The following is a 144,179-nucleotide window of genomic DNA, read 5'->3' as shown; positions in this document are numbered from 1 at the left end:
TAGCAGAGCTGAGAAAGCACTCAGGTCTAAAATGTGGTAGGAGGCCTGCGTTGAAGTAATGTACAGGTATAGATATGTAGAAAAGGAAAGGCATCTTCCCTATGATGGCATTTCTGTGCAGAACCACACACTGCTCTGTTTTAAACCCCGTTTGCTACACGCCTTCACCATGCACTCCTATGCTGGAAGGGCCTGAGCATCCAGAGATTTTGGTGAAATGGTAATTAAGTCCTCACTCAAGTCCCTTATTTTGGTGCATTATGAAATAATTGCTTCTGAATGAGGAACCCTCTGTTTCTGCATGCTTGAAAGCCTTGCCCTTGAGGAGTTACACTTGTGGAGAATAAAGATAGATGACTACCATTAAACAAACAGAGCAGATTCCACAGCTGTGAAAGAAGTGACAGTCTTCATTCTTCGAGGGACTATTATAAATAGAGCTTGTGTTTGGTTCATAAATGCTGGTAGGCAAACAAGAAAGTTATCTTCATTCTCACTGGGAAACTAAAAGGGCTGACACCAAAGTATGCAGAAAGTAAAAATAACTGACCAGTTATAAAAGGTTGCTAAATGATGGAGCAATAGCAGATACAGTTACAGAAAATAAAAATATTTTTAAATCTTGAGGAAAAAACCCAAAAAACTAATCCTGAAAAGACATCTCTTGAAATCTGAACCATTGTGAAACACTTTGGGGGAATCTGTGAACTGAAACAAACCAGTCTGTATGTGAAAATGGGTAGGTAAATCATTTGTAATCAGTAAAAAGCAATAAATGTTGGTTTCAGCACCAGCTGGGAATACCAGACTGTAATGTAGAACAGGGTTACACAGTTAAAGTTGCTGCTATATCAGGGTTGCAAAAGATTTAGGCCTTGGGGGCTTGATTTAGTTCTACATCTTGCTGTAATGCTAGAAAGAGGTAATACAGTAAATACAGGATTGGGGAAGAGCCTTTTCCAATATCTTTCTCTTTTAAGCCCGATCCCCTGGATGGCAGAGGGCAGAGGACACAGCTTTGCCCCTGTGCTGCTGGCTGCATGAGCTGTCTCTCTCTCCCTCCCAGCCCATACACAGTTTTCTTTCCCTTTCTCAAGACACATGGTTTTCACGCTGGCTGAGCCTGGGGTGTCCCCCTGTCCTCCAGTCACTTATTCCACTTCTGCTCCCTCTGTGGTTGAACTGGCACCATGATCTCACAGGTAAGGGATTCAACACTTTTATTGGGCTGGTTTTCCTTCTGGCAGCTCTTGCTTGGGCTGATCCCAGCACACAGGAGCACTGATGCCAGCACAGGAGGGGACAAGAGTGCAGGGAACATTGGAGGACACTAAGGAAAAATATAAGTGACAGTCTGTTTGGGCAACTGCTCCAAAACTGTATCCTGTAATTCAGTCCCACACTCGTCACGTCCCTTCTTCTCTGTAGTGGATACTCCTACTCCAGGTGAGGCTACCCAAGGTCTGGGTGTGCCAGCAGGGAGTGTTGGCCATCCTTTCCTTTCTCCCACTACAGGAGATCTCCAGCACAGGGGCAAGAATGGAGCAGTACCTATAAATTTGCAAACTACCTCCCTTCCAGACAGCAGGGAAAGAGAAGACCACCTCCAGGAGACAATCTCAGCTAGGTGAAAGAAGGGGAAAACAAGCTTCCAAAGCTCAGTGAGATGATTCCTGACAACAGATCTGGGCAAAGCAGGTCCCAGGCATGCACATGGCCTGTTCCCAGTGGCTGTGGGAACCTGAGACCTTTTCCAGTCTCCTGAAAGTGAGTTACATGTTCCCCTGTGGTGCTCACAGCCACAGCACAGTCCCCTGACACACTATTGAGGAAGAAAGACAAGAAATGAAGTGAAATGGCTTAACCTGCTTTCATGATGCAAACACTGAGAAATGGAAAAGACAGATGCTATCACAAAAAGAGTTAAAATGTAGGTCACCAATACTGTCAATCACTTTCTCTGTGAAAAAGCAACAGAATCATTTTGTTCTTTGCCTTTTTATTTAAAATTTGGCAGCACCTCTCTCCATCTCTCCTGTTACCATTGTAGCAGTTCAGCTGATGAAATGAGCTGACTGGGCCAACAAGACACACGTTTTACCAAGCAAACTGCTTTGTTACCGCATCCTGCATCCAGTCATGCTCGACACAGAGTACTGGAGACCAGAAATGATGGAAAGTTTGATCCCACCTGGCAAAGGAGGGAAATGCTATACTAAAGACTAACATGAATGCAAGAGGTTTGCAGAGCCCTGCACACCACCGACTGGGAAAGGAGAATACACCTATAGGGTATATTGCTCTATTTAGAATACAGTATGTATTCTAAGCCTATGACTAATCAGTCCTCAAGGAAGGAATATGGGCATATTTACACTCCCTTTGGATCTGGGGGAGGCAATGGTAGAGAAGGAGAAAGCAGCAGTGGCCTGACAGCGCAGACCACCAAGGTCATACGGAGCAGAGTATGAGAGCTACACGCTGTGCTGTGGGAGCGCTTCTCTGAGGGCATTTGAACATCAATTCAAATGGGATATTCAGCTGGGCAATCCTTGCCCCATGGAACACCTTGGGTCCCCAAAAACTCTGCAGCACATGAAATTAGATTCATGCTTGGTGTAATTTCACTTACAGCAGACAAAGGGACAACGTTAAGGGTGAATTTTGCTTGGAGCAACTTTGCAGTGTCTAGGTACAAAAAAGTGACAGAGAGCTGATAGTTCAGCATAGGTTTGAGGACCTGAGGATATGTTTGTTTCTCTTGTGCACTGTTAGTGCTACACAATTGCTTAAACCAGATTGCAATGAAATAAAGCCTGCTTTTACTTTGCATTGCTGTGCCCCAGTGATGTGGCAGACGAGGAATGTAACTTCAGTGCTGTTCTAAACTTCACTGCTCTCCTGTGCTTGACATCCTTTTATGCAGCACATTATTGCACTTTACCACTGCTGCTCTTCTGCCATAGTTTTGAGTTCTGAGTTCATTCTCTTTCTCTTCACATATTGCCATCAAAGCACCTTTCATACCTTCTCCTGAAATTTCATTTTACATTGCTAGTAATCACCTTTTCTCTTGTCTTTTAATAATAATGACTGACTTGATGACAGATGAGAACTTGCACACCTTTGATATTACTGTCTAGAAGAAAGGCAGAGCGCTGACATCCTATTCAAAAAAGATGAAAAACAATACCTGCAGCTGATATTTTCAGTTATATGATGTGACTACATTTAAAGATAGGTAACTGCAGCAGTTTGGGCATAAAATATAAGCATAACCACATGCAAATTTCTCTTTGCTCCCTTCAGCATGCTTTACATTACCTTAAAAAATAAAAAAAATCAAAATCCTAGGCAAGACAGTAGTCAGAATATTATTGGACTTTTCTCTTCAACTTAATGGAATTCCATGAAGAACTTCTGGCACTACTGCCACCATCTTTGATGCTAATAAATCATGATTTATCAAATAAAGATAACAGCTATAGCCACGTTTTAGAACTTATTTTCATTGCTTTCTGTGAAATACAGAGATTTTGGGAAACTCATCTGCCATAACTATGTGGCTTCATTCCAGATAATAGAAAGCATTTTGTGATGAAAATTCAGCTACAAATTGAGTCATAATCAAGTCTTTTGGAATATGAATAGACAGAGCTCTTCTCCCATTATCACTTAATCCAAATAAAAACTCAGTGCTTACTTTAGCTTCTAAATGTAATTTTCCCATTTTGTACTTGTTCTAGTACTTGGAAGTGCTTTGTATGTAACCCTTTCCTCCCCCCAGGTCATGCTCACAAAAGTGAAAGGGTATCATCTAAACTTCTGAAATTTAATCATTTGTAGTGTGCTTAGAAATATACATTCTGAATACCTGTAGTGGTGCATTCATAATCAAAACTTGTCACATCATTTAACTTCTTATCCTGATATTCTGCTGGACCAATACACAGGACATCAGAAACAGTGGAATTTGTCATCTTTAACCACAAAAACAACCACTTGGCTTTGCAGTCACACTCAAATTTATTTCCCCTTAAATCTCTAAAAAAACACACAGAAATAAACATATTTGAAAAGGTTGATAGCAATATGAGTACTTGGCATGCTGAATTTCAAAATATCTGCGTATCCTTAAATCGTTCTGAACTGAAAACAGGGAAGTTTCTTCAGTTTTATTTGGACTCCTTTATTATGAGCTCTCTTTCACTGATTTTTTTGAAAAACCTTTGCAGTCTATGGTCATATATAATCATAGTAATGGAGCACTATGATTCAAGTCACTTCTTTTGTAAGTTTTCATAGGATGAGGACTGTAATGTAATACATCCTGACATTCAGGTTGTCTGCTGCAAGCCTCCTTTGCACCATTTACCACTGACACAGATAATTCTCATCCCTTCACTAAATTGTTCCAGTACTGCTGGTTGACAGGGCAGCCTTGCAGACATAAAATACAGATGTAAGACTTGTATTTTTTGAGTTGCTGCTGATGTAGAGTCAATTTAACTTCTTCCTGCTAATGTATGTGCAATTTCAGCACTGTACCTGTTCTTTGATCCTTTGGCAATTTCTGAGGCCTACAATTTTACTTTTCTGTTTGGAAGAACCAGGCCAAAAATAGGGGAATGTTAGTTACACAGTGAAATACTGTGTACAGAATGTCAGCAATGTGCTACAACTGCACAGAAACAAGGAAAATAAGATTTTTTTTTTTTTAATTAATCACTTGTACTAAAATAATCTCAAGGAATATGCAACAATAATAGGGAAATATGTTCAGAGAAACTGTAGTTTTAAAATTCATTGTCTCCCTTTCTCTAGAATACAATTTAAATGAGACATCAGAAAGAAGTACAATAACACAAGCTATGTACAGCAAACACAAGCTACATACAGCATCATGAGAAGCAACAGTGATTTAAGAAATAGCAGTTACTTTAGAAAAGTCTATCAAACAAACAATTATAAAATGAAAAAAAGCTAGAAGAAAAAAATGCATTTTTCTGTGTAGATACCAGATACAGCACCACACACCCAGAACCTAAAACTGAGATCAAGAGTGACAGAAGCAGTAGAAGGATTCTCATTACTTACAGCTCAATTAAAGAATCTAAATCACTGAAGACATCCTTTGGCAGAGCTTTGAGATGGTTATTGGCCAAAGAACTAGAAAAGAAAGTTAGAGCTTATTATCATTGCTATCTCTTATCTTGCAATTCTTACCAAGTCTGAGCTCACTTACAGCTTGCTAATTATCTGGTACTGTCTGGCCACTGGCACTGTTAGAAGTTACCAGGAACAGGCATTAATTATTCTCATTTAAGAATGGAGATTGCTTGAAGTTCACATAAAAGTAAAATATTTAAAATATATAAAGCTGTTTTTTTGCCCAAGTGTAAATGTAACCCAATCACCGAGCACACTGAAAAGAAGGAGGTATGTTAATCATGAGTAGGCAGTGTGGTGGTGATGATGGTACCAGCACAGCACCGTGGGTACCAGTGGCGTCCCAGACCCAGCTGTGCCTGCACACAGGCAGCCCAACGTGTGGTACTGCTGCCCAGGCAAGAATTGCTCTAAGGCTGGTTCTTAATTTATGGAAGGCATGTTGTTGACAGCAGGAGGAAGCTGACACAGAGGGAAGAGAAGTTTTCTGTGTAGCAGAAAAAGCAGTGGTTTCCCAGGAGAGTTTTGTTCAAGTAGAAATTACCCTATCAAGTGTTAAATAACTTACAGGTGAGTCAGGTCACGAAGGCCACGAAATGCATTTCTTGAAATGGTTTCAATTTTGTTTCCTTCAATAAATCTAGGCCAAAAAAAAAAGCATTTTAAAATACTTTAAGTAACATTATTATTAGCATCACAGTGCTATAAGCTATAGTTGCCAGATGCAGCATATTTCTGGGCAGCTCCTTCATACTGAAAGGTGGGAAGTCTCAGTGGAGCTGCTCATGTTCCCTTTTCTCCTTTTTTTGGGGAGACTGCAAGGAACAATGCAAGTGCCTGGCAGCACGAGGGATGGCACATGACACCAATGTCTAGCAGAAATGGAACAAAGTGAACAAGGCAAAAAAAATTATTCCTCTCTTGGTAATCCTCCCAGGATGTGTTGTGCGAGGCAAGAGACCTGCGTAGGACAGCCACCTGAAGCAGACTTTAGAAGCTAAAGTCCTACCTTCTCCTCTCCCAAATCACCAGCATTTTCAAACCAGCAGGCAGCACAGTGGCCAGGGCTGCCCAGGCTGCAGATCTGCTCTGATGGGAGCTCCTGTGGCTGCACACACACACGGTGCCACCTCCATATCCACACAGCCCTGTCTATAACTATGCACATTTGACATCTGCACCAACAGCAAGGCCACTGCCTTGGTTTAGTTCTGGCTGCCAAGTTCAGCTCTGCGCAGCTGGGACATCTCCTCTGCAGGGTGCTGGCTGCACAAGAGTCACAGCCCTGTGCACTGGGGGAATAATGACAGGCACATATCGATTCCAGGGCACACTGCTCCTCCTGACTGCATGTCAGCATTTAAAGAAAGAGCTGATATTTGAGCAACCTGACCCCTGAGCACTTGAGGACGCATCCCTAAATACACCATCATCCCTGCAAAGTGATTGCAGCCAGGTGGCCATCAAGATATTGCCTGATAAAGCTATACCTGGATGAAGAATACTGTATGCTGACTTTATAAAAGGCTTATGAGAGGAAATTATTATGCCTTATTCCTAGGCAGATCTGTTTGCCCTCCAGAGAAGTTAGAGGAAAAATGCTATGTGACAAGGTCTGTTCTACAAGAGAATGAAGATGGGAATGCAGGAGATGACAAATGCTCCTGGTTCTGCAGTGTAGGTGTAAGAAAAATCCTTCATGAAGTGACCAGGACCCTGACTGCAGCAAAGGGTGCAGATGAGATAGTGCTGTGTTAGTGTGGGAGATGTCAGAGGCAGGTCAGCCCTTCTGGGGCTGTGTGGAGCCACAAGTTCAGTCCACAAGAGCAGAGGGCCACCCTGCCTCCTGACACCCTCACTGGCAGCTGGCATCCCCGCACAGCACCAGCTCAGCGGTCCATGCAAATAAACAAGGCTACACTGCAACAAGGTGGAACTCCAGAATTTGCCAGATTCTTGAATCACCAATCCTAGCCTCCAGGAGATGCTACTCTGGGAATTCCAGTCTGTTCGCCGGCAAAGCTCCTGTCTTTTTCAGACCTGTCTTACCCAGACTGTGTACAGAGTCAGTTTAAGGGTGCACTGAATGCCATTATGAGTGCTGCAAGAGCAGCAGGACACAGCTGGAGATATCTATATTAAGGTATCAGCCATGGGTACTCCCCAGCTGCTCTTTGGCCAGAGACTTTGGCTTTATACACACAAACACTTCAACATTTGTCAGTCAGGTTTCCTTCTTCTCTACCAAGTCTGATCCCTGGTAAGAGACATGGAGTTATGGAAGTTGTACTGGTTTTACTGGCTGCATGGCCAAAAAAATAAACCACAGAGAAAGGCCACTCACAGCCAGTTCCCAAAAGGTGGAGGGGTGACTTGCTGGGAAGAGGAAAAGCTCTATGGAATTGGCAGAAAAGGCAACCACAACCACTAACTGAGACCACTTGTTCAGCTGCTAAAAGAATTTGAAACTGTAAGGCTTTACCAGTCTTCATCCTGCTCCCTGGCTTGCAGCTGGTGGTCAGGGACAGAGATTTGCCCTTTGACCATCTGAGGAGAGCAGGGTGTTTGATTCAGACAGGGATCTGGTTGCAGTGACCAGTACAACCACCACGATGCTGATGGGACAAGCCCATCAGCACTTGAAAGCAGGCCACTAATGGTACAACAGAAAATGTTTTTCTTCCTTTTTACAAACTACAGCAAATTATTTTTTCTCTGTAGACACAAGGAAAAGAGAATGTTTAGATAACTTGCTATCTCTGAAAAATCCAGATGTAGCTGAATCATGGATTTTAGCATATACCATTTACCACTAACTGCAAATTCCATTGTTGGCTACTCCACATGTACCAGACTATTAATGTATATTAATGTACCACACCATAATATCTATTTGCCTTCAAGATTTTAGCAAAAGTCAGTTTTATGAGCATCGGTCTTCCCGTAGAAGAGGACAAATGTTTTCCACAGCTACATTTCAGCTTGGAAAGGTGGGTGGAATGAGGATTTTTTTCAGGTTGTATTCATAGTTTCAAACACACCAGCTCATACTGAGTAACACAGAGAAATGCCATCCTTTGGAGTGTGAAGGGAGGACAACCTTGTACCAGGGATAATACTTTTTTTTAAAAGAAGAAAAAGTTAACTAAAAATAAAAAATAAGGACCAGAAAAACAAAAGGAATGTAAAAATCAACTAAGTGGATGATATAAACAAAAGGAGAGTTAAATAATTTTAAATAAGAATATAAATAATTACAAAAAATTATTATATGAAATGTATGTTTATGTATTTATGTATTTATAATTAGTTAAATAAAGATAAATTCTATGGACATTAAATAGGGTATCAGAAAAAAGGCAAAGTAGGAGACAAAAGTCAGGAGAAGAAAAGCAGAATCAGGGTTGTTCCGGACAGTACACCAGTAATCTGCAATTCCTGGTCAGGAATAGGTCAGGACAGGCTGCTCCACCTCTTGTGTGAGGTTCAAATCCCCTTAATGGGGGTGGCACCGTTCTGGAAAGCCAAGGCAAGCTCTTGCTAAGCATTGCCTTTCTGCACAGAGACACCTTGCATTCACAGCATCTTATAAAAATGCACTGTAACATCTGAAAAATCGTCAGCCACCATAAAGAATATTTGCACAGGAATGGAACATAAATCCTTCAGCTCCCCTGCTCTTGGGAATCACAGTAAAGACCAAGACTCTGCAGCAGGAGTCCTGGCAACTTACCAAAATATCTTTATTTATAAAGGGCATAAAATACCAAACTTACAGGTATTCTAGATGGAAGAGACCAGCAAAGGCATCATCTCGTATAACAGTGAAGGAGTTGGAGTTCAGTAAGCTGAAAATGGAGAGCAGGCATTAGGAAATCACATTAAAACTTGACACACTGGATTATGCCTGTTGTGTTTATTGCCCATGACCAAACTAATCTTACTAACTTGAGCCCATATCACCCCACCAATGCAGCACACATAAAATACTGCGGAATGGTCTATTGAAAGAAATTAAAGGCATTACATGATGGGAGTTAATGTCCACTACTCCCCGGGAAAAATGTGCCATTGACCTTGGCTAAATGTAACCTGGTCCTCAACTCTATGGTCCACCGAGCAGAGTGAGCCATCATTAGATGGCAGGTCTGCTGAGTGTGGGCTCCATCCACTCACCACCCCTCCAGCCTGACAACTTTCAAGAGTCCACCTCATCACCAATCCTAAACTGCCAAGCACCAGCTCTCATTAATGCAGTCACAGTGGGCTCTCCCTCCGTGCTGCCAGGGGAATGCTCCAAGCCTGACCTGCAGATGGGTACAGCCTGCAGTGTGGGAGGACAGCAGCCAGTTTGTCTGCTGGAAACACAGACACATCCAAACCACCGAGACAGAATCCTGTCATCTTTATAAAGCAAAGCGCTGTGTCCAGCGGTGACAGGCGCTGAGGAAGAGCTGCAGTGCTGCCTCCTCCAGGCGCTGCCTTGCCCTACTCCCGTATGAACTTCAGGGACAAAACATGTTAGAGCTGCACCAGGGAGGCTGAGCCAGCCAGTCACCTGAGCCAGCACAAGACAGCCAGGGAGAAGGAGGTTATGGAGGCTTTGCCAGCAAAGTTCATTCCTTGCTGTATTAAAGCACAGCAGCAGACAGTCTCCAAATGTTGATGTTCAAAGGTGGAGATGGAAATCTCCTTTCAAGAAAATAGCAAAACTTCTTATTTGGTCTATGGTATTAACACTATTCAATTAATTTTTGGAAAATCTCAGAATTTTCCCCTATGAATGAATATGTCTGCACTAATTGCTTTATTAGAGCAACTGATTAATCTCCCTTTTGTATGGTTTAAGGCATTTTACTAAAATTAATTTAGAAGACTAATGAACATGAAATGCAAACTTGCCCTGTGATCCCTGGATATTATGCTAATACTAGATGAATGATCCTTAAATTATCCCAAAGAAATCTGACAAAGATGAAGACCACCATCAAAAATAAATCCTTACATTACTATTTTACCATGATTACTGCCACAGAAGACATTGTCCTGCGGTGCCCATGTGCTCAATTATGCGTGCAGCTCTTAGTTATTTAATCATTATTTTCTCTCATGTTTTAAGGAAAGAGTTACAAATTACACTAAACAACAGAATTTGTGAGTGCTCAAGGTAGTGGTGGTGGCGGTGACAAACCCCTCTTGCTCCCACATCTGACTTACCACTTGAACAACTTCTGCCTTCCTCAACAACACACCCCTGTCCCTCAGCATACACAGCCCCGACATCTCCAGAGAATCTACTACAGCTAAGGAAAACAATCTTCATCTGCTCTTCTTCCCTCTCCTAGCCCTGCCATCCAAACCAAGCCAGACTCCCCCCAGCTCTAGTTTTCCACCCACAGCTTCTCACCCCTGAGTTCCTCCCTTTCCTTCCCAGCTGGCATGGGTCACAGTTTGCAACCATTTACTGGTGGGCAAGGTCCCCATGCCGTCTGCTGGGGGCTTGGTGCTGACCCCCAACTCCCACAGAAACTTGGGACCAGTTTCACACTGAAGGAGGGGAAGGCTTCCACCCCTTGCTTTGCTCACTTCCCTCCAGCATTTTGCATGGAATTCTGCTCCTCCCAGTGGGAAGACAGGCCTTTGAGTCAAAGGAGGTGGGATGCCCAAGGAGAGGCATCAGCTACCAGACACCTTTAGAGGCTACCTCTTGCTAAGACCAGTTTTAACATCTAGTTCTGTGGCGAGCACTCAGCCTGGCTTTCTGGCAGGCTTTGGATCTTTTTGCTGAATTTTTCTTTGCAGTATATCTTTATCTGGGGAGGGGTAAGTCAGTCCTTATGGAGTGGAGTGTGTGGAGGGCCTGCCTGGTGTCAGGCATTCCACACAGGCTACAGTGGGCTAGACAGGCTGCAGGCTGCTGCTCAGCTTTGCTGCAGACTACCAGAGAAATGAGTATCCAGGCCCCCCAGGGGGGTTGTACCGCAGTCTCTGTATCTTCCCTGCTGCCTCCCAGGACAGCTAAATTAAGCAAGTTTGGGTAAGCTCCTGGAGCAGGAGGCACACACCTAACTACAACAGGCATGACCAAGCAGCTTGCCTGGGGTCAGGGAGGAGGGGTGGCGGCAAAGTGCTGGACCACTGTCTCCTGGGACAGAGGACCGCTGGCTCAGAAGGCGTCTAAGGGGCCACCTTCCAAGTTGCATGCTGAAGCACGGAGTCATGCTGCAGACAACAGCAGGGCTTCACACACAGAGGATTCCCTCTGAAGTGTGTCCTGGCAGCCTCTGCTCGCCCCATTGTGCCCACAGCGTCACAAAGGCAGTGCCAGACTCCTGGGCACAAAGTGAGCAGGAGTGAGAGCCAGCACCACATAACTGGGAGACAAAACTCAGCCTTAAACTTACTTAAGCTGAAGTTTTAAATAAAGAGGAACTTAGGGCATCATAAAATATTTTTCCCTCCTTTAGTAACTAAATACACGTTTTATGAAGTGGTTTCTGAGCAGAAAATGCACCCCTGAGCAGAAATGTTATGAAACAGCAGCTACATTCGGGGACTGTGGAAGCTGTCCTCTCCCGTTTTCTCCCTTTCTACAAGGCAAAGGGAACTCTATTTAGGAGGAACTGAGAGGCTCTATGCTCAAAGGGATTCTATTCAGGAGGAAGGGGTGAAGTGCTACTTGGCCGTGCTCCTTCCCAGTGCCATACTTACAGCAGCTGCAGGGAGGGCAGGTGGGAAAACATCCTGTCCTTGACTTCGGAGAAGGTCCCGTTGACCAGGCTCCTGGAAAAAGAGATGCCACCCATCAGGCGGGACCGCCCCGCATCCCTTGGCCACCCTCCCGCCCGTGCCGCGGCGCGGAGCCCCGCACTCACAGGGAGCCCAGGCCGGCGGGCAGGCTGCGCGGCGCCCCCGCCGCCCCCACGCACAGCGCCGACTCCCGCCAGCAGCTGCAGGGCGGCCCGCAGCGCGGCCTGCGCGGGGCGGCGGGCGGCGGCAGCGCCAGCAGGGCGGCGGCGGCGCTCAGAGCGGCCAGGAGCCGCAGCGGGACCGCCATCCCGGCACCGCCGCTGCCCGCCCGCCGCTCCCCGCCGCCTCCCGAGCCCTGACATCAGCGCGGCGCCGCCTCCGCTGCGGCGCCGGGACGCGGAGGGGGGGTCCCGGCGGGCGGGGCGAGGCGAGGCGCGGCGGGGGCACCTCGCCCTCCTCCTCCCCGCGGGACGGAAGCCAAAAGCCCCGCGGGAGGCGCGGGTGGCCCCCGCTGGTAGCCCCGGAATGATGCTACCCCAGAAAATCGGGGCGAGCGTTGAGGTGCTGGAGCGTGTCCAGAGAAGGGCAACGAGGCTGGTGAGGGGCTTGGAGCACAAGTCCTACGAGGAAAGGCTGAGGGAACTGGGGGTGTTTAGCCCGGAGAAAGGGAGGTTCGGGGTAGGGGGATTTATTGCCTTTCACAATTAACTTGTGAAAAACGAGGTTCACATAATTTTTATAGAATTTAAAAGTTTAATAAAAAAAAAAAATAGGAGAAAAAATAAAGTAAAGTATATAAATACGGCCGGGTGTCTCTGCATTCAGCTAAGAGAGCACACCTTACCAACAAAGGATTGTCCCTTAAAAACAGAACCCTACTACATATCCATAAATTCTCATACATATTCATACATCCTTCTTAGGATCTTTGGTGTTCTTCTGTTTAGTTTTCTCTTGCTCCCTTCCCAATAGATCAATCTTCTTGGCACCATTGAGATTTACATTCTCTGATACCAGAAATGCAATAAATTCCTCCCCCCAGAGTTCTGGTCACTGCTGTCTTCATCTGGATAAGATAGTTTACAAAAGGAAAAAGAAAGTGTCTCCAGCTATCTTTTTCAGTCTTTGGGTTATACAGACAAAAGTAGTTTTTGTTTTAATGCTATGTCATAGCTTAACATATATGTATTATACCACTATTTCTAAGTTTCATCAATAACAGAAATAAAGAAGACTATATTAATACAACAAAATTTCTCATTCTTATACACATAACATTCATTTTAATATTTGCAAAAAGCCAACAATATATGTATCTATAACAAACTGAAAAGAAAATTTTATTGGGATGGATGTAGTCTTTTTTCCCAGGTAATATGGGATAGGACAAGAAGAAAAGCCCTCGAGCTGCGCCAGAGAAGGTTTAGATTGGATATTAGGCAAAGTTTCTTCACTGAAAGGATTTTCAGGCTTTGTAAGAGGCTGCCTGGGGAAGTGGTGGAACCACCATCCTTGGATTCATTCAAAAAACCACACACTCATGGAACAGTTTGGGTTGGAAGAGATCTTAAACATCTTCTAGTGCCAAACCCCCTGCCATGGACAGCTTTCACTAGACTAGGCTTCCAGAGGGCTACCCAACCTGACTTTAGACACTTCCAGGGATGGGGCACCACAACTTCTCTGGACAACCTAATGTGTAGGTGTGCTGCTTAAGGACATGGTTTAGTGGCGCACCTGGCAGTAGTGGGTTGGTGATTGGGCTTGGTGGTCTTACAGGTCTTGTCTTACCATAATGATTCTATGCTTCCAGGACCTACTCGAGGGATATCTAGATCATGAAATAAGCAAATGGATGATGACACCACACAATTCCAGTTGCTTTCCAGTGGTATGTGTGTGTTAAGTACTCATTAAATTAATCATGTTGTATCTGAATGCTTGAAAGGTTTCAGAACTCCACGTGAAACCACATTTGTGGTTTTACCCCACATCTTGCGCATCAATAAAAAGAATTACCCTTGTAACTTTGTGATACAAATTACTTGTCTTGTAACATCAAAAAATTACTTTTTGTAACTCTTGTAACCTTCACTATGCTATGTGTGCCAGACTCTATTCTTGGTTCGCATGGGCCAGTTGCAAAATTCCCGTGTCCACTTCTACTGCTGCAGCTTGTGCCTGCTGCCCATCCCCATTGCCCACACAGGCTCCTGCTAGGTGGTTGAAGACAACAGTGAGACTCCTTCGTGCTGAGCAGACCCAGGTCTCCATCTCCATCCATACACAATCCCTGCAGCAGGTGAAAATTCAGAAAGCATGAGCAACACCTGAGCTAGTGGTTTAATTAATTTATCATCTGATTAGGCAGAAACAAGACAGAGAAATTGTTTGAGGTCAGTGTTAGTCCCAGTTTTCTTTGCCTCGTTTAATCTTTTCAGTGATTTTAATGATTTGTGTAATACGTCTCTTTGCAGGAGTTGATATGCACCACATCTGCATCTTAATTCTACAGCCACAATAATCCAAGGATGTTTCATTGGCAAGTAGACAGAAATTGTTATGAACCATTAAAGATGCTGGATTTCCTGTCATTCTCTTTCAGCTGGGTTGCTGGTGCTTTATCCTGATGTCATTGCAAGTGCCAGAAAAAAATAAATATTAATTTAGAAAATATTAAAAATTATAAGAACACTATCAGAAATAAAAAGGTTTTTTACTGTCTCTCACAGTATCCTTCTGGAAAAAATATCCTGCATGCAGCTAGAAACATCCATAATAGACTGGGTGAGCAGCTGACAGGCTGGGCTTGAAGTGTTACAGTAAATGGGGTTACATCAGACTGTCAGCCTGGCACCAGTGGGGCTCCATAAGGCTCCGTTTTAGGGCCAGAGGTCTGTAAGGTTTTTATAAATTATCTGAACACAGGAAATGAATGTACATTAAGTTTGCCAATGTTACTAAACTAGGAGGAGCTGTGGACTCCCTCCAGGGTAAAGACGCCCTGCAGGGAGATGTGGGTAAGACTAGAGGGCTAGGCAGGCACCAAACACATGAAATTTGACACGAACAAGTGGCAGATTCTTCACCTGGGACAGGTGATCCTGCTTATACATACAAATCAGAGGATGAGAGCCTGAAGAACAGGCAACATGGAAAGAGATCTGAAGATCCTGGTCAGTGAAAAGTTGGACACGAGCCAGCAGTGCCCTGGCAGCCAGGAGGGCCAAGCGTGTCCTGGGGGGCACCAGGCCCAGCATGGCCAGCCGGGCAAGGGAGGGGATTGTCCTGCTCTGCCCTGAGCTGGGGCAGCCTCACCTCAAATGCTGGGGACAGTTTTGGGCACCACAAGGTGAGAAAGATGTAAAGCTGCGTACAGAGGAGGACAACCAGGATGGTGAAAGATCTTGAGGGCAAGACTTAATGAGGAGTGGCTGTGGTTGATGGGTTTGTTTGGCAGAAGAGAAGGCTGGGGGGTGACCTGAGAGGGGCCTACAACATCCTCAAAGTGTCAGCAAAGGGGCAGATGCTGAACTCTCTCTGGTGATCAGTGACAGGACACATGGAAATGGAATGAAGTTGCATCAAGGGAAGTTCAGTTTGGCCATCAGGAAAAGGGTATTAACTGAGAGAGTAGTCAATCACTTCTCCCCAGGGAAGTTGTCATGCCTCCAAGCCTGACAGAGTTCAAGGAACATGGATCCAGATGGCACTTAGTTGTGCGGTTTTGCTTTAGGTAATCCTATGAGAAACAGGGAGTTGGACTTGGTGATCCTTATCTGCTCCTTCCAATGTGAGTTATTCTATGATTCTATGAAAAAGACACAACAATAACTTCCCAAAACAGCAACAAAGAAATTATATTCCCATGAACCAGACAAGACATTTCTCCATGAAGTGTGACTGCTGCGGCTTTTCAGGGATGCCACTTTGGGAAGACTTTGATACATTCCTTTCCAAGTGGCACTCAGAATTCTGTCAGGAAATACAGCTTCGGGGTTCAGTATTGCTGCAAGGTTTTAAATGTCTACAAATGCCATACTGGTATGTAAAGCACCTTCCCTAAAAGACACAAAGCTAGGAGCCCAACTCCACAACTCAGTTCTTCAACTTTCACTCATGCTAAGCTGTTTCCTGCAGACATCTAAAAATCCCAGAACACTTCAAAATGAAAAACTATTTACCTGCTAGCACTGCCCACAATTTATTTTGCAGACAAGGTGTCTTCTGACTTAACTGATTCAAATGCATTTTATTTGGTGGTCCTCTCTATCTCCCCATGGGAGAGGAGGAAGGATTTTCTTCTGTTGTTCCCATTTGGGGTGTTCTGTGCATCCTCATCTGCAGCCCTTAGTGAGGGGCTGCCAGGCACAGACCACCCTTGCTGGTGGTCTTGAAAGTGTCAAGGGGGTTCCTCATGGCTGGAGGAGGATGAGGTGGAATGAGAGGAAGGTGCAGTAGGGCCAGGGTACTGCAAAAGAAGACACCAGTGTGAAGAGCGTGGGCTTTATCAGAGGCTGAGGAGAGAACCTGGAGCATCAGCAGGACACAACAGATGGTCCTGTCCTGCTGAAATTAAAAATGAGTGATTGTTTCGGAAAATTCACATTACAGGAAACAGGCATTTGAGGGGTTAAAAATACAAATATGAATATAGATAAGCACATATAAATTTCCTTAAAAGCATATTTAAAAACTGCTTGATTTAAAAAGTGATATTTATTTTATCTATGCAGCAGTATAAAAATGCAGTGGTATAAAAATGAAATCGTCTCTCTTTTTCGAGAAGAAAATAGAAAATTGAATTTGATGTTGAAGTAGAACATCAAAGAATGAGAAATAATACTGAAACGTGCATTTTGCTGCTTTCCTTCAAATTCCAGCTCATAGGCTCAGGTGATTTTTTATGTGGACTTGCAGGAGCATCCATTTAAGTCATACCACAAATAAATGCAGTTGGCTGCATATGAAAGATTGTGCTATTCAATAGCCACAGATAAAATGGCATTTCAGATGGGCAAAGAAGAACTCAGACAGCATGTCAACAGGCATAATATAAACACCTGAAGAGACAGGAGAGGTGCAAAGGCTGTGCCATTCCTTTAAAAGAGTCCCTGTAACCGAGGGTGCAGGGGAACATGGGGGTCCCCTGGGACTCAGCGTGTACCCCAGTGCAGACCTGTGCAATGCTGCATGGGCTCCTCCAACTGCATGTTACATGGAAAATACTCTGATTCCCAGGTGAGTATGGCTGAGACATCTCAACCCTGATGTATGACATTATTGCTGTCATTTCTTCTAACACAACAGCTCTTTTTCTTTTCCAAAATTTTGGATATTTATCTTGAATTGCAAAGGGAAAATAAATCAGAAGAGCATTTAGGAGAACATAAATATGAATATAAATATTTTGATGTGAAAGTTGTAAGTTTTGTTTCTTCAGGATCAGGAAGGCATTTTTCACATGTTCTCGTCTTCACTTTTCAATTCCTTTTTCATAAACCCCTGCATTATTGAGTAAGTATTAACATAGAGGCTTTGACTGTTTTTTTTCCTGTAACTTGATGGAAGTGGACAGTTATAGATACAAGGCTGCTGATCAGGTCACTCTATACAAAATGAAAGCATGGAAGGGAGAAACACATCAACATTTTGTCTAAGAAAATTTAATTTCTAGGGTAGTTTGCAAATAAAAATGAGTTTTGTTGGATCACAACACACCACGACTCCAAAATAAGAATTTTTTTAAAAATTGTGGATGAGAATGAAGTATATCAGTGGAAGTGTTCCCACTATGAGGACCCTTAATTGCTTGTGACCCTGCTGTGGGAGAAGGTATGGGAAAATTAATGCTCTGAGCAATATTCATCTTGCTGAGTGTTTTCCTTTCTTTCTTCACTCATGGCTGATGTGACCTTTTTGGACTCCAACTGCTAGAGGAGATGTACTGCAACATGCAGAGCACGTTATTATTATCTTGAATTTTCTCCAGCTCTCAGACCAAATGTTTAGTCTGCTTGGTCAGGATTAAATGTCCTTTGCTCTTGACTTCTGAAGATTTCTGATCCAGATTGCACACCTGGTATGCTACTGCAGTTTTCCTTTAAAGAAGCACAGAAACAATTTACTTTGTTGAAATGTAGCACTACAGGATATGGTTTTATGAAAACTATTTTTAAAAACATTCTCAGAAATAAAAAAAATACAAGTTTCCAAATCCTACTTTTGGGAGAGCTAGCATGTTCTCTGCACTGCTGCTATGCTCCCCAACCCCAGTCTCTTACACCAGCGCCATGCTGCAGGCCCTGTGTGGTGAAGGTGGTTATTCACATTACATCAGAAAAAGAGGACTTGATCACATGTGCTGCCCTTGTTTTCTTGTTTTTTAAAAGGGCCCTAAGCTGAGATTCATGGTGGATCCAAATCCCCAGATCTGGAAAGGAATGGCTGTGGAGAGAGGAACAGGAAGAATAAGTTGGGGTGCACCAGAGATTTTCACACACAGGCTCACCTACAGCCCTTCCCAAAACGAGACTTTTTGAGATGAATTATTAATAGTATATTAGCACCACAGGAATAAAATAAATAAAAACATAACAAACATAACAACTCACATGCCTTCCTTTTTCCTTCACTTGTGAATCCCTGAGAGACCTTGGGAATCACAAACTGTTTCTTGAAGAGCAAAATTAATGGAGTCTGAACTAAGGCTGTGTACCCACATCCCCATGCACCTTCCCTCCCTGCATCCTCATCCACTTGGGATCTGCACTTCCTCACTATGTTTCGGTGACCTCACGCAATGGTTGCCCCATCCCTGTGCCTGTCAGGTGGGCAACAAATTGGAATTAGCTCCAGCTGGCTCTGGGTGTGCCAAGCCCAGCTGCTGCCAAATGCTGGTACTGCAAAAGCTGAGTAGAAAGAGGGGCTGAATGCTCCTTGCCTGCCCCTCATCTCCTCTTCCCACTAGCTCCCTGAGTGGGAGCTCAGGATATCTGTGTCCTCCACCCTTCTCTCCAAACTGGTTTAAACCCAGCGAGTCCAAAGTTATCAAAGGGTCCTGGCAAACAGACACAAATGCAAACAGAGGCAGTAAGAGAAGTCTTATTTCTTTAGGACATCAGGCAAAAGAAAAACTCCATAGAAAGGATGAGAATTCTATGAGAAAAAGTGAATTTGCTATTTGCGGGATGGCTGCATTTTGCTGTTTCGCTATATGAAATTTCATATGAAATTTGACCACTTAACTTCCCAGAAAATCAACAAGGGATTTTAACTTTTCTCTTTCCACGTTAAACTAAAGAAGAATATATTTCAAATTTACACTTGTAGATGAAAGAAAAATGCATCCTTTATATTTTTAAGGACAGAAAGGTTATGGCATTGGCTACAGAAAAAGTGGTCCACTTCTGGATGAATTATGTCTTTTGAATTCAGTGAAACAGAATTACTGTATTTTTTTCCATGTTTGGGCAAAGCTCAGATAATCTGCAGCCCCTCAAAAACACAGGCACATGAAAATAAATCCTTAGATTCTCCATAATTCCAGATAACCCACAGAGACAAGGAGGCCTTGGGAAAGGGAAAGCAGGCTTTGTGGGAATCATGGCAAAGGACTGTTAAAGGAAAGGCTAGATTTTGCCTTGTATATATCTGTTTATGGACAAATTTTACAGTCAGGTAATAAATTCTATCAATTGCCATTTGATCAACTGCAGTTCCTTGACCATTTCACCCCAATTCTGCTTATTGATTTCATGTGCACTGAACTACTTCCAACCTTGCCACTCAAACCAGGATTGCTGGGTACAGTACCCTTACAGAGCAGACAGTCACTACATTTTGGAAGGGGACAAACCCTCTGCAGTCCCAATTTCCCTGAAAATGACCCCATATTGGCTCCTGCACATTTGAGATGAACCTTAAGATAATGTCCGTCAAATGACAGACACTGGAGGTTTTAAACACCAGTCAGACTTAATCTAACCCAGCTTTTGCCCAGGTGTAACATTTTAGTAATTCTAGAAAGTGTTATGATTTCTTCATTTCAGGAAAGTCAAATCTCATTTCAGCAAATGAGGACAGTCAGAACAGTCTAAGGTCACCCAAAGGGATGCGGAACAGCTTGGGTATATTGACAATATAGCATTTGGTGCCATCTTTGCTAGATTTTTCTCTTCTTCCTCCTAATTTCTATGCAGTTTCAGTCTGTTGTGTACCTGGTCATGATGAATGCTGCTGAAAGTGTGAAAGGGCAGTGCTGATGAAAGGGTTTGGGGGCCTAGTCAAGCTCTGACTGCTCCTTTCTTTTCTGTGTCTTACTTCATTTCCATCACAGTATTTATACTCTGAAATACTTGTAAGGATTTGTACTCCCTTGTCATCTCTTTCCTCACAATTCCTTCACTATCTGAAGGTGGGTTGATTCTTGCTGGATGCTCTCCCACTTGTCTTGCCAGCAAGGAGAGCATTGGGATAGAAGGTGGTCCCTTCTTGCTGTTTATACTCATTTCCATATGAGAGTCCCTCCCTTCATTTTCTCTTATGCCAGTCCCATGAAAATCATGTGTGGTAACTGCTGTGCTACAGGGGGGAAGCAGTATTTTCCCTAATCATTTTCTACTTTTAATGATAATTAAACATTATGTTAGAATATTTTAGAATATTTATAAAATATATTTCTATTTTACTACAATATACAACCTAATCCAGTGCACCGAAAAGCCTATCCCAATGTACCAGAGCAAAGAATGCAGGTTTAAAACCCCAGGTATTAAGTAGGTCATGTAAAATCATGATATGTAGACCTTCAAGTTAAAATAATCATAATATTGCCCACCTTGGCAAACTACGCCACTGACTACAGTTTAAGAGAAACTGCCAAGTGCATCTGTATTACATTTGTCAATCAGTTCAACAAGACTCATTCAAATTGCTTTGAGACACTACAAACACTCTAGTATAATAAGATCTGGCATATTCATGTGTGTATTTTAGCAATTAAAGAAGTGGAACGCTCATGGGAGATGCTGAGAACCTCAGCACTTTTCACTGCCATTCCCATCTCAAGGCAACACAAAGTCCTTGCTCAGCCTTAGAGAGACAAAAAGATCAGACTGGATGATAACTTCAGGTGTGTAATTCCAAGCGCACTTTTCTATCCCTTCTCTGCTCATGGCTGATTACCCAACTCGGGGAAAGCTTCCTGATGTTTTCCAAAGTCTTGTGAAAAGAGTTCATGTTTTTCACTCAAAATGTTCTTGACAAAATTTGAATCTTTCCTCTTGGTTCTACTAGGAGTTCCCAGGAAAGTGTGCCTGTCATCTTGGTTCACCCCCCTGCCAAATGCATCAGGAGTGTGGAGGGTGGGAGGAAGTGACAACCAGCAGAGGATGAGGATTGAGTCAGGAATCTCAGGAGAACTTGGGCCATAAGTGTCCACAGGATCTGCTGGGCTGCATCCAAGGTTGCTCACTCAATTGACTGCTGCCCTTGTAAGGTCACTCTTTGTCACCTTTGAGAAGTCTCAGTGAGAAGGAGAGGTCCCTAAGATGTGGAGGACAGAAAATTTTGCACCTGTCTTCAGAAAAGACCAAAAACATAGCCTGGGGAATAAAAGCCAGTTAAGCCTAACTTTGGTCACTGACAAAATCATGGAGCTCTCCAGGAACACTTTTCTTCAATGGGTGGTATTTACCTGAACATTAGCAAGGCTTTTGACACTGTCTCCTGTGATATTCTTGCATCCAAGTGAGTCTGGATGGGTCTTAGACAGCTGGGGTCTAAGAGCTGCTGGTGTGGTTGGGCTCCAAGGGTAGAATGAATGAACCATCCTATGCCTGGAGGCCAGTAACAAGTGGAGTGCAGCAGGCATGTGTCCTGTGTTGGTTTCACATCCTCATCAGTGGCACCATGAGTGCACTCTCATCAGGTTTGCACCAAATGGCAGCACCATCCAGTAAACAGGATGGCAGGTCTGCCATCCAGAGGGACCTGGACACACTGAAGGAATTGGCCAGCAGGAATGTTCTGAAATTCAACATGGACAAATGCCACATCCTGTACTTTGGAAGGGGCAATCAATCCCTTGTAGGGACACAACTGGTGCCCAGCTGGTTGGAAAGCAGCTCTGCCAAGATGGACCTGGGGATGTCAGTGGGTACAAGCTGGGCACGATCCAGCAGTGTGGCCTGGCAACAAATGTGGCCAGGGGTTACTTGGCTGTACCAGGCCAGGAGGTCAAGGGGGTAGCCCCTTCACTCATCAGTAGTGAGACTATGTCTGCAGTCCTGTGCCCAGTTTTGATCCTTTCAAGTGAAAGGAAGAGGATGCTGAGCTGGGGTGAGTTTGGCAAGAGCCTACAGGCCTGGCTGGAGACCAGAGCGCTTCCCTCTGAGGACAGGCTGAGGAAACTGGGCATGTCCAGCCTGGAGAAGAGATGGCTTTAGAGGCACCTAACAACAGCCCCCATGGGAGCATCTATGGGGAGACCATCAAGGAGACACGGCCAGGGTTTTAACCTGGCACACGGTAGGAGAATGAGAGGCAACAGATGATGAAACAAGAGAGGTTCAGATTGAATGTGTGGAGAAAGATTTTCCCAAAGAGGACAATCAGAGAGTGAGGCAGCTGCTCTGAGAGGCTGTGCAGTCTCCATCCTCGGGGGTTTCAAGAAACAACTGTATCAAGCCTTGAGAAACTTGGTCTAACCTCAGAGCTGGCCCTGCTCTGAGGCAAGGTTGGACAGTGATCTCCTGAGGATCCTTTCAGTGTGAATCATCCTGTGATTGCAGGAGTCTGTGGTAATGGGGCCTTGTTTATAGACTCCATAAACAAGGATCCTGGTTGTAGGTGGTATCACTGAGAATAAGAGATGCAGTTTTGATGGTTTTTGCTTCCCCTATATTTAAATTGTCATAAAAATGATGGATTATTTCAGGGGCTTTTTTTTGCATTACTCAGAAATATTCATGTATATGCATGTCCATATATAGAAACAGAGTTTGTCTGTGCATTTTCCTCTGTGTATTTATCCACTAAATGCATGTTTTATAATCCTCAGTGTTTTGCAAGGCTACAGGGTAATCTGCTTCATTCAGTAGTTACTCTTGCTCAGGAAATGCACAACAGCCACAAATGCTCCACAGCTTGGTTGCTGGGTAAACTGTAGCTCATTTGTATTCAGCACACTGTGTAAAAGTGATAAGAAGCCAAATACTCCTAGGAAACAGCACAAATGAAATACAGCACGCAGGAGGCAAAGTATTTATAGAAACAAAATATCAGCATTTTCCACACATTTACACAAAGCAATTTCAGTCTTTTCATAGGAAAAAAAAGAACATCTCTGGCACTCATTTACTCATTTCCCTGCAGTCATATATTTTGGCCAAAAAGCACTGACTACATGGAAAACCTTCAGGTCATAGCAAATTAAAGATCAATGACAACCTAAAATAGATGCTGTCATATTTTCACTCCTAACATGTCTTTGCAATAAGAGCATTGTTTTAGCAAGTAAATAACATGACATTTCTGCTTGAATGGGATTTTAGCATTGTGGCTGAACCCTGTCCACAGATCCCAAGCCTATTATGAGAGAAGGAATTATATCTATCTTTAACTCCTTGCGACCTCTGAATTGATTCACTGAAGCCCATTAAGTGCAAGACAGAGGCTGCCCATTGGAAAAGCAGCTGACCACATCTCCCTTTCTGTGCACTTCTCAGCCACAGGTTCTGTTTGGGGTGGGGAAGCCTTGCTGCGCCCAGGTGTGATGCCCACTGCAGCCCTTGGGACAAGGCCCCTGTGCCACCAGGGCTGAAGTGCTTCAGGAGGGGAAGGGAGGGAAGGACTCACCCCACTCATGTCAAACTGGCAGAGGGAAAGCAGGTCAGGCCAGGCTCCCATTGTCCACCTGTGCCTGGTGTGGCTGCACAATCCCCTCAAGCCACTGCCTCTGGCACCCAGCTGACAGAGCAACCTGTCCTCTGTCTTTGGGCGAACAGGTAGGAATAGAGAACTGTTTTCAAAGTGTAGGTAATTGATTCTTGAGTCTATCAGTGATGTTTTGAGACTCTGATTGTTTTGTGTCATCATCCCTTTCATATAGTCTCTGATATAGTCTTATGAGTACCATTAAGCCTATGCAATAGCTCTTATGGACTGGAGCAAAAATACAGCTATTTAGTAGTTCCACAGTAAAGTAATAGAAAAGGTAACAATTTTTGCATTAAGCTTAGAGAATAAGCACCTGTGTTACTAATTACAAGTATTATTTCCATTTGGCTAACATGTGAGTGAAGGCTGGGAGACACCACTGGCTGTACCTTCTCCTCAGATCCCTTGGCTTTAATGATTTCCTGTTTGTGGATTTTGGGGGTAGGGATTTGGAAATCCATGAAATATGATAAAATCCCATCTGAACTGTGAATTTAGCTTTTATTTATCTTTTATTGCTGGAGTTTTCATTAGGAACTCTGAGAAACAGGAAAAACTAGAGAAAATGCTGAAACTGTCTAGTACAAAGCAAAGAAATAAAACAGTGGAAAAAAGCATCTGAGCTTGGAAACAGCAGAAAGACCTAAAAATGTCTTTTTGTTGCCACAGTGTATAACTGAGTCAAAAATATTTTAGACAGAAATTGTCTTATCTATTAGCAGAAAAGACACTAAATTTAATGGTACTAAGTAATCATTTTCACATCTCTATTTTAGCCTTTGTTCTCTTCAATGTTTACCAACATTAAATTAGCAACTAAACACGTAGTGGTCAGTAGAGGCCAGTGATTTATAAAGAGAAAGACAAGGCTTGGACAGCACTGGAGGCTGTGCAGCAGGAGCCACAAGATACTGTTAGGGTCCCATAATTCAACAAAGTATTTTCATGAATCTATTTTTGTCTATAACTACACACACAATGTTCGCAGGTAAAACAAAGACATTTACAAAATGTATTCCTGCAGAACAGGTTTCTTGCTCTACACCAGCCTGCAAAGCTCCAAATCTGTTCCTACCTGGCAGAGGAATGGTAATATGTACCAGTTCTCGACAAGCCTGAAAAACTGGAGTAAACTGCAGAAGAAAAGGATGCCATTACAAAATATATAAAAAGCTGATCTTGAAGCAGCTGCAAAGCAGCAAATCTAAAACTCTTCCTGGCCAAAAATGTGGAGGCTTCACAAGTCATTCTGTTTAGAAGAAACTGATGTAATGTTGTTTCTAACAAAATTTCTGAGCCCTGCTCCTTTGGGCACTGGAGGGATTAAGAAAACAAAGATAGTTTCTGTGCTTCTAGCAAGCCTCTTCCAGGCAGCCTACTTCCAAAACTGCCTTTCTGGTCTTTTTCTGGGGATCATACTTATTTTGGGTAGGTCTGGCTTTCTGCCCAGTTCTCTGTTTTACTCTTCCCTTACATCTATAGTCTAGAATCAGAAAAAATCCTCTTTACAGACATTTGGTTTCTTCAGTGAATTTACATAATGTCATATATTGTATCTGGTGCTGATACTAAGTGAAAGATGTTTGCTTCACCAATTTCTTTAAAACAGGTTAGTATAAAACCTTTCAGAGATATAGATGATATTCATGCACAGGACATTTGTTTCACTCTTCAAGATGCTTACTGATTTACTGGCATCTTTAAAATTAATGTGTAGGCTCATTATATTTTGGATCATGTGACTAAACTGATCTGGTTTCTCCAGAGCTGTAACGAGGATGTCAATGTTTCCCAGTGTGTACCCAAACAATATCTCTTTTCCTCATATCAGATTTCTATTTCCCATGCTAAGATCCTTATTATTTTTCAATACTCATAAATCATACTCATGCAGCAAAACAATTCCTTTTGTTGTAGAGTCTCCTACAGGGTCAGGAAGATCTTATCTAGAGCAATGCACACATGTTAGAAACTGCAGTTTAGGAGTTGCACTTTTCAGTTAAACTCAAAAAGACAGGCTGGGGAGGTAAGATAATACCTGTCTGTACAGGGTGTAGGTGCAGAGAACTGAAACTTCAGTAACGTATCAGATGGACCTTGGAGGGCACAAGACGCTTCCTTCCCACAGGCAGGAAGATGGTTCAGTAACAACAACTAAATCAGGGTAGTTTGGAGGGAAAAAAAACCAAACCTGACTCAGAGATGTGAGACTGATGATAGAGGCATCCCTTCTTGTGCCTTGTCTGTAGTCAAACAGGCTGCATAGCTTGGGAATTTGGGCATAAAATACAGAATATGGTTTTCAATAGTGAGGCAGCTGCTTATCAAATAACTTCATTGTTGCCCAGCTCTGCTGGGTCCTAGGTCAAAATGTGCCCATGTCCAAAACTGCCCAAAACTTAGGGTTCCAGATCAGGCATGCTTAAATTTAAAGGTGATGCAGAAATGGGGTGTTTATTTGCTTCTGCCCCCAAGAAAGCCTTGAGCCACTCTATTTTCCTAAAGCACCTTAACGTAACAAGTGGTCAAGACCATCACAAAACGCAGTTCCAGACACTATTTTTAAAATATCATGATAACCATCATGTTCCTCCCTCACACAGTGCTTTTCTGATCAGCATTCCTTGAGGAAATGACAAATCTATTCTCAGTATTGCCCCAAAAGATTCTCTAAGCCTGGAGGGAAGAGTCTTACCCTAAGGCTTAGAGTCTTCTCCTCCCTGAAAGAGAGATGTACTTCATCCTTCCATGTGTGATAAACAGAAAAAAAAAATTAAAAATCCCAACATTCATTAAGCTGAGCAGAAGGAAAAAATAGCTTACAGCCTTTGGCCTCATAACTTGGGAGGCAAAGAGCAATATTCCAAGGATGCCGCTGCTCTCCAAGTGTATGGCACAGGTTCTCCAGCTGAGGCCCAGCCAGGGACCTTCCATGGTTGCCTGCACCTCCAAGTGCAGCACTCCAGCCCTTTGGACATGTTAGAGGGCTCAGAGTATCTACACCCTGAAGGTCAGAAGGACTTCTGACCTTATGTATACTCTAGGGGCTGTGGATGACATTCAAAAGTGTCAGAGAGCACAGTGTGGCATGAAAGTCTTGGGGGTGATGGTTGATGAAAATCTTAACATGAGGCAGCAATGTGCACCTGAAGGTCAGAAATGTGAGAGAATCCTCAAAATATCAAAAGAGTGGCAGCAGGTCAAAGGAGGTCTTCCCCTCCATTCTGCCTTTGTGAGACCCCACCTGAAGTACTGTGCACGGTTCTGGTGTTGCCAATGTAAGGAGAACATGGAACTGCTGGAGCAAGTCCAGAGGAGGATCATGGAGTGGGTAAGAGGACTGGAGCACGTCCCCTATGAGGACAGGCTGTGAAGGTTTGGGCTGTTCAGCTTGGAGAAGGCTGTGTGGAGAGCTCACAACAACCTTCCAATATCTGAATGGACCTGCAGGGAAGCCAGAGAGGGACTTTTCATCAGGAACTGCAGTGATAGGACAAGGAGTAGTGGGCACAAATTGAAAGAGGGGAAATTTAGGTTAGATACTAGGAAGATATTCTTTACTGTGAGGGTGGTGAGACACTGAAATAAGTTGCCCAGGTTGTGGATGCCCCAACCCTGTCAGGTTTGACAAAACCTTGAGCATCTTGGTCTAGTGGGAGATATCCCTGCCCCTTGCAGAGGGGCCTGGGACTAGAGGATCTTTCTAACCATTCTAACCCTGTAACATTCTATGATATTAAATTCTATGATCCGAAGTACTCACATCTTCTTTTTTATTCTTTTTTTTTTCCCTAGCAATTAGAAATCAAAGCCTAATCAAGCCTCTGGGGACTCAGTCTATTACCAAAAGTGTTCTGGCCTATGTATACCCTCTAAAAGTCATCAAGAAGGAGCTGAGAGACATGGACAGACCAGACTGTACTGCAGGGGTGCTGGAATTGGCAGCTTTCCTCCTCTTACAGGGTATGCCCTGCTCCAGACCCAGGCTGTCAGAAGTACCCCAGTCAGCATTTGCTTAGAGCTTAATCTATTGCTTTTTATAAGCAGCACTGGGAAAAAAAGTCTTACCAAAGCTATTACAAATGCAAACACGCATCCTGAGTATCACAGCTATGAGAGGAGGGGTGCTGGTCTCCGATGTGAAGGCTTGGCTCATGTGGTCCCACTGGTCCAGCTGTCACTGGCACTTCCTGGCTCCTGCACAGGGCTCAGGACAACATAAAGTGCAATGCTGACAGCTGGACTGTGACAAGCCTGGCTCTCCCCATCAGTGCAAATCTAACATCATGATTTCCATCAGGAGAATCATCACTGTGATAACTGCAAGCTGGAGTTACAGGATATTGCCATGAACCAGTCACTGAAAGCAGAATACACCTATCAGTTTGAATTCTGAATCAAGGAGCAAAAAGACTATCCTTGCTTAAGATAAAAGACTGACATCACCAGAGCTATTACACCATTTGACAGATTTTTCTTTATATTTGTATGACCTTTTCCTTTCTTTAATTTTTTGCTTTTGCATCCAAAAGCAGAATTTTATGAAAGTTCTATTAAAGATGACTTTGAGTGAAAATGATTCATTTGTTTTGGAGCACTGTTAAGACCCATTTTCAGAAAGAATGGAAAAATACAGTCATGACAAAAGAACTTTGAATGAAGACAAAGGTAAGCTCTTTGGGAGTGTGGCCAAAGCTCTGGGTGTGGGAATCACATTCCCAGAAGTTCCTGCTTGACAGCTGGCTGCAAAAGACTGGAGCATGGGGAAAAACCAAAGACTAGTGTGCAAGAGCAACTAAAGGTCAGAGTAGCAAAGAAGGAATATGAAAATATGAGATCAGTCTGTTGGGAGTTGTGTATTTATCAACGAAAGGCTTTGAGAAAGATCTGTCAGGGAGATGCGGCATGCAGGAGAATTTGCTTGAGAGAGAAACAGGAAGAATCTTGTATTGAATTTGGAAAGAGTAGCACCACCATGTTGGTGACCATTTGGGGTGGCAAATTGCTGGTGCATTCCCAACTACACTTATGCAGATAAAGGAGAAAAGCTGCTGCTATTATGATGACTGTTTTTATATTGGACACCTGAAATATTTATAAAAATGCAATCTTAGTTGCACTTCTTGTGGCATAGTTGATGTCAATTCTTAATAATGCTCTAAGTACTCAAAAAATACATAGGTTTGAGCTTAACCAGACATTATTTGGCCAGCATTACATCTGACCTCATTTCAATTAGAATAAGAAAGAATAAGGTTCTATTTCACAATAGAACCTTTCCTCTGTGTCTCATACTTACCAGTATTTAAAAATACAAGCAAAGCTCTCCATATGCACTAACAAGCAACAGAGTGGAAAAGACTACAAGATAAATATCTATAATAAAAAACTTGGTGCCTTCTCTCCAAAGTGTCTAATCAATCAAAATGTATTTTGCTCTTCATATTTGCCTATTATATTTGCTGACCTGTGTGAGTAAAGCTTATAAATATTGACAATCTTGTGCTTTTTGGGAAAGAAGGTTTCAAGTAAGGAGCCATCCATCATAACATCAGCGCTTTTAGGAGATGTTTAGAAATAAACTAGGACTTCTTGGGTTGTTCTAGGGGCCCTCAGTTATCACTTACCATTGTTATAGGTGATTACTGGATGTTTACCCTCAGTAAAAGAGTTTCTATCCCAGCACATGTAACTTGGACATGGTGCCAATAATTTGTCTATTCCCCATGCCCATCTTCCTTTATTTGCCTTTTTTGTGTGTTTGTTTGAGTTTGTTGTTTGGGTGTTTTTTTTCATTGAATGCTAGCCTGTTAGAAAGCTGCACTCACAGGAAGCAGACAGGCTAAATACTAGTGGGAAGAGCTTATGTGGAGAGACTTGATTAAGGTCTGTCAGGAGCTGAAGTTGATGCCCAGGCTGCTGCCAAGTACCAGCAAGAGCCTCAGCTTTCCCTGAAGTTCATTTGCTGTTTGTCAGCAGCTGGTAGGATCAGGCCACGTTCCCGCAAGCTCTATTAACGTATAATTGGATATGTTCAATGGTGCTCCCAAAGAGCATTGTTTTATCTCTTGCCTTAGTTATCTTCCACGCATTTAACAGCTGGTTAAATGGCAGATACAGGCAAGAGGGAGCAATTCTGCTGGGGCCTGCCTGTGCTCTGCCCAGCTGCATGGCAGCAATCTGCGACCCGCCGGCGCTCCCGCCCTCGCACCAACACGAGCCGCCCTGAGACACAGAGGCCACAGCTCCTGTCCCTGTCTACTGCATCTGCATATTGCTTAGGAGGAAAAGCAGCTTAATTTTTTTCTGTTTGACATTTCTGAATGCAGTTGTTAATTCCATCAACTATTATATCACTAAAGTATGATTATGTATAAAGCAATAATATAACTATATTATAAGCTAATACAACTAAACTATTATCAGGATTCTGACAAAAAAATCTTGAAAATGTATTTATATACTGAAAGTGTTCTTGGAAAATGTGAAATCTCAAGGAAAATTTTGTATAGGTATGGATGAATTGTAGCTTAGATGACCAGGACTTATGACACCTGTATTTTAATGATTCAAACTACTCTCTTAGTAGGATTTTTAAAAAAAAAAAAAAAAAAGTCTTAGAAATTACCTGTTTGGGTAATATTTGCCTTTTTTCAGACTTTGCAGTGAAACTGAAAGCAGTCCTCAGCAACAACCTAAGTTTGGACAAAAGTTATGAACTCTTTGGAAGACAACCCAAACCTTTCTGTATAGATGCAGCATATGATGCTTCTATTCTGCACTCTGTGTGTTAAAAATAAAAGATCTATCCTGAGATATAACCAGAAAGAGAATAAATGTTTCAAACTAACTGATAGCACAGAAATTTTCCTGACAAAATCTTATTTTAGACACCTTGTTTTCTGGAAAGCTACAAGTAACAGCTTAAAAAACAATAACATTTTATAATGTGGATAAGCTATTTGCTTAATTTTCAGCAACTTGTAATAAATTTTCCTAAAACCATAGACTTCAAAGGTAGGATTGACAACATGCAAGAGGCTATGTAACTATAATTGCTGAGATACTATTTTAAATTATTTGAAGTATCTGTTGATAGTCCTGAAAACTGACATTTTCTGGCAGTGCATATTCAATAAATTGAGAGCATGAGAAATGGCAATGGCTCAGTGTATCTTCACTGCTCCCCCATCCCTCTGGAAGGAAATCAGAGATCTTTTCTAAGCTCCTTTTACCTTAGGCCACTTGAAATTATTGAAGGAGCTACCTACTCAAACCCAGTAGCCTGCAACTTGGGAGCTGCTGATTTTACTCCTGTATATTGCCATAATGTGGTGTTTAGTCTTGTGGATCCTATTATACAAGACTAAATATTATTCAGGCAAAAATGTATTTACCCTTGTTTCAGTAGAAAACAGTTAACAATGGAAGATTTGAAGCAATCTGCATGAGAAAGAGAGAGAGGCAAGGACAGGGATAGTATGTGTCCTGAGCTACCTGAATTGTATGTCATGCTTTGACCTGCTGCTTTGGGCTCCTGAGACAGAGACAAAGGGCATAACTGGCACAGCTACATGAAAGGCAACTGGCCTTCTGAGGGGATCCTGCTGCCTTGTGCTTGTTACCTATAAAAGGCAGCTGAGCTTGCTCAGCTCCATCTCACAGACTGATGGAAAAATCCATGCTTTCCATTTCAGCCTTTATAGACCTCAGGCAAAAATGAAAGATACATGCAAGTGTTGTACAACCAAAATGATAAAATAAAGAACAAAATTTAATTTTTAAAAGAAAACATTTATGGGGTTTTTTTGCACATGCAAAGTCTTCTCTGAGATCAGTTCTCCCCTTTTTATGCCACTGTGAGTTTCTGTTGGTCTTTTTGGAATCCTTGAACCAAGTCCCTCATGACATATGTGTTCTTAGTCTGGACCAGTGACATGACCAGTTTTCTGAGTCAGTGTCATCTCTTTGCTTTCACAACACAGTGCTTGCACTGCTGTCTTACTGAGGAAATGAGGTCACCCAAGACTCAGAAATTCCTAAATACAGATGCATGTTACTGCAGAGTAAGGCAGTAACAAATACAGGAGCAGCTATAATCCCTGCACAGCCCTGTCACACAGGACACACAAAGGATATACCTGAGCATGGTGCCATGTAGCAAGACCCTAAACACAGGACATCTGCCAAGAAAATCTTTTTCTCTCCATAGGCCTCACCATGGGGGTGAGGAGGACAGAAAGAAGCTACAGCACTGCCCTGTACATGAAAATAATACCAGCACTGCCGTGTAGGGACAACAAAACTGGGGCAAACAGTGGGGAGGGGAAAGTTGAAGGCACCTTGCAATTTAATAAACTCATGCCTGATCAAAAAAGGAGCAAAAGCAAAAGCGAAAACCTTGCAGGCCTGCCTACACAAAGAGCTGGGGAAAAGCCTAACGTAGGCCTAATCCCTTCACAAGCCCTTACAACTCTTCTACTGCTCACTGAGTTCAAGACCCATTTAAACCTTATCCAAACAATTCCAGCCAGTGCTTTATGGACACCAGCTGCAGCCATGGCACTGACAGCCACGGTCACATTAGCCCTGGAGGCAGCACCACCTGCCTCTCCTCCTCTGACAGATCCCACCTTGATTGAAGGTGGAATGCAGCAGAAGGTGGGATGGAGTTGCAGAAATTCAAAGCAGCAGCATGCAGAAAACAAAATCTGTAAGGTAAAAAGCAGAAGACTATACAGCCACTGTAAAAAAAATGCGGGGGTTATAGCAACCTGGTAAACTGAAGAAGGAGGAGAAATCACAGAATTCCAGAATGGGTAAGGTTGGAAGGGATCACAGTGGGTCATTCAGTCCAAACTCCCTGCTCAGGCAGGGCTGTCCTAGAGCACATGGCACAGTATTGTGTCCAGACGGTTCCTGAGCATCTCCATGGAAGGAGCCTCCACTACCTCTTTGGGCAACCTGTTCCAGCACCTGGTCACTCAGACAATAAAGAAGTTATTTATCATATTGATGAGGTGCCCTCTCAGTCATCTCTTCTCAGGGTTGAACAGGCTCAGCTCCCTCAGCCTTTCCTCCTAACAGAGGTGTTCCCTTCCCTTAATCATCCTCATAGCCCTCTGCTGGACCTGTTCCAGGAGCTCCATGTCTCTTTACTGAGGAGCCCAGAACTGGACACAGCACTCCAGATGCCCCTCACCAGGGCTGAGTAGAGGGGCAGGATCACCTCCCTTGACCTGCTGTCAGTGCTCTCCCTAATGCAGCCCAGGGTACCATTGGCTCTCTTGGCCACAAGGGCACTGCTGGCTCATGGACACTTGGTGTCCACCAGGTCCTTCTTGCAGAGCTGGGCTTTCCAGCAGTTTGGCCCCAAGCCTGTCCTGGTTCCTGGGATTATTCTTCCCTAGGTGCAGGATCCTGCATTTACCTTTGTGGAATTTCAGATGGTTCCTTTCTGCCCATTCCTCCAACCTGTCCATGTCCTTCTGAAGGGCTGCACAGTCAGGGGGATCAGCCCAAAGCTTCTCCCAGCTTTGCATCATCCATGAACTTGCTGAGGAGGCATCTGGACCTTCATCCAAGTCATTGATGAATAAATTAAACAGTGCTGGGCCCAGTATTGAACCTTGGGGGACACCATTAGTGACAGGCCTCCAACTAGAGCCCGGGACACTGATTATGACCCTCTGGAATCGGCTGTTCAGACAGTTCTCAATCCATCAGGAAGGAGGAACTGTTAGAAGACTGAGAAGATTTATCATTAAAAAAAACCCTCTGCTCTTCCCACTGTGTTTATTTTGAGAACACATTCATTGTGCATGTGCAGTTTATCTCTATAGCTCAGAGAAGAGAATAGATCAGCTCTCCACTGTCACTTTGACTGACAGACAGCTGTTGCTGTGGCAGAGTGACAGCTGAAAAGCCATGTGATTGATTCCAATGCCATCTTGCTCGATTGCAGCTAACAAGAGGCTTGTGTTCACTCTACCTTTATTGAAGTGATTTCTTCTAATTGTCTATTTAACACATTAAAAAATACTGGGAGATACAGGTCAGTGCTCCAGTAAGCTGATGTTCAGGCAATGTTTTCCAGGTACAAATGAAGATTTGCTTATGCTCAACACAAAGGCTGAAGAGAAAAAAATTAATGATCTTATCAGGTAAAGCAGGTGTTGTGGTCACACCACCAAGGTCACTAGCATTAACAAAACACTTTGAAAACAGAGCTGTGGTGTGTTCCCAGCAAGGTGCTGGAGTGTTGTAGAGATAATGTACTCAGCCTCGAGGGGAAAAAATATGATGCGCTAACACTCGCTAACAGCTGTTAATGGCAGAGAATTGTGGACAGGAGAAGGATGTTTGACCTACCAGTCCTTTGGAGGAAGGTGTAAACAACTGGCTTGATTCCCCACTGCCTTGCTCCTACTGTGGCCTTCTATGCTTATGCCAAGTAAAGGCAGCATATATGCTAAATGCTCTCACAGCAAAAGAGCTGAGATCTGCCACCACTTGCATGGTGTAAAAATCTACAAAAGCTGCAAGGTAGAGGAAAATTAGGATGTGCAAATGCAGGGAGAGGGGTTTTGCAAGAAGAAAGCAAACAGGGATACTCAGAAATGCAGATATATAGCAACTAAATGAAAGTGTCATCTTTTAAGTCTGCTAAGTGGTGTCCCTGGAGTCCTGCATCAGTTACAGCCTTCCATGACAAAAATACATTGTTACTGCCTCTTCTTCCAGAGCCCACGGCAGAGCCATCACATCAAGAGAAAACACCACTCCCTTCCGCATCAGCAGACTGGACAACCCAAAGCCATCTGCACACTCCACTTCTGCCTAGCTGGCAACTGCAGGAGGACCACTGCAGGCCCTGCCTCACTCGGCAGAGCACTGGCATTTCAGGATGCAGAGCACAAGGCGTGTCATCATCCAAGCTCAAACTCCCTCAGCCCTGCTCCAACGCACTAGCAAATCCACATGTGCCTTCCAGCCTTGCTTGAGGCAGCAGCAGTGTTTCACTTGCCATAACTTGTAATACTGAAAAGGGTGTAGAAGCAATAAAGAAGCATTTATACCGCCCATCTCAGTGCAAAAAGAGATGGAAAGCTATTTACCTGTAAATGAATATATTGTTATAAATTTGTATTGTGATATTGGCTTTCACAGATGAATATTATATGTTAATTACTTTTTAGCTATGTATGTACTTTTTTCTTGCTAACAAGTTTTAAGTTTAAAAGAATTTCCTAGGTACAGGGCAAGGACAAGGGGGGCCCAAGCTGCTTATCAGGAGAACAACAGAGCCCAAACTGTTAGCAGCAGAAGATATGAAGCCCAGCTGCCCTCAAAGGAAGGATGAGAGGCCTGGACTGTTATCTACACTGACCATTTGCAGAAGAAAGGAAACCAGACTCAAAATAATGGTGGTCAGCAAAAATAATGATGACCAGCAAGAATAATGATGACCAGCAAAAATAGTGCTGACCAGCAGAAAATAAAAATTGTGCAAAAGCATATTCTAAGAAGGTGGAACTAGGGAGGGGACATGTTTTGAATATGCATAAAATCCTCACAGCAGGAGGGGATAAAAAGAGTGTTCCCAAGATACCAGGGGTGTTCCTGGCAACCCGCCAGGGCACCCGGCCGTTTTAACCCTTTGCTTTATTTCTTTTGTCTCCTAATTGTCTTTTTGTTTATATTAAATTCTTTTTATAATTTATTAAGTGAATCTTGTTTTTAATAATATGGATCCAGAAGTCACTGGGTGAAGCCAGCACAAGACACTGCGAAGAGCCCACAAAGACCTCCACTTTCTCAGTGAGTCACAGAGTCACTAAGAAATATCTTCCTCCAAGGGGCCTTGGATCAATGAGGCTGAAATTCCTATGCATGCCTCCGGAGATGGAAAATGAACTCTGTGGGGCCCAATGAAAACATGCACTGCGAGGTCAACATGTTGTGCATCTTTTCTGAAACTTGAAGTGCTAACCTTTAGCAGATTTAGACACAGATTTAACATTCAGCTGAAATTTTTAGGAACAAAACCAAAGAAAAAAAACAGAGCGTGACAGTTTGTGCCATCTGCATGGGATATGAGCATGAGTTTTAATGGCACCAGTTAAAACATTATTAAAAAAAAATTATATTCAAATCCATTTACTGAGTATAAACCCTTTAACAAAAAAAAGCTAGTGGCATGTGCACTTGCACCTGCTGCTGTTGTGTACTCCAGATGACTTCTTGCATAGGAGGTTCTGCATCAGCGGAGATGGCAATTCACTGGTAGGCATTCTTCCCCCCTGCACATCATTTTTCCAGTGCACTAGTACAGCAGAGTAAAAAAAACTCACCCAAAATTACTCAGTGGGGTGAGGGGAGAACAGACTACCACAAATGCACAGTATTAGAGTAGGCTACTACTGTGATGAAATGAGAGCTACATTTTGACAGTATTCTCTGGTGCCTGTATGGTGCAGGAGGTCAAGACATTACTATGTATACTCTGATCCTCCTGGAGACTCAGCACCTCCTCAGCTGCACAGCAAGCATTCCAGGCTATTTCTATTTTTATGAACTTTCTAGACACTTTCCTCATCTTCCATTTAAAAATGTGTCTTTACTGTATCCCAAGCCTCTCCACCCACTAAACTATTTGCAATTCCTCTACCACTATTGAAATAGATGCTGTATAGAATCAGAAACCAGAAGACAATGAGAGTAGTAATCAGACTTGTATTTAATCAAGAGTTTATACAGTATGTTGCAGGTTTTTAAAAAAGACATTTCTATAGAAAATAACAGGCATATTATTTTAGCTCAACAGCTATATTTCTCAGTTTGACGTACTGTAGACCAAACAAAGCTCTTTTCCCTTCTGCAGCTCCTCAGACTCTAGAAAGTTGCAGGTTTAACTCCTCAACAGTAGCTGTGTCTGCAAACTAGTTCTACTTCACGTGTGCTTGGCAGCCCAGTACCAAAGCAAAGCAGTAATGCTTTCCCCTACTGGGTACCAAATTCGCCTGCAGCCAGAGCTCAGGGCTGCACCCAAGAACTACCAGCTGCAGTGCTGGAGCAGTGCACCCTGCCCAGGGCCTACAGAGGTAGCTCAGAAATAGTTTAGGTAAGAGACAAGAATGGCTGCAAACATTCTTTACATTAGTTTCCGTAGCAATATGAGCTTTATACATCACATGAGCCAAACAGATATAACCAATGTAGAAAGATTCAAAAATGTTGGAGACCTTGCTCCTTTTCCCTGTATTTTGGCCATGTGCTCCTCTGGTACACTTCAATTACAGGAAATTTGCCTCAGAAGGAGTTTTTGGAGAAAGCAGATGAGTAGGGATGCTCATGAGTGTTCATCTTGAATTCCCAAGTAGTGTGTTCTTACTTGGGATGCCTAGATAAAGATCAATAACACACCCACCTCTGCTGCTGTCATCACACGTGTACATGACCAACGACACCTTCCAAACAGCAGTAGGTGTAAGATGGTAGCCTAGCATTTTCAGCCCTTTGAGAACAACTAATAGGAAAGGTAGCACCCAGCTGAAACCACTGCCTTCTTTCCATTCATGCTACATTAAAAAATCAAACTGTTATAATTTGGCCATAACTGGCTCAGCCTGGATTGGAATGCAGGATTCTAAGGGCAAATTAAATTTCACCATCCACATTAAGAAATCAATTCAGCTTCTGAACTGGATCAACTTTGAATTTAGTTGAAATGTGGTTTGATGAAAGACTCCTGTCCAGCAGCAGATATAATTATCACACCCATCTTAATTAGATCATGAACTTGACTTTAGGATCCCCAAAGGAGTATTGAAAGCTTGGTCCAGTTACACTGAACTTGGTCCAGAACACTGAAGCTTATCCATCAAGATAAATATATTACCAGTTCTTTGATACAACAGATGCTTGATGAGTAATGGAGCAAATGCCTTTTTAACTATGGATTTTTAAAAGGATTATTAAACTGCACTAAAGTGTATGCTGTTATCTTTGAGGGGAAAAAAAGTATATTATATGAAAAACAATTATTACAGAGCACATGGAACACAATTTTTCAAGCACTAGTTTCAGAAATAAAAACATTTGAACAAAGATTCTCTGTGGAGTGTCACTTTGTAACCAATTCAAGATTTTAAATAGCTATTGTTTAAAAAAATTGTCAGCTATAGAAATTGTTTTCCCTTCAAATTCCAAATCCTGTCAGAGCAGGGTGATTAAAATGTTGTGTTAAAAAAAAAGGAGGGGGACGGGAAAAGGCAATCTAATCTCCCCTTATAAAAGTAGAAGCAGCAACTCAATTTTTAAAGTATCATGAACAAAGACTGTAGCCCATCTATCATTCACATATGGATCCATGTAATGATTCTTCAATTAGAATTATTATCTGTACAGCAGCTGAAGACTGAGAACTGCTGATACACTGCAGATGAGAACATTTGCTAGTCTCTGGGCTCCAGCCTTTCTTAAAAAATGATGATCACACAATATAGATTGCTCGGTTTATATGTGTATTAAGCTGCAATGCCAGCATTTACATTTGCAACATTACAATTTTGCTTTCTTAGGCTCAAGAGAATTTGCTGCATCTGGTAGATTTTATTTGCTTTGTATCTTAGGCAATTGTTATGAGCAAAGCACAAATAGGCAATATTATTGCTCCAAGTTCTTTGTTTTGTTGATTATCTCAGATACTACCAAAAAAAAGTAAAGTAAGAGTGGGCCTGTGAGATGGGTCATTCAGTGTCAGTTTACTTGCACTATATTATCCCAGTGCTATTTTTATAAGGCACAGCCATCTGCTCCGTCATTTCTTCCACCTGTATAGATCCAGAGAGCCTAAGATGCAACATCAGTGGGATAGAAAAGCACCTCACACAACAGTTGCAGGCCTTGTAAGGGCAGAAAGTCACTTGGTGAAATCAGACTGCGGCAACCTGAGCAGTCCCTGCCTACCCTTGCACCCTAACAACATGCTGCAACCTAGAAGATGCTGGAGAAAGGTAGCTACATAAATAGTAGCTGTGAGACAGCCTTACTAAATGGGCATCTCTTCTCAGTGTTTCTACTGAGGATTCCTGCTCTATGAATTCTGAGTATGTTCTGAAGCCCAGGCAGCCTTCCCAGATGTCTCCCTCATAATGTAGAAGCAGCAGTGAGCTGGCTCTTACAGATTTTGAGCCATGTCAAAGCCTTTAGTGATGTGTGTATGTAGAGATTAGAAAAAGGGCTGCAGCTTAATTAAGAAGCTTTTCTACTTCACTGTACAATCTTGGAAAGATCTTTATAGAAGGCAAATAACTGCTAATGCATTGGCTATTTGTTTTACTCTGTGCAGTTTGATATATGCCCATGCCACTGCCATCTTTCACAGTACTACTTTTAGTGGGTGGGAGCTGCCACAGCCATGAAATCTCCCTGTAACTGTTATACAAAAGAAATGAAACCTCTGCTCATGAGTATATCTTCCAGTGTTATTTCACTACTTTATTATAGACATTACTGAATAGAGAATAAGAAATTTATACTCTTACTTGAAAAATACTTTTTATCCTCTACTGAATCTCCTGTTCCAAATATGCTGTAAAGAGCCCGGTCTTCTCTGTTTACTTGGGAGGATATTGCCATTTGAATTACTTAAAATTCCCTTACATTTATGTGACATTATAGAATGGGTCTGTCTTAAAAAAATTAGTATTAATTAAAACTGAAGACATTTATGGGGATAAAGCAAGCAAATAAAACTGAAAACTGGTACAAAAGCTTACCAAAGCAATATAACATGAATACTTGGTTCAAGAGTTTATACATTGTGGTGGAACACATTTATCAAAATATTACAGATTTTTTCATTTCAGGTGTCTTCACTAAGATCTGTGAAGAATTTGAATGACACAAATTAAATTTTATATTTGTTTTCAATTAAAGTCATTGCCTTATTTTTTTTAATAAAAAAGGTTTAAGAAGTAAAAATCAAAAACTTCTTAGGTCTATGAGCTCTTGTTTAGAGCTTTCTTGAAATTTTCAGCTTTGATTACAAATGAGAAACATTTCAAAGACAGAAAAAAACATTAATCAAGGAAGCAGTTCAATTTATATTACAAGTGACTGAATTACTTTCAGCAGACAATTCATTATGAGACCAAAAAAGGCAGAAATGTCTTTCTCTCAGAGAAGCAACTGCTGTTTTCTTTATTCAGAATCAGAATACTACTTATCAAAACACTTATTTTAACTGTTATCACACACTTCCCTAAACTCCTGTAATAGTAGTGCTAACATTCACATTCTGTGACTGGACATCTAAATCAGTAATTTATACTCATTCAGGCAATATCAAAAACCAGGAAGAAAGGTATCACTAAAATCTAGCAGTTTTCACTGGCTGCTCCAATATACCAAGTACTGAGGCAGTAAGCTGCAGAGATGTGACTCCAGAGTTTGTGGAAGTTTTACTGACTGGAAAAACTGAGGTACAGCATGCTCTCATTAAAAAAACCAACAAAACAAACCCAGAAAAAACAGGGAAGGAGGGAGAGGAAAGAGAGAGAGAAAAAAGACAAGCTATTTGCATCTCCTTACAGCCACAAGGGCTCAGTGGCCAAGTTACCTGACTTGTCTCCTAGGATGTGTTTGTACAGCAAACAATGGTGACTGCAGTCTGGGGAGCTGTACCTGCACAAGCTTTAATCAATCTAACTTGTAACTCAAGCAGTAACAATGTGGAAGCAGCAGTTCAACTTAAGCTGAAGATACCATGGACCTCATTAAGTGAGAGCACCTTCATGATGATTAGCACATTATTAACTCCCACATACTAGCATCACCTCCTGCGTGAATTCACTTGAATGTGCTGGACAGACAATCTCTCAAAAGCACCACTATTCTGATTAAGTGATTTCCTGACTTTTAGAACTCATTAATTGTGGTGTCCTGAGCAATACTACATTACACAGACAAAGAAAATGTATTTGAACATTATGCTTAGTTTGAACAGTAAATTACATAGAAGCTATGTACAATGTAGTAACCACTTTTGAGAATAACTTGCACATTTTGCAACCTGCAGCACTGTCACTCCAGTGATATGGAACCTTTGTTTGAGGAACAGACTCTGAATCTATTGTTTGCCTAATGAATTCAAATCAGCAACTGCATAGATCCACAAAAGCAACAGTGCCAATGGCAAGAGACACTACAAAAATGGAAGTATATAAATTTCAACAACAGTGGTCTAAAAATGCCAAAATACTCTCATGTCTCACTGGCTCTTAAAACAGATGCATTAGTCCTACATTGCATTCCTCCTTTTCAGTCAGTTTTTGATCTGAACACCCTTTCAAATCAGAAGAATGAAAAAAAAAAAAAAACTAAAGCCAAAACCCCCCAATGACTGTACCTCTTCACAGACCCTGACTTTCAGTATTAAAACCCCTCTGGGCTGCTGAACTATGCAAATGTTTTCAAGAGCTGCGTACTGACAGGATATGAGGTACTCTAAGGTTCCTGTTTGCCCCTGGAGGCTGACTAGTTCTAGGTAGTTCATGACAGGTGAGAACACCTGAAAAACATTACTATTCCAACTCTGTCATTTACCCACACAGTTTGAACAAGGTATTTAGTAAGTGCTATCCCAACATTTGCATAAATCTTTGAAAAGAAATTAAAAGTGACACATTCACTGATGAAAAACAAAGTATTTTGTGAGCAAAGAAATGTGTTGCTTGGATGGTCTATACCTAGGAAGGAATTCAGTCACTGCCACAAACAATATTGTTAAACAAAAACATGTGAATAAACATACTGTGATTCAATAAACACTGGTCCAAATAGCCACACACAAACTGAAAGGCAAACTCTTAAGTCTTTGTGAACATAAAGCTTTACTTTGGCAGATATTAACTGCATTTCATACATTACAAAAAACTTGTGTCTGGTCCTTTGTTCTTGGACAGAGTATTACCTACTTTCTTAAAGCTGAATTCCACTCAAATTTTTATTATTGTTTTCAATAACAAGAATATAAGATCAAGAACAAATTCCTGCACTGCAGATGCACAGCCCTGACCCAATACAAACCTGACATACTTCAGACAAAACCTCATCTTCCTGTGTTACTAAATCTGTATCTTCTAGTCTTCAAGTTGTTCTGTGGCTGCATTAGCATCATTGATTTCATTTATACTTTTTTCTTGCTTTGCTTCTTTTCTAAAAGTCTTCAAACACTTGTCAAGTCTTTTTAGGAATACATCTACATCTTGCTTTTTAATTCCAATTGCTGAGGCAGCATTGAGGTAAGCACAAGGATAGTCATTTGCATGTGACATAAAGCCTTTAAAAGTGTAGTTATTCACAGTTTGTACAGACCCACAAGGAACAACTCTGAAACAAACAAAATCACAATTCAGTTAAAGATGCCTTGACATTTTATGTTTTACCCTAGGTTGAACACAATTACACAAATTCCTACTGAAGTAGGGAGTTGCTATTCCTACCAGTAATGCACAGCACCAGCATAACTTAAAATCTGTTGAAATTCCAGGTCAAATAGTGTATACTACAAAAGAATTACTTATGTAACAAAAGGGAAAACCTGAAACCTTCACATCAGGCAAAGAATTTCAAAAATTGAAACTCTTGAACAATTTCAGCCAAAGATGGTTAAAATTACAGGACCAGCCAAGGTTAGGACAGGCAAATTAAAAAGAGCATCTAACCACAGTACATATAGATTCACTGTCGTTCATCTGTGCAAGAAGTGGAATAATCAGAGCTAATGAAGCATGCCCTTTGACGTGGAAACATTCAGCTCTGCCACAGAAAAATAACATTAAGTCTATGGCAGAAGTTAGCATGGCAGCAGTAATATTCAGATTAAGGAATGCTGCCAAAACAAATTTTAAATAATTCTCTTCTTTTAAAAGGTTTAAACCAAAATCATTAAAAATTATTTGGCTCACATTTCATTGTAACAGTATCTCTAAGAATAAATTCAGCTCAAACTAGCTCAGGTTATAGATTTTTAGTTTTTTAATTTTTTAAACACAATTAGTTGCAGAAAGCAGAACTTATTTCCATTTGACAAAAAGCTATGTAGGATATTAAAAACTTATTCCCTTGATATCCAGCATAACTGTATTTGTGCTGCAATAAACAAAATAAAGATCTTCTGTTGTAGCTTACACCTAAACTGTAAGATCAGACAACATCTGGAAACTAAATGAAATCAAGGGATAATAGGGAACAATGACAATAAATTAAATGGGCATAGATGATCTATTTAGGCTACCAAAGTAGACATGGAAAGCCTCACTGCTAACTCAGGCAGGGAGACATTTCTACTCTATAACAGTGATGAAGAAGGGTGATTACTCTCTAACTTGTTATTGTTAGACTGCCTTCTGTAATCACGACACAATTGGTATAAAACATTTCACAGAATTTTGTACAATATATGCTAATACACCCTCCCCACTCCCCCAATTTTTTAAATTCATAGTATCCTTACCTTGCTCCAGAAACTTGTCTTGTGAAAAGCATAGATCCAAGCTGGGTAACAGCACCATCATTGGTTTCATTCAGATTCTTCAGTGACATGGCTAAAGTAACATAAGGTCAGGTTAAAACTGCTACAAAGCTGGTTTTCCTCCAAAGAACCACCACAAATGACAAGCTGTGTTCCAACAGCAAGAATGTAGCCAACTATTTGTGTTCACATTCAAAGAAAAAAAAGAAACACTACATATAATAATTTTTAATTTTTCCACAACCTGTCATAGATTACTTCCTTGGTTAGACTGTATGCAGATTCTGCACAGGTGGAGAGTATTATGTTGGTGTTCAGCAGAATTTTTGGTTAGAACAAATACCTTGAGTAGGAGTTCCATAATTTCTTTTACAACACGAAGATGATGAGTAATTACACTGTAATTTATTTTTAAATCTACTTTTTATGAAGTATTTCTTCAGCCTGTCTTGAATTAATTTCTGTCAAATTAATATGGTGGACAGGAGAAAAATAATGGATCCAAGTTACTATGCTACTTTTATAGCAGATTACCTTGTTGGTAACCTTATTGAATTATTATTCAATTTAGTAGCATATAGTGATGTTTAATATATAGGAATGGTATGTGGAAGTGCATTATGAATCCACAGTATATTAGATTTTTTTTTTAAGTTAAAACCCCAACAATTACCTAAGGAAATGGGATTATGTGGTGTGTCTAACAGTCTCTCATTGTGGTTATCTGCCAGCTTCTTCAGCTCACTTGAAAGATACAAAAACATCTCCTGAAAAAAAGATGCAATATTTTTGTTATTAGCTATCAAACAGAGAAAATAGCACCTATTTCACAGAACTGTTATATCTTCATTACATCCTACAGGTGCTCAGCTAATTCCCTTTTCATATGTACTAAGCAAGTGGATCAGACAATTCTCTGAAATAATTCTATAAAGGAACAGCTCCATTTCCTGAACACTGTTCTTATCTCTCAAGCTGATACAAAAGTCTCTACCTGCTCTAATACATATGTTTGGGATGTCATTCATTCTCCCTATGGCCCTGAAACCAATCGAGGAAAAAAATCTTGAAGAGATTGCCACTGCACAGCAGGTGTTACCCCACCCTACTTTTCAATAGCCTTCCCACACCCTAGCCCCATAAACCTCTGAGAATGACCAGCACAGATGGTCACGTTTTGGCAAGTTGCTCCTTACTTTGTCTTCTCTCCTTTAATACATTCCAGAGTAAAAGCAGTATATTTTGTTACCATGTATCACACAATAACATTTCCCCCTAGTGCAGAGACTTCTTTTTCTGTACGAGAATAAAACTCCAGTATCTTGAAGAGGCTATAAGTACATATTTGGCTGTATTTTGTTTCAGACAATGTACATTCTCCTGAATACTCAGCTCTGTTGAGCAGTCTCTATCTTTTTCCTAGGACCACCCTTCTGTTCAAGCTGACTATAAGAATAGAAATATCTGAATTTCTGCTATCACTTAATTGGATTGCACTTTTACTGTGAAAGTGTCATAAGACTGATATTCATAAATACTTTGGCTCAGATACAAGTCACATTGAACATAAAAGGCTGTTTCTCTTCCTCTGTATTTTATATCCTCCCTCTTCCCCAGTAGTAATCTATGATAATTGCTCATGCTCTTCCTCAATTTAATATATTCCTCTTCAGATATCAGCTCAAAACACTTAGGGACAGAGTGAGAATAAACAACATTCTTCTGCTTTAGCTTTTTTCCCATCCTTTCTAATGTTTAGTCTCTCATAAAAACTAGCAAAACCATACAGACACTGCGTAGCCTTTTTAAAAGATATTAAACACCAGGCTTCTCCTCTTTCAGGCCATAAAAATTGTCCTGCTTATCTGCTTCAGTGTGACTGCCTGTTTAAGCATCCTCATCAATTTCTGGACCTGACAAGTGATTTTTCATTCTTTAAATAGAATTACCTTTTCTGTTTGTAGACCAGTATCTTGCTTTGACCTGTGGACTCTGACAGATATAAATTACAGCTTGTGATCAAAATTATGCTTTTGAACAGAACCTCTCCAAGGTCTTATGAAACCAAATGAGCTTTGTGGTACCTAAGTTAGAAGAATGTTACAGCTGCTTTTCTTGAACCACTGCAGGATACTTTGCATCCCTTCATGAGAGACTAAACAAACACAGCTCCCCACCTGTACTTCCTAGTATCACAGAATGAATTCAGATTAAGAGAAAAAAGTACCCTCTTACTGTCTAAATGAATTAGGCTATTGATATGACTATCCAGAAAAACATAAAGCTTCTGTAATACTTGAAAGAAACAAAAAAAATTTGGGAGGTACCTATGTTTAATTATCAGAACTTGAAATCTGTGAAAATCATTCTTATTTCTCATATATCAAGTGATTTTATGGTTTCAGTTCAAAGTTTATTAACAGTTCACTCAAAGAAGCTGAAAAATATGTTTCAAATGTTCAGACACTTCTGCCTTTCCTCTGGTCCCTCACTGTATATAAGCACATTATTAATTTGTTACTTTCCATAATAAGCATCATTAATGTACTTTTATTAGTATTTATTTTGGAATACAAATAATAAACTTATTTGTGCTCCCTCTGCTGGCTATTTACTTCTAAAACAGAAGTGAAATATTGTAGAAATACACATAAATTGTGCCTACTCTGGAGATACTACTGGTGAAATTAGTACTCAGAAAAAATATACTGGAAGAAGACCAATTTCCAAACAATTTTTGTGTGTTGTACCTAGGAAATCATCTGATAAAACTCTTATAGTATTACTGAAAGGATTGCTGAAAGGAAGTATTACCGAAACTTGGTATAAAAAGTTACCCACTGCATAAATATATTAAATTTAATTAAATGTATTAAATGAAACTGTTACTAGGTGAGCCTTTACATATATAGGAATTCGTTAAAACAAAGGAGAATGGAAAGATGGCAAAAAAAATCCAAGTATGTATTTTCATTACTTTGACTAAAGCTACATGAACACAAATTCCAAATTCCCTGTTTTTATGAACACTATTTTGCATCTTTCCACTGGAAGCCCTGTAGATATTTTATAGTTTCAGAAGTTTGTTACAAAATAGATTAACTGCCTTTCCAAAAAAAGGATTAAAGCAATATTTTTCTGAGGTCAAATCTATAGCCAACCTCCATTATAAAATATTTCTCTTACATGGAAAATTTATAAGCACCCTAAGCAATTATATATAATTGAGCTCTTACATAATAGATTTTCTGTAGTAGGCACTCAAGTTTTCTCCAATGAAGCCAACTATTATGCTAAAGTTACACTGAACAACTCAAGCACTAAATGTCAGTTAATTCACTCTTTTACCTTAGAAACTTATCACAAAACCTCATGAGGCTATGTCCTGGGGTGACTGCCCCAAACCAGGACAGGCTAGACAAATGAATGCTAAACCATGTGGAAATGTCTTTGATTTCTGGTTCTTCGTGCATCTAAGCCAACAAAACACCTTAAAAAACAAAGAACAAGTCAACAACACTGTCTGCGTCAAACAATTCAGTTGTCTGGATGAAACAGTCTACTTTCACATACATATACAAAAATATTTTCAAGAAGTGTTGTAACAATCACTAAAAATATTTGAATCATACTATATTTATGCTATAGAACTACTTTTAATAGAACCTACACTAGTATGGGTACTCTTCATTAGTTGCTCCATTGTGATAGGTACTGTTCTTGCAAATGAAAATAACAACAGAGAAACAAGTAAGGGAAAAGCCAGTAACTCCAGAGAAAAAGAAGACTGGGGTACTAAATAAGCCATCAGTCCTATACCAGCTGACAAAGAGGCAACTGATGAAGGCCAGAAAAGTTTTTGTGCAGGGTTGAAACTATCCTAGCTGGCTCTAACCACTCAGCTTTCTTACACTGAGTCTGTAACACTCTGCCTTCCTCCCCTGTGTCACTCTCATCTGAAAAGATGAGCTGTCCTCAGGGAACAGCCACAGAGCTGCTTATGGTGCAGAAGAGGATGCTGTGCAAGAGTCATTTTACAGCCTCTTCACCCTAGACACAGACTGCCACAGCTCTCCTACGCTTGCCTGAATCCGATCTGGTCCCATCTTACTTTGCAGCAGCAGCTGTTTTATAATGCAGCCATCACAGCCTGTCCTGCTTCATGCCTAAGAAGGACCAGCTGCTTCTGAGCTGTGATCTGACCAGACTCCTTGGTGCACCACACACCCCACAGAGGAGCTGCAGAGCTGAGCACAGAGAGCTGCCAGCAGATGAGAGCCCAGAAGGAGGATCACCTTCTTGAAATGCAGCCAAACACATGACAAACTATACATGTATGTGTGTGGCACTCGCATATATCAAACACCCTCCTAGGCAGATTTTCTTGCATTGCAGGAATTTTGTTAGGGATATATATTAGAAAGTTTTAAATCTTTACATGATCTGTAGCTAACATATATGTAATCTAACAGAAAGTGCCCAGTAACTCTTGCCAATCTGATTTGGTAACACTAACATTCACATTTTCTTTAAAGGTCTTTCTTAATAACAGCAATCAACACATTTTTGCTTCAGCACTTTTGAGATCTCGAGTTCAGGCTTTGTCACCCACACTTCTTCAACACAGGCTCTAAGTATGGAGGCCTCTCTGAAATTTCCATTCATGCTCAGCACTTGTTTAATTACACAACACCATTTAAAAAATTCATTTAAACTAATTTGCCTCCAACTACTCTAAAGTTTCAATATGGTTACATATACTTTGAATGAGGAAAATCCCCCAATTTTCTCATATTTGACATGCTACAGTGTAACAAGCTGACTAGAAAAAAAAAGAGTAACAAACGTCTATCTTGCTTTGAGAATAGCTGATTTTTTTTACATTTTTAATATCCTTCATTAAATGGCTTTCCTCTTCTTCCATCATAAGCAGAGCAGCAATACAAACTCACACTGAACTATACAAATAATTTATTCCAATCAGAACTTCAACAATAATAACTCATGAAACATAAACCCAGTATTATAATGAATTGTAAAATCTTCAACAATTTCCTTCCACTCTGTATGATTTTAAATATTTTAGATACATGCTCCATAAGGACATAAAAATAACCCCAGTTTTACTCTCAGAAAGTATGCATACAGATGAATACCAATATAAAAACCTCTATCACATCCCACACTAACACAGAAATACATTTAAGAAAATGAGAATTATCTTGATTGTTAAGTCTAATGAGGAAATCTATAACTGCTGTAAACAAAACCAAACCACCACCTCTTCAATAATACTGGGATAATAATTAGTTAAGTGGATTAAAAGGATCAAATTGGATAATAGCAGGTATTAACCTGGCCTTTAGGGTTCTGAATGTAAACCCTGAATGTAGGGTTCTTTCTTTCCATAAAATTTGAGATAACAACAAAGCCTGTTGTTTATGCCATACACAGTGCAATAACTACATTTATGTTATGTGGCCTGGCTTAGACACACACACATATGAAAATATGAAAACTTTTATGACCTAGAAATGTAAAATACAGGACATAACATAACCTGTACTGAGACATCAAAAGTTGCTATAAAAACACAACTTTTACATAAAGTTCTTTAAAAGCAAAGCTACAAATTTGACTATGGACCAGCTGTTATCTGCATTGCAAAAGGACCCAGAATTGCCTGAGATCAGAAAACCACTGTTCTAACTAACCATCATATAAATATATAAAAAGGAATTCTGAAAAGTCAGTACTCCTTCATAACACTACATACAATCTCATACTCTTGGACAATTGCACACTCCACAACTCCCAGCTTGTCAAAAAAAATGCCATTCCATGCACATGCTCCTCTCCCTCATATAATCTCTTCCTTTGCTGTATTAAATAGCTAATCTGTGTAAAAGAAAAACTGGGCAGATTATTTTGTTATTTGCTTGTGCAGGACTAATCTCTTTTCAGTAATATTCTGGTCTTTCTGGCCTAAACTCAAATAATCTAAGTAACACCCATGCAAATGAGGATCAGGTAAAAAGAGAAAGAAAAACCACCTGAAGTTTTTTATAGCTGATTTTTTTTTGTGTGAGTAGGTGCAGCTGCACCAATATAGAAAGGAGTACTCAATGTCAAGCTATAAATAGTTCCTGCTGGAAGCTTAATAGCTCTGCCTCTGCTTCCTCAGAGCACAGGCAATAAACTATCACTATTGCATTTTTACAATTCAGGAACAAACAGATTTAAGCAAAAATGTTTCTATTTCTATAGCAAATCCAATAAAAGAAACATATTTATGCCATATATAAGGCTCTGTTTATAGAGTATATTCACATTTCAAATAAAAAGACCTGAAGCTGTAAAAATATAATACTGTATTCACTTTAGAATTCTAATTCCAAGAAAATTAGATGACTCAAAGTATACAACTATTCATTAAGATATTTATGAAAGAATTATTATTTATGACTCGGACAGTATTTCTCATCCCCTTTATACATCTGCTACTAATAGAAATGTAACAACAAAATCAGCTGTGTAGAAAACAATAAATTTACTTGAGATTCTTTCGGCCATAAGAGTAAAGGGGAAAAAATACAATTTGATTTTAATGAAGACACAAAACATAAATGGCAATACATACAACAATCCAGCATAAAGTGCTGCAGCAGAGGCAAAAGTGGTAATTACTTTCAGTGTTTCACAAGCTGCTTTCACTTTATTTGCACAGATCACTTCTTAGTCATTGTAAGGTTGCTAAGTTGGTTTGGTTTTCTATAGTCTAGTTATTCCTGTGGGATCTCAGTTCCAGCACAGAATTTATGGATGCCTCTATAAGCAGCTAGAAATAAGTCACAGCACCCAGAACTACGGCTCTGCCACATAATCGGAGACAGCAGTAAGACGTCAGGAGGAAACAACTGGAACATAGTTTTCAAATAAAATAATGAAATAGATAATGCATAGCTTAAAATTATTAATTTAATAGTACTTAATTCACAGCATTTCTTTATATAAAGCCTCTATAAAAACAATCTTCTGTATTACTATATAAAGAGAGATAAATCAGGCATGTATTAGTTACAGAATTAAGGATAACTCCAGATACACAAATTCCAACCTGATCCACTGGATTTTTGTGCAGTGCAATTATACCCAACTTAGAACCCATAGTCTGTGCAAAGCAGAGAAGAAACTTAGCTGTGTCTCTAGATAAATAATTAAAATGGCAATATTTTCCTCTTTTTGTGGAGTTGTGATTCTCCACACAATGTGGCACACAAGCATTCAATTAAGCATTATCATAGCACAAAGGCATAATAGAGACAAAGGAGAAAGAGCACACATCCTGGATTATTCTGACTGTCCTGGAAGCAGTGTGACCATGTTAAAACACTATAGTACTTCTCCATTTAAGATTTTGTGGACAAAATTCTGCTATGTTAGTCACATTTAGGAACAACAGATATGAATACTGTACAAGATAGTACAGGCCCTCTGTTTAGGCTCCCAGTTTGAACAAACAACAACATGGAAATCATGCACACTCATGAGCACCATAAGTAATTATATCACACTGACTTTCCAGATTCAGAGCTCTGAGCTCAGAATAAGTTCAATGGCTTTCTAGACAGAAACTAGATTTACTTCACAAAGCAGTTTTGCAACAATGCTTTGTTAACAGCTGACTGCAAGAAAATACTGCTTGCCAAAAAACTTACCTTTCTCTCTTTCAGTAACTTTTTGTAGCCACTGGTTCCCAGAGACAGAAGTGTAATGAGGACGTCTAAAGAAGGGGACGCAGATGCTCTTCCTGAAAAAAAAAACCCAGTATAGAGATTAAAGTGGCAAAAATAAATTTTATGTGAAAGAAAGCTGATAATCAAATTTTCTATAGTTATTCTGTATGGCTGAAATCAGCCCATGAACTAGTTACCTGGATACATTTTGCTGATCTCCTGAATGAAGGACTCGTTGAAGCCAGCAATGATAGCACCACCTACTGGAACCATAAAATTTTTGTCCAAGCTCTGAACAAAAGCATCTATTCTGCCAACTCGAGCACCCTTCATCAAAAAGGACAAAAAATAAAATCCACAGTATGCATTAGGAAAAAAGGGAAACGTGATAGCATCGCAATTCTATAAAAGTGTAGCTGAAATAAATATAATTCCTGAAATTCTCAGATACTGCATTTGTAATCAAAATATAAAAACCACGGTATTATCTCTTTTAGCACTGCTTACTATCAGTACCATTATCTGCCTAACATAGTACCTCACAAATTCCCATTTTCCTGTGATTTAAAATATCAGTTTTAGTTCCTTCAAGTCTAACTGTATCTCCTTTTCAGCAGCAACAAAAAAGAAGCCCCTCAAAATTTAATGGGAATTATGCAGTTAAAACTGTTCAATCCTGAACACTTTTTACAACTCTCACAATAAAAGGCTACAAGTTAACATCTCATTAGCAAAGCTTTTTTCAATACATATATAAATTTTCATTAAACAAACAGGCTAATTCCAGCACTCATCCTTCTAAGGCTGCTCTCATAATCAAGATGCTAGTAACTTCTTATAGCAGATATCCCCCACATCCTTATACCTAACTACTCATATTTTCAAAGGAAAAAATGTAAATTCTGCAGTACACCTTCAATTTGAATAGCATGTAACTATGTGAACCGTACAATTAAAAAGCATGCAGCATAAGAGAACCTGAAAAGTGGGTTAAACCCCATACATATCAAAATAATTGATACATTTTTAAGAGTACATACTAAATGTAAGAAGTAGAAACAGAGTTAGTATCTATGGCAAACAGATAGAAAAAAGCAAAGCTAACTAAATCCCATTTATTAGTTCTATGTTTTGATAGCTTAATGCACAGGATTTAGGAAGAACACTCCAAGTTTGTCAGCTTTTTGTTGGGAACATGAATGCCTGCAGTTACCATTTGATTTAATTGACAGGAGACCACCAGAGGAAAAGCACAACATGAAATAGTCTCAAAAGCTTGCTAGTTGTATTCACACTGTGCTCAGCATGCACATATTCCAAAGTATTCATTAATAACTACTTTCTCATAAACAGAAAATTTTCTAGCACAAATAATACATTTTGTAAAAAAAAGTAAAATAAATCAGAGTTCAAATGTATACATTTGCATAAGTAAGGAACAAACAACCTATTGATTCTAGAAAAAACACAGAAACAAACACAGTAAAAATTCTATTTCTATTTTTTGAAATTCTATTATAGTCTGAAATGTTTATCATTAGAACATTTCATGAAGCAAAACCCAGCACTTCCACAGCCTCATTCATGTTAGTTTCTCACTAAACTTGAGCAAGTTAAATACAATAAACATGTACTAAGTACAGTACAAATAAAGCATATACCATTTCCTATTTCACAAATTCCCTCAGTCTGTCAAGGTTTAGAAATGCCAACATGATGTTCTTTCACAATTGTACATTAAGTTGGTCTGTGTCCTGTAAGTAATGTCTTAGCAATCAGAAAAAAAAAAGATGACCAGCATATTTTAAATTACTAATAGTTCAGGATCGACTGTATCCTATTAAAATATACATCTCTGTTCTTTTGAATAGGTAACAGAAAAGAGAATACTGAAGAACATTGCACACACAATATAATGAAGGAAAATGTAAGAATTCTGTTTCATGACTGATCTTAGATATCAAGCAACATCCTCTTCAAATTAAAAAGCAACAGAAATGAAACTTTTTTGAACATTTAACTTAAACCAGTTTCCTCTGCCATTCTCTGTGCCAACAATAGTTTAACAGTGACAACTTCCATCAAGTCCTGCTGTAGAACCCTGTACTTTCAATTAAAAATCAGTAACTCATTCTGTTGAAGGCTTAATTTCTATTCAAGTATGATCGATTATGTCACTTTCAGTCAACAACTTCAGGTAATATTTTAAGAAAGCTTATTAAGGATATTTTTCCATTATAAAGACACATGAACATACACAAAACCTAAATAAACTTAGGGTTACAAAAAAACCCCACATAATAGAAATAATTACCATGCTTAAATTCTATTTCTGTCTGTTGTGCTTTCCCAACAAATTGTTCAAATATCAGACATGCATGGGATTACTCTCAAAGCTATGAAGCATCTAGTCTCTCTACAATCACAGATTTCCTTATACTTGCTAAAAAATATGATTGGAAATACACGGTTCCTACCTGCTGGATAAGATGCATACATTTTGAAGACTGAACTCCGTATGCATTGTTGACAATATGTGGAATGTCATAATTAGCACAAATCACAGCCAGCTCCTCCAGCCTGTGAGCATAAAATTTTAATTTAGAGAAGCATTGATTACAGTAGCTCTTCTTACAAGTCAGACCATTAAAAGACTGAAAGGTCTACAAGGAAGTCAGAATGAGAAAAGTAACTTTTTTGATTAGTACCTCAAGGCAGTATTTGTCATCTTAAGCTATAAAAGTTAAGATGAAAATTCTATTGGCTTTTACATATATTGCAAATTGTTGATCTAGTCTGAGATTTTTCTTGCTTCATTTCAAGTTCTGTCTGGACACACGTTAATATATCCCAAACCAATCTGCTTTAGATATAATATTTTTTTTGCTGCTTTACTGTTAACTAACATAGCTTTAGCTAGTCACTTCTTTTTCTTTTCTCTAATATTGACCATGAAGACAGTCTATAGTAGTCTCAAAAGTATATTTGGAATCAAAAGCATCCTATAATAGGAAGTTTTTACATGTTTCTGTTTATTTCAAAGAACTAGTACTTTGATCCTTTGGCTGGAATCTCACTTGCACATTTCAGATAAACTGATTGAGAGAAAAGAAATTCTTTGAGAAATGGAGAGCCCTAAAATGTCTGAATATGGACATCAACAGATTGAAAATTTGTTCAGCTGTTTACTCTTCACTTGCCTTTAGAACTCCCTGAAATCACAGCGAGCTCAACCTGAATTGATTAATCAATCAGTCAAATTAAGATTTATGTGAGCACACTGATCGTTTTAAGATCCTTCAGCATTTTAAACATACATATATGCAGTATCCTTTGCTGAAGCACTCCAATCATTCTATATTTTTTAAAAAAAATTACTCATGATTTTCCCCAAACTTTTGAATCTGTTTTACATATAGAATCTATTAGAAAAAAATTAAGCAATATAAAACAATTTAAAGTGATGATAAAGGTTATATTACCTTTAAAAGAAAAAATTAGGAAACTACTTCCAATGCATTTTTACTCCTTCTCCTTATGCGCAGCCTCTCACTGTAATTTACTGACATACATATAAAATGTGACAGAGTATGAAAACATTTTCCAAGAGGTAACTTTCCTTTGCATACTATTTCTATTACATTGTCTAGTGCTGTTCTTCAATGCAAAATTCTGCTGCAAGTGTCATATTAAATTTTACAAACATAAATTCTTAGGAAATCATCATAACGACATTATCCTTAAAAAAAACCAGAAGTACTTTATGATTAGGGAACACCAGTAATATAATGTACATATTGATCTTCTACAGACAAGATATTTGTCAGGAGCTGCATTTCCAATAATTTTTCACATTTATCAACACAATCATAAAATATTCTGAATTGGAAGGGACTCACAAGGATCATTGAGGCCAACTCCTGACTTTGCACAGCACAGCCCCCTAGAGTCACACCATGAGCCTGAGAACATTGTCCAAACGCTTCTTGAACTCTGTCAGGCTTGGTACTGTGACCACTTCCCTGGGGAGCCTGTTTCAATGCCCAACCTTTCTCTGGGTGAGGAACCTTTTCCTAATGGCCAACCTAAAGCTCCCCAGCTCAGCTTCAGCCCATTCCCTTGGGTCCTGTCAGTGGGACCATGATCAGGGCCTGCCCCTCCTCTTCCTCCACCACAAGGAAGTTGTAACTGCAGTGAGTCTCCTCCAGCATGAAAATACCAAAGGACCTCAGCTGCTCCTCATGTGGCTTCCCCTCATAAACAAAAATACTTGAAGAAACATAACATGCAGGACAAAGCTTTTGCCTTCTGATCTGCTGATTCTTAATCAGACGCATTCCTCACCTTCTAGAGGGACTCAAAGGAACAATTTCCCTCTTACAGGCTTCTTTTCAAGTGCAGGCTGAGAATTTCACCAAACTAGAGAGTGTACAGCTATGTATGCTCATCTTTCTCACCTTCTGAAAATTAAAGGAACAATAACCTATCTTCTACAAGTACTGAAAACAGCAAAGTATTTTTTTCCTAAAAATATTCTATTGAACAATTAGATCCATTTTGCAATACAGAATGAGAATGCTACAGTTTGAAGAGAATGTGTTAGTATGCAAGGGAAGCAAACGATGCACAGCACCTGTATGTACCTGCACCTGCTTCCAAGGCCTAGAATGCATCATTGAAAGTGCTACTAATCATATCATAAAAATAAAGCATTAACATAAGTTGGCTACTGAAGTTCTTTCTTAGTCACAAATAGAGAAATATTTCTCAGTTTATTCTTCCTTTCTTTTTCTGCTGTTTGTTCAAGTCAATGAAAAGAAAGCTTTGTTCTTTTTTTCTACTACTGAAAGCAAAAAGATATGTAATACTGCTAAGTACATAGACCAGCTGAAAAGGACACTTTCCCTTTAGTTCTCTTAAATATAGTAGTTTAAGAAACACCTTACAGCAACAGCAGGTAGAATACTGAGAAAGAGGGTTTATACACTAGAGAATTACTCCCACAGAGTTAAACAGTACTTCAAAAGAAAGCCATAGGTACAGCAGCCATAAAACGACTTAAAATTTTAAAACACCACAACTAAATAAAGCCTTACAAATGCAGATATTTAAAAACAGACATTTAAAATTGCGCCCTCCAGAAATGCTGTCAGGGTTTTCCTTCCTATAGGAAGATGAGGGTTATGGCCTTCAATAGTTGACAGCTTCTTTTAAACAGAAAGTGCATTCAAATCTTCCCGTATCTGTGGTATATCATAACATAATGCCACTGCCTAATAATTCATCTCTTAGTTGTAGAGGACAAAACAATCGCAGCATGTCAAAAAGAGGAAGCAGATAAGGAGAAGATTCATTTACCCAAGCTATAAAACAGACCATTCAGTTTTGATAGCTGTGATTTAAGTTAGCCAATAAATCTGCAAGTCAGCTTCAAGCAATGTTCATAGTATTCTGACAGAATTATATGGATTTAACTCCCATCTTTCCCTCTAGAAACTAGGTTAACCTATGATAAATACTGGGATTTTTTTTTAAGGTAGGAGAGGAGAGTGAAATATATTTTTACTTGCCACATTTCAGAGTCAATAACATTTATTTCCTATGCTTGTGAGTAGAAGAGTAGAAAAGGCAACAGTAACATTAAAACATGGCATTAGATATGGAGCTACATCTCCTGGATTATGTTTCCATGAGAGTCTACTTTTACTACTTCCATGAAACTTTAAGAAAACCACCAGCAAAATGACATTAACTTCACCACGAGAGACAACATTAACCTCACTTATGTGACAGAAGAAAAACCTTCTTTGTAGTTCTCACTTTTAAAATACATTTTTCTGGAAGGGGATTAAAGAACCTTTACTAATAGTTGGCAGAAGCAGTTTTAGGAAGATGGATGGTCAAAACATGGAGGTGTTGGTTGGCTGGGTTTTGTTGTTGGGAGGGTGGAGAGGATGTTTATTTGTTTTAACAGTAACAAATAACACACTTCTTACAAAGACTGATTACCTATCAGGTACCCTTGGAGCGAAGCAAGATGTTGTAGAATGCACACAAAGAATATTTTCAGCACCAAGAGCCTTGATTTTGGCCTCCACTGCTTCGAGGTCTGTCCGTAGCTCATCGCCTTCTAATACATTTTCTATCACCACAGGCTCAAAACCTGACCAAAAAAAGCAAGAACTGAATGTAACTCAACAAGTCTCTGATTAATTGTGGGGGTTTAGTTCCACTATGCATTTGAAAAACACTTCATGCTACTATTGTTTTAATAGATTATAACAAAAGACTGTGCACATCAGAGAGCTTGTCATCTGCTGATCACAATTCCTAGGAAACAAGTTTTTGCATAAATTTGAGAGAGAGATTTCAACCATGAGCTTTGGTTTTACATAATTCTAAAGACAGCAAATTAGGCATCTTAGTCTGAGGGTGTACTGTAACTTCCTTAGTATTGTGCTCTCACTTGACTCCCTTATATACCTTTGTACCACTGCACACACCTGCATTTTTCAAGGCGTTTGGAAGAGAGCATGCATGTTTTAATTACATGTTAAAAATCAGGAGTGCACAAATAAAGCAGAACAACCATGTATTAGGCCTTTTTTGTATTTTACTACAGGTTATGAATTGATCAGTCTGATAGATGGAAGTTTCATATCTGTTGGAAGAACACGCACTGTGTCGTCAATCAGTTACCTTCTTACCTGCAGTTATCATTGATTTAAAACAAGATTTCTGGTCTATACGTGGCCAGATAATGTATTTTGCCTTTGGTCTCTTGTGCCTCAATGTTAAAAAACAGAGAGTTAGACTCATGCCTGTTGCCATAGGAACCACAAAGCAACTGGTCACTGTCCGGACACCTGCACACAAAAAACAAGTCCGAAATTAACATGAAGAATCCATTATGGAACTTCACAAACTAGTGAGATTTTTCAAATTTACACCTACCAGCCAGCTTTATAACATCCAGAACAACTGAATTAGTAAGTTTGTTCAAAAGGCTTGAACCTGCAGCTTTAGGCTGTACTGCAGAAATATCACCTGACCTTCCAATTCCATGGATCAACCTAAACAAAAGAAGTTGAAAACACACATCAATTTTTTTCACGTTGCAAAGCCATAATTCTTCCTAACTGAAGAGAATTTAATCTGATAAACAATTGTGGAAAACTTTGTACCCAATGTAACATCAATATCTGCCACAGTCAATTCCATTTTAACAAACTACACATATTTGTATGAAATTTTGGGTTTTTTTTTAAACAGTAGATTAACAATATTTCTGCATGCAAATAAAAACTTAGAGAAGACCCACTGCAGCAACACCTTTAGCATTTGGCAGGCTTCCTTTTAAGTACACCTCAGCACTTGATGTTTGCCGAAATAGCATTATAAATGCTGACATGTTCAGACAAACAACAAAAGAAAACAAAAATGAGTTGTCTATAGTTCAGTGTAGCATAGGCATAGTAGCATTATAGATGCTCCCTTGACAAATGCTTCATCTCCATAAGGCAAGGAAATAATATATACAAAGTGATACATATCTATATATACAAATATATATGTATCGCTTTGCCCATCTCATACATCTTCACTTCATCTATCATTTTGCTATTCTATGTTATCTATCACGGAATACTATGTCTCTCTGCATTCTGTTTAAAAATTGTGGTTATAAACTGCATTTATAAAAATTGAACATTATTTAGTTCAGGAGTGAGGGATCCTGAAGTAATTTATAAAATACAAGCTTACAGAACTAACTTTACCCATGTCTGAAATGCAGCAGCTGCTCAAGTAAGAAAATAACGGTATACACCGACTTATAGCTTTAATTCCATTTTTGTCTTGACAACAGAATAAAATGCAGTCCAAAGAGTATATGACATCCAGAATTTCTTGGAGCATGTTTTTACAGCTTGAATTTATTTTCCTTTTTCAAGTTCTAAGTTGAAATCAACAAACACTTGGTAATTAATTGAAACTTACATATAATCCTCACTCCACCTAAAATATTTGCTTCCCTCATTCCTGCTATGTTCTTAATAGCTGTCTCATACAAGTACTTTTTATTTTGTGCACATATGCACAGCTCCTCTAAGAAGCAATCCTCCCTAAGACTGACCCTTTATTAAGCTAAAAGGAGAGACAGCTAGAAAACCATCTCCTGCTACCTCCATCACTCCCCAAGTCATCTGTAAAACCTTAAAACTTATTGAAGAAATAAGAGGAGAGGAGGACACCTTGCTATTGCTGACACTCACCAGAGAAGTGAGATGCTAGGTGACAGAGCTGCATAGGAACAGCAATAGTGAACACCAGTTCAGGCTCCCTCTGGCCAAAAGCCAAGGCATGCTTCCTCCAGCACCGTGCAAAAGCAGAACTTCCTCAGATATCCTCTCCACCCCTACCATGTGTATCCTAGTTTACAGAGCTGTACACAAAACTAAAAAAGCTGAACTGATGTATGACTGGATTTCACCATGCATTTTTCATGGTACTGCAGGGCTCACGAAAGCCAACAAGCCTAACTCAACCTCTATATGGGAAAGCTTACTAAATTTCTGGCCTCTAATACTTTTTTGTGTTTATCTTTCAAGGAGAAACAGCCTGGAACTTTCACTTTGTTTCACTCCTGTTGGATAAAACATCACAGCAAAGTACTCAGCACAGAACTCAACACACACATATGAAAAAGTACATTGATAAGGAAATTAATGCAAAGCCTCTAGAATTATAGCATCCAACATACCCACTGAGTAAGTGTCAGAAGGGCTACAAGCTAATAAAAGTTCTTTTTGTCTTTAGAGACCTCCCTGCTTCATATAAAATCTATTATAGATGGACTGGAGTTTCATCTGCCTATCAACTAATCACATTATCAAGCAATTAACAAACATAACAAACTACAAATAGCTGTTCACTGTCAATGTTTAATATTGTGCAACTACAATGTACAGTAGTTTTTAATAATACACAGATTAAAAGCTGCACATTGTTATAAAAGGCATGTAATGCATAGATTATTTTAAAACAGTAAGATCTCTGCTTCCCTTGGAGAGGACAGCTCAACAATTTCAGCTTCTACAAATTCAGCATACATGACATAATCCTGACAAAACATTTTTGCTTCTTTCAAGACTTTCTAATGATTTATTAATGAAAATTTAATATAGAAAGCTTTATCAATTCAATTATTGCATTATATTATTTTTCTCAAATGCTATCAAGGTCTTAGATAAACAAAATCACAATAGGATATGCCATTGGAAAGCATTAATCATAAACCTGAATAATTCAAATAGTCAATAATTTGTACCTGTAATGCCTTCGGGCAACAAGTCCTGACACCACTCTTCCTTCCCTCTCACCAACACCACAGTTGCCCAGGAAGTTATTGCTATCCATTATAGCAAGTTCATGAAGAAACAATTCAATGGTGCTTTCATCCCATCCATCTTCAGGACATTTCCCCTTAATAATAATAATAATAATAGTAGCAATATAAATACAGAACTTGGAAATGAAAAATGAACAAAACTTTATGCAACTTGTTTAATTATTGTTACCCTTCTTTCTCATGCTAAGCAGCAGTTTGTATTTTCACTATTCTCTTTTATACTACCTAATGTTATGAACCTGTATTCAGAGAAAAATTAAATAATTATTTTTCCGGGAATTAAATATAATTACACTAGCACATCCCGACATTAAAACAATCAGGATATTTTTTACCTTCAAGGGTTCTCTCTGGTACACACAAAACCACTGCAGGGCATACATGTCAATTACTCCCAAAAAGACTATGGATTATTTGATGTATTCTCTAGACATGATGTACATGAACTACAAGAATTCAACAGTGAAAACGGCACAGAAGGGAAGATATTCAGATATTAGAGAACCAAAAATATGAGCAGAAGGGAACTACAGTTTAAATCTAACACATCTTTCTATCTACACATTTTCCTTTCTAGTTATTATCTAACAGGGAAGGAAACCATTTCCAAAATATGTCAAAACCCGCAACCAAAAACATGCTCTTTTTGTGCTCTTTATAGAATTAAGAACTATACCTATCTTTGCAAACTGCAGACAAGATTCTCAAAAGACAGGGACCCATAAAACTATGAAGATTTTTTATGGGTCCAGAGGCTTTTCCACATGCCCCAGTAACAAAAGAGCCCTTTCAAAAATCGAATTAGTTCCTGAGGTGTGGCATCAAAGTTAAGTTGGAAACAGTAGATGACATGACGGAGGATACTCAAGAACTGAAACATTTGCTAATTCATTGACCATGATTTTTATACGCTGGAGGCAATGAAATACATCGTTTTGGCACAAGTATCGCTTTTTACCTCACGTAACAATGTGCTAAATCTTACTGTTTTAAAACATTTATTTAACTGTTCGCTGGGCCTTTCTCGGCAAATGCACAACCCAGGGCAGTGAGTCTCTTTTCCTCCCAAACGCGGCCCTTCACTCCGGGACTCCGTCAGGTCCCTGCCATGGGGGCAGCGGCTCGCCCGGGCCGGACACCGCGGTGGCGCCGTGCCCGAGGGCAGAGTCCGTGAGGCCGGCCGGCCTGCGCGCTCACGGGGCCGCGCGGCCCTGCCCGGCCCAGGGGGAGGCTTCCCCGCCGAACCCGGCTGTTCACAGGGCCGGCGGGCGGCTCGGGGCCGCTCTGCCCCTTCGGACCCCGGTGCGCGGAGCGGGGCGGCTCTGCCCAGTGCGGACGGTGGTGCGCGGAGACGGAGCTGCTCCGGGGGCAGGGGCGGGAGGCGGCGGCCCCATTACCTGCTCCAGCAGCGCCCGCAGGCGCAGCTCGTGCGCGCGGCGGCCCTGCGCCCCCTGGCGCACATAGGCCGCCGTCACCAGCCGCTCGCTGCAGCCCTGGTTCTCCGCGTTCATGGCCGCGGCGCTCCCGCCGCCGCCGCTCTCCCTCCGCCGAGCGGGCCTGTGCGAGCCGGGCACTTCCCGCCGGGAAGGGGCGGGCGGGGGCGGTGCGGCGCACAGAGCGCGGCGGAGCTCCGGGGCCCCGCCCCGCCGCCAGATCCGCGCAGCGGGCAGCGCTCCGCGGGGCCGCCCCCGGCCGGCCCTTCCCGGCCGCTGGGCGGGGCTGGGCCGCCCCCGGTGCAGGTGCGGGGCAGCAGGGGAGCGGGCCCGAGCCTGGGGTCTGTCGCAGGCTGCGTCCCGCTGTGAGAGGCAGCTCGCCAGAGCCCAGAGTGCTGGGTTGGGAAGAGCCTGTTGGTGGGCTGGTGTTCCCTGCCCCGCAGAGTTTAGCATTAGGCTGTTGAGAACAGCGCGTACCTCCCCGCTGTTGCCGCCAGGACGAGGGCGTTCTTTGCTTCTCGCACGTGTCTGTGGGCACAGGTGCGTGTGGGGCGATCCTCAGAGAATAGCAGCAGCCTGCTAGGGCTGGAGGCGTATCCCAAAACTGCATCACGGGGACAAAGACGTTACCCAGCAAGATCAAAGTTTTTTCTTTTTCTTTTTCTTCTTTTTCTTTTTGTTCTTTTTCTTTTTCTTTCACATCTTGGAGAAACAGAGTTACACCAGCAGGAGATCTGGGCCAAGCTTTGTACCTTTACTACCAGTAAAGCCTCAGCAGGTGGACGCTTCCCTGCAGCACGGGCACCCGGCCGCCGTCGCTGTCCTTTGCCCCCCGGCGGCCACGGGGACTGGCAGGTTCCCATTCGCCTCCTTGAAATAACTAGTAGGGAGTGTGAAAAATTAAAGAGGCCCGTCAAGTACGCGGTGTGTTTGTTCCAATGTTTAATTATAACCCGCCTGTACCTGGTCAACTGAATCTGTTTATGAAATCTTATCTGATTCTTGTGTTTTACAGTTTTAAGCTCATTGGCGTGTGAAGTGTACGTAGCGACCATCCCGCTTCTGTAAGTTTAGTTAGCCTGATTAGGATCTTTTGGGCGTTTTGACAGAGTAATCCTACACACCTGTTTGAATTGTTGGCTCATACCATAATTAACACGGTTTCTTAGCTCTTTGAGCAGAAAAGAGCTCTACAAAGTAAACTCTTCCCCCTTCGAGGTGCCCGCAGTCATTTGCGTTGCTGGATGTGTCGTGCTGCTCCTGGTCTGTATCACAAGAGGGCGCTCACCTAAAGCGATAAACTCACGATTGTTCGTGTAATCCCCTTTTTAACTTCTGTTTCTTCCACTCCAGGGTTCCGACTCAGTGCTCAAATACATATAAGCAGATGACAAAGTCTGCTCTGTTGGTTAGAAGGATAGGGACAAAAGCATTAGGAAAATGATCCGTCTTATTTACGTGATGTAATTCTTAGTAATTTTAATCCGGGTGGCTAATTGAAGAGTATTAGCTATTTGGAATTAAAATTAATGGTTTGTTAATTACTATGATGGTAGTGTGTATTTTTTTTAATTATGCACTCTCGTGGTTTTTGAACTCTGCACTACTGAAGAGTGATGCAAAGTAAAGGCGTTGTTAGATCAAGTCCTGTGAGTAAGTTACAGGATTCTTATTGAAGCAGAAGATGAAAACTACCAGTTAACTGCATTTAGAAATACAATATTATGTGTAGATGAATGCATAAACCAGAAAAAATAAGGTTTTTTATGATTTTTTGCTGTGATGCTGGTGAAACACTGGAACAGAGTGCCCACAGAAGTTGTGAATGCCCCATCTCTGCAAGTGTATAAGGCCAGGTTCAGTAGAGGTCTGAACAACCTAGTTTAGTGGAAGGTATCTTTGTCCACAGCAAGGGAGCTGGAAATAGATGATCTTTAAGGTCCCTTTCAACCCAGGCTTTTCTATGAAATAACTAATGAGTTATTTCTTGTTTATTTTTTTCAAAAGAAAAGACTATCTTTTTAGAAGCTTGTGAATTGATTGTTCAATGGAACATTATTGCAACAGCCAAAACTCACTTGTAACTAAAGGGAGGTGCACTATTACTTAACTCTGCTGGGAAAAATGTCAGACTTCTCTCTTTTAGTCTGATCTTTTTGTTTGCTTCACACAGAAATTAACGTCCATATAATTTTCTGTACAGAAAGTTACATCTAGATGTAACTTTCATCTATGTGTTTACTAGGCATCAAGTGGCTATTCATTCACAGTTCACTGAGTTCACTTTTAATAATAAAAAGGAACAGGAACAGATATGCAAGTGTGAATAAATTTTATCAAATATTACAGATATTAGTAGTTACATAAGTAAATGACACTCGGCTTAATTCCAAAGTCCACTGGCTGACAGGCAACCCTAGAAAAAACAAACAAGTCCAGCATTTCAGTAAGGTTGTATTTTGTCAGTAACCAAGAAAAGTGTTTTTTTTTTCCTCTAATCCAGATTATGCATGTTAAATTCTTATACCATACTTTTAGCTGTTGCCCTGAAAACTAAACCTTCTGATCTTGTTTTCATCGTTTTAGTTCTTTTCCCAGGAAAGTAACTATAAATGTAAGTTGTTTACACATTCCTCCTAAGAAACATCCTTTGATGGAAGGTTTGCATGACCAGTGTGATTGGGAAGGTGGTAACTTAGTTTTCCAATCCTTGGTCATAGTTGAGAATCTATAAATACTGGAGTCAGAAAATAAAGTTACTTCTTTTCCTGTCATACCACTGAGGCATGTTCGTGTGAATCATTCTGTGTCCTTTAGCGACACTTAAGTATGAGAATAATGAAAAATATAAACAATTACTATTTTTAGCTGAGAATTGATTTGCTCCCAGTGTAACCCATAATCCTAGTTCCATGAAAGTATTTCATGTATGTATCTTTCTCCCATATTTCACCAAAACTTGAGGAAAACCCCTCTTCTATAGACAGGTTTGGGAGAACGCATCCAGGCTGAAATCTGATGCAGTATGTTGGGGTTATAGCTGTATTTTTTTTCTTCCAGTTATTAACCCATGAATAGTGGGGGAACATGGAAATAATGACAATCTACTCATACTGTTTTCTCTTAGACTGTTCATAGGCTTCGCTTTGGGGGTAACCGTGATGGTATAGAACAGTGTGCAAAGTTTGGGGAGGGAGAGCCGCTGGCAAGTGGCGGCCAGGAGGCAAGCCTGTTCCAGACGTGGAACTAAGCCGGGTTTCAGGGCCGTTTTTGTAAACGTCCAGCGCTGAGAGCTGCCGCCCGAGCTCCGGCCCGCTCTCTGGCCCGCAGCAGTCCTGGGAGCTGCTGGCGCAGCCGCGGCCCCTTTAAGGCAGGTGGCGGGGCGGGCGCGGGGCGCGCGCACGCGCGGGGCGGTGGAGCCGGAGCCGGAGCGGCGGGAGCGCCCCGAGCCCGCCCGGCCGCGCCGCCGCCTCCCCCCGCCGCGCTCGGCCCCGGCCCCGGCCGCCCATGGCAGAGCCGGGCGCGGAGGAGCCCGACGAGCGGCTGCTGCTCCTCGTGGAGCCGCCGCCGTTGCCGCCTCAGACAGAGCTGCCCCGGCGGGGGCCGCAGAGTGCGAGAGCCGCCCCCGGCGGAGCCGTGCGGCAGTGTGGGGAGCCGGGGCTGGAGGAGGTGGAGGACTCGGAGGACTCGGGGCCCGAAGGGGACGGAGAGGACGAACCTCTCCTGCGGGCGTCGGGCAGCGGCCGCGGGCGGCGAGCGGGCACCGCCTGGGACAGGGAGCGCCGCGCCGCCGCAGGTACGGCCCGGGGCCGCCGCGCTCGGCCGGACGCGCGGGGAGCGGCCGGGGCGGCAGCGAGGGTCGGGCCGCGGGCCTGGGGGCACAGACAGCCCCTGCCTTGCTCTGTCCTTCCAGCTGCAAAAATACCTGTCGGGACTGAAGTGCGCTCGATGTGCCGTGTCCGATGGTACAGCATCGGTGAGGGGCAGAGGTGTGTTGACCTCTGTCGACGTATGGGCTCGCTGCCAGATAATGAAAGGAAGATGCTGCAAACGGATAGAACTTCGACTACTTTGTCCCTGTGTGCAGGGCTGGTCGAACTCCTGTACATCTTTATGAGTGTCTCCACTGTCACTTCTCCCTGCTCTATGTCTGCTGCTCTGTTGGGCCTTGCTTTGTTTCTGTCATGTTGTTTGAAACTTGTGGCTTTGCATGTTTTTGTGGTACTGGCTGCTGCTTCTTGAACACTTGGAGAAGTGCCAACTTTTCAGTTTGACTTGCCTATCCCGCTAACTATTTTTGTGATCCCCATCGTTTCATCTTGAAAAGAAATCATTCTGTATTTGTTATTTGTTTTACTCATATGCTCACTTTGTACCATCACATGCTTTAAGTGTGAGCTCTACTGTCATATTTTTGGTTTTCATAAAAATTCATCCTCTTTTCATATTTTCAAATCAGTTCTTGAAGAGAGAAATACAATATGGAAGTCCAGAAATGCAAGAACTTAGTTATCAATTTGAAAAGGGACATAAGCGTGCCCATTATCTAATCTAAATAAACTGGCAAAATTATAAATTATATTTATTGCTTACTTTCTTTTCTTTAGACTTTAAAGCTTTCTGATTATGTGTGAGTTTCTGTGCAAGTATACATCTAGGATGGGTTTGCTGACAGAAATGTGTGGAGTTCTGTCACTTCTTTGCTTTTGCTGTTGTAATTATACTGTAGGATTTCTTTCCAGACACTGGCAACGCTGTTTATTTTGCAACAATAGGGTACTTTAAAATATCCAAACAAACCTGCGCCATTAAATTTAACAAAATAAGTTGTGCTAATAATTCTGTTTTAGTAACTACAGAGAACTTTTACTTCTTTGGCCATAAAGAGAGAAAAATCTCAACTTTTAAGTGCTGGTCTGAAATGTAGTCCATACCTGTAATGTAAACATGCCATTAAAATTAGAGTTTTCCTATCTTTTTCCTACAAGACTGACAATCTGTTAAGGAGATAGTACTTCTAGTAAAATTTTTCTAGAAACTTTAAAAAATAAGTTGATGCTTCAGAGTGGAGGCTAGAGCTATGGATCTTGCACCACTGAAGCAATTAGGATGATGAACGCGGGATGGAATCTACCCCAAAAGTGTGTAAGAAATCTCAGGAACTGGTATTAATTACAGCATCTCATCCTCTGTTTCCTTGTTCTTACCTTTTCTGTATGTGCAACCCTTGAAGGTGCAGGATTGTTTCACATGTCAGGTGGAACCAACATGCACCAGATGTTAATTATGTATGCTATTGCAACACAGAGTGTTTCCTTAATGGAGTTATGGTCAGAATAGGAGAAGATGGTTAAAGGGACTACCTTTAATCATGTTAATGTTTAAAAAGTATAAATCTAGCTTAGTGCTGAAGGAGTTCATAGGTGTTGCACTGCAAAGTGTATTAGTTTAGCTTAGCTCATGTCATGCTAACTTGATGCAAGAACAGCTTTGAGGTGCATACGTGGATGAGAGTATTTGTATCTTCTTTGGCAAGTCTTCATCATTCTAGTGTAGCAGCTTCACAAACTTGGGCCGTATCCAAATTGATGTGAAAAAGGTTCTCAGGCTTGGTCGTTGAACTGTGTGTGAGCCCTGTCTTCTTAGTGGAAGTTTAATGAGAAGAGTAATTTTCAAGAGTAATTGCAAGAGAAACCTTAATTAATTATAATTGTAAGTTTAGAGACTGTACTGGGAATAAGTTGTGACAACATGCTTTCTCTGTGGAAAAATTGATTAAAATAATTTTTAAAAAATAAACTAACTCAAACCCCCCCCCAAACCGAAACTCTTCCACATTCAGCAAGTACTATCTTCAGTTAATACAGCTTATTTTCTTATGGAGAGGGTTGATAAACTCAAAACTGCTAGTTTCTTAATCAGCCTAAATGTTTTTGTTCAGCCACATCGCTGTTGTAACATGTTTACTAGCAGCACAGTAGCAATTCTGAGCAAATAATGAGTTTCAAAAATTATTTGTATCTTCTTCTTTCAGCATGCAGTGTAATGGGTTTTTTGTTTTGGTTTTAATTTATTATTTCTGAAGTTATCTTTTATGTTAGAAAAGACACAGTTGAAGAATTTCCTCAGACAGTGAGACTACTTAATGGTTCTAGATTCTAGAATAAATGTACAGAAATTAAAAACTGACCTCTGAGTCTTCCACATAGTCAGCTGCAATCCATGTGATACAAAGTTCATCTGTAGGTTTTCTTCATCTGGAAGATAATTGTGCAGGATGACTTAGCATGGATGTTGCACTTCATTTGGTAACAGTACGGTGCACAACCCTGATTTTGCTTTCACTGACAAAAATACGTTGTAGTTGGAGCTCAGTTGTGTGATGTAATGTAGATGTGTGGAGATAGTTGAGGCTTGACTGTGAAATAAGAACCACTGATTTAAAGTAACTTTTCCATAAAAATAAGTTTATCGTGGATCTTTTGGTTTATTCCCCTAACTCATTGAAGTATTTTGTGGCAGGAAGACCTTTGAACCTCTTCCCTCCCTCTTGTTGTTATACTCTAAAGTCTTAAAGTGTAGTTTATCACAGCAGTATTGGCCAAATAGTTATAACAGCGTCTGTTCCAATGGGCTGTAGCTGTTGATTCTTAAGAATGATCTGCTATTAGCTTTAAGGTTTCTCTTCTTTGTTGCCAACTTATACTAAGATTTTCCTATTTTTTAATGCTTTTTCACTGTTTTTGTTGGGAGTCCCTGCTACTATTTGAGGTGCTACATGCAAGCAACTGTTCTAAAAATCTTCAAAAACTGTCCTGAGCTACAAAGTAATAGGTGGTTTGTTTTTTTATTTATTTATATAAATTTTACTCTTCACAAACTGTTAAGGAGTATCTTTTTTGAATGAATTCTGTCATTCCAGAAGGATGTATGTTAAATGTCTTCAATTGCTGAAATGGCAACAAAGCAACTTTACCTGTAAATGTTTAATTTAGAATAATTTAGCTGTTTGTTAATGCAGAAATGAACCCTAATGCACAGGCCCATTAGAATACACCCAGTGAACATGGGTAACAACCGTAGCCTTAAAAGAAGGTATCAAAAGTATCAAAACTTGTGAAGAAATATTTAAAAACTTGAAAGGTCAGTAGTATTCTGGCACCTTCCTTTTTATCTGTTCTTCTAAATATTTGCATAGAGTCCTAGAGTTGCACATGTCTGCACAGACCTCACCTTCTGGTCCGTAGGTAAAGAAATGCTACAAGTCGTTTACAGTGTTTTTAGTCTGGAATGGTGCTGGTGTGCAGTACCTCACTGCCGTGTTGGTGCCACTTGTGGGCGCTACATGTAGCAGGTTATTCAGTGGAGTAACTTCCTTGTGTTTTAGCTGATAATAAACATATTAGCCAAGCTCTTAAATGAATGGTACAATACTAATCTAGTAGTGGGTAATGGGCAGGACACAAAACTAGTAGGTAAAATCTTTCAAGCTTTTTTTACAGCTGTGACTTCGAACTTTTTTTTTTTTCCTTAGATTTGTTTTGTAAATAAATAGTTAAAAGCGAAATCCTTGAAAATTGTAAACACTTAGCAGTGGTAGTCTCAAATTTGTTGTTGCAGATTTGGCTGATTTACTTGAATCAAAAAGTTGAGTAGACATAGATAAATCAGTGGGAAAACTTGCACTGATTAAATGGACCAGATTTTTCAGCCTGCTGTTGGATGGGTGTCAGCAGGGAAGGCTTATCAGTGTGTTTGCTTATGCTTCATTTGTATTACAAGTTACACTTAAGACTGGTTGTTTTCTTGTTTTTCAGGGCATACGGGACATACTGCAGATATGAATATATTTTTAGATGATCCAGAATTTGCAGAAATTATTCTGAGAACAGAACAAGCTATAGAGTGTGGAGTTTTTCCAGAAAGAATCTCTCAAGGATCCAGTGGGAGTTACTTTGCTAAGGATCCAAAAGGGGTGAGCATGTTACTGTAAAGTCAGAAACACCATCAGCAGCAAGTTGAAAATGGAAATTTAAAAATTCTATCTATATGCAAATTAATTTAAATAAGTTATTAAATAATTTATTGTATGCCAAATTTTATTTTGGAAAAATCAATGCAAGTAATACTTAGATTTCTAATTATGTCTTGCTGCATAAGATAAAGCAAAATAACTATTACTTCTGCTGCAGTTTTATTTCTTTTTTAATGATCTGCACCAAAAAAATATGCAGAGAATAAAAGGGCCTCTAACATATGAAAACAACCCAGGAATTCCCTTGTGCAGAATTTTGTTCTTTGTGTGTTTTAATTGATTTTTGCTCAACTGGGCATCTGATTGCAGTATGGTTTAAGTTTCTTTAGCTAAACCTCCTATATTTTTCTTTCTTTTCTTCTTAGATAGCCTTTTATTCAGGTCATGTCTCCTTTCTCATATACGATTGGTAGATGGGCGAGAAGAGTGATATTATCAAATCTACCTTTTAACTTGTACTGGTCTGCTGAAACTTAGCTGGAAGATTTGGTTTCTCCTCTGCAAGATTTGGTTTTCCCTTCTGTAGTTGGTAAATGGTACCTTGAACAGTGTTACTTTGAGACAGAGAAGTAGTAGTTACCTGAATCTCTCTCTGGAAAAGTAACATGTGGTTAGCATTGTTTAGGAAGAGGAAAAGATGTCTCAGACATACTTTCACCTTGTTTTCTTTAAGTAAGAAATACTTTGCTACTGATCTGTTTCACCAAATAAGACCTCCAACTGCTCAACTTTTGTTAATTCGTTACATCTGATTTTATTTTAAGCTCAATCAGCAGTTTTTAGCTCTTAGATAGATGCAGGTGTTCATTAATCCTGAAGATCCCAGTTGTATTGGAAATGGAAGTTGGAACACTTTGAATGCCTAGGTTCTCAGAGCAAGTTCAAGATTTTTGTCATTCCCGTAACAGTAATTTCCCTTTCATTTAGGAGGTAGTATGGTTTTTGTTTAGCTTTTTATCATATGATAGGTCATTAGAAAATTTATTCCTGTTTTACCAGTTAAACTTCATAGTTTAGTTTGTTTTAATGGCGAATCTCTGGTGATAGTTTTTATGCCTTATTGAGAAAGTATTTTTATATATTTTTTTAAGAGTAGTTACCTGACTTTAGTATAAATAAATGTCAATTTATCATTTTATTTTTATGGAAAGTGGCAGAACCACCCCTTAAAAATCTTCTGAAAACTGCAGTTCATATGCCTGTGTTTCAGGAATATTTGTTAGTAATGATCCTCTTCATTCTGGTGGAGAAAATAAAAAGGAGGGTCTCTCTCTCCTTTTGAAACCTGAAGGAAATAAAATCTTTCTGTAATGGCTTTGTGGGATTCTTGGTGTCACATGCAATGCTGTAAATATAAAAGCTCCAGAGCTCCAGCTTCATGTAGCTCTTTTTTAGTAGCTTAGATCTTTGTAGATTTTCTGTTTGTGTGCTTATATACACATATTCAAACCTTATGCTCTTTTAAAAGTAGTATTCTAAAGTGGGTTTATATCTTATTTAATATGCATTTGGAAAAAAAAAAGTAAGTAGTCAAATACTGGTTTTAATAAATAGTTTTTCAAAATTCCTGTGCATGATGTATCTAAAGAATATTCTAGAGTGTCATGCTAAAAATGCTTTACAATTGATTAAATTTTTTTAGTTTCTCTTAATGCTGTGCAATCAAGATTTTTTTATTCTCAGAAAATTAGTAGAGAACCCACTAGGGAAAAGAAATCATATGGTAATATGTGCAAATCTGTTTTGTCTCAAGTTTATCTACATTGATTTTGCTGGTTTTTGGTCACTAGCAATTGCCCGAGGTACTCGTTGAGCCCTGGCAATGGTGAGAGAGTATTTATGCATCATTTTAGTATAAACATAACCATAGTATTTTGGCTGTGCCATATTATTCCTTGTTTCTTATGTGGTGATTTTCTTACTGGTTTTATTTTTCTTTTGCTGTGTTGTTTTTGTTCCTAGTTAAATTTCTAGTAGTGACTTGCCCTCTTCCCTTACGCAGGTCATAGGTTTGAATATAAGTATTTAGGAGAAACAAGATTGAGAAGACTGTTTATGTTATATGGTTCAGAAAAAATGCATTGCAAAATAGGAAAGTATTTGGAATATGGGACCGTGAGAATGATACTGAATGCTTAGCAGAATTTAAATTCTGCTTTCATTCTTTGCTTTTGTTCTAGAGCTTATCTATGTTTGCTATCCATATTAAAGGTTTGATAAAACTTCATTTTGTCAATAGTGCAACTTTCATGTGTAGAATGGATTTCAGATCCTGTTTGAGTATTGCATCATTCCACTTCAGACCGGTTCTGTCACTTGCTTTCTTCTATTCCTCTTGAGTAATCTCTTTCTTATGCTAGGAAGGAGCTCATTAAAGATGTGCTAGGCCTTTTTACTGGTAACATTCTGAAGTGTTTGCCCAAAATGAATATCAAATTACAGATAAAATAAGCTGTTTCCATTAGGTCACCCTATGCACTGATTTGGTTCTATCAGAAAGATAAACTTCAAATTGCATAATTAAAATTAGCTTTTTGCATTTATTGGCAAAAGTTATATAGTTGCATACTGAAATGGAGTTCACTTGTTAAACAGCATTATTACAGAAGGCTTGAATATTTCTGCATTTGTTGTTCATTGTGTAAGCAATAAATAAAAGACATTGTGTCTGTTACAAATCGTTCTGCAATGTTCCTGACTGTTTCAACTAATTGCTAGTGTTAATGGAGTCAGTGTATAACACTGGCAGAATTAAGACTGGCCTTGGTAGCTTCTTCTATAGATTGAACCTTTTGGTTCTACTCTGGTCCTCAACAGTAGTGGCTCCGCAAAGTTTAGCAAGGTTCTAACTTCAGCAAAACCTTGAAAACCATATCTAGATTTGGCTGTATAGCACAGTACAGTCCAGGCTGGTAATAGAATGAGCTAAGCTCCTTTTTTAAATGGGCACTTACTAGGAAGTATTAGCCAGAGAGTGATTCAGAAGAGATAATTAAAGGTTTGGCATGTACTTGTACCACAACGATTCCAAGAAATGCAAAGCTGCTAGCTTTGTTTTAAGCAGGTAGATACATGTGATTCAATAGGAAAAAATTAAATAACTTTTTAACAATTCTAAACTTAACATTAGGATTTTGACTAAAGTAGTATACCAAATGCTGTGATTTAAAAATAAAATAATGAATAGTGAACTATTCAAAAAACATGCTGGCCCTTCTCATTTCATAGAATATTTATTGCATTTGTGTAGGTCTAAGTTGAATTTTGTCTGTCCAGTTATGTTCAAGGTTTTGAATGCAACCTTAGAATTACAGATAACAGCCTGCCAAACGCAGGAGAATTCTTGTCAATTTGCTTCCTGACTCTGTTGATAGGACACTAATTTTATAGTACGAGTGCAAATAATGGTATTTTGTAACTTAGTTTTCCTTGTAGTTAATGGGAATTAATCAAAATAGATGGATGAGACAGATGATGCTACTCATGCCTGGTGTCTTATGTATCTGTTTACAGAGTGAATTACGTTTTCTATAATAACTTAGTCTTGGGCAATCTTGGACAAAGCAAGATTGTCTTGGAAAAATTGGTTGAAAAATCTCTAGAAGCTAAACCAGCTGGTGAGATCCACTCCCTAATCCAGCTGAATCTACTGAAGAATTCTGCTGGTTTCTGACTGCCAGCAAATATGTTCATGACCTGAGTGTGAATCAGCTTTGAGTGTTGGTGCAACAATAGGCAGTGTTTAGCTTATTGAGATACTCACTTTTTTCATAAGGGTTTAGTAAAGTAGTAATATGTGAAAATGCTTCTTAAACAGTTGTCTTTAAGTATTTATCGGGAAAAATTTGATTTACTTGCCATTGTCCCGTCAGAAGCGATGAAGATGCAGCATCTTTATAGCATGCTGCTTGAGCTACAGAAGAGTCATTATGTGAACTTTAAACAAAGTTTATCACAGACAATTGAAAGGTTATATATTTTAATGTGGTAATAACCCTGTGGTTTGAGAGTAACAAATATAGAACCCTGTGCAGAAGACACCTTGAGAAATTGCCAATTTAATGCTTCTGCTGTGGAGCAGTATTGTTTTAACATGATACTTGAGGAATGACTAACTAACCTGTTGTTAGTTGCACCCTGTTCTGGAGACTGCAGAACCCAGCTAGTTGTTCCAGTCTCAAGCTGCACTTAAGTTTCTAAAGGATCTCTTTTTTGCAGCTTATCTGCTGGATTTTAAGCTTGTCAGTTTTTGGCTTGTTAACAGTAAATGTGTTGTTCCTTTTTTTTTCTATATCAACATATTCCATTTTATTCCAGTTTATTGTGCCTCAGTTGTCTCTTAGCTTAATCATTCACTGTTCCTATTGTCTTTCATTATTCAGATATTATGTGCTTATTTGCATTTTTTTTCAGCTTTCTCCAATTTGTTAACAGATTTCTTAAAGCATGGTGTCCAAAACTAGACAAAGAGCTCTGACTAATTTTAATATTTACTATGTGTCTCTAATGTAAATGATGGCTGATGGTCATTTTGATCCATTCAAACTCAGGGTAGTAAGAACAGATTTAAAAGGAAAGTAAACAGTTGATTTTTAGTCCTGGAGCCATTACATCTCTGAAAGAGGCGGTCAGTGAGTTGTTGGTGGACTGAAAATTTTTTTTTAAAGATAAATATATATATATTTTAAAATGCACTGCTTTTGAATTTTGACTAAATTTTTTTAAAAAGTAAATGTTGGTTTGGATTTTCTCTTATGAAGAGCTTCTTTTGAATTTGTTCTGATCCTAAAGAAACACTTCAAAATAAATTTATTTGGAATTCAATTTTTTTAGTTTTATTATTTCATTTAAAAAGAGCAACTGTAAAACACAGTGGGTAAGATTTAACCAGTATTTTCAAATAATTGATTTTTAAACTAATTTTAATATTTTGCAGCTCAAAGTGTTCATATTTTAATTTTATATTATTTACCTTAGAAAATTATAGGAGTGTTCAAACCAAAATCCGAAGAGCCTTATGGACATCTAAATCCAAAATGGACCAAATATTTTCACAAAGTTTGTTGTCCTTGCTGCTTTGGCAGAGGCTGCCTTGTTACAAATCAGGGATATCTCTCTGAAGCTGGTGCCTATCTTGTGGATGAGAAACTGGGGCTTGGAGTTGTACCTAAAACTAAGGTAAAACACATAAATTACTGAATTAAAAAAAAAAAAGCCAATATATTTGTCAATCTCTGAACTGTGGCTGTATAGATAGCCTTGTATATTGTGTTATTTATGAGTCATTTGTAAACTATTCCAAGTACAAAGGCACAGTGATTTAATGTAGAAAAAGTGACTCTGATTTAATTGATTTAATTTATAGTTTTGAGATCTGAATTGAATCTCTTCTTTGAAACCAGTTTCCAGCATTTTCTGATACCTTCTGTGCCTATGTTTTGATGAGATACAAGTTGAAAAAATCCGCATATAAAATTCCTATCTTTGTTTGGGATATGTAAAATAGAGAATTATAACCTTTTCATATAAAATTTATCTGTTGAAAATGCCTAATACTTGCTTTTTTTTTTAATTTTTTTTATAACAGAGCATAACATTAACTGTAAATTTACAATTGAAATAACGAGAGATTCTGAGCTGTGTTTAACTTTGATATTTTAAGGTTGTCTGGCTTGTCAGCGAGACCTTTAATTACAGTGCAATAGATCGTGCCAAGTCAAGAGGAAAAAAATACGCTTTAGAGAAAGTGCCAAAAGTTGCTAAAAAATTTAATCGAATTGGACTACCTCCTAAGGTAAGATCAAAAATAAGTAATTTGTGCACTTCCTGATTCTTACATAAAACTTCTAAAAAAGGATATTTATAAGCAACTTCAAAGATAGAAGAAAAACTTGCTGCTTGTTGAAAAACTTGCTGCTTGTTGAAAACTGTCTGAAATTCGATACAACTGTTTTCATGCAACATGTATCCACTCTTACATCATTCCTTCTTTTGAACTATTTTAATAATCTTTTCACTTTTCAGTTAACAGTCCAGCTTTCTGCTGGAGTAGTAACATATTAATTGTTATATATCTCACTTTTGCTCTATTTATTGATTGCTTACTACCTGTCCTTTCAGTGTCACATTTTGATATTGTCAGTCTGGTTTTGCCCTGCAATTTATCTAATTTTTTTGCCTTCTGTTGTTTTTATTCTTTTGGGTACCCTGTTGTTGTGTTCTTCCTACCTCCCCTTTGTCTTACATGCAGACTACACTGACTAAAAACCTCACATCTTTCTTGCCTAATGAGCCTTATTGTGTCCCCAGGTTATCACTACAGTGTTCTAATCCTAAGCCTTTAAAACACAGGTTGCGTACAGTTTGGGTAATCCACTCATGTCATTCCCAGCAGTTTAGATCCATGTGACATGGGTTGTGCAATCTTGTATGCGCATGGTAATTCCACATGCTGTGTGTTTATCTATCTGCATTTTAGTTCTAAAATATAAGTTCTTCATTTCAATCTTGAGCACCTTTCACAGATGTATGGAGCCTATGCTAATTCTCATGTTCTTTCTTGGACTCTTTTGGGAAATGTATTTCAGTCATTTTTTGCAAAAAGCATCAGTCTTGAAGAGAATGGTTAATGCTGCTGTTCTTTTATCTTGTAATTTTTAGTGAGTGTTCTCTGAACTGTGAACTAAGTGTTTCCAATGAAAAAGAACAGGTGTTACTTCTTTCTCTCTGTTCCATGTATTTCTTGTAATATTGACTGTTCATTTACACTGACCTGCCTAGCTATGTTTTATTCCTGATAAACTCACTGATTGTTTAAACAAATATTTTTTAAAAACTACCACCAGAACCCCACCTTCACGTGATTTGACTGTCACCTTTTTCAAGAGTACAGGAATGAAAGAGAAATTTATTTATTACTTAATTTAATTTTTTAGTGTCATATGCTTCCTATGCTCTGAACTTTGAAAGTATATAATGAATTTTTCTGTTAATGTTGAGATTACTTATATGACCTACCCATGTGCATTTTCCAAATGCAGTTTCTTAATATTTCAGGTTGGCTCCTTCCAGCTGTTTGTTGAAGGATATAAGGAAGCTGACTACTGGCTCAGGAAGTTTGAAGCTGATCCTTTACCTGAGAACACAAGGAAAGAATTTCAGTCACAGTTTGAAAGATTGGTTATTTTGGATTATGTCATCAGAAATACAGGTATTTGTTAGTATCTCTTGGTATTTATCTATTTTTGTGAGGCAGAAAGCAATGCTGCCTGAAAGCTGGTGCTTAAGGCTTTTAATGCATTTCAGATGCTTTCTCATGATTGAAGGCCATAAAGATGCATTTTAAATTAAAAAAAAAAAAAATTACTTTGTATTAATACATTAAATATTGCAGTACAAAAACAGTCCAAACAACTCTTCGATTGTTACTCACTATTTTTAAGCATTGTGAGAAGTCAAGGATAAATGCTTTCATTGTGCTTTAATTCTGTGCATAGGCAATAAAGTGTTTCCCCCATTAGGATAAAGGATGGTGAGGTTTCAGGACTCATAAGAAAAGCTGTGACTACAATTCCTTTTATTTTAAACTGGAGCTGATAATAGCACAGTTTCACACCAGCTCACAATAGTTCATATTCATTGTGTGGGCTTTGAGGTACCACTGCAATGTGGAGCTGTCAGTTCTCTGTTCTTGTTTTTATCACTCAGAAGCTGGGATTCTTCTGTTGCTTATGTAGGTGAATTACTTCCTGAGGAATTCAAAGGCAGTTTTATGTTTAAAATACTTAGTTTGCTGTTTTGACAGAGGTGGGCATCTTTAGTTTTCTTCAGACATACCAGATCCAACTAATTTTCCTTTTCTCAAATTCTCTTTATGGAAGCAAACTAGAAGAAAGTTTCATAAGAACATAATATTTGCTAGCTGTTGCTATGGTCTGTCAGCTTTATCAAATAAGCCTCAGTGTTTCCAAAGAGTTAGTGTTTTTTGACATTCTTGAAATTGTGAGGCAAATACTCAAAATGCAAAACCTCATTACATGGATGATTTTATCTTCATCTAATATATCTAATCATAATAGAACATGAAAATCTGATGATGATTAAACTTAAGGGACCACCTTAAATGACAAAGGGTTCTACAAATCCATGCAGTCATGCTCTGAAAGACCTTCTCAGAGTGTTTAATCTCTCAGTTTTGTCTGAACAGTGGAGACATTTTCAGTTTCTTGCCCTTGTGTTTAGTTTTGCCCCTTCTTCATCTTTGTAGAGTCTGTTTTCTACTTGTAGTTAATGGTTATACTATGTATAATTTTGGAGGTCTTCTCCACTTCCTCATCAGCATTAAAACAAGCTTAAATTTTTAAGTCGTTGGGGTCTGATAGCATTTTCCTCAGGAAAAATGCACACTACAACCAACCTTCCTGCATAAAATGTATGAAGGTACTTTATTTTGGACTTCTTCATATTTTGCTGCATATTCAGCCAGTTGGGGAATCTGAAGAAGTAATACATACTGAAGAACACATGGTAAATCTGGTCTTTCCACTGAATTGGTTGCCCATACATTTCAGTAAAACTAAACCATATGTGATGGGAAAAACCTTTTTTGAACAGTTTTGCCTAACTCCATGGGTAAATTGTCAGCTTACAATATTGTTGTATGTCACTGTATATGAGAATTTCTTTATAAATGATGTGTTGTGACATGCATTTTCCTGTTTAAAGACAGAGGTAATGACAACTGGTTAATCAGGTACGAAAAACAAGATGATGGACTTGATCTGTCGGATAAGGTAAGAGAATTGTACTCTGAAACTTAGATTCTTTAAATTGTTTACTTTTGTAACTTAGTCTTGCTGGAGAATAAGGGCATATCTTTAATCCTGGTGCGTGGTCTTAAGAAATATGATAACTACAAATTATTGCAGGCAAAATGAGTGGAAAAGCTAGTTTGGTTAGCACCTTTCTCCATTCCTTTGTGTTCTTCTGTGTTTGGGGAAGGGCTTCTCTTTAATGGTGGTAGAATAAGAAATTATATGTGGTGAAGTTTTTTTGGATAATGCTTTATATTGTTTAAGTTGAATTTAACCAGTGAAGCTACAAAGTATATTATTTAGTGTTTTTAATGTGTTTTGCTGGTTGTGTAAGCACGTTGGTCTCACTTACTTCTTGAATATTCTTTCTGTAGGATAGCCAATGGACTATAACTAAAGAGTCTATTAAAATTGCTGCAATTGACAACGGTTTAGCATTTCCTTTTAAGCATCCTGATGAATGGAGGGCATGTAAGTACTGCATGCTTCAATCATTTTCCTTTGGGAATGTAACTTCCTAAGAAGTAATTTTTATTTGTGTTGTTGTAGTAAGAAATCATCACTGTAGCTATATATTGGACTTTTAAGTAATGTACTCTTCTTTGAAAAGTTAGCAACAAATGCTGTTTTTGTAATGACATGTGATTTGATTCTTGTTTGTATTTTTTACCTTTAAACAGTATTAATACATGGACACTCATAAACATAGTACTGTAGATAATAGTGGAACTGGAAGAATTTAGCAACATGTTTCTCACACTTGTTTTCTTGAAAAACATAGTGGAAAATAACTTGATTGAAGGATTTGCAAGTTGTCCCTCTGTTGGCCAAATTTGTATTTCAAAATGAAGGGTACTGTTGTAGGTGGACAAGCAGGCAAGTTGGTTTTTCTTGTTTTCTGCTTTAGTTTACTTTGTAGAAGTTAATATTTAGTTAATCAATTTCCCATCTGCTTGAAAATACTATTACTGTTAAAATGAGATTGTTTTTGACCACATCTCTGTCTACTTATCATTAGGAGGGAAGTGCCCAACAGGGATTGTAATGACTTCTGTGGGCTATTACCCAGTCAGGTAATTCTGGCAGTTAAGTGTGGGCTAGTTATGCTGTCTAAAGGCTGGTTAAGTGCTCCACCCAGACCTCTGTGCAGTCTCTCTTGATACTAAATAGGTGCTGTCCTACATATCCCTTGGCTACAGTCACTTCTGGAGCTGTTCTAAAGACATGCAGCAATTACAGCTGATTTTATACCATCTTTACTTCAGCATCAAAAAGAATAAACTTGCATGATCCTTTAGAATTCTTTTGCAGATGGACAGGTGTGTGATAGTTTTGTAAAAGTAAACTTGTGGCATAATTTTTACAAATTGCAGTCTTTTACTCCTTAGATCTGCTTGGTCGTTGAGGATAACCTTCTCAAAGCCAGAGAGCAGCATTTGCCAAAGTTAGGAGGTTGGTCCAGCATGGATGAACAGGGAAATCCTTACTGAATTGGGATGCAAAATTTAAGTACATTAAAAAAAAAAAAAAAAAAAAGAAAGATGTAGACACTTCCCTGAAAAATTAGAGAAATTTTCCAAAAGTGCAAGAATGGAGTTTGGAATGTCAAAGCTCATCTGGAATACAGCTGGCAGAGGACATAAAGAGCAACAAGAAAGGGTTGAGTAAGTTAGAAGTGAGAGTGGGACTGAAGAAAAGTGCAGTAAAGACATAAATGCATAAGAAAGAATGAGTTACTCAATGCTGACTTTGCCTCAGTTTTCACTTGTAAGATTTGCTGTCTTTTGGACCTCAAAGCTCATAAGTAGAGCCCCTGGGAAGGGGCTTTTCAGCAGAAGCAGAAAAAAGGGAGCACTTAAGGAAAATGGTCATACAGAAGTTCATAGGAGCTGGCTGATGCTGTTTGTAATGCAGTTTTCTCGTCACTCTTGAAAAAGTATAGTAATGTGAGAGGTTGCTTCAGTCTTCATGAAGACTGTGGAATGAATCTTCCTGGAAGCTCTTTTGTTCAGAATAAGAAGGTGATGGGGAAGCCAGCATGGATTTGCCAGGGACAAGCTGTCCATGACAGCTAGGCAGCTTTTAATGATGTCTGCTTCAGTGGCTGAGGGGAGGGCAGTGAATACTGATTGTTTATTTCTTGACTTTGGTAAGGACTTCTACATGCTCTGTCATAATATTCTTGTACGGAAACATGAGTTATGATCTGAACAGACTGTAAACTATGTGGAAAACTGACTGGACTGTCAGACTCAAAGGAATGTGGGCATTGTGAGGAAGTTTAGGGGGTGCTAATGACTAGCACCCCCTGCTGCTAGTGACTTTTGTCAGCTCCTACAATTAATAGTTTGGTGTCTTGTTTAACATCTGGTAATATTAATTACTTTTGCAAAATAATTTGATAAAAGCTGTCTAATAGCAATTACATGAAAAGTTATGAATGCTTTTCTCTCAGTATGCTTAGAAGAAGGCATTTTAAAAAGAAATTAAAAATATATTAAAAATAGTAACTTTTTTGTTAATTCTTCCATATGAGTAGAATACCTGAAAGATTTCTATTCGATTGCAGCTATTTTTTTACTCCAAAGGAAACTGCCTTACTGAACTAGGGGAAGACATCGACTGTTGCTTACAGTGTTTAATTTATATATCTTTTATTGTTTTAACTAAATATTCATTACTTAATATTTACATTATCACTGTTTGATCACTTAATATCACTGTTTGAAAAAAAAATGGCTAAGTAGTTGTAAAGCTGCTCTGGTAACTGTAGCCGACAGGAATGTGTGGGGTAACAATATTGGGAAAAAGGGATGTTACTGAGAACTTGCAGTAGGTAGTTGAGTACTTGACTCAGGATTTCATTTTTACTTGTTCATTACTGAGTGCACTGTTTTTCATTAGATCCCTTTCACTGGGCTTGGCTTCCTCAAGCAAAAGTTCCTTTCTCTCAGGAGACAAGAGACCTAGTTCTTCCTCGCCTTTCTGATATGAACTTCGTACAGGACCTTTGTGAAGACCTTTATGAGCTATTTAAGGTGAATCACGTGCTTCCTTGAATTGACTGTTACTGAAGCAGCTGATACTTGTAAAGGGACAGTTACATTCGTAAAAAGAATAACCATCTAAATTCTGAATGCAAAGATACTCTGCTGTTTTACCTTTAATATTGGCATGGTAGAAAGGGTTTATGTAATTATAAGGAAACTATCACCACTGTGGTTAATTGATAGTAATTAGCTTATCTGAAAACACAAATTACCTATTCTAAATCCAAGTTTCACATAATCAACTAAAGCTAGTTTACTCTTACAGCAAAGATCTGTGTAAAAACAGCCTTTAGCTTACCTGTGTGGTGTGTATACACTTAAACTGTAGCAGCCTGAGGAAATAATGTATTTTATGTAACTTAAAGTACTTCCATACCATTCACATACTTAATTTTATATGCATATATTGTGCTAAGCTGTTGCTGAAATCTTGATCGTATTGAAAGTCAAACTCACTTTAAAGATACTGAAACCATCTACAGTATTGACATGTAAAGGGTGTCCTCTAAAACATTTTGTAAACATTTGTTTCAGATGTTCAAGTGAAATAATCCAGTTAAGGATTGAAAGAATTGGAAATCTTAAACTTTTAATGAAAATGCAGCTGTAATGTCAAAACTAGATCCTGAAACACATTTTTGCTATATTTGCATCTTTGATTTATTTGTGTTCAAAATGTCTCTAGGTTTGTTAGTTAAGTAGTGGTAAATCTGAAGGAAGAAGTATTTTTCTGCTAGAGTCATCGTGAGAGAAAGGGCAGTGTAACGTTGTGTGATAATATTAAGTCTGGTATCTACCACCTGTTGGTATTTACCAATGCCCAAAAGTGATATCCGTTGATGTATTTTATTTTATGATGTGGAACAGTCTTCATTTTCACATATGTAAACTTGGTTTTTTTGGGATTCATACTAGCATCCTATTTGGAGCTTTCAAAAACTATTATAGTGTGGGTAAATATGAATATGCATATTATGATATTGATGGATTTACATGCTAAATATACAGCTAAAAATAAATGGCTTATTTACTGTAAACTGTTTGTTCTCTTAATAAAGACTGACAGAGGATTTGACAAAGCTACTTTTGAAAACCAGATGTCCGTTATGCGGGGGCAGGTAAGACTGCTTTTTTTATATTTTTATTTATGTACTTAATTTGTCATCACTCCTCAGCTGCTTTCTTTAGAGCTACAAAAACTAGCGCCTGCTACACTGAATGACATTTGAAGATATTTTCATCTGAGAAGACTAAATTTCTTTCTAGAGTTAGTTCTTATTTGTGAATAGATGAAACAGCAGAAAGCGTAAGCTGATTTTTAAATTTTTACAGAAATTATTTTTATTCTAATTTTGTTTTACTGTTTTTGTGGGAGATGAGGGAGACTTAACTGTACATTCTTAACAGGTATTTTAAAAATCAAAAAGAGTTATAAATTTGGGTGGAAAATTTGATGTCTAATTTCATTATGCTATTAAAACGAATGTGACTTTATTTTAGAGGGTTGACTTCATTATTGAAAGCAATATTAGGTAATTAAGTGTCTTCACCCTATCAAATATTGAAAGCATACTTCAAAAAAGTCCAGCCATTTTCAGGTTAGAAATTTGATAATAGTTAAGTGCTGGGCTTGTTTTGTTTTGTGTTTTTTTTCTGGGTTTTTTAAAACACTAAAATAAGAGAGGAGGAGGTTTCTCCATCTTCCTCCTATTTTACAATTTATGACTGGTATGAAAGACTAGAGAAAAAGCTTTAGCTAAGAACAAATTTAGTTCATTGTAGGCATAAAGTAGTGATTTCTGCAAGTGTAAGGCAATTGGACTAGGCAAATTATTAGTCCCATTTGCCCCAAATTTATTGAAACTTAGTCCTTGTGTTCATAAATTAAACATGGACAGTTTTAAGCCAGATAATTCCTAGAGTGTCATAATTCAATGTTTTCTATGTAGAATTTCCTGTATCAAGATGTGCCTTGCACAAGACTGCAGCTCTGCATAATCACAGTTAACATCTTTAGTGTGGTAGCTAAAAGACAGAAAACCTTATATACTAAATTGAATTATAGGAGTTGTTTCTGAAATAACCCTTCTGAGAAGTTTGTATAGTCCCTGGAAGGTGGGTTCTTGAAGTACTCATGTGTTCTAAACTGTATTAAGTAGCTTTTTTCTGATGCGACAATTGGCTAAAAGGAATCAGTTATTTAACAAAATGATTGAGGAAAAATATGATTGATATAATTGAAAGTGATGTTGCTGAGATTGTCAAAATTAATTTTCCACTATAAAGGCTGCATCTGTACGCTTTCTTCACACACTGTCCCTCAGGAGGATTTTAGCAGAGATTTGTTTCAGTTTTGGGATTTTTTTTACCTCTCTCTACCTATATAAGAGTGTGTTTCATTGTGGGAAATGTCAGGTTTTCAGGCATGGGAGAAATGCAGATAACGAGTAATCCTTGGATGCCATTGAAAATACATTGGCAAACAGTGCCTCTTAGCACCGATTTGAAACAAAGTTTTGGTGTAAAACCAAAGTATGTTATGAGGCCATTATAGAAGACTTGGCTATCTAGATCATGTGCTAAGGGATTCATTCAGTTGGGATGAATTTGCAGTATATCCAAAACTTCTAAATACATCCTTAAAAATGAGAATTTAAGAATTAGAAAATGAAGAATCTAGATAAAGAAACTGTAGGGGAACATATCTTGCATGGAAGAGTCAAGGTCTTTAAATGTAAGAAACCAAACATAGTTAGAAGCCTATTTTTTCGAAGTGTAGGAAAAAATTTTGGGAAGGGTTTCAAACCCAAAAGAAACCATTCTCTCAAGAATGTAGAGTCTAAGCAATGGGTAACACATCTACAAAGGATTGCCTTAGAACTTTGAGAATGTAAATGTCAAGTGGAGTTGCTGGCAGAACCAAATTGCAGTAAATAATGCAAAATACTTTGTCGGGGTTCTTTGGCCATGAAAGATCAGAATAAGCAGAGGATCAGTCTTACAAGGAAGAAAGGACCATTGTGCAGGGGAAGAAAGACTTGATATTAAGGATAATGCAAATGTGTCACTAGAGCTAAATTGAATACTTGCCTCAGTTTTCTGCAGGATAACACTGAATATGGAGTAAGTTACGGGGGCAGTCCATGAGCACTGAAGTTTTGGAGGAGAGATAACAGACTCCTGGGAGCTGAGGGCTGAATTTGAGTCTTAGCACTGGGTTTGGTATGAGCTAATTATACGGCTTCATATCTTCTGATAGGAAAATAATTTGTAGCTAAACTGCTGGTACATTCTATGGTAAATCATGTTGATTTCTTATAGGTATTTTTTCACTAAAGGTGCAGCGCTTTCAAGAGATGTGCTAAATTTAAAATGCTCTTAGATTTTTCACTCATAGAATTTTTTGAAAATTTGGAGAGGGCTGCATGAAAGAGGAAAAAAATGGAAGGGTAGACAGCAGTAGGATGTTTTCATGTTATCAAATAAGTAAAATATTTCTACTTGCAATAGGTACATTTTGAAACTAATTTATTCAGCAGTACAGTCCTCTACAGAATTGATTGAAGAGTGACTAAGCCTGTTAGCCACAGTTTTATTTATGCACTTTAATCTCACCTGCTTTTACCTGCGTTTACTCTTTTTAGATACTAAACCTTACTCAGGCGTTAAAGGATGAAAAGAGTCCCATTCAGCTTGTTCAGATGCCACGAGTGATTGTAGAGCGAAGTAGCACTGGAAGTCAGGGCCGAATTGTTCATCTGAGTAATGCATTCACACAGACTTTTCATAGCAGGAAGCCTTTCTTTTCCTCCTGGTAGCAACAAAAATACATGGGAAGAGTAAGTTTATCTTAACTTTAGAAAGCTACTTGTGTGTAAAGGCTCTGCAATAATGTCCTTCTGCTGTATACCAAGAGCTCTGACTGCCGACACCTCAAAACTTAAATTCTAAAGACTTAAGAAATGTATTTTGAATGTAATAAAAGTTTACAATTTTTGTGTCAAAATTGTGAATTCTTATGTCAGGGAATAAAAAGAATTTGTCCATACTGTATTTTTGTAGGTTAAATTAATGTATTCTGAATAATACTCTGAATAAGGGAGGCAGTTTGCATATATTGAGAAGCTAATTTTGAATACAATGGGAATTTTTTGTTTAATGTAAATGTGAGAATCCATACACTATCAATTTCTTTTTATATGGCCTTTAAAAAATAGTTCAGAATGTTACCTTTGATTGTGAAAATGCTTTTCCTTGGAATTTCTTCCTGGTACTTTAAACTGGTTATAGATTTTTGTAGACTAGTTACTTGAAAAGTCATGCACTTAAAAAAAAATAAATCAAACTGTCCTTGAAAAACAAAGAAAGGGAGTAAGAGGGAAGTTGCTCCATGTAGGCTTTTTTGCACGCAGGGACCAAAAATAGTTAAATAGTTGAATTACAACAAAATTCAACCCAAGTAAATACACACAGTTTCTACTGTGACAAAATACGAGTGTATGTTTCAGAGTTGAAATTTCACTGTAGTGTTTGGCACCTGTATATTTAAGCACATTTATGGCAATCTGTGATACTTCTTTGGAGATGCATCACGATGACGGATTTGCACCATGTTATTACAGGTTTATTTTGTCATTTGTGTAAAGATTTGTTCATCACTTGTCACCAGAGTGGGTCTTCTGCTAATGAGAGAGGCACTAATTTGTTCATTGGAAAGCCAGTATACCTTCTAAATTTCTAGCTAAATACAGTTTGGGGTTTTCTGACTGGAAAAAAAAAGAAAAAAATCCTGGAATACCTTCAGCACAGAGAATTACTTCCGTGCCCTGAATAATGTTGTGCTCATCTGCCAATTGCTATTTGCATTTATGTTTAAGTTACCTGGTTTAAGACTTGACAGTCATGTTTTCTAGGTCTATGACTTACGTAATGTGGCAAATATTTTTATTTTAATAATTTTCTGGACATTTAAGACTGGGAAGGGGAGAAAGATTGCTGCTTTTATGAAACCTTCAGTATTTCAGACATCGCTGTATTTTGTAATTCTAAGCAATATTGTTGAACTCAGAAATAATAAAATGCTTGTATTTATGTAATTTTGAGTGGATGTAAATATTAATGTAGTGTGTCAGCAACTTCAATGTTTACGCGTTAAATGGCTGCCCCTGGCCGCCGTTCCGCTGGGGGGCGCCGTCCGCCCGCCGGCGCGGTGCCCGTCGGGATGGAGGCGGTGTCATGGCGGCGGCGGGTCCGGGGCGGCCGCGGCCCGCAGCGCTCACCCTGCTCGGGCCGGCGCCCGGCGCGCCCAGCTGCCCTCACGGTGAGCCGGGCCCGGAGGGTACCTCCCGAGCGTCCCTGTGCCCGGCTCCGCGCCTGGGCTGTTCTGCAGCAGCCTTTGCGAAGGCCTTGTTCTGGAAGCTCGGCTCTTGCAGCGGAGCAGTGAAAGATCCGCAGGTGTTGCCTGTGTTATCGTACCCTCACATTTGTCCCTAGGTCCTGCACTTCTGTTTGTGAAGACCAGCCAAGGAAAGGAGGAAGGAAGAAGATTCTACGCGTGTTCGGCTTGTAGGGATAGAAAGGATTGTAACTTTTTTCAGTGGGAAGATGAGAAGGTAAGAGAGCACTGCTTGAGGCTGTGCTAAAGACTCAGGGCCACGAAGGTGGTCAGAGGTCTGGATCACCTCTCCTATGAGGAAGGACTGAGAGAGTTTGGGTTAGTCAGCGTGGAAAAGAGAAGGCTCCAGGATGTCCTTATAGCAGTCTCCCAATACCTGAACGGGGGCCTCCAAGAAATCTGGAGAGGGACTTTTTGCAAGGGCAAGTAGTGGAAGGACAAGGAGTGATGGCTTTAAGCATCAAGAGGATAGATTTAGATGAGATATTAGGAAGAAATTCTTTACTGTGAGGGTGGTGAGGCACTGGAAAAGTTGCCCAGAGAAGCTGTGGTTGCCCATCTCTGGAAGTATTCAAGGCCAAGCTGCATGGGGTTTTGAGCTACTTGGTCTAGTGGGAGGTGCCCCTAGCCATGGCAGGAGGCTTGGAACTACATGTTCTTTAAGTCCCTTCCAACCCAAATCATTCTATGGTTTTATGAAACACTGGCGATTTTTTCATGTATTTAGCAATTTTAAAAGTATATTTTATTGTGAAAATCTCTGGCAAGTTCTATTTTCTATGATTTGTATAACAGTTGATATTTAGCTGAGCACTTGTTTCTGTCAGGAGAATGTGTTTCAAGTATAGCTTTCAAGAAAGCCTGTGTACATTTTGAGCAAACCTAGCATTTGTTATTCTATTGCCAGAACAGATAGGAAATTTGTCAATGCTATGCAATGTTGAACAAAATTGGGTACTTCTGATCCCAAGATTCCTTTGTTTCCCCCAATAAAGATAGTGAAAATCTGTTAGATACAAACAACAGTGGGATATGCAAAATGCTGAGATGGTGGGGCACAGCATGATGCTTAGTAGTATCAGAATATCTGCAGCAATTTCTCTTTGTCATTCATTTTGAATATCACTTGTATTATGATGTCTTTTCTTGTGCTGAATTTTACTGTCTCCTCTTTTAAGCAAAACAGTTCCATAAGATTTGACCAAATGTCTTTGAAACTGTTGTGAAACCATGAGTATGTTTTGTGGGAACCAAGTAGAAGACTCAGGAAAGTGTGAGAGACTGAAGTGTTAAAGACTCAGGTACAGATAGTAACAAGGAACTGTCATGCTTTTAAAATGATTTCACACAAAAGACTTGGGCAATATTTGTACTTTCATCAGGTTTTCAGGATCAGATCATAATTCTTCAGAGAGAACACAACTGCTGGCACACATTAATAGAAAGGATGTCTCTGTCTTCCTCATTATCACCTGTTGAGTTTATCTCTGAGTATTACATGTAGTAGGAGAATGAAATACACAGTTTAAATTCACAATGAGAGGCTTGTGTTGTTTTGTAGCATGCCCCTGTGCTGCAGACGTACTTGATCTTCTGAAACAGCAAATGTAATTATTTTTCTTTGCAGCAAAGTAGCTAAGCATGAGACCTTTGATGCACCCTTTTTTCATGTTGAGATTTGATGTACAACACACAGTAGTAGCTGTTTTGTAACTTTTCATATATGCAAATTTTGCAGGTGTCAGAAACCAGGCTTGCAGCACGTGAAGAATATAACAGAAATCATCAGCCTTCTTTAACACACAGACAGAACGTGGACAGGTATTGCTAATGTAAATTTTCTTCAGTAAAGATGTAGAAATACAAGTTTAGGTACTCCGAATGTAGAGATAACATTTCAGGATTCTTTAAAGAAATGAGGAGAAATGAAAAGAGGTGTTTGGACAAATAAGAGCTGTTGTATGGCAATGGAAAGGAAATAGCATGAAACATTTAACTAGAGCACAGTATTTTCAAAACAGGAACTGGAGTGGTTGAGGGGTTTTTTGCTGTGGTGAGGTCAGTAGCAATTTCTGTTAAAAAAATTTATTTCTGACTTAAATCTGAAAAAGTATCACACTTAACATTGTGAAAAGAGGCAAAGGTAACTTAGTAACAAGTAATGCCTGAATTTTGTGTATAAACTTATCAAACTTTGCTGATAGGTGATGGAGTCTTCACTCTGTAATCCAGTTATTTTTTGGAGATTCCCAGTAAATTTGGAGACAATATTTTATGCATTTCAGAGTGTCCTTTGAATATTTTTTTAATAAATAATAATTCATTCTCATGGAGTTTTACAGGAGCGATGTAAACTGCATTGTCTGTTTAAATGTCTGAACTCCTAAACTACAAAAAAACTCCTCCATAGCTCCCTTCCTATTTTTGATACAGGCTTTTTTCAAACTTCGTTCCCTATCGCCCTTTGTAGGTACAAGAATTTTGTTCTGTTACCATTATCAAAGAGGAGGTTTTGCCAGGAATGCCAGCAATTGCTATTGCCAGCAGAATGGGAAGAACACTCGGATCACCAGTTCCTGTGTGATATCTCCACTGCCCAGCTGAAAAGCCCAAGTCAACTTCTATATCCACTGGAGAATAAAAAAACAAATGCACAGTATTTATTTGCAGACAGAAGTTGCCACTTCCTACTGAATCTCCTTATAGATTTAGGATTCAGACGAGTGCTCTGTGTCGGAACACCCAGGTACATCAATGAGAATTCTTACACTTTCAAATAATATTTCTCTCTCAGAACAGTACAGCTTACTAGTGATTACATAGTCAATGATTCTTCCATAAGAAAATGTTCACTATGCTTTAATTAGTTGGGATTATCCAAACATCTAGTGGAGTCTAGCTTTGAACTTAAAAGATATCTCTTATAAGAGAAGACTGTGGTAGCACTGCAGATAACACACATACACACAAAGATCCCTTTGGTACTTATGGAAGTGACATTGAGTTTCTTACCTTAAGTTTTTTTTGTGTGAGGTGGTCCGGTTGGCTCGACTGACTTCTCATCTTTTAAGACTAACCTATTTTTCTGACTTTGAGTACAGGCCAGATGGAATCACCCTAGTTTAGACTACTCTGTTTTCTCTATCTGTTTGGTTTACGTTAGTAAAGTACCAGACATCCTTGTCTTGCAAGATCGTTTCTGAAGTTGGTGATTATGTGTTAAATTTCTTTGTTCCAATTTTTCTTCAGGCTTCATGAAATGATCCATTCAAAAGCATCACAAGAGGAAGAATTCAGTGTTAGAAGCCTTCTGCTAGATATTGATTTCAGGTAAGTTTTAACAAATGTTTATGTATCTGAAGAATGTATACAAATATGTGTATTCTAAGTGCTTTAAGAGATAAATTGGTGGTTGTTTTCCCTTTCTTGTCTCTGCATCTCTGTTCCTGTACACATACACAAATGACATCCAGTTGATGAGAAAAGTAAGTATACTTAATATTTTCTCAGTATTGGTATGTGTTGTCAGTAATCAGAACCCAAAGATTATGTTTTTCTTGAGGCCTGTTTTTGCTCTGAGTACCTCTTAGGATAGACAGAGTTATTAATATTTTTCTACTGCTATCAAAACTTATTTTACAGGTATTCACAATTTTATACAGAGGACGAATTCTGCCACTACAACATGTTCAATCATCATTTTTTTGGCGGAGAGGTAAGGCCATTTATTTATTGAATGCGTTGGTAAAAAAGTGCATGTTGTTGATGCAGAATTTTGTAAGAAACTCATGACTAGACTGGTAGAAAACATAATGGGAAAACATGAATTAAGAACATTTTAATAAAAGCAGCAATTAAGGTGTGGGAGGAACATTAGTTAGCATAACTGTAATAGTCAGCTTTGAAGTGAGTGGAAGAGAACTACTGAAAAGGAGGCAGTCTCATTCTTTGATTTTCAGTAATATTTTTATGTGTTAGCTGAACAGGACACTTGTTTTCAGTCCTTCAAATCTAGGTGTGTTTTTTGTGAGGTTTTTTTTTAATGCTATTCAAGAGGAAATTCACCTCCACAAGAGGGGAGAAAAGTTCTGTCTTCAAAGTTGAAACTTCCACAGTGATCAGTTTATTGCCAGAGACAATATGTTTACAGTTTTTGAGTCATCATTTCTGGAAATTAACCTCTGTTTCTTACAGGCTGCACATGAAACGTGCAGGAAATTCTTACATGAGGAGAATGGTGAAAGAGTCATTATGGTAACTGATCCCCCATTTGGAGGTTTAGTGGAAGCACTGGCTTCTAGTTTTAAAAAACTGATGGCAATGTGGAAGGAGACAGAAAAAGAAGGTATATATTATAGCCAGATGGTGGCTTCTGCTGTAGCATCATTTTAAGGAAAAAGTACCTATTTATAAGTCTCTGATTCTTACTATTCAGGTGAATGTGAGCATACTCATGTTCTCATTTCTTAAGATGAATTACCATATATCTAATTTACTCTCCTGATATTTTTAATTCAGTAATACCCGATTCTCAAAGCCTGCCTTAAAAACTTTTCCCATTTTTTTCAAATCTACTTTGCAATTAAAATAGACTATAAAGGTAGAGAAAAATAAGCTATCAAACTGGTACTGTTCCTTAGCAACTTAAGCGGATGTCAGGAGTTTAGTTACATGGGGCTTACATGTGAAATGTACGCGTAACGTACAAAATAATAATGTAATGTAGAAAAAAAATGCATGGCTCCACATGTGAAATATGCCAAAACTTTGTCGCCTAAGAGAACTAGTTCATCTGCCCCATGTGACATACCTATCTGTGTTTATATATTTGGAATGTTCACTGTAAATTTCTCATGCTGCATGTATTATGTTTTTGTCCTGTGCAAACCAGTGTCTTTTCATTACTAGGTCATGACAACGAAGAGATGCCCATGTTCTGGATATTTCCATACTTCTTTGAGTCTCGTATTCTTGACTTTTTCCCAAGCTTCAGTATGATGGATTACCAGGTATGGCTGAACCCAGTGAATCTGCTAAATACCAGTTGTGTGCAATGTGAAGAGGAATATGAGTGAAAGCAGGTGCAGTGGTAGCACTTCTCTGTAGCTGGGCCTTGCTCATGTGAAGCCTGGATTCTGTATTTCTATTAGTCGGATTTGTGTTAACTTGATCATGTTCCTCTTATGTATCTTTAACTTGTCTGTCATTTATGCATGACCTCGTTTCTTCTGCCAGGCTTTCAGCATAACAAAATTTGCACTAATTCTGACAGGTGTTTGTTGCAGAGGTGAGAGGTAACTTGATGAAGAGTATTTAATTTTCCACAGATGTCGAAATGTCAGTGGGTAGTGCCCAGCCCTGGAAAAAAAAATACATCTATATTAAAAAATTAAGGTCTTTCATCTCCAAAACTGCTGGGATCAGAGTACAATTACAGTGATGGAAATGTTTGGAGTTACTTAATAAGTGAACTTGTCATTGATAAAGCAATGAACTGGTATGAGCTTCTTCAATATCGTATCCATTCTCCACATAGTTTAAGCGAACATACTTCAGTGTGTTTTGAGAGTTCAGTCATGGGTTCATGATGCTAAAGGTTTATTTTTTCATGTAATGACTCTACATGAATTTTGACATTGATGTTCTGAGCAATATATTTGTGTCTTGTAGAATGAAAATTTGTTGAAGAAAAGTGGAAACTCATGCTAGACTAGACTGCATTCCTGCAGTGTTCAGAGCTGAGAGTTTTTGTGACGAGTCTCTGAAGGCAGTGCTGGAAGAAGCAGGCTAATTGGATTTGCAACTTCATAATTATTCTGAGATGGGTTTAGATGTCATTTCTTATGTTGACAAACAAAACTCTATATATCCTTTTCTTTTAGCAGGATGCCCTTGTGAACAGCGGCAATGTTATCCCACGCAAATGAGCAAAAATGAATAAATACGACTATTGAAGTATTGTCAGTCTAGCCTGATACTATGTTTGCACAAATTTATAAGTAAATGAGACAAAAAACTTGATGTAGAATTTGTGATCTAATTTGGGGTTAGCGTCTTTTATATGAATATGAACATTTCATAAGGCACTTATAAAGATAATAAATATATGAATAGCTTTGCCTGTGCTTAGCATTCAGTTTAAGACTCTTTTTTATGGTTTTATTTTTCTAGGTAGACTATGATAATCATGCACTGTATAAACATGGCAAGACAGGTCGTAGACAGTCTCCTGTCCGTATTTTCACAAACCTTACCCCAAGTATGATTGTGCTTCCTGAAGAAGAGGGATATAGGTAAGATGTATTAATTATCAGGTGACTTAAAATAGTGTCTTTGTTTTTAATTAGGGCATAAAGTCTCCCAAGGAGACAAAAGAGAGTTTGGGATGGTGCTGGTCAGTAGTGTCTTGCCTAACTTGGATGCCAGGCTTAAGACCACATTTTTCTGTCTCATTCTAAAGTTACATTTTATATAAACAATGTGTAGGAGAACTGAAATGTCTAAAAAGACATTTAAGTTTTCCAGTGTGGAATGATGAGATTCCTTATTTTGTCTGTAGGAAATATTGTCTACATCTACAAAAGAGATTTACAGCTATGTCTGATAATCAGCTATTAATACAATAGTAAAAAAGTGAACTTGTAAGAGAAGCATCAAGGACAGAGGAATTTAGTTTCATTTATTACTCATACTGTGGATAATTTCACCTGCATTTTACTATGTGGATGTACTGAGTGTAAATGGCCTAAGTGATCGTCATTTATGCAGCAAAGATATAATTCTTAATTCAACAAAGTGATTTTGCAGTCCTTATATTGGTTGTTAAGGTTGTATAAAATTAATTGTTTTGTGAGCAGTGGAACAGTACATCTTTTTTTCCCAGATTTTGCACTGTATGTCAGCGATACGTTAGTTCTGGTAACCAGCACTGTGAGATATGCAATTCATGTACATCAAAAGTAAGTATTTTCACTTCTTTCTGAATGGAAGTTTTAGCCGTAGCCAGATAACAACCTCTGGAATACTTGCTTGGTAAAAACTTGTTCTGATACAGAGTTCCATGGGAAACCCACAGCAGTTCACTTTCATAGACTTTTATTACCTTCACAGTACATCTTCCATAACCCATTGGGAATTAATTTCTCTTTCCCTAATTCCTTTGTGTTGGAAAGAGGACAGGACAAGTTTGCTGCTTGCCACTTAGACCAGAACTTAGCCAGCTGTGATCTGTTGACACATGCATTTTTTCTTATGCTCTGAAGTTGTAGGACTTGCTAATTTCAAAATTTCATCTGTGGTTTTCACAGATTCTCAAGGCTGTTGTTTCTGAGTTACAGTCCTTCCTACAGATGAGTTGTTCCTGTAAGCAGTGGGGACCATACATGAATAGTTCTGTTTTAAAGTAGATTCAGCGGGGGAGGTTCAATAAACTGTTTATTTGCCTTTTGTAGGATGGCAGACGATGGAAACATTGTGTTCTTTGCAAAAAATGTGTAAAACCCTGTAAGTACGGAAAAATATTTTCAAAATAAAAGTGTACTTAGTCCAAAGAAACTGAGATTCCAAACCAGAAGAGAAGATATTCTATGAAATAAGTAAAATGGGGTAATTCAGAAGACATAGCATAAATGAAAAGTTTCAATTTCACACAAGTTGCTATTCGCTAATTTAGGTGTACTTGCACAGAGTGGAAATGTAATAAATTCTTGTCAAGGCACACCATATATATCCCATTTATATTTATCATGGCAAAACAGAAATATTTCCATTTGTCATATAAGTGTTTTCTAATTTTGTAAACTTTGACTTTCACAAACAAATAGGCAATTACTAAAATTTTTGAGAGATCATAATAAAATTTTCATGCACAAATTTAGTTGTGTTTATACCTCTGTATAAATAGCTGAAGCAGTTATTTTTGTTACTGTTACAAAAATAAAAATCTTTACGTACATTGTAACATCTGCACTATTTCCTTTTGAAGATGACACACAGGATAAAAGTTCTAATGGCAAAATAATTAACACATAATTAATTGCACGGTATGTGTAGTAATGTGATAAGGGACCAGAAAGTGCTTACATCCATCTCAGTAAAGCTAATCCAGAATTAAAAACCTGGTAATGTGGCCTGTATTAAAGCTTAGCTTCAGAATGTTTGTTTTAAACTTTTCCAAGTTGATAAATCATGTTATATATTTTGTAGCTTGGTTTCACTGTAACAATTGCAACTGCTGCACTCTTCAAAAGCACAGCTGTGAGAAGACTGATGTTGGCTGTTTTGTTTGTGGCAAGACAGGTCACAAGCGCAGTGCCTGTCCCAGTCTCTCCCGCACCAGAGCGGCTTGTCAGTAAGTGTGATATTGCATTAACACAGTAAAATACAGCATTCGGATGAGATGAGATCATATGTCATAGAATCAGTTCAGAAGGAGATGATTTTTGGCTTTATGTGCTGATGTCAGCTTTCACTATTGCCCACTTGCCGCATTGCTAGGTAGTATATACTGAAGGGTGGGTATAAGAGGCAGGTTGTTTACTGGGGCTCCCAATTCTCTATCTGTGGGTTTTCTTTCAAAACTGATTTATATGGATCACAAACTTGGTGACTGGTGCATAGAGCTCTGTCAGGATGACTGAAGATTGAAGTAATGGAACACTTTTATCCCCTTTGAATTCCTCATGAAAGGGCAGAGAAAAGAGTCACTATAATGGTTTTATTGCTTCCTGTCTCTTTTGCTTTGTTGTAGCATATTTTGCTTTTTCCCTTGTGGTATTTTGAGTGGTTTTTGTAGTATGATCTCAATCTCCATCATTAATGAGGATCACATTGAGTAGTCTTATTCTTCCATGACTATCCTTTTGTTACATACCAACACTGTGCACATACCTGTATGTATCAGAGAGCCAAGTAAATGGTGTGTGATTGTCTTCAGGTGGAACTAACTGAAAAGAGGAAAGGGGATTTGCTAAGAGATGATCCAGCAGATGGCTCAGTCTTTCCAGTTCGGGATAAGTGATTGCATTTTTACAAATTCCTCTCCAGAGTAGTGGGTTTTTTCTGTGATTCAGGACTTGAATGGCTGTCACAGTGGAAGGCAAATTTTCCCTTCCAAAAGCTATACCTATGTTACAAAGTGAGACTCAGACAATTACCATCTTGGAACAATATCCAGAGACTCACCAGGTGCCTGCTGGATAGCAGATGGGTAGAGGTGTATTGCTTCATGTCCTACTGATATTAAACCAGGTTAATGAAAAAGGATGCTAAAAGAATTTCATGAAATCCCATCTGTTTTTTTCTGTCAAGGAAGATGCTGTTTTGTCAGTTGTACCAGAATGGTTTTAGTACTTCCAGGCCATCAGTTAGTTGTTTTGCCGATTCATTGCAGAAGATAACTTAGATTTCTTTTTCTAATAAAATTTTTGTGTTTTGTTATAATTATTCAGCGTTTTGCATTATGACATCTTTTGTCAGAGATGGAAAACAATCCACTTGCTAGTTGTATTTAGGTCCAGTACTAATTGCAGGATGCTTCCTAATGGTGTTCATGTACTTTCTTCTGAGTCTATTACATATTCATGCATTATATATTCAGCATGAAACTCTGTGTGTGCTTTTTTGTGCTTGGTGGTGAGTTTCTTGTTTTCAATATCTGTGTAAATTTAAATGCTGAATAAATATATAAAATGAATGTATAATGGCAATAAAGTGGACAGGTTGGTGAAGTTGAAAGATCATAACATTTTGAGATTGAGTGTTCCTTGTACTTTTTGTGACAGTACTTCACATACTGTCACAAATTCATATACATATTTAAAATAGCAGCAAACTTACTTGTACAGAGAAGTGTGTTCTTAATTTTATTCTAATCTCTGTGTTCCTTTTTTTTTGCTTTACAGACCTGACAAAAAGAAAGTGCCGAAAACTCGAAAGAGAGTAAAAACAGGGATCTGTAAAAGATTAGCTATGAAACATGCCCTATTCTCCAAGAGGAAAGTAAAGAACAAGAAAAAAAAGTCATGACTTTTCTTACTGCTACATAGTTGCTAATTTATTTTTTATTGTCACCCTTTTGTTCCGTTTTCTGACAATGTAAGCGCTAACATCCAGAATAAAACCTAATTGAATTAAGTGGCAGTTCCTTTATTATACATCATTACTAGTATAAAAAAAAAAAACAAACCCAAAATAACTAAGTGAACTACTACTTAGCCCTTACCATGTATTTGCATAATGAGATAAATTTTGTTTTTAGGATTAGCTATTTGTCTAATTTGGTGGGTGTTGGACGTTAAGGGGTTTACGGCTGAGAGGTGAGGTACTGGCAGATGCTCTGATTTTATGTTAGTATTGGAGGACGTGGGGTAAGGGAGGAAGTGAGGGTAGGTGATGGGAAAGCACGAGTTCTAGGAATTCAGTCTCTGTTAGTTACACTCGCCTCACAGGATGGCTTGTGACTTTTTAAAAATTTCTCTCCAAATGGAAAACGGGCATCAAAAAGAAAAAAAAATATATTTAGTACTAAATAGTAAGTGTGCGGAGCGGGAAGAGCCTGACCTGCCTCCCTGCGCCCGCCCGGCCTCGGCGCTGCGGTGGTCCCGCTGCCGAGGCCCGCCCTGCTCCAGGGATTACCCTCACGGCTCCCGGGGCCCGCCCCGCTGCCGAGGCCCGCCCCGCTCCAGGGATTACCCTCACGGCTCCCGGGGCCCTCCCCATTGCCGAGGCCCGCCCCGATGCCGAGATCACCCGCACGGCTCCGCCCCGCAGCCAGGCCCAGCCCGCTCCTTGCCGCCCTCGCCGCGGCGGGAAGTGCCGCCCCCGGAAGCGGGAGCCGAGGCCCGGCGGGTCCCGGCCGAGCTCCGCAGCCATGCCCGCCTTCAGGCAGGTGGGCGAGAAGCAGCTGCCACAGGAGGTCGTGTTCATGTCCTGGTCCCCCAAAAGGGACCTCATCGCCCTGGCTAACCGAGCGGGGGAGGTGAGTGCGGGTGCCGGGGAAGGAGCACGGGAGGGACGGATGCTGCCTCTTCCTGCAGGCCCAGATGCCTTTGCTGTTACCTGGGGCATGTTTCGCGTAAGCCTGGCCAGGCATTTAGGGATAGCAATTTTTTAAATCAAGCGTCTTAATACATACTGCTCCTTCATTTTTTTGCATTCGGATTTCCGGACAAATTCACATATGATGTGCTCGTTGCTTGTTTGTGGGCTTTTAAAGTGCATGAAAGTTCCTATTTAAATTAAATCTACTTTTGAGTACTTCTTCCCCTGGAGCTGCAGTATGTGATCAGGCATAAAGACAAGACTTGTGCTTTCGGGTTGTTTGCTAGAGAGGTGATGAATAACCCTTGTTGATTAGGAGGTTTTATTCTTATGCAAGGCTCAACTTATTTCTCTGTACTACTGTAAACCATGTGCTGCCCTCTAAAATAACAGAGGAGTAAATCATTTGTTACAGAAGCAGATGGTGCTTAAGACACAGGAATTAAAAACTGGTAAAAAACTGCATCCTGAACTGATTTACAAACTTTTATTAAGGGGAGAATGTAGTTTAAGTTTGTCTTTAATGCATTTACTTTGTAGGTTTTACTTCATCGACTTGCAAACTTTCAACGTGTGTGGAGTTTACCTCCAAATGAAAATACAGGAAAAGAAGTGACTGCTCTTGCTTGGAGACCAGATGGCAAAAGTAATGTCAAGTATATGAGGTGATATGGTGCGATAAAACCCCATGGGAAATCATGAAGGATGATACTTCTCATCTGTGAAGGAAATTTTCAAGTAAACTGTGTTTGAAGAAAAGGGTGGCTTAATTTTATGTAGGTTCATTCCCAGTAATAGAGAGATTAACACTGTTGAATGCAATTGCAAGAAAGATTTGTAAGCCAGATTTATGTCCCAAATGCTTCTTTTCAGGGTATAGCAAAATTTTAACCTCCTAACTAAACAGGATATTTTGTATGAACTAGAGTTTATTGAGAAAGAAGCTGTCTGATGAGGATTGATTGAAGAGCTTAGCTTACTTAGCATAGGCAAACCTTCATAGGCTAAAATTGCTCTAATTCTAGACCAGAGAAGAAAAAAAAGCCTTTTCCTTATTAATAAAAATGTTGAAATTAGTAGCTCAATAAATTTACGCCAGAAATCAGTTATTTTTTTATTCACTGGAGGTGGGAGAATGGGAGCAATCTTCTTCCATGACATGTGGATAAAAACTAACCATATTGTTTTATGATGGCATCTGAAGAGTTTAAGAAACTTCTTTTTAGGCTGATTTCCTGTGATTATAAGGAAGTACATACAGAAACCTCTGCCTATTTGCTATTATGGATGAAGAAAGTGCTGCAAAAGTTGCTCAGCAACTTATAATTTGTGGTTTTTGTCCACCAAACCTTGCTGGTGGACAATGTTATATATAGTATTGGACTCAAATCTGCAAAATTGGAGGCCTCTATCAGAACTATTGTTAGAAGTGTTAGAAGCATGTTGAGTTCTAGGTCAGGGTAAGATACAGAGTTTTGCACATTGGTTATTTATACATGTTACTTGTCGTTCTGTAGTTTTGGCTTTTGGCCTTGCTGATACCAAGCGAATTATTCTGTGTGATGTAGAAAAACCTGAAAGCTTGCACTCCTTCTCTGTGGACTTATCTATTACATACATGCATTGGATGGAAGTAACCGAGGAAAGCAGGTGAGTCTGAAAAGAAGTAAATCATAGGGTATGTAATGCCACCCTACTGATAATTTATACTTGGAATGTTACAAGCAGTCACATAAAATAATACAGTGTTCCACAGCTGTGGGTTTTTTTGATCACTTGGCTAAAATTTTCAATTTTTTAGAACAGACACTTTTCATATCCGTATTTTTAGTGCTAATACCTTAGTCTTGTGGTTCTCTGGGTGATACATTAAATTTCAGCATGATCTTGTGCTTCTCCTTAAGAGCTGCTTAATCTAGTGTTAGCATGTACAGTCTGTCTTATGATCCAGTTTGCTTCAATATCAATCAATTTAAACTAAGTATAGAAGGTTTGGAGAGAGTTTAAACAGTTAGACAATAACTGCATTTCAGGTAATGAAGGATGTGGTGACAAGCCTCTGAGCCAGCAGATATAAACTTTGTTCACTGAAAATAAAAATAAGATTTTCAGTTCTTTTGTTAATTTGATCACTTGATAAGTTATTGAAGGTCCCATAAATGACTGTCCTCTGATATTTGTAATTTCAAAATGCATAATGCATTGAGTTATGTACTTACAGTTCCATATATATTAATTATGATATATATAATATAATTATATATTAACATAATTGTATAATTATATTATACTCTTAACTCTGGAGTTGAAAAGAAAGCCTCTTCTCATTTTTACAGCTTGGGCAATAAAGACAGTGTTATGTCTTTTTCAGTGTTCTCACTTCCTTTTACAATGCTGAAGATGAATCAAACCTCCTTTTGCCTAAATTACCAGCACTACCAAAAAAGTAAGTGTTACACTAGTAAGCTTGAGGAAATACCATTTGTCATTTGTTGTCATTATTTTGGGTATTCATCCTTAATGCTCTACAGACATCTGATCATTGTTACTGAGAGTAATTTTTTTCTTTTCAGTTACAGTACCACTGCAAAAATTTTCAGGTAAGAAATTGTCATGTTATAACTCTCTATTTTTTAATTTTATTTTGTTTTCTGGTATTGAGACAAACTACATAAGCCCTAATCACATGTTTTGTATTTTCAGTGAAGAAAAGTCAGATGAGATTATGAAGCTTCTGGGTGATGTCAGGTAAATTCTGGTTGTGGGTTGTTGGTTGAGGTTTTTTGTTTGGTGGCTTTTTTAGAGGTATAAAATAATGGATAATTGAATTTACTGTTAAGTTATTCACAATTGTTTTTTAAAGTCTCAGAGAAATTATATGGAATGTGTTTTTTTTAAGTACAGAGATAAAGTTCAAAATCTATATTAAAATTTCCATCAGTCACCTTTTCCCCTTAGTTTAGAGGGATTATAAGGCACTTTATCAGCAACTGCTGTTGGTGTCATGTCTTCTTTTTCTTAGCAGATTTCTTGGGGTGCATTTGAAGGCTGATTTATGTGTTACATAAGCTGGTCTTGTAGACATTTGTGAATGCTTGTTCTATACAGAGAATTCGTGGGGTTTTGTATGAGTGTGACAAATCTAAATTTAAAAGTAGCTCTGAAATTAGCCATATCAGTGTTACTTTAACCTAAGCATCTGTTATTAGGAAACACATGAAGGGCAGCTGGTGGAAGTGTAATTTAACAGAGACTGGCTTTGTGCAGTGCATTGTGCTGCTTTTTTGAGGAGGCCACTTAATGTCTCTGCCTTGTTTTTTCTATTTCACTGTTCCTTACAGTCTCACCACTCAGAACCACCCTCCTTGATTCAAATCTGCATCTCAATCACCAGTTACTCCTTTTTAAAAATTGGTAGCACTTCTTACAGTAGGATATCCTTGCTTGAGAGAGAGTGAGCTGCCTGTGGTGATGAGCTTTGTGAATTCTCTGTTCCCTTCATCTGCTCAATTAATCAAACCAAAAGTTTTTAAGATGTTTTTCTAAGTTCTGTGTTGGCTTTAGCAGAAACATTCTGCTTCAATGTATATTTATTTAGATATGTAACAGGTAGAAGTTGATTTTCTGGTATTTACAGGCTTTTTCCCAAGCCATTGTGGCACATATGTGTTAATAAGTGAGCAAAACATAGACCTGTCTGTCTCAGATCGTATTCTTTGAACTGGATTTCTGTTTCTGATGCTGTTGTTACTTCTGTGGCTGTTATTGCTGCTGGATCCATTTCAAATGTTCATTGCCTTTGAGGTGCTGAGGAGTGCCACTGAGTGAGTGTGACAAACTCACTCTGCATATAGTCAGGGTAAATTCAAAGTAGCTTTCTAATAATGCTTTCCAGCCGGCTTTGGTAAGGGGGGGCTTGCTAGAGATTTATTACTTTCAGTAAAAAAGGGCTCTCTGACTAAACTGTGCTATTTTTCCCCTATTCTCTCAGTTAGTGTAGTAATTGATACTCTTAATATAAATGTTAGAGACAGGTTTTATCAGTAAAATCTGAGCTAATTTGTTCATTTGTTTTTAAATTTCTTGAATTGCAAGTGTTTCCTTTATGCAGTGATTCTTTAGAGGAACATTGTTAAAGGGATGGTATTTAAGTATTAAGAATTGTATCTGTGTGCATTCAAACTTTTTTCAGTATGCTGATCGACACGTTCTTCTATTTTTATAGACTTAATGCTCTTGTTCTTGGTGGCAGCTCAGGATTTATTGAGATACATGCTTATGGAATGTTCAAGATTGCTACAGTAAATGGGGTATGCTTGGTTCCTTTCCATATTTTTTCTTCGTAATATAACAAACCACTGCTTAATTGGGTAAAAATATACCTATGCTTGCTTACACATAAGTGAAACTGCTGAAATTAAAGAAACTAATTGATTGGGTTGTTGGTTATTGATGGAAAGACATAACTGTAACTTTTAACTGGGGAATTTAGCACCTTGTTTCAAAGTTTGCTGTTAATACACAATAAAGAGAGTGGGGGGTTGTTCCTGAGTAACAGGTGAAAATTATACTTCATTTTTACATGTCATTGAACAGTCATCTTTGTATGTCAATGTGTTAGAGAAGTAAATATGTCTTAGAGAAAATGGAATGTTTTATTAACTGGTAAACTGGAATCCTTCAGGTGGCAGGGTCTTGTCGTGGACTGTGTTTGTCTAGTGATTTGAAATCACTGTCAGTTATTACAGAGATACAAAGCTCTTCAGACAGCGAAGCAGAGATAACATATTTTCAGGCAAGTAAAGTAATTTTAAAATGTTTTTTAGAAGTAAAACTTCTTTTAAAATTACATTCTGGTAGCTTTGTTGCTTTCCCATTATTTGCAGAAAAAACGAAAACTACCAGTTCCAGTTATTCTAAAATTAACCCCAGTTTAGCTTTTGAATTTATGATGTTAACATACAGTTTCACTGATGAGACTGACAGTGGTGATCTGGGGCATTCTTTTGAAATACTACTTTTAGAATGACATAAATTTATTCAACTGCAGTTGCAATTATTCAGATTTTCTTCATTCTGCACACAAAGGCATAACAGCAATGCTTTTGATTATCCTATCTTATCAGTCATCCTTAAAACTCTTACTGTTAGAGCTCCAAAATGTGGGACCTTATCAGATGTATTAAATCTTATAGATATATTAAAAATAGTTAGTGCTTCTTTGAATTAAATGCATTTTCTTCTTAAAATCAACCTTAAGGAATTGAGAACTAAGATTTTCTGTGGGTCCTTCCTTCTGTCTGCCTTTTAATTTCTGTAATCTATATATTAAAAGACAAATCATCTGTTAACCGTTGCTTTTTTCATTTGTTATAGTTGGACACTAGTCTATTATCAAGTTACTTACCTGAGGTAACTCGAATGGCCCGGAAGTTTACTCACATCTCAACTCTGTTACAGGTATAGTTGTGTTACACCATCCTTTCAGTCTTGTGGTTCTGCAGGCTTTGACATTCTAATGCAAGTGAATTAAATGTTTTCTAGTAGGAAGCTTGAGTTTGTTTTAAGTAAATGTGAAGCTCCAACTTGGAATTTGGTAATAAATTGTATGTACGACCTACAGTATATCTTCCCTTTATATTGTAACATCCATTTTTTGAAAGTGTTGTTGAAGGGGAGGAAGGAAATAATACTAATGCCGGTTTCTGTATTACAGTATATAAAGCTGTCATTGACATGCATGTGTGAAGCATGGGAAGAAATACTGATGCAGATGGACTCACGACTAACAAAATTTGTACAGGTACTGTAGGATTAACCATCCTTTAGGAAAAACACTTTTTGCAGTAGTTCTGTTGTTTTTGTTAGTCTACTGCATATCTTAATGTTTAAGCATGATGCCTCCAGATAACAATCTCTAAGTTCAGGGATGGCCTGGAAGCTCTTGTGTGTCAAGTGCTCTGATGTTGAAGGTACCTTCGTACAATCAAGCAAAATTGTATTGCGATACTTCTATTTATTCTGAATTTTTAAAAAATCATAGCTTTCAGCTTGCCCAGCTGTTGATCAGTTGTTTTCTATTTAAGGTTGTGCTCTTTGTACTTAAGTAATTGGTAAACTGATCACTGTAAATGGTCAGTAACAACACTTACAGCCTAGTTCAGTAGAACACATATAACTATCCATGTTTAAGATGCAATTGGATTTGCTTAAATTTTGTGTTCATTGACCATGGCCAGAAGTTAATGAATCTTGTAATTTATTTATTTTTTAAAATAGATTGTTTGTGATGGCAAACTGTTTAGAATTTTTATTGGGTAATGCAGTTGAAAATAACTTAAAATACTAGAAAAATTTCAGTGATCAGAAAATTTTCAGTGATCAGTAGTCTGATTTCAACATTCAAAGATATGGATGGGTTCTTTGAAATACTGTATATGGAGTGTCATCAGATAATTTGGTAGCCTGGGTTTAATCTCTTCACCAATCTTATTTCAATCGTTTTGACTGACAGGAAAAGAATACAACCACTTCTGTTCAGGATGAGTTTATGCAGCTGTTGTTATGGGGCAAAGCAAGGTAGTTACTGTTGTTTTATCTGAGTATGCCTTTGCACTTGATGTTGAAACACAAAATTAAATGCCTATTTGGTTCTCTCCCCACCTTCTTCAGTCTGGAACTTCAGGCATTACTAATGAACCAGCTGACAGTAAAGGTATGTTAACATATTTTTAAACATTCTAAACTAATCTATTTCAATATCTTTTAATAACTTTTATGTTAACAGAACATAAGTATATGATTGTATTTCTTTATTAACAGGGTTTAAAAAAACTTGGTCAGTCCATAGAGTCTTCCTATTCCAGTATACAAAAGTTGGTTATAAGTCATTTGCAGAGGTAAGTCACAGAATTTCCAATGAATTATAGATAAAATGGTATATTATATGCTCTGCTAAAAGACAATATGCTGTCTTGGTGGTGCTTTCTATGGACGTGTGCTGGTATAGGGACTGTGATCATGGGAAAATGTATTATTTCACTTTTGCATAGTAGAGAACTAGTGAAATATTTTGAGCAATCTCCATGATACATCACCTGTAAGTTGCTGCCTGGTGTGTTTTATGGGATCTATGCCAAATATTCACACTAAGTTTGTGTCATTGGGACAATACCTACTTTTTTCTGAAGTGATACCTTTACCTCTTGTTCATGCCAACTACCTTATAAAGCTTTGCACTTCACGCATTAGATGATAAAAATGTAGCACGCAGCAGAGCACTGGATTTCCAGAGGGTGAATAAAATGTCATACTTCTTTCCTCTGCCTTCCTAGCGGCTCTGAGGCACTTTTATACCACTTGAGTGAATTGAAAGGAATGGCTTTATGGAAACAAAAATACGAATCTCTTGGATTAGATGCAGCTGGAATTGATGGTACAGTAACACTACTGCTACTTACCTGCTCTGATTTCACTTTTGAAAGCTTAATAATAATGGTTAGCTTCTTTTACAGAGGCTATCACTGCTGTCGGTTCTTTCATCCTGAAGGCAAATGAGCTGCTTCAGTAAGTATAAAGTCTGAAGAGTTTAAAAATCATTCCTATTCAGTCTTGTATTGGAGGAGATTGATGGGCTGGGAACTGAGGAGGTTGGGAGAGCATGACTCCAGTGTTGGTGGTGAGCTTTCATCTTGTCTCACTGCATGTCAGACTCATACCACAAGAATAGTCTTGAAACATTGTATTGGCATTTTGAGAAAAACTGACAGTGCTTGTGGCCTTTCTTCTGTTAAGCCTGGAATGGCTTGTGACAGTCAGATATTGTAATTTCTTTTCTTGTTTTTCTTGTTTAGAGTGATTGACAGTAGTATGAAAAACTTCAAGGCATTTTTTCGATGGCTTTATGTTGGTAAGATTGATCATATAGTAATCATCCAGTATCTGTTTTATATTGAAATGCAGGCAAGTAACTGGGCCAATCTTAGTTATAACCATTTATTTTTTGCTATCATAGAAAATTTCTGGACATGTAAAGGAATATAGTTGGTGAGGCAAGAGTAATTACAATATTAAAGACAGATTTGATTTTAAATTCTCAATTTCTCAATTAAATTTAGTATATGTAGAGTGGGTATTGTATATACTTGACCTGGTATGCTGCTCCAAACTTTTCTGCTTCATGAGCAATTTGCTAGTCTTGATTTAGAGAAAAATAAAGGACTTTTTGTAGTCTACACCAGATTTTTGAAGTAAAGACTAATTCTCTTTTACTCTGTTACTTGCTGTTTTCTCCTGTGGCAGCCTAGTTACTTGTAAGCTTCTGCACAGCTTTAAACAGTCTCAGAATGTCCACATGCACTTAGTAGCCACCTTCAGTTGTGTCTAAGTAGCTGCAGAGAAAATGTTAGAAGGAAATGAAGCACGCTGTATTTTAGACTGCTTGTTTTTATAAAGTATTTATGAATAAGTTTATAACTTCTGTTTGATCTTTTTAGAACTATTTTACAAAAACTAAATGGTATGACCAGATACTGTAAACGCATCAGATAAGCAGTGTTAGCCATTAGTAGCAGGAATATAATAGTTCTAATTTTAAGAATTGTGGAAAGCAGAACTATTGAAGTTCTCAATCATAATGTTATTTTTACTGTTTGTTTGGTTTCAGACTAGATAGAGAACTTTATCCAAGCCTTGCAGATTTAAAATTAATCCTGTACAATTCTGTTAAAACACATTTTTCTGAGCGTGACAATTTTCATGTATTTTACATATATCCATTTTAGTACTCTTAGTATGGACATGAACAAATTCTTATGAGCCCTTTTCGTAATAATTTTGTTTTAGTCTTGTACAGGGCAGAATGTGGTTGGAAAAGATTAAAGATAAAAATTCTTCAAGATTTGTAATGTAAGCTAGTGAGACTAGAGAGACTTAATTTCAGTCTCAGTTTGTAATTCTTCATTCCAGGCTCTTCTGCTTCTAGTGAATTAATCTTTTTTAACAGCAGAGTCTTATTACATACATGAGAAAAATTAAGAATATTAGGAAAACATTATTAAAGTATTCATAAAACTAAAATTAAAAAAAATAAATTAAAAAAATAAAACCAGTATTAAAATATTAATGCAATAAGAATATAATTTTCCCCTCAGCAATGTTGAGGATGTCAGAAGATCATGTGCTTCCAGAGCTGAACAAGGTAATAGTAACATTTTCTGATCAATGGTGATATCCTCAATATTCTGCTCATCTTGAAAGCGGAATTAAAGGTTTCTTTTTGTTCCAGAACATGAAGGGTAGTGTCTGTGTAATTTTTTTGAGAAAGTTGATGCCTGCACATTCACACTAATATGCTGTTGTGCATAAATTACTTTTTCTGTTTTCTTTGTTAACACTACTGTATTTAGTATGCTGGGTATGCAAGGCCTCTGTATAGCAGCTCTTTATGTGCACTAAATGATGAAGTTAACCAGAGTGAGATTTTAATATCTTTATCAATGCCCCAGTAGAGGAGAGGGAATATAAAATAACACAATAATATAGTAATATAATACCTGCATCAAATCTTCAGCCACCATCACCCTGCCCTTACTTGAGGGCAGAGGTGCCTTCCAGAAATAGATAGGCTGGAGGAATGGACAGGGACCTCCTGCAATTCATGAATGAGAAAATGCAAGATTCTGTTGTGGGGTGGGCTAACCCCCTGTGAGTGCAGTGCTGGAGCCCATGCTTCTGGGAAGGTGTCAGTTTTGCCAGGATGATGTGGGATGCACGCTGGGCATGAGCCAGCAGTATGCCCTGACAAAGGGCAGGGCAGAGTGACCAGAGCTGTAGTAATGAGAGCATGGCCAGGAGGTCAGGGGAAGTAGTTACTGTCCTTATTTAGCACTTGTTGGTTACATCTCCAGTTTGGGACCGTCCTGTACAAGACAAGAATGGTCTGGGATGAGTTCAGCGAGCATTCCCAAATAGGTTGGAGGCTGGAACATTTGCCCTGTGAGTACAGGCTGAGGGAACTGTGCTTGTGCAGCCTATAGAATGTGTGTTCTGTGCTCATTGAAATGTATTTCTTACCCTTTGCTTTTCTCACTGTTTTTTTTCCTTTTAGATGACTCAAAAAGATATCACATTTGTTGCTGATTTTCTTACTGAGCACTTCAATGAGGTCAGTGATACTGGTTTTCAAAGTACATGATTTGACGGTATTTTTGCTGACAACAGCTGAATCTGAAAAATCCTAGACTAAAATAATTTGATCATCTTTTTGTTCACTACTTCTTATTATTTTTGTATTGAAATAGCGGGTTTGTTTGCATTATTTTTTTAGGCACCAGAACTTTACAATCGTAAAGGAAAATACTTCAATGTGGAGAGAGTTGGCCAGGTAAAGAACTAAGGAATAAATGCAAAAAGAATAAATGAGAAAATCCTTAGACAGAGAAGCTTTTAAAGCTGTGTCCACTTTTCTTCCCTGGCCCTTTTGCTCTGTGTTGTAGATACCAGTAATGGTAAAAGAGAGTAAATTGTTTCCCCTTATTATTAGGGAAATGAGGGTTTAAAACCTTGTAGTTTCACTTTACGCATGCTGTATTGTTAGGAAAAGACAAAAACATTTTAAACATTTTGCAGCAGTAAAACTCTAAAAGCCAGCTTCAGCAAAACTGATGTGTTTGTTGTCTGTATGGCATTAATCACTGCATTTCAAAACATTTGTGTTCAGACTTGATTTAAAAATCAGTTTCTTAGGAAAGTACCAGCATATGATCTTAAACAGTAGTTGATTTTTCTTATTGTTTCTAGTTGGAGTGCAATATTTAGTTTTAAGACTATGGCATGTTAGTTTAACAGGAAATGTTTATTATATTCACTAGGGGCAATAGTGAAGGTGAATTCTAATGTTCCCTATTCTTCAGTTGCCATCTTAAAAATGTGTGTTTCTTTTCTAGTACTTGAAAGATGAAGATGATGACCTTGTGTCACCACCTAATACAGAGGGAAACCAGTGGTTTAACTTTCTTAAAGATAGTACTCATCTTAAAGGTAATATGCTTTCATGAAAAAGAAGTGAATGCAAGATACATGTAGAATGTAACAAATGTAGAAGAGTTATCTTTTTTCATGCTTATGAGTTCCTTCTGTAGTGTTACTCATTCATCTTTATCTGAGTGGAATAAAATAAATGGGCCTTGTTATTTTGCACAGGGTTTATGTAGCTGCTTACCTAGTCAGTTACCATTTTGTGGATACTGGGAGTTCCCCATCTTTTCTGTACCCATCTCAGAAGTGTTGGTGCAGAGGGAATCCCAGAAAAGGTCTATTTTAGGATATCTTAATTCCAGTTCAAGAAAGTAATAGTTATGCTTAGGTTATACCTGGGGGGAGTGTCCTAACTTGTTCCCTTTCACTGGACTCAGAGACTGTTTTGTTAATTCATGGTGAAAAATAAGTAAGAGACTATAATGAGCAGATGGTGACAATTATTCTAGTTTAACTTTAGAAACCAAAGACTCTAAAACCTTGACAGCAGAAGCTGCTTATGATAGAATTTGCCACAGTTACCTTTTCCTGCCTATTTATTTCAATAAAAAGGGGGGAAATGGTAGCATTTTTGTTTGGAAAACAGTCTTTAGAAAATCTAGTTTTAGAGATAAAAATGGTCTAATATGTTTTTATAGAGATAAACCATTTTTAAAATTAACTTTGTCTATTTACAGAAAGCCCACTTCTGTTTCCCTATTATCCTGAGAAATCACTGCATTTTGTCAAAAGGCAAATGGAAGGAGTCATTGATCAGTGTTTACAAAAGCCAGCAGTAAGTTCAGTTTTTAAAAATGACTTTATTTTAGGGATGGTATTCAACTGAAGGTAGCAGTCATGCTTTGCAAGGCCTGAAGCTTTAATCTTTGCCTTTGAGTGCCTACAGTTAAGGTATAGTCCAGCTTCACTGCTGGGGTATCTCAAGCCCTTGGCCAGGGAGATGACAATGGGGGATTTTTTTGTTTAACATCCACTGTTCACACAATTTTGGGATCTGGTTTTAATGTTAATTACGTGTGTGTATGTGCTATGTAGCAGTTAACTGTCTTAGTTGGCAATACATTAATCTAACATGGAGAAACATGAAACAAGTATATGAAGTGACAGTAGTGTTTGCATTTGGGATATTAATTCCAGGATAAATATTGGTGAAATTTTCTTTCAGATGTACTCAGAGATTGTTGGTTGGTTGGTTGCTTGTTTGATTTTTTTTATATCTTAAAAAGATGTATAATTATGAATAACTGCCTGTATTTTATGACCTATTTTTATTATATTTGTTAGGATGTAATTGGAAAGTCAGTGCATCAAGCAGTCTGCATGTCTCTCTACAAAATTTCTCAAAGGTATTTCTTTATTAAAAGCAGCTAAAGAAATTTGCAACTGAAACTCATGCATGAGTAGCATTTTATAAACTGCTTTGTCTTTCCTTTGCAGTGAAGATTCCACACCTCAGTTATTTAAATTACCATTTCTGTAAGTATGCTGCTATTCTTGTTCCATATAGTTTACCAGTTATTAAAACTTGATCTAAATTTTCATTTCTTTCCCCACATTGCAGGTGGAACGACAAAACATCTAATTTACATTATGTTCTCTTCACCATGTTGGAAAATTCTATTTCTAGAATACACATTTTGAGGAGACATACTGATACTTCCAGGTGAGACAAAATGAGGGTGAGCTTTGCCACATTTGTACAGTTGCAATTCAAATCTATTTGTAAAAATAAGGAACGAGTACCATGAATAGAGTCTTTCTTGGATACTAGAGAAAATGAAGAGTGCATTAAGAAGTGCAGCAGGAAACTGCAGCAGAAATTCATGTTTTATCAGACTCAGAAAATCTAATCTCAAGACCCAAAATGGTTCTGGGATAAGGAAAATTCAGACTCCATTAGATTACTGCTCACAGAATTAGTTATTTATGCAAACTTGTGAAAAATTACTGAGAATCCTGCTTCCAGTGTTGCTTTGTCTTGCTTTGTCTTACTGTAAATAGTATTCTTTGATTAATGCCTTGCAGTCTGCAATTTAATACTTTTGGAAATATGGGGACTGCACTCAGAGGTGCATTAAATAGAATGCATCTCTTTTGGGGTATGGATCTGTGTACCTTCAGGAGTTTGTGTACCTTGATGTGATTTGTTACACTATGATGGTGCTGATGCAACTGTTCAAGCTGCATTCTATCAGTGGGATGGCTGAAGTAAGCTAGGTTTAAAAACAACTAAAACTCCTCCTCTCTGTAAAATACTGATTTTTATAATCTGCCATTTAATTTGAGGAGACAGTGAATTGGGTGAGACTGCGATGGAGTGGGAATTTGTAAAGTACTTTTACTGCTGAGGAAAGCACATGGTGAAACCGTCTTTTGTGTTTCCAGTTCATAGCTGCTGATGACAGAATTACTGCCTTGTGGTGACTTCTAGTTCCTCTCTCATCGATTCCTAAAACAATCTAACTTCTTTTGCTGTGGATAAACAAGAAACAAAATGAACCTGAGACTAGGACAATTGAGGATTATTCAGTAAAAGAACTGTATCCCATAAGCTAGATGTAGTTTTCTATTTTACTCCATTAGTCACTTTTTTCCTAAGGAGCAGAAGAATCTAAAGGGTTCCCATCCACCAATCACATTATTTTGTCATGTAGCTATGTAGTGTGCTAAGTTTAGATGGGCTTTTTCACCGTCTTGTACCACAGTTGCCATTAGAGATTTTGGATTCTTAGTGAAGGGAAAGGTTTTTGTCACTGAGATAATTAAATCTGTTCTAGGTCTGTCAGTAATGGGATTCTTGCAGTAGAGTTTGGAAACTTCTTGAACAACAGCATAAATGAGAGCTCAGACTCCAGGTCAGTATATTTGATTTTTCTTGTAGATTGCTGAATTAAAGATCATATTTCCTAGTGATCTTCTTTTGTTTGCATTGTTACCTTTGAAGTTCACTCACCTGGGTGAATCAGGGTGTAAGAAATGGCGCAGGGGCATGAAGCTGCAGAGTTGTGCGAATCTTACCTTGCACTTCATCTCAAGGTCAAGTAAATTTTAGTTTTCCAGCTGAAAACTAAAGCTTTAACACATCTTGCAACACATTTGTTGCAAGAAACAAATCTAGCTGTAAACAAGTATTGTTCTGTGATGTTCTTTAAGTAGGATAAAACTCGGTGTGCCTGAATGTAGCCATCTTACAAGGCATATGATAGACTAAACTTGTCCTTTTCATGTAGGAAAGCCATATGTGATTTGCCCTCAGTACCTTCAGCTGTATTTCTAAATTTTCTTTGGTATTTATGTTTACTGTTCCTTATGTTTCATCTGAAATGTGAAGGTTGCTAGTAAGGGTTTTTTGTGAGTTGCTTTTATTTCCCCTTCAGAATAATTTTTCCTGCATGATACAGGGGTCTGCCAACTTATGGCTATCATTCAGTGTCATAGCTGCACAACTGACCTCTTTTATTATTTACCGTGAAGCTCATTGTTAAGTACTGAATACTTTTTAACATGAGTGCTGTGCAACTTCAAAATATTTTAGTTCTGCATTCTCTTATATTACTTGATGCTTTCTAAATTATTTTCCTGTAGATGCTACAGTTGTTTGGATGCTCACTTCTATGATGATGAAACTGTAACTGTAGTTCTGAAAGAGAGTGTTCAACAAGAGGGGAAGGAGAGAGTCTTGGCGCAGCTGCCTTTATCTTCAGTATATACGGATGAGGACCAAGATGGGAAATTCATTTGGGATTCTATGGAAAGGTATTGAAAAACCTTGAGCAAATCTGAAAGTACAGAACTGAAAAGCAAATTGAGCAAATATTGTAACTGTGAACAGTTACTCATACTTTGTATGTGTGTAAATATTTTAAGGACAGATAGTCTTTTTCTGCCAGGAGAGTAGTATGGGGGAGATGGAAGCTTCCTAAATAGTTTGTTTTGTAGTTTTTGGGAGCTTGGGTTTGGGTTTTTGATCCTGATACTACTTCTGTATCTGGTTGTCATGAGATGCAAGAATCAGCCGAAGACACCTTGTAGAATCAGAAATCTTCTTTTCTTTAGAAGATGCTGACTTTGCTAGTCAGAATACTTCAATTTAGGATGTTTTCTGCATATATGCTCGTATACCTCTGCTTTGTAATAAGAATACACAGGTGTTTCTTGATCTTTCCTTGGTAGTCACCCTTACAAAAATTGTCAGATGAACCTTAAAACATCAGAACTGGTACCACTGTCTGCATTGGCATAGGTGGAGGAGAGTATCATGTGAAAGTGAACACACACACACACAAAGGCTAATGTAGTTCAAGCAGCAAATCCAGTATTTTAGTTTTCTCCCATTCTCTGGTGGTTTGCTTAAGATGTGTTTGTATTTCAAAATAAAGAGCCATGCTGAACTGTAAATTAACTTTTTTATGCCACTAAGATATTGTGTATTGAAGAATGAACAGAAAATATTAAGAGCAAATTCAAACTAAGCCTGGCTGCTGTTAGAGGTAGGGAGTATCTTCATGCAATCCCTGTGAGTGGGGTACTGATGCATATTGGAAAGGTCATGGAGGCCAAACTTCTGGGTAAGGGGTGGCACTGCATCCAGGACTGTGTTCAGAAACTCCTCTTTGTGCAGAGGAGAGGTTTGAGGAAAAGCCACCCACATCCTGCTATAGCTGTTTTTTGTGGGAATATCAGATTTTACAACTCCCTTCTCACCTGCTGTAATGTTTTTAACTCGGTTGGAACATGCTGTGTCTCTGCAGTTGGATCTCCTGCTCTTGAGTATCGTAGTGGCATTATGATGGTTTCAGAGGCTTATCTGCTTGTTGCATATGATGAAATTTAGGCTTAAGAAACAGAAGTTTTTTCTTAGAACTGCAGTTGTTGTGAACCAGCTTTGTGCTTTTTTCCTTGCAGGCTGGATGAACGAAGTGGTGAGATACCCACACGTACTGTCTTCTTGGAGGGTCAGTGGAGAGTGCTGGAGAATATGAAAGCTCAGTATGTTTCTGTAAATGGCATTAGAAAAGTTTCTTGTGTGGTAAGTGCAGTATCTCTGAAAAAGCCTATCTGTTAAAGGAAGTGTGCTGACTGAAGTGGTAACCTAAAAGTTACTTTTTTTTTTTTTAACAAATAGATTATTTTCTCATAATCTGCTACTACTGTGTCATTCATATCTGTCTAATAGCACAGGATGGAAAACTTTAACAGAAGGTAATAGATCTACTTGCTTTACTTCTCAGCCTGTAAAGCAATAAAAAAGTTGCTAATTCCCTTGAAACCTCCATTTCAAAGATAGGTTATTTTCAAAGCTGTTGTCCAACAATTAAAATGCTGTTGGTGTTTTTACTTATTTAGTCATTAACAGGAACTTCTTAACTGTCTCTATAGCTAAGTTCAAACCTTCGCCATATCAGGGTGTTTGAGATGGATGTAGAGGATGATGGGGAAGTTGAGGAAGAAGAGGAAGAAGAAACAACTCAGATTGCAGCTGGGGAACCTGATGAGCCAAATCAGCCTGCAGATGGCCAGGACAATGTGTGTGATGCGTCTGCTGAAGAACTACCTGATGAAACTGAAGAACATGAGACAAGTCTGGATCCTTGAAACAGACTTTGGTAATAGTAAAGGGACAGAACCGAACTGTAAATACTGTTTTTAATGGCACAAAGAAATTGTATATTGAAGAATGAACAGAAAACGTTAAAAGCAGGTTCAAACTCATTCTGGCTGCTATAATAAGCAGGGGTGTTATCCATACTGTCCCTGGGACTGGGAGTGATGTGGAGTGATACATTTCAAAGGTTATCTAACTAGTTAGAAAGCAATTTTACTTCAGGCTGCTGAGATGATGGATCCCATACCTCCTCAAGCAGCTGAATCAAGTTGGAATTCTATATTGCTTCTCAGCTAAGACTGTGTTCTAGAGTACCTTTATTGACTCTTTTTTGTCTGGCACATGGTTTGGTACCAGCTAGAGCCTTGAAAGCTTTTCTATTTGCTATTTTTAATAGGTGTGGAGAAGAAGAAATACCAACTGAAGTTTTTGTAGCTAGGCTGTTCAGTCCTGTACTGTTACAAAGATAAAATAAAGTTGTATATAATACCAACAAAACTTGGGGTCTAATTCTTTGCTTCTCAGACTTTGTGTTCTAATAATGGGTAAGAAAGTTTTTTGTAGAACCAAACCGTAAGATTGCAAATCAGTGTAGGGCTAGTTACACAACAAAATTTAGCAACTGTTAATGAAATACATAGTTTTGAAAGCTCTTCGGAGCTTTATCTATCCTTGGTAACACAGCATTTCAAGCTATGCAGTTCTTTAGTCCTCAGTGTAATGTGTGTGTGCAGTGCACGATTTTTCAAATGTTTGCATGTCTCAGCCTGCCTAGTTTCTGTGAATTTGTTCCTGAAAGCCTGTCTTCTCAATCTGGAATTTTTTGTAATGAAAAATTTCAAGAGAGTATAATTTTTCACTCTGATTTAGCATTGGAGGTTGTGCATAGCCCTCAGCATAATCATGTTATTTGCAATTTACATATTACTGTAGGCGTGATGTAGTGCTAAGCAGTACAAACTAGAAACAGTGTTTAGAAATCTAAAATACTTTCTTCCCTACTAGCTGTCATTATTAACTGACTTTAAACTCTGCTCTTTGAATGAACAATGCTGCTTAATGCATGATCTTTGTTTAGAACAGTGAGTGTACCTTGTATTTGTGAAGAGGACCAAGTTTCCATTCTGTGCTTTAAAAATAAATCTTTTGAAATTGCTATTTGGCATTGCAAAATTTGAATACGAAACTTATCCTCTTGTTTTGAGGTAGACTATTTTTCAGTAACTTTTTTAAAGTGAACTTCTGAAGGTTTTGATCTCTTTGGGGGAGACCCTGGTAAAACAAGCTTTTGGTTTTGAAAGAGACTAAGTTTTTCCCTTTCCTAACAACCTCCTTGAAAGCTGCTTGCTGTTCATCATTCTCATCCAGCAGATGGTCATGTTTCAAGGCACAGTGAAGCTGTAGGGCAGGAGGGGCAGAAATGCCTATCCAGAAGTGCCATGATTTTCTATGTAGAGAAGATAATTCTTACTAAGAAATTGCTCTTACAACAGAGCCCACTCACCTTAAACCTGGCCTTGTGTTCTTCCAGGAAATTTTTACTTCTGATCTAACTTAGAGTTGTCACATCAAGGTCTTAAAGGTAATGTTCTGCTGTGCTTTGTACTATGTAGTTTTAATCCATGAGCATATGGAAATTTGATCTATCCTGCCCCAGTAGTTCCTAAATTTGTGTTAGTAGTAGGTGTGTCCCATGTCACAGGGGCATGTCTTTCAGCCATCTCTCTCAGGTTATTCTGTGCACCTTTCTGGTCCAGTCTTGGATAAACTTGAGTCAGTGGGAGCTTTGTGTCAGGTTTGGATAAGGCCATGAGCACATTGTACATTGCACAGTGACACGGTACAGACACACCAGTGCCACACCAGTGGTCAGTGCTTCTGAGTGCATTGCTGGTTCCTCCTGACAAGCTTTTTTAAAATTTGATTTGCTGACAGATTTCTATAATAATAAATATATCAATAATGTGTTTATGCACCTGTTTTCAAAAGGGTGATAAGTATTTGATCTAGAAGTATTTTAGGATTTTGGTGATGTCTGGGTGTGGTGGTTTCTCACCATTTTGATCTCTCTTACGCTAACTGAGGGCTCAGTCAACCTTTTTCTGTGGGGACTTGTCATAATTTACTGATAATTTTGTAGACAAAGAAAATTATACTCTCAGCAAGCATGCACACAATCCACTCTAATACAAATCTTTAGGTCTCTAAGAAACATTTACTGCTGCCTCTTTATAAATATCTGTTTTGCATTTGGCGTTACTATTTTTTAAAAAAAATATCTTAGCACAGTATTAATTTTCTGCTCTTTACCTGTATAATCCCTTTTCCAGACCTTTTGCCCCTACCTGTTCTGCCTGAGCTCTTCAAAGTTTGCCCATTGCCAAGTGTGTGCTTTGGTCTCTCACCAGCTGGTGCTGTTGTGCTCCACAGCCTGGACATGCTATGGTACCATTGGCTCCCACTTAATGGATTTTGTGGCGTATTTGCACCTTCCTTCAAAAAGACAGGAGATGGTTGTAGAGCAATAGTGAACAAAAGCTTGCTTTATTATGCATTTATGTTTGCAGAGGGGACATGGGATGTGTAGCTTTGTGACAAAAACTACAGCTGGTCCTAATGCTCCTTGACTTAAAAAAACCTACCAAAAAATGCCTTAAACCCCATTAGTAAACCTTGACAAAATGGGAAATCCATCTCTGTAAGCACAGAAGTTCCTTAGTAAGTGGCCTGTATTTAATATCTGCAGTCATAATTGGTTCATGTGTCTTGTTACCTACTGCAGCAGTAACATCTGAGATCCCTCATGCTACCTGGAACTAGCTGTTGCCTTTGGAATTTTGGCTATAATTTGGCTCTTAATTTCTTGCTTCACAAGCTGGTTTAGGGGAAGACCTGTCTTAGTTTGTGCCATAGAGCAATGGTAGCTATCTAAGAAGCCCATATTGGAGAGGGGAATAAATAATTCATCATGGATCACATTATAAAGCAGTAGGACGAACAAGAGAGAGGCAAAATGACATAGGGAACTCTAAGGAGAATGCCCTGTTGAGGAGTTCCAAGAAAAAAGCCAAAATTACATACCACCTGTGTAAGCTGAAGACAAGAAATGCCACTTGTAAGTGAATAAAATGCATTTAACTATTCCTTTAGATTAAGTAATGTTGCTGTGAGGAAATCAGCAGCTGTATACCATTGGTGCCAGCAAAGCCCGGGGTTGAAGGAAGTTGCAATGGGATGTAAGTGTCCCATGGTGTTTGGCATTCTGCCCACAGAGATATTATGGCTTCTGCTCCCAGCTGGCAGTGTCCCAGCTCTGCAATTATGTAATCACACTTGCTCCTGCTTTTACACAGTTCTCATACTTGCAGGATAAAGTGAAGAATCCTATCAGGTTTAATTCTGACAGTTGTCCACAGGAGCCCTGTGACACCTCCTAGAGTGAGCCTGTTCTTGCAGACAACATTATAGCTGGTATCCCTTTTTCTCTGTTGTCACAAGGAGTCCTGAGCAGACCTGGATTCAGGAGTCTACCACCTGAATTTTGTGCAAACTATCTGGGCATGCACATTCAGGTGCTTATGAGTATGTGGATGTGAGGGTGTGAGCGAATTAAATTGGTTCTAAATTAAAATGAAATTGCCTTCCCTTACACTGTCTGAATTTATGGTTTGCTATGTTGCTGCTGTTGATTATGTAGGAAATAAGGGCAAAGAGATAGAGCCAGTGCCTTTTAGCATTTGAAAGGATGGACCCAGTCTAAAGAGAATATTAAGGGTAGGTGGAGAGAAAAAGCTAGATGCAAGTATTTTCAGCAATGTATCTGATGCCTTCTTCCACGAGCTGCTCAAGACCAAGTTGGATGGTGCCCTGGCAACCTCATTTAGCGAATGGCATCTCTGCCCATGGTAGGGGTGTGGGAATTAGACGATCCTTAAAGTTCCTTCCAACCCAGACCATTTGATGATTCTATGATTCTGGAAGACTTAAAATTCCAGTCCAGGGTTTAGGGGCATGTTGATTTATCTGTGGCCTCTATTAAAGATTTTTATGCTTAATTTAAATGGAGGGATCTGATGGCTTGCTCAGGAGGAGCGACACTGAGAGTGGGTTTGGCTTGACTTTCAGAGACGTCATAGAAATTGCAGGCAGAAGAGAATTAAGAGACATTCTGTTCCCACTGCTGTCTCTCCAGTGCATTTTATCTTTGTAGATTACTGATATTTCCTTGACCTGAACCTTGATTGCTCAGTATTGAGTGAAGGAACAGCCTTATCTATCATGGTTGAGGATATTGACATTTGACTGGCACAATCTCAGCTCTAGCCAAAGTCCTGTGCCACCCTGTCCTTAACCCAGCAAAGCCAATCAGGGTTAGCCTTTGGTTCTAAAGTCCTGGTCGAAGGAGTTCCCTCAGGAAGGGAGACTGCTTCCCTCCTCTCCCCCCTCCTAGCTTAATACTGAGCTACTAATAAAAGCAGCTTGGAAGATGTCAGTAAATGTGCTCACCTGATTCACTTCACAGCATTAACAGGAGAAATATGCATGTCTTTACACTCAAAGAGGACCAGTAAACAAAAGAAAGAAAAATGTTTACAATTTGTTGAAGTTAAGTGCATCAGCAAAAGTGCCAATTACATACTTTGCAGAACAAATCCAGCAGGAACTCTTAATTACAAAGGCTATCAAAGTGTAGCTGTGCCAAAATCTCTTTAGCCATGCTGGAATTACGTTGCCTCAAAGTGAACCAAGGCAGAACTTCAAAGGAGGTATATCCCAGTTAATTATAGCTGCAGGGAGGGAAGTGTCCCAAAAAAGTAAGTAAAATTTGCACCTTCCATTTTCCCTCAATGTTTATTGACTATGTTTTTCTTTTCCTGTATCACAGATAGAGACTTTCAGATTTAAGGTCTTGCAATAGACCCAATCTGTTCTTTCAGTTTCTCAGCTTGCATTAGAGATTGCGTTACTTTTTATTCCATAATGCCTCTCAGATGTACTAACATGCATGTACTCATGGCAACAGCACATTCAAGACAGCTATTGCTGTGTTGAGTTTGTAGTCTGCATTGAATTTTACTTCCTAGAGTAGGATTGTCCAGTCTTTGGTGAGCCAACTTTCAGTAAAACACCAGCGGCACTAATTCAGTTTGTTGTAGCTGCCTTCCCTTTCTACTGCACAAAGTAGATACAGGGAGTATTCCAGAGGGGAAGAAAAGTTCTGAGTGCAGTCATATCTGGCTGGAAGTGACATTGTTGGTTTGCCAGGTCATATTCAAGTTGGGCAAGGTGAAGTCTGTTTTAATTGAACAGCATCCTTCAATGTTTCTCCTGTTCATCTGTTCTGGTTCATGGGTGGGACTTTGCTGTGTCTGGGGTTGAAGAGCTGTGCTCTGCCCTGCAGCCCCAAAGCTGTGCTAGTGACAGGATGAACTCACAAGGGAGCTCTTATATCCTCAGGCTATTTCTGAGTGTAATATTTTGTTTGTGTGAAAAGCTGCAGGTGACTTAGTGAACAAAGTATCCTACCTACACACATCTGCAAATGCTTTTAACATAAACCTGTCTCCAGTGTTCTCAATTCTGTCTCAGACTGGGGTCCTCCAACAGCGTGAGACTGGACTGGACTCTGTGCACACTTTGTGCCTAGGGGAGGTAACCAAAGTTTGTATTTAAGTAACAGAATTTTAAAACAAGCTATTGAGTTTACATCAAAGAAAGGTTAGAAGGTTTTATTCTTGCTTCCCTTCCAAAGGGCTCCAAGGAATGCATGCAAATTCAGACCAATTGATCATCTTGACTTTTGCAAAATCAGCGCTTGATGGGTGTTCAACCAGGTCCAAATTTATACCCTGTTTTGAGTATTACTAGTTATTGACAATATGTTTTCTTACATTTTGATGCCATGTTGTTTTGAACATCATAGGATACTTGAAGTACAGAATCATAGACTCATGGAATGGTTGGGTTGGAAGGCACCTCAAGGTTATTCCTAGTTTCAGCCTAGTCCCATGGGCAGGGACATGTTCCATTAGACCAGAGCAACTTAATTTTATGGAAGTGTTCTGTGAAGGTTGGAAGACAGAGGCTGGGAGGGGTGTTTTCAGTGTGAAATTCATTGCTTTCTGGTTTGGTTTCTTTTTAAATCTAAATTATTTTTTATTGGCCATTATAGTTTTATTTGTGGTCTAGTTTTATGGATTTATAGCATACATGTTTTATCAGGTAGTTTTGTGGCTTAATTTTCAAATGTACTATAAGGGAGGTGTGATAGCTTTAACAACCCTTAAAAAGGTATTTGGGGGGAATTTTATAGCAAACTGCTGTGATCTCATAAACCAAGACTGGACTGAGGGAGTTGAACTAGAGACTTCTAGGTGCTACACAGAACACCACTGGTGTTTTAAGGGGGTAGCATTTTTCCCTGAGTCCTCGCTGAAAACTCCTTACTTTGCTTTGGCAACTACTTTATTTTTCCAAGCTCTTCATTACTGCCTTCTTTTTTGTTACCATCTCTTCTGGAATGAATTTTCTTACTGTTCCTTAGCTGATTTATTGCAGTTAGTATTGCTTATACAGCTTCCTATCCAGCATAAGCTGGTCCAGGTATCTTTGCTCACTAAAACATTTCTGCTGCCTTTTTTCTAACAGCAGTAATAAACAATTGCTCAGTTTAGTCTATGCTCAATTTAGAGTCCCAAGAAGGTGCCAGACTAGGCAGTAAACTAAAGCTTCAGCGCAGTATCATGTCTCTGAGATGTCAGCACTGGGAAGTTGTGCCTGCTGAGGTGGTTTCCTGAAGCTCTATCTTCCAAGAGTGTTTTATCAATCTCTTCACCAAGTACATTTTGAGTTACTAGCCTCATGTGTCAGCACTTCAATAACATTGGAAAATCCCATCACTCTGCAACAGGGTGAGGTCAGAAAGTATGATTGTAAATTTTGCAGGTTGAGAAACAACTGGCAGGATATGGATCCTGCCATACATTGCGCACTTTGTCTTTTATTCTTCCAACTGCTGATTTAATATGGCAGATTTTCTACAGTGAAAATCTGCTGCTCAAACCAGCCCTTAATATGAGGCGAGAATTGGCCTTCTCTAATGTCCTAACATCTAACTCGCCTATAAGGAAGCAGCAAGTAGTGGAAATTCTGTACTGGTTTCTGCAGTCAGAATGCTGGATTGCAGTTGTTTATCAAATCCTTGGAGACTGCTTCCACTGTGATAAGATCTTAATTTTATTTAGTTCTATGTCAAACTTCCTAGTTATTTACAGCAATCACAGAATCACAGAATGGTTTGGGTTGTGAAATGACCTTAAAGATGATCTAGTTCCAATCCCTGTCATAAGCAGGGACACCTTCCACTAGACCAGGTTGCTCAGAGCTCCATCCAGCCTGGCCTTGAACACTGCCAGGGATGGGGCATCCACAGCTTGTCTGGGAAACCTGTGCCAGGGCCTCACCACCCTCATTATTATTAAGGAACTTATTAATATTTACAAGTACCACACATCATGATTGTTAATGTATTACATCATGGGCTGTGATTTTTTTGTTTATTTTTCATTTAAATTCTCAGACTCTTCCTACACATTTAAAAGCCCATGTAAAATGTGGGGTTGATGTAAGGTGCTGTAGCTTCATGATAGTCAGAGGTCTGTTTTGAGCTGTGAGGGAATGTATTATTCATAAGTAGCCAGCAAAAATTTCAGGCACTGACTGACTTAAAAAAAAATACTCTTGCAGATGTTTTGCAAGCTGCATGGGTAACACTCTTCTTTCAACTTTGTTCACTAATTCTGTAGAAAATTGAGAAAATAGTATATGACAAAACTAATGATACAGTATTTTTTTTAATCTAATAGGTTCCTTAGTTAACTTAAACTTTTGGTTAGAGGCAAAACTCAGTTCTGATTTTTTTCTGCTTACTACATATTCATGGTCTCTAATTTTAGCACATATATAGTAGGGACATGCTTATATTATTGCATCATTGACAAAGCTCTTAATCTGATGTTTAATTTTAAATCCTTCTACAACAGATGATTTTGAAAGAGCTGGCTGTTAATGTGACCAAGGCTGCATTTTTGTTTTCAACGAGCATCTTATTAGATCAGAATCGTGGCTTACTTTAAATACAATCATTTGTAGGATCTTGTTTTCTCAGTTTAGGAAAGTGTTTTCAATAAAATGAGAAATATTCGATAGTGCCAGTTAGACTAAGCAGTGGGGGACAAAAAAAGCATTTTCATTCTAGTAGGCTTTCCAAGTGTCATTTAAAAACATTTATCCAGAGTTCAGAAATTCTCTAAAAATAGTTTTGTTTTTCTAAAGCAAGAAAAAATTTGGAAGCTTTGAGAAGAATAGATAAGTGAGATACCTGAGAAATGAAACTGAGTACAGTCTATCTTCCTACACATATGTTATCTACATTATGGTAAAAGAGTTTTTGTTCCAAATGTTGCCATCCTCCCCGTGTCTTTCATTTCTCCTTGTGATTCCTGATTATGGGATCACTTTTAGACATTTGCTGAAGTAAAAATGTAAGGGAGGCACTATTTTTGTTACACATTGCTGGAAGTTGCTTCATTGTTTGGATAGAATTTGCCTAATATTTCTCAGTCGTGTAAACATTTGAACAAATATTTATAGTTTCAAATAACTCAGAATCATTTAGCTAATAGAAGAAGGACTTCTTACCAGAAAAAGTTGATTCTTTCCCAGAAGCTTGCAGCAAGGAATGTTACAGATTCCTGAAACACACGTTGGAGATGCACGATCATCACTTGTGCTGCAGGGGCCTTATGGAGACTGGAATTAGTAAATTAAGTCCTTTTTGTCCATGCTTCCACACTTTGGATTGTTTTTTAGTTTCAAGAGAAGTAGTAAATGCACATTCCTCTCATTATGTACCCATGTCTTTGAAGTTGTCATTTTTTCAAAAAATATAACCTACAGGCCAAAGATGAGATAAATAGAAAAAGCTGTTTTTCTAATCAAGGAATTTCTGTTTGACTTGATATTTTGATAGGGAAGGAAAGTGAAAAGAAACATGTATGTATCAAATATGTATCAAGTTTTCACTTTTATTGAAAAACAAACCCCAGTTTTGTCACTTGGGAAAAAAGAATGTGCTGAAAGTTTTTGCTTTTCCTTTAGCTAACCAAGTATCTGTATTTTTTGTGTGTAACCAAATATGTGCCAGACAAAGGATCAGACACAAAGTAAGGTACCTATCACTTCCTGTTTTCTACATATTCCCATAATTTTTAACAGTGGAGTGTTTTACAGAACAGAAGTTTTCTGAGTGCCCTTGATGAAGGGTAAATATTTGGCTAAGAGGTTGTTTCTATTAGTGTGGGTGGGATGTAAGAAAGTTCACATTTGGGAGTGGATAAAAAAATCCAAAAGGGCCAGTCATCAGTAATTTGGGCAGAGCATGGAGACTGGGAGGTGAGTGTGAGAGGAAATGGGAGAGACAGGTGGAGACAATGTTGGGCAAAGCTGATGAGATGAGATCTTGTGCCTTGGCAGTGTGAGCCAGTGAAGAATTCTGGAGCAGCCCCAGCTTGAAAGATTCAAGAGGACATTTTGTGTCAGAGCAGTGTGGTTCCAGTATGGAGTGTAGCCAGAGAGCTACTCATGTTTTCTGGCTTTTTCCACATTCAAAATTACAATTAATAAAAGAGAAAGAAATAAAAAAAAACTTACAGCAAGTAGGAGGTCGAAACACCTTGCTGTTCTTATCAATGCTGATACAATTGTGTCAGCAATTTTGCAGATTTTTTTTTTTTATCTAACAGAATGTTAGATAAGCTTGCTAAGGTGCACCGTTTGTTGCATTGGAGTGGTAGGCACAGTATAAAGCTGACCTGCATCTAAAAATAGAAGTACCTGGCAGAATGCAAGTGGAAATCTGCGTCATACATTTTTATTTGAACTAAACTAACTGCAAATCAGATATGGGCATAAGAAATGATTTGTCTTAAAATTAGCACAAGGTTCCTGTTTGAAGGACTATATCTGTAAATCATGTCTGGACATAATGAAAGGTTTATTTTCAAACTGTTGTAGGCAAATGCTGATAATGTTAATGCAGTGCCAAGTATGTAATGCCTTTTAAAAAAAGAAAATCTACCTGAAGTTTTTTATCTACCTGAAAAAAAGTGAATTAAAACAAAGCACACCTTGTCGGTTACTCCCAATACCTGCCCAATATTGTTTCTACATGCTAATAAGGCCAACTGTCATTAGCTGAGCTCAAAAGTTTCACATGGGCAGATGGGGCTGTGCTTTAAAAGTCCTGTACTGTATCACTTAATTAAAAAATATCTATACAGTCATCCTTGTGATATAAGCAGTGACTTGACATAATCTTGCCTTGTGTCAATCCATTAAATATTTATCAGCTAAGCTAGAGGCTTGAGTTCCTTTAAAAGTCTGGATGGATGGATACAGGCATGGACCCACAAAGAAGATGTGGCATAACGGTGTAAGTTCTGGATTTATAGGAATAAGCTGCTGAGTGCCTGCCCACAGGACTCGCAGCCCTGGTGCAGCAGCTACCCTGCAGTGAGAGCACGCTCAAGGGCAGCTTCTGTGAAATGCTGGGTGTGTGCTGTAAATCCACACCCTGCCTCAGCTCACAGCAACTCATTTAGTAGTCATGTCTTCATATCTTTCTATCAAATAGAATTGTTTTTGGTGAAAGAACAACCGGAACCTTCTTTTTTAATATAATTGTGATGAGCACAGTGAGATTATGTGCAGAAAAAAACCATCCAGGACCGACTAGATGGTTCATGTGACTGTGCAAGGTTCTGCACACCAGGAAAGTACCTCTGAAAATCTGAGCTTCAGTCAGAAAAAGTTTCCTGAGAATGGGACTGAAGCATCTGGGCATATGCTGCTGTTGTTATGTGCACATCTGAAATATAGACCTGATGCATCCTCACAACAGATTGATGAGAGGCTTGATGTTTACTGTCTCTGGATAAAAAATTTGCTGGCCCTCAACCTGCTTGCAGTGACTGTGCACACATTATAAGGCTGGCCTGTAAATGCAGCGAGGCCATGTGTCAGGAATCCCTAGATACTTGAGAGCCCCACTGGAGCAGCAGCTACCTCATATTCAGAAAACAAGGAGAAATGGACAAAGTACTTAAAGGGGAAAAGAGGGTATGTGTGGGCTGAAGGCCTCAGAAGTTTGGTGACTACTTCCTGACTGCTGGATAATTTGCATGTTTTAGTACATAAAGCACTGTAATTATGTTAAAGGTCCAGGTGCTTGACATATTCATTGCTTTCTCAAAGCCCACCTTTAACTCTGTACCAAGGGGCAGAAACCATAGAAGGTTTTCAATGCTGTTTTTTTTCCTTTATCTCTTTTCTGTTTCAGATGAAAACAATATCTATGACTTAAGATTTCTGATTAAACCTATGCTTTCTCATTTCCATACTTCTGATGTGACACTATAGGAATATTACCATGCCTTCTTGGCTGGTCCTCCAGTCATTAGACCCAGCTAGGAGTGGTTAAATCTGGGATGGTTAAGAGTGTTAGAGCCCAACTGGAGAAGAAAGAAGCATTTTGCTCTTTGAGTAACTGAAGTTGTTTAAGAAGAAGCCAGAGATCCACTATCTATCTTTAAACAGGAGAGGTGGGGAAAAGAGGAATTATATTGTAAAGTCTGACTTCAGAAACTCTCTGTGGGTTTCCTGTACTTTTGGGAAGACTAGGAGCTAGTGGAGCATGTGACTGAAGTGAGTACGGTCCTTAAGAAGACAGCTTTACCCATTAGTCTTATTACTTATACACGTTCACTACACAGAATGGCTTTCCCTTTTTTAACCCCTTTATTTATTTAGGTTATGCCTGTTCAGCCTGCCTTCAGTCTGTGTAGGTCCTACTCTACATATGAAGCAATCTCTTTGTAGTAATTGTTTAAAAGTCATTTTCTAAGAATATTCCACCTATTTAAATTGTTTCCAACAGTGAGAACAGAGAGCAAATGCACAAAATGAGAACACAGATTAAGTGGATTTGTTTTTAAATTAAATGAGCGGAAAATATTTATGGGATTCATTGTTCTCTAACTGTAAAAGCTGCTATTGAATTCCTGTTTGTCTTAAGTAAACACTTATTCCTGGAGCCTTCAAGAAATGTTTTTCTTTATATCAGGTGCACACTTCCAGTGGCAATGTCTTCGGCTTAATGACCTGCCAGAGGCCTCATTACACTTTCTCTATTGTCCTAATCATCATGTTAGGGAATATTCTGATACAAGGCTGTGCACGTCAGCCAGTGTCAGGAATCTTGCCCCATGCTTTGACCATTTGGAGTTCACCCTCAAAGTGCTTTGTGGAAATGTACTTTGCTCACTAAGATCTTAATTTGGGCTATTAGAATTTGCACTGTCTTTGTGCAATCTGAAATGCCATGTCTGTATTATTGGTACTTCAGAAATCCAGGTTTAATGCTCCCTCAGAATTGAACCTAAAATGATTTCTTAGTATCAAACCTGTTCATTTGTTGTAGAGGTAGTTTTGATATGTTGGTGGTGTTCTGAAAGGCAGTATTTATAGAAAGAGATCATTATATTTTATCATATCAACAGATTTAGCTTGAAAAACCCCCGAGCTGCATTAAGAAACAGAAGTATTTCTTCAGTCTTCAAAAGTTTGTTGCAGCAACAGATTGGTTGAAAAGCACCAAAATATTGCTTCTCTCTATAAAACCATTTAGCTTTTGCTTTGAAAAAGATTAGTGACTTACTTCTGGCTCATGACCTGAGAATATTATAACCTGCTACTCCACAAAATAATAACTCTAACTGAAAGTGGGACTTGTCTGATTTACCTGGATCAAGGCGGGAGAATGACTTTACTGCTATAAGGATTCAGGTGAAATAGCATAATTTTTGTGAATGTTTCATCAACATCAGGTTCCCTAAACTTGTGTCTGATTCAGTTTTCTGGTTGGTGTCTCAAGGTGCTTTTCAGAAGAAGCCTGAAAGAACCTGAAGTAGTGTGCCATGTGCTAGCCCAGACCTGTGGGGGTCCAGAAACGAGAACAGAGATGGGAACACAGACCATACTTCTTTCCTGTCTTTCACTTGCACAGGGATTTACCTTCTAAGCCGTGGCAAGAATTTTTCAGTCTTTTCTAAGCCACTATTTTTCAGTCTTTCCTGTATTTCTGTAGTCTTTGTGAGCAGTGCTGCCTCGGAGATAAGCACTAGACTGGTGCAAAGGAAGAGAGATGAGCCAGTTTTCCTGTTGCAGAAACCCTACTATGCTGCAGCTCATTCACCTTTTGCTGCTGTAGCTGGAAAAACAAAGCACCCTTTGGCTGCATCTCTTTGCTGTCTCCAAAAAAGAAAGATTGAGAAAATAATGCTGCACTTATTCTGCTATCCTTTCTGCCAAGATTAGTGGGCAGCGTGTGCTGAAAGAGAGTTTGGGCCAAAGTGAAGGAGAAACTTGCATAAGAAACTAAATATTGGTTAAACCCTCATCACTTGCTACCAGAACACAGCTGACTATTGAACTTACTACTGAAACCCATCCAGTACAAATCTCTGCTGAAATATGATCTTTTGGGTGGATTAATTATTCTCTCTGTTAGAAGTTCCTAAATTAAAAATACGAGCAGCCTTTCAATAATCAGGAAACGGGGAAATACAGGAGAATTGCTAGAACTGTTTCAAAGCTAAGAATTTGATTACCCATCACTGTAATAACTTTAGCCCTTTTAAATACTTTCAAAATCTCTTTTAATTGCTGTCTAAACTTTTTAGGTTACTGTATTTATTAATTTAGTCAAGTTCTATATAAATTAATTTAAAAATAAGATGATTAGAGAAGCTTTTTCTTTCTTTCCTGATAGAAACAATAGGGGATCTCAGCCTTATTATAAGGCTTGCTTTGAAAATATCTAATAATTATGAGTGAACAACTTTTAATTGCACATTTATGATGCCTCACCTGGATTTGCTTTTTCCTCTGAAGCCTCATTTGGACCTAAATTAATTAGATGACTAATTAAAGGAAGGCCTTTGATTTGAGATCAGGAAAGCATGTTTGAATGAAGGCTACACCCTCTTCTTTATCTGGCACCCTTGAATATTAGCACCATGTAATAATTAGGCGTGTCAAGTTATGAGTTGATTCATCTTCTTTAAGTTGTCCCAGAGGAAGAGGTGGAGGATGACCATCCTCCAAAGGAGGCTGGAGAGAGTAAGATGCATAATGTATCCTCAGTTCCTGACACTTCCTCAGAATATGTAGCTGCTAATATTTAAGTTCTTGAGCTCTACAACATCCCTGAATTGCAGACGTGAATTAAAAGGTAGCAGTATGAGTAGAAACACAGCTTGTACAAGAAAATAATGTTACCTGTGTTGGGAAAGCAGTCCAAAATTAGTTCATTTTATAGAGGTAAAACCAAAATCTTTGGCAGACCAGTTGGTGAAGCACTTGCATCCCTTCCACCTGTTTTGTACAGTTGTTTCAGTGAGCATAAACTATCAGTCCCTCCTGTGACTGGTAAATGTAATTGATGCAATTTTTGTATATGGAGTTCCAAACACCACAAGCTTTATGAATTATTTATTCCAGGAGGGTATTTTCCAGAGCTGCTAAACACTGTTGATCCAATATTGAATCCATGATTGAAGCTAACAATGTTCTTTAAGTCTCATTTTGAATTGCAATCTATCTAAGTGCAGGTGCATCTTGAAAAGTAGTGCTGTTAAATATAGAGCAAACCCAAAATACAAAGTCATGGCCTTGGTTCCCCATTCTGTAACAGGCTGTTTTAGCAACAGTCAAACTGACAGCCCAACAAAAAACTTAGTCTAGAGTCCTGTGCCTGGGCCAGTCCCTCATGGTGGTCTTCATACTGCTGATGTGATGTCAGCAGCTCTGGTGCTAGAGAGGGAGAAGGAACTACAAGTGTGTAGGAGAGATGATGGCAAGCTCCTTCCTACCATAAATAAGTAAAGGCTCAAAAACTTCATCACAGGAAGATGGTTAAGCATGAAAAAGAAATCACATATAATTTTGCTAATATGTTGAACCTGTAACTATTGTGATAGGAACAAATGATGATAGGATGAAGGCATATGTCTAGGATATCAGAACTGTTGCTGTTAAACAAAGACCTCAGAAGTAAAGCTAAGTCCAGTAAGATCCTGTATATGAGGTCAGGATTCAGTTTTCAGGTGATTCAATATGACAGTAAGGTGTAGGGCCTATTTAACAGTCTTAAAGCAGAGAGAGACAAAGTTTCTTCGTTCTTCCAAAGCAAAACTAGCAACTTCTTCATCTTATCTTTAAGATGTTAATTATAAACACAGTAAGGAAACTCTGAAAGCTGGCATAGAAATAATTGCCAAGAAGCTTTATCAATATTAATGCTATTTGTACTGAGAAAGTGACACTAAATGGAAATTGCAATTCTAATGTTGATTGTAAAATTGATGGAGGGAGGAGAAGACAGGAATCAACATTCTCTCCTCTTCCAACTTTCCCTAAAAAATTTCAGAACTTGGCCCACACCTGGCTGGCACATTGGGCTATGAAACTTGTGTTCCCAGCTCGAGCTAATGGGCTATGTCTGTGAACTCTCAGGTAAGAGAGGCAAAAGGAACTTTGAGGGGACTGCATTATCCTCATCTGGTTTTAGCAAAAAACGTATCAGTACAGGTTAGTGAGGAAATGATTTTTTTTATGGTTGCTGTTTAGTTTGGTTTTGTCTTTCCTGAAATATAACAATCTGAACATGCAGCTATCAAGCAGTCTTTTCCAAAGAATACTTGTTCATGTGTATGTAAGCATCTGTGTAGTAAAAAGATACTTATTCACATCCAAAAAACCAAATTGTTCTTTGTGAGCACTGTTTCTGTTTACTTAGCAGATTTAAGTTGTATATCCCAAGAATAACAGGAAAACTGGGTCCTCAGATTATAATTTCGTAGTCTTGAATTATTACTAATTTTTCTTTCCTAAATGCAAATGAAATGTTGGCATTTCATGTTCACTTGCAGAAATGTTTCTGCAAGTGAAACAATTCTATATAATACCCACCCTCTAAAGCACAAATAGGAGTGATTTGAATGCAGATCTACAGTTGCTGGAGAAGCTGATTGCTAAATTCAGGAAACCGATCATTGTATTCCATGGGATCAGTCTTCATTTCTAGTGTGCACTGATCTGAGAACATGTTATCACCGCAGTGTTGCCCTGTCCTCTTCTCCCTGCACTGGCTGTATGTTCTTACCCTGTAGCTAGGTGCTGGTGGCATAATGGCCAGACCAGAGAGACAATCACAAAAAGTACACAGATTATTTTACCAGTCACAGGAGGGACTGGTAAAAGTTTATGCTCACTGAAACAACTGTACAGAACAGGTGGAAGGGATGTCTAATTGTCCAGTTTCAGATGACTTCTTCTGAGCTCAGTTTCATCTTTGTAAAAAACAGTGATTTAGAAGTGCTTTCCTACTCTGATAACAGTATTCGTTACCGCACTAATGAAATTAGTAATCAGATTTGATTAATTATACTTTAATTTAATATTTTCCTAAGTTGAAATAATGTGAAAAAATTTGCAGAAGTGAACTGTCTGGAATTATCTCTCATGGCCAACTGGCTGCTGCAATACACTTAATGAGTTCTACAGTTTCCTAAACCAGGTTTGATGAATTATTAGATAATATTGATGTTCCTTGTTCACAGTTGCTCAAGCTCTGTGTTCTTGTTTCCTAAAATGAGTGTTAGTATAATCAACAGCATTATATTTAGGTTAAACACCACTGCTCAGACTCAGAGATCAGAAGGGGATGTACAAAAAGATACAACATTCTTGTAGCAGACGGTAGCTGCTTCTTAGGAGGTGGTTAATAACGTGATACTAACTCTCATTCCTGCAGGCACTCTTCTTCGAAGCAAGTGTGCCGCTTTGAAATAGGAAGTAGCACTGTAGTTTGGACATGGGGAAAGACTGAAAAAGGTCCTGAGTGTAGGATTGTATCCCAGGGAATGAAGAAAGCTGGTGGCACAGACTCAAATATTTCTTCATTTCCTCCCTCTCCCCAAGATGCTCATGTTCTCTCTTCAGCTCTACAATCTGAGTTGGACCTAGCCCTGCCCCTTGTGCACCCTGATTGATTTGCCATCTCCTCTGCTCTCTTTAGGAATCTTCAGCCAAGCACAGATGTCACCCTGAGCTCACCATGGAAATCACTACCCAAGCTCTTTGAGATTCCTACCTGTAAATCTCTTCCCCTCTGCTCTCCTTTCTGGGCCTTTACAGGTGTCCTTGTTCTGTCTCACATCAGTGCCCCAAGATCTTTTTACCATTTTGTTTGTGTAACTGGTTCCTATTGCAGCCTGGATAGCAACTGTGAAATAAAATGCCTTTTTCCCTAACCTTTCCCTCCCTCTCAACCGTAATTTCTTACCCCAGTCCACCCTTCCATTCAAAGCTTTCCTGTTTTCTTTCTCTGTCTCACACTCTTTACCAACCTTACCAGTACTCCTCTTCAGGTTTGTCTTCCTCCTTTGTCATTCTAGACAATTCATCAATTTCTAAACCCTAATCTCCTTATCTAGCCAGCCCAGATGACCAGCTATGACTGCAACTTCTCACCCTTGGATAATCAGTTCATGCCAGACTCTAAATCTGTTTCCTCTCCCAATCGGTTGTGTCTACAGACTTTTGTTCAGGTGAAATGGCACTCCTGGTGGTGGGCAGTGTCACTGAGGCCACCACAAAATCAGGAGACCAGGTTTCCCCGTTCCTGCCTGCAGTGCTGTTTCCACCTGCTGTCGCTCCTGCCGCTTTGGGCTGATGCAGGCTTTGCAGTGGCAGAGCACAAAGTCTAAGAGTTGTGCTAAGATAAAGCCAGCCCCGATGACTTTATATGTAAAAAAATTACTGCTTTTTATTGTTGGTGTTTTTAAGAGCTGTTATGTTGTTCTCCTCTTTTTGGAAGTGCTTGTGGTTACTGTAATTACAGAAATTCTCCCATCGAGTGCAGACTGTACAAAAGCTATCAACCTTCAAAAACAGGCTACACTCAGTTTAAACATGATGACAAAAGGGCAGCTGGAGTTGTCAGTAGAGATTTTGACACTGGTTTCAGAAGGGCCAAGAGCTGTCTCACAATGGATGTAACTTCTTATTTCCATGCTCATAATGCCCAGAGCAGGGCACTTGACAGCTATCTCTTCAGGTAACCTGCAGATGTGCTTCTCAAGGAATTATATGAAAAGATAAAAAAGCTTCATAAGCCAAAGATCAGCTATGTTAAATCTGCATGTGTAAAAGTTATACTGCTTCTTTTTCACTTGTAAGTCTTTGTTATATACCATTTAATTTCTTAAATAATATGCTACCAGGTCATGTTTTGTTCCCCAACTTTTTGGACTCAATGATGCTTATGGCTCCCTCCCAGCTTCAGATATTCTTTGATTCTAGGAAATTGAAGTGCATATTTTAAGAACAGAAATTAATTCAGCTCAGCAGTAGCTCTGCTTTGGTTGATTTTTATACTGTATATAAAAGTTTAGGGAAGTCATATACAGCACCAGTCATCAAAACATGGGAGAAGCTCTCTAATACAAGATTCTATCTCTATTTTGTGAATGAGGCTAACTTAAAAAAAATGTAAGACTTTCCTCTACCTCTAACACTTCCGTGCTAAGAACATTGTACCTATAATTTGTTTGCACTTGGGATTCTGGGAGAAATTATTGAAGGTGAAGAGAAAGAAATCAAGGTCAAAGATCTGTAGGATGCTAATAGAAAGCAGAGGAGAGTTGCAGAGAATTTGAAAAGGCAAGCACCTTTTATGAGAACTGTAGGAGAGTTAAAGAAAAAGCAGAAGGCTGGCAGTGAAGGGAAAGGAAGGCAACATAACTCAGCAGAAGAGCAGGCATCTATGTCAAAGGAAGATGGGAATGCAGCACCTCAGCTGAGGTCATTGCAAACTTTGGCAAGACAGGTTTTGTGAAATTAGATGTTGCATTACATCTGAATGTCACCTAGCATGAGGTAGGGTGTGGCCCAATACCTTTTGTTTAGTAAGTGTAGACATAACAGAAACAAGTTTGAGAAATATTTTTTCTGGAGTAGCCAACTTTTCACAAACCTGGGGCTGCAGCACTGCCACTGGAGTGGGATCACCCCTTACCCCCTTACCCCTTCCTTTGCCTGCTCACCCATGACATAACGTGGATGGCTGCTCTGCTGCGTGTGGTGGAGTTCTTGGTCTGTGCCACTGCAGCTTCTGGAGGTGCAGGGTGCTTGGCAGGTGCTGTGCAGGGCAGGCTGGGTGCCTGTGCTGGGGTGCAGAACTGCAGCACCCACGAGCTCCAGCCCCAGCACTCTCCTGCATGGGGGCAGGGGCACCTCTCACACCCTTTGTCTCCTCTGGGGAACCTGTGCATAACCTGGCTCTCCTTATTACTGAACACCCTCTTGATTTATGTATGTAAACACTTTCTGGAAAGAACAAAGCTTAAAAAAGCAAATACAGTTTAAAAAAACAGTGCTTGGTTGTCATCAGTTATTTTGCAGAAATTCATGGTTAGGCAAAATGATTGCATTATTTCTATGGCAACTGATTTGCTCTTTCTGGTAGGAATATGCAGTCTTTCAGTGCATCTCTGGATGTTATAACCAAGGTATGGTGAACAGAGCTGAGTGTGAACAAGGTTTGTGTGATCCAGTTTGCCTGTGGGGAAGTAAATCTTTGACTATCAGCCAGCATAGGTGATATCAGATGGTCACAGACGATGCAGTTTCAAATGTAAATACATAGTGGAGATGGATTAAAACTTTACCAGCTACAGGAAAAGGGTGTTCGTACACATACCTATTGTCAGCCACTGCTGTCATATTCTTCAATGTAAACACATTTGCTTGACACGGGAAAGCTCTGGTAGTAGGAATGTGTAAGGTAAATAGTAGAGGAGAAACCATAGGACAAAACAAATAGGCATAGAAATTATTCTTTAATTTTTGCAATGTTTTTTCTTCCACATTATAGCATAATTTATATTTCTCACCTGTGAATGTCTGTGATTTTAAAGCCATTAAAATTTATCTTCTAATTACAAGCATAGTAGAATGAATACAGAAAATTAAAAATTGATTTGTACGCAGATTTGACCACAGCATTCAGTTCTGAAGTAAAAAAAATATCTTGGAAAAACTTCTTTCTCTGCCCTTAAATTCCTTTTTTCCCAACTTTTTTTTCAGTTTGGCAGGTTGTCAGACACAGTTATAAGTATGCTCAAACCAGAATTTGATTAGTACCAGCTACTTAATTTCAGTGTATGGGGAAAAATATTCAAGCTCTTAATGATGGACAGAGAGGCTTTGTGTGCCATTCAAGTTTTTAACTGAGGATCATTTACCTGAAAATGGTCAATTCAAACACTTACTGGCTTTTTCATCTTCTAGTCTCTTTGTCCAAGATTAAGTACTTTCTATGTACTAGATGTTTCAACTTAATCTAAAATTATGGGTTTGATGATAAGTTATTTGGTCAAGTTCACAAACTGCTGCTGCACAAATCAGAAGAGACAATAAATAAAAATTTTTTCTTACATCTATACTAAAATCTTCCTCAATTGTGGCATTTATGGAGCTGAACACTTTCTTGAATGTATTTCAGGATTATAGTGCATGTTCTCAGGCACTGAGACAACAAAAACTATCTTCACAACTAAGCAACGAGGCCTGGCAGATGCAGTCTCTGGTTTGGAGGAGAAAGCAGAGTGGATGGCAATCTCTAACTTACTAATAAACTAGTGCCAGTGCCATTGCTTCCTTCTCCACCAGGGACAAATCACCCAGTGTTTTGCTGGTTCTCCTTTCCTGAGTTTTTAAGAGACTGTTTCATCTTGTCTTTCTGGAGCAGGTCCAGGCCTATAGATGGAAAATACATCTATTATATTCTAAGATTTATGTTGAGATAGCTTTTCTATAGGCCAGCTGATTTATCTCTACTCTAGTGAGAGCTGTTTACTTTGAGTGAGGAAATTAAACTGCAGCCTTTCACTTGCCCCTCTTTCCTGCAATGTCTGCTATGCAAACCAATGCTCACTAGTTTGTACTCCCTCAACTTTCTCAATTTTCCAAAATAAGACCTATACTTTAGGCATCCTGAGCATGCAGCACTTAATTGGTCAAAATTGCAAGTACCTGCAGTGCTGGGTATTATACCAATTTAAAACCTGTGTTTGTTCGTTGCTGTTCTCAAAGTAGTTTCTTGCAAAGGCTGTTTTATCCTGAGCTGTCTCTCTTGATATTTTTTCCTTCTGAAGGAGGAAGCTCCAGCTCTTCCCTGAGAAATCAGTGGGTGGGGAGATGGTGTTGCTGACTGAAAAACCATGCCTTTTGATCAATGGCCCAGGAATCAAGACAGCTGGGGCCAATTCTATGCCAGCTTGTACCTGAACATGTCTGGTCAAGGCACAGTACCTGCAAACTTCACAGGGGGTATTATTCATTTACTTGGACTCACTCTTCCCAAACTAGGAGCTAGGGTGAGGTGCTGTATTGTATGACTTTCCTTTCCTTGTAGGAATGTGATGCTGCTTGTTTCTTTAATATTCAAAGAAGCATGTGGCTGGTGCTAAAAATAGTAATGAATAATCATGACTTTACAGCCAAAGAAAACAAAGGGAGAATCTGGGAACCCGGAATATGTAAGTCTTCTTATTTGGCTGGTGTTTGCTTAGCCTTTTTATTTGGTCTATCTTTTTTGCAATCAAATAAAACTTTAATAGATAGGTTTTCATCTAAGCTGACTCTCTCTGGGAGGCTAACAAGCTTTCCAAACAAAACAATTTTTTTAATGAGATCATAAAGCTGTCTCCTCAGGAATGAAGCAAGGTTAGATGTTCAAGGCTTAGTCTGCAGAATCTGACATTTTCAGAGGCCAGAAAAACCTGAGGCTTCTCAGCTTTTGTCTTTGTGGTTGAGTGCCATCTCCTCTGGAGGCATTTGGTCATTCAGATACTGCAAAGCAGAAGTAGGGCTGAGGTGAAAAATTATGTTCTGGCACTCATTTTTCATGTTCTTTTCCCATTGTGTGAAATGGGGGAGTCCAGCAACATCACTCTTCTGCTGGAGCTCTACTTCAGCTCCATCTGTTTTGTTGGCCATGAGGTTATTAACACAGAGGAGAAAACACAAAAGCAAAACAAGCTGATCTTAGCAAAGTCTTCTAGGCATGAGTGTTATAAATGAGGGTGAAAATTTACTACCTGTGTTTGGTGAAAATCTTAACAAGTGAATAGCAGAGCATAGAGCCACAGAAAGGGAGAGAGATGGTTCTACAGGAGTTTTGTGCTGAAGTGCAAGTGTATGGAGCCCACATTACAGTATTTAACACTGTCAGTGCCTCAGAGGTTAAGCCTCTTGTCAGTTAATTATGAGCATCCTCTGTTGCTCTGGAAATTGCACAACTTCCAGGTGTAACTCTGGAGCCCTGCTGCCCATGCAACAGAGGTCTGGAGATCTGTCCCTCACAGCCTGCAATCCCATCCCTGCCTTTTCTCTTACAAGATAACTTTTATTTTAATTGTTAAATTTTTTAAATTTAACTATTTCATATTATGTATTATACATATATGTATATTATTGTTACTATACAGCTTTATTAGATATTTTAATTATATTTAGAGACATGAAAACTGCTGGTTATCAACCACATGAACAGCTAAGAGAATAAGGGACACTGAAGAAGTACTCTGAAACATGAATGTTGTGGTTCCTCATGTATGCCTGTAACTTGTCTGTTCTGAGCAGAAGATGAATGTTTGTCATACTAAAATTAAGCCTTTGGTAATGTCAAAAACAGTCTCATTAGATGTGAGTGGAATTTGGGCTTCTAAGTCACAGAGGATGGGCCTCCCCCAGGCAGTGAGTGATGGCACAAGAAAGACTTGAATAGCGCCAGCTCAAGCTCATCTGTTCATAAAGAGTGCTTTTACACAGAGCTGTGTGTTTGGAGCCAAATCAAGGTAGTTGCACTACAGAAATGCTGCACCCCATCATGTATGACCTGTTAGTTCAGACACTGCCTAGCACTGGTGTGGTGACATCACCAGCTGCTCTGAACTTCTGCTCTATCCCAGCAGTTCATGGAGACCAACATGAGCAATGCAAGCAAGGCACCTGAGACGTGTTGCTGTTCAGCAGTTGGTAAAAATATCTATTCAAAGCCTTAATGTTACATCTGGGATAAAGGAAACTGCTTTAGAAGGCAAGTTGAATTTTGAGGGTAGTTAAAAATAAGCATAAAAGAATTTTGCAACATATGCATAGATCCAGAGCAACAGGTACAGGTCCTTAAAAGCATGTGAACTTCTTTCAGGTTCTTTTAGAAATACCAGAAATTAACCACAGAAAATTCAACCTAGAAACCTGAGCTAGTGCAAACAGTGAAACTGGGCTACCCTTTACAGTGACCAGGAGCCTGTTATGCCATTTTATTTTTTAAAAACTAAAAAGTTGCACTATTGCAGAAAGATGAACACAGTGGAGTCAGAACAGAAACTCATATTTTAGGGTGTCTTTTTTTTAAATTTAGTCTCTCACTTCCTTGAGTTGAGGAGATATTGGTTAGGTTTGGCTTGAGTTTGGATCTTAACTGTATAGAAAAGTAATTCTCTGATTAAAAGGGAAAGAAACATTATTTTTAAAAGTAACATCTAATTTATCCTTTTTTTTCTCTTGCAGTCATGGGAAGCTGGTTTGTAATCTCCCCATTCCTTGCGTGCTGTTTGTCTCCAGAGGCAAAGCTGAGGTTTCTGTAGTATGTACAATCAACAGTCAGATGAGAGTTCCTGAGTATTTAGCCTGTTTAAATATCCCATGACATTTCTTTCCTGAACTGTGTAAATGAAGTCAACATCCAATATTTCTTCACCCTGCCGAAAAGTGCTGATGTTTGCCAAGCACTCTGCATCATCCTAGCTGAACTCTCCAAGAGAAATCAGTGTGGCTCAATGCCCCAGTGCGGCCACAGTGCAGGGCACCCAGAGACTATGGCTGCTGTAGGATGGGATTATGTCCAGACTAACTACAATGTTCTCTCTGCAGCACTACTTGCCAGATACTGTTGCACTGTTTCAGTTCTGGAGCTGGTTTGGCAGTAGGCTAAAAAAACCTAAATATTGACTCCACTGAACACATAAATATGTCTCAGACCTCTGCGAAGGTCATTTGTAGATACTGAGTTCAGACCGTGGTCTAGCCTACATCCTAACTGGAGCCATGGTGTGTATTTACACCCCTTTACTTTTCCTCTTCTTGAGTGATCATCTCCTAATATTCATAGTGCTCCTCTTTTCCTGTGCTCTGACCTTACTCCACTGCCTTTGCTCAGGAAGCCCCATCTTGCCAAGGAGAAGACTCACCACCGTTGTGTCCAAAGTCATCAAGTCCTTAGCCTAGTCCAGTGGACAGGAAAGATACTTATCATTCCCTTCTGGGAGCTCAAGATACCAGAGTTCTTGTCCTGATATAACCCATCTGTCAGCAGAGGTCACAGTGTACTGGTTAAGTTCAGAAAATGAGTTTAGGGAAAGAATTCAAATAAGTGCTTTTGTAAGCTGTCTCTTCAATTAGCAGAGGAAAAAAAAGCTGTTTTTGTAGGAGTAGCGTGGTATGTTGCTACCTTCTGAACACCTTCTGGAAAAGCCGGTCCCTCACTGTTGATTGTGAAGGACTAAAAACTAAAAATAAAGGTTTTACAGAGAGGCTGCATTTTTCTAAAGAGGGAAAGTTAAGATCAGCAATAGAAAGGCAATGTACTGTCTTGTTGGTCTATGTGACTAGAAATACCAGCTGTTAATAATGCCATTAAATTCTATAGATCTCTGAGTTGTTTGATGATACTCATCACATCTATAAGTACTTTTTACTTTTTCTTGGCAATTGCTTGCTATTGTTACAGTCACTGCTAGATCTAATCAAGTTTAACATCTGAATTGTAAAAATATAAGAGCAGTAGTCTAGAGAAAAGGGAATTTTAATGTAAACTAATGCTCAAAGAAAGGTGTCATTGTCATGTGACTTTGCTTTTGTGTCTGAAATATATGGCAAGCAACAGCATGAGGGAGGTGTTTCCATAGGAGCATCTCTTAAAAGTGTTGTCCTCAAATTACTCCTGTGAGTCAGTAGAAGAGACATGTTTAAGGAAATTATCAAAATTGGAAATGGCTTTGTACATCTGTTTATTTTGGGCTATTTAAAAGCACAGTAAGCTTTGTATTTAAATACATTCTTCATATGGTACTGTAATTATTTGCTATACCCATTATTTTTCTCCTCCCTTCCTTGCCTTCTTCGAACTTCTAACTTTTATACTTTCATTTATTATGACCTCTGTTTTGTTTTCCTATAAATGTTTGGGTTAAAAAAAAAAAATCTTTGCTGTGGCTTGCTATTATTAGAATGAAGAATTGTAGACATGGATCCTCGGTATCCTCAAAGAGTGATACACATCTGATATGGGCAACTATTTTCTGATCACAAGGTTAATAAAAAAAATACATTTCTAATTTATTATGTTTCATTTGTAGTCTTACTGACTAGGCAAACTGGTATTTGGTGTCAAACATAAAAATTAGATACTCTGATTACTATTGAAATTTTTGGTCACTTCTTATTGTATGAAGGGCAACCAGGTTAGCTAAATGAGGGACATCTTCAGGCCCCTGACAGATGGCTGTCTCTGCTCCAAAGCCAGTTCTGCTGCACAGTTGTTTGGGTTTTCAACTCCTAATCTTTTCAAGTGAAAATTATCTCAAGTAGCTCTTGACCCCAGTAGTTGCTCTTCCAGTGACCCCGTCTATAGGTGTTTGCATGGACAGCCATGGTTAGAAGAGAATGTACAATGCAGCCTTACTGGGAGCTCCTCATGAACTAAACTTTCTGGGCTCACATCCCACAAATCTTGACTCTTTTTTGAACAACACAGCAATTTTCCATCCAAGAACCTTTCCTTCAGAAGCTTTATTGCTATAAAAAGTATGAATCACAAAGCGTTTTGATGAATCATCATTCTCTAATAAGTTGAAGGTCCCAAACACCTACCTCCGCCTCTAACCTCCTTTCCTGACTCCTTGGGTTTTAAGGAATACTTCAGAAAGGCAGCTTGAGTGATCTGTTCTCGTTTCTCTTGAAGTCCTCAAATGACAAACCCCTGAATATATGGCCAATAAGACACTGAATTATTATGTTGTTCCATCAAGCTGTGATGATCATCTTTATGTACTTAATTTCCATTCCAATTTCCTCATTAGCTTTATTGTTGAATACATGTCCATGTTTACTGTGCTGGCCTTCTACAAAATCTAAGTAATAAATTACACAAGATGTTTTGAATCAAATGTGGAAAACCCAAAGTTAGTTGAAACGGCTTAAGGGTAGAGGGATTTAGAGTTGTTTCCTTCTTCTCAGAATTTCTGAGAGCTGACATACTGCTTTTCCTATCCAGTGACTTCTGTATGGGACAAGGATCAAGTTGTGCTGGCAAGCCTGAGCAAGATTCCAGGAAAGGTGGGAGCTATGAGCTTTTTCACCTTCTGGTTTTATATTCAAGGTCTATGGCACATTTTCCTCCTCCTTGGAGGAGGAAAGGCCTCTGCCGTGACCTTTTCATTTCAGGGTGGGTGTAGAAGACCTGTGGCTGCAGGTTTAGCAGCCATCCTGAGCTGGCTCTGGTTGCTGTGACTTTGGCTGTGAGCAGTGTCCTGATCTGAGCACACACCTTCCAGAGGTGTGACTGTGTGACTTGGCACAAGATGAAGGCTGCAGCAGCTGAAGGCTATGCAGCTGCTCTGAGTGACACACTTCAATAAAATTTCTCTGCTGTCAGGTAGGAAAGTATTATGTACTGCAATGACTAAAAGCAACCCCCATTTTGCTTCTCAGGCATTTTTTTCTCAGGAAACACTGTTTTTTATGCAATTGCATTGGGTGAATACTGGTGAGTTCCATGCTGCACATGCAATCCCAAATACAGTGTGCTCTTACATGCTATTGTATGATGTAATGACAGCTGAGGTGATGACATGCTCTGTAAGGCAGTTCTTACCTTCAAGGTCTACTTAAAGAAAGGGGATTTAAGAATGGATTTTTTATAAAGTATCGCTATGTTCAAAAGCCTAGAACCTCAAAGGGCTCGTGAGTATAAAACAATAAATCCTTCATACAAGCTTTTTCTGTCTGTGAAAATGAGGTCTTTAAACAGCAGATAGTTTGTCTTTGCTTATACCCCTAGACAGAGAGGATCTACTCTAGGATGTGCTTTGAGTAATTGCATTTATTAAACATGCCTCAAATGGTCTCTTCCTTTCTTTACCACTAAAAGGAATGCGTATGTGGGTATCTGTGTCCTGTTGATCACCAGGTTTATGGTGCATATTTGAGGGGAAAAGAAAAAGAGATTTCTCTTCCAGGGGGAAAACACAGGGCAGTGATTAGGGGCAGGAGTGTGGGAATATATAGACCACACCTTAAATGGCTTCAGTACATATAGGATGGGGAGGTTGGTCATTTGGGAGAAGAAATTCTGTAATAAAGGTCAGAGGGAATGTAGGTCAGATGGCATAAATGGCTGCCAGCCCAGGAGGGAGATAAGGAGATGGGAAATAGCAACTGTAGCATGTTATCCATGAAAGAAGGGAGAAAATGATGACCAAAACAAGGCAGGTATGCAGGTGTGCAAGGCCTCAGGAAAAAAATTGAGACAAGAACTACGGACATATAGAGGTTAATAAAACAGAAAGCTGGGTGCAGGTGGGGTGTGTTAACCTATATATGTTTTGAATAAAAATATCTGTTGTTTAGTCCTGCTGAATTCTTTGTGTTCCTGTGAAACTGTGAATGTATTTTCAGATAAAAAGTAATACTAAATCTGCAGAAGTATTAGTGTGAGGAGTGTGATGCTGGTGAAGAGGTATCTGGCAGACATGTATCAGTCACTTGGTATTGGTCCTGAGTATCGCACCAAAAAAAAATGTATGAGGACTTCAATACTAGAAATCAGTATAAACATATATACAAAATGAGTGGATGGCAAGAATATTAGCAACCATTGTTTGTTTTAGCCAGAGAAAGGAGAGTGGTTTAGGAGAAGAGTAGTAGGGAGAGCAGCAGGGAGGGTAGTTTATCTAGCTATTTCTGGCTCCCTGCCTTCTGTAGCATGGAAGGAGTCATGTCCCAGTGCTAGAAACTCTGTTGTAGCCCTAATGCCACATTTTAACTCCTTGAATCTCAGGCCAAGGCTAAAATTCTTTTAGTGAAACTTGTTCTGCCTGATGGGGTTAATATTGTGGCAGAAATGGCATTAGCATCCAGACTGTTCTACTTTAGAACAGAAAAAATAAAGATAAGATAGGGGTTATCTCGCAAAACATATCTTGCAATTCCTGCAAACCAAAGCCCACAAAAACCCCTGTGCATTTTCTTATCTGCGAAGAATTTACTGTATCGCCAGGATCTACGGACTAGACTAAGCATGTGCAAGTTACACCCTGAACCTCCAGGCCTGTGAGCTTTCATTTCTACCGGCAAGGGTCTACCTCAAAGGTAAACCCTTTGAGGAGGATGAGAGCTGCACATCTCACCCTGTTCTTTAGAGCTGGTGCATGTTTCTGTGTGGCAGCAGATCACAGCACATCTGGATTTGCCGGTGGCTGGGGGTGAGGACAACTCCTGCACTAACAGCAGAGAGCACCCCAGCCTCCTTCCCCGCCATCCCTCTGCATGCCTGGCCGAGCAGAGCAGTTTGCACACTGTGAGTGCAGAGCACAGTTTGCACACTGTGAGTGCAGAGCACAGTTTGCACTGTGAGTGCAGAGCACAGTTTACACTGTGTATGCAGAGCACAGTTTGCACACTGTGAGTGCAGAGCACAGTTTGCACTGTGTATGCAGAGCACGGTTTGCACACTGTCCGTGCAGAGCACAGTTTGCACACTGTGAGTGCAGAGCACAGTTTGCACACTGTGAGTGCAGAGCACAGTTTGCACACTGAGAGTGCAGAGCAGTTTACACTGTGTATGCAGAGCACAGTTTGCACACTGTGAGTGTAGAGCACAGTTTACACTGTGTATGCAGAGCACAGTTTGCACACTGTGAGTGCAGAGCACAGTTTGCACTGTGTATGCAGAGCACAGTTTGCACACTGTGAGTGC

The 144,179-nt window shown here is 39.0% G+C and overlaps 5 protein-coding genes across 5 annotated transcripts in view; 3 read left to right on the top strand and 2 right to left on the bottom strand.

Moving 5' to 3' along the window:
- Positions 1–12,240, bottom strand: part of LGI2 (leucine rich repeat LGI family member 2) — a 19,785-nt gene extending 7,545 nt beyond the window's left edge. Inside the window, exons 1-6 of the mRNA XM_058839071.1 lie at positions 12,045–12,240; positions 11,881–11,952; positions 8,946–9,017; positions 5,738–5,809; positions 5,098–5,169; positions 3,875–4,044 (exon numbers count right to left, since the gene is read on the bottom strand). Of these exons, the coding sequence (XP_058695054.1) occupies positions 3,875–4,044; positions 5,098–5,169; positions 5,738–5,809; positions 8,946–9,017; positions 11,881–11,952; positions 12,045–12,226 (640 nt within the window). The 5' untranslated portion in view covers positions 12,227–12,240. The remainder of the gene's footprint in view (positions 1–3,874; positions 4,045–5,097; positions 5,170–5,737; positions 5,810–8,945; positions 9,018–11,880; positions 11,953–12,044) is intronic.
- Positions 12,241–36,590: 24,350 nt separating this feature from the next.
- SEPSECS (Sep (O-phosphoserine) tRNA:Sec (selenocysteine) tRNA synthase) lies at positions 36,591–62,154 on the bottom strand. Its single transcript, XM_058838627.1, has 11 exons — positions 61,942–62,154; positions 60,464–60,618; positions 58,090–58,208; positions 57,843–58,001; positions 57,145–57,298; positions 53,613–53,715; positions 51,333–51,462; positions 51,118–51,209; positions 44,073–44,166; positions 43,382–43,472; positions 36,591–42,255 (listed from the first exon to the last, which is right to left on the bottom strand). Exons 1-11 carry the CDS (start codon positions 62,053–62,055, stop codon positions 42,006–42,008), a joined length of 1,461 nt encoding a protein of 486 aa, XP_058694610.1. The 5' UTR covers positions 62,056–62,154; the 3' UTR covers positions 36,591–42,005.
- Positions 62,155–65,390: 3,236 nt separating this feature from the next.
- Positions 65,391–86,976, top strand: PI4K2B (phosphatidylinositol 4-kinase type 2 beta). The gene is made up of 10 exons (XM_058837997.1): positions 65,391–65,773; positions 69,795–69,952; positions 74,990–75,190; positions 75,675–75,806; positions 77,069–77,222; positions 78,737–78,804; positions 79,200–79,296; positions 81,730–81,863; positions 82,934–82,993; positions 85,520–86,976. The coding sequence occupies exons 1-10, from the start codon at positions 65,485–65,487 to the stop codon at positions 85,691–85,693; spliced, it is 1,467 nt and encodes a 488-aa protein (XP_058693980.1). The 5' UTR covers positions 65,391–65,484; the 3' UTR covers positions 85,694–86,976.
- An 85-nt stretch (positions 86,977–87,061) lies between these two features.
- Positions 87,062–97,404, top strand: ZCCHC4 (zinc finger CCHC-type containing 4). The gene is made up of 13 exons (XM_058837996.1): positions 87,062–87,195; positions 87,369–87,487; positions 89,009–89,091; positions 89,741–90,016; positions 90,520–90,600; positions 90,913–90,985; positions 91,465–91,615; positions 92,179–92,279; positions 93,442–93,563; positions 94,154–94,229; positions 94,722–94,773; positions 95,476–95,620; positions 97,173–97,404. The coding sequence occupies exons 1-13, from the start codon at positions 87,111–87,113 to the stop codon at positions 97,294–97,296; spliced, it is 1,488 nt and encodes a 495-aa protein (XP_058693979.1). The 5' UTR covers positions 87,062–87,110; the 3' UTR covers positions 97,297–97,404.
- Positions 97,405–98,065: 661 nt separating this feature from the next.
- On the top strand, positions 98,066–115,859 carry ANAPC4 (anaphase promoting complex subunit 4). Its single transcript, XM_058838409.1, has 28 exons — positions 98,066–98,248; positions 98,851–98,956; positions 99,828–99,960; positions 100,682–100,756; positions 100,884–100,910; positions 101,014–101,058; positions 102,536–102,620; positions 102,995–103,105; positions 103,687–103,770; positions 104,027–104,113; positions 104,825–104,889; positions 104,983–105,025; positions 105,133–105,209; positions 105,645–105,745; positions 105,825–105,876; positions 106,164–106,219; positions 107,463–107,509; positions 108,419–108,475; positions 108,638–108,694; positions 109,257–109,350; positions 110,025–110,122; positions 110,632–110,693; positions 110,785–110,823; positions 110,909–111,010; positions 112,125–112,202; positions 112,933–113,103; positions 114,253–114,376; positions 114,727–115,859. Exons 1-28 carry the CDS (start codon positions 98,141–98,143, stop codon positions 114,940–114,942), a joined length of 2,400 nt encoding a protein of 799 aa, XP_058694392.1. The 5' UTR covers positions 98,066–98,140; the 3' UTR covers positions 114,943–115,859.
- The last annotated feature ends 28,320 nt before the right edge of the window (positions 115,860–144,179 follow it).

This window comes from Poecile atricapillus, chromosome 4, assembly GCF_030490865.1.
Source record: "Poecile atricapillus isolate bPoeAtr1 chromosome 4, bPoeAtr1.hap1, whole genome shotgun sequence".
Taxonomy (NCBI): domain Eukaryota; kingdom Metazoa; phylum Chordata; class Aves; order Passeriformes; family Paridae; genus Poecile; species Poecile atricapillus.
The sequence above is the reverse complement of the archived record's forward strand: the minus strand, read 5'-3'. Positions and strand labels throughout refer to the sequence as shown.

Excerpts from the sequence above, each read along its gene's own strand:
- PI4K2B (XM_058837997.1), top strand. The coding sequence starts at position 65,485 with ATGGCAGAGCCGGGCGCGGAGGAGCCCGACGAGCGGCTGCTGCTCCTC. Across the intron at positions 75,807-77,068 it reads GAATTGGACTACCTCCTAAG|GTTGGCTCCTTCCAGCTGTT; the intron begins GTAAGATCAAAA and ends TTAATATTTCAG. Across the intron at positions 82,994-85,519 it reads TGTCCGTTATGCGGGGGCAG|ATACTAAACCTTACTCAGGC; the intron begins GTAAGACTGCTT and ends TACTCTTTTTAG.
- SEPSECS (XM_058838627.1), bottom strand. The coding sequence starts at position 62,055 with ATGAACGCGGAGAACCAGGGCTGCAGCGAGCGGCTGGTGACGGCGGCC. Across the intron at positions 53,716-57,144 it reads GCTCCAAGGGTACCTGATAG|GCTGGAGGAGCTGGCTGTGA; the intron begins GTAATCAGTCTT and ends TTATGCTCACAG. Across the intron at positions 44,167-51,117 it reads AGTTACTGAAAGAGAGAAAG|GAGATGTTTTTGTATCTTTC; the intron begins GTAAGTTTTTTG and ends TCTTTTTTTCAG.
- ZCCHC4 (XM_058837996.1), top strand. The coding sequence starts at position 87,111 with ATGGCGGCGGCGGGTCCGGGGCGGCCGCGGCCCGCAGCGCTCACCCTG. Across the intron at positions 90,986-91,464 it reads ATCATTTTTTTGGCGGAGAG|GCTGCACATGAAACGTGCAG; the intron begins GTAAGGCCATTT and ends TGTTTCTTACAG. Across the intron at positions 92,280-93,441 it reads TCAGTATGATGGATTACCAG|GTAGACTATGATAATCATGC; the intron begins GTATGGCTGAAC and ends TTATTTTTCTAG.
- ANAPC4 (XM_058838409.1), top strand. The coding sequence starts at position 98,141 with ATGCCCGCCTTCAGGCAGGTGGGCGAGAAGCAGCTGCCACAGGAGGTC. Across the intron at positions 105,877-106,163 it reads AAGGCAAATGAGCTGCTTCA|AGTGATTGACAGTAGTATGA; the intron begins GTAAGTATAAAG and ends TTTCTTGTTTAG. Across the intron at positions 111,011-112,124 it reads AGACATACTGATACTTCCAG|GTCTGTCAGTAATGGGATTC; the intron begins GTGAGACAAAAT and ends AATCTGTTCTAG.